Raw genomic sequence first — 144,179 nt, forward strand, 5'->3', positions numbered from 1 at the left:
GTTATGTAAAATGCTTTCATTTTGCAGTGGCTTGGTAAAGTTTTATTAATGCATAATCAGTTCTGCAGGTCAACATGTCCAAAACGTGTGTAAAAAAAGAGATTTCCCTTGTCAAGCTAGCCCGGTAAAGCCGCGGAGAGCGCCCCACTGCTGTCAACCGCGGCACGTGCGCAGGATACAGTACATTTATCCACCACTACACACAGTAGTTTATTGGTTTATTTAATGCGTCAAGACGGGCGGGCCGTATTTTTTGAATGCTGTCTGCCACAGAGGTTCTTGACCTAAATACGGCTGTAGTGAATTTAGTAGGCTGAAGGCTGTATAATTGGTTGTCATGTGGATTTATGAGCAGCGCTGTGTTTAATGTCTCTGTGTGGGAATTTCCTGTAAGGAACAATGGACATGCTGTCCTCTTGTGGCATGGTACGAGAATGCGCAATATGAGATTTTTATGTTCCTGTATAGGGGAACTGGTTTATTTGTGATCAAATAAGTCGTTTTGAATCTACAGTAAGCATCTACCAACTGCATACATGTACAGTAAATTACACTTTATTAATAATCAAAATATACAAAATGTACAGATATGCAAGTTTGTGATTTTATAAAGTAAAAGAAAACAAATGTTTGCTTTCATAATTAGTAGATGTATATCATTTTGCACAAGCTCTCTGTACAAAATACTGTATTAAATATAAATATAACATTGTTGCTACCCGAATAAGCTTCATAGATAGAAATATCGTGGCATTAATCCCTCTACTTTATTTACATCTAGGTTTCATGTAGGATAATCTCACTGCAAGTGTCTATTCCCCATGCTGTAATCCAGCTTCAGCACACAGCCCACCATTAGTTTACAGCAGGAGCTCTATTAAGATTTTACCAAAGGCAGGCGTTTATCACCGCTATGTCAAAATCACACAGTCAAATTAATTTGAAATTATTGTTTATCTTTTAATCTGGCTCTTCCAGATTCCCTAATCCCCAATATCTCTTTTCGCTGTCCTTCGCCCACACTTCCTTCAAATCCTCCTGTATGAATCGTTCGTTTCTTATCTGCTTTCTCCTTGGCCTGATTTCTGCTCTACATTCTCTACAGAAAGAAAAATCTTTCCAAGTCTAGATAGAGACTCCATTGGCACAACACGAAATTGGTTTTGTGATAAGGCGTAATTGAAATGACTCAGAATCAATGTTTGTTTAAATCACAAACTAGCATAAAAACGCTGCTATTCAGCAAGTGAACACAGAAGACTGACAGTGATTAAAAATATATATTTTGAATATATTGAAAAAGCCTTTTTGTTTCTCTCTTTCTATACAGTTCTTTTCTCTTCACCCACAGCTCTGAAAGGTAAAGCATTGCCTCATATTTCCTTCATTAATCTGCAGTAAATGACCCCCATCACTTAATTATGTTTCCTAAGGTGGAAACAGTGCAGTAACATAAATCTTGCATTTGTAACTAATTAAAAACTGAAAGAGCGAGTTCATGGACCTACACCACATAAAAGACAGAAGCGAGGAAGAAAAATTTAATTGCAGTAGTCTTTGATAAATGCTCAATCTTTTACTTGGGTAACCCACGGTAACCCCCCTCGCTTTTCTCTCTCCAGGAAAGTATTGCTAGTTACCTGCTTCTGTTCAAAAGAGAAAGCAATAGCACTCCATGTAAACTTGCTGTCACTTGCATTTTGTGGGCCTATATTTCTTTCGAGTTGTGTTATCTCTAATGTTCCTGCATACTAACACCTCAGCAGCCAATGGCTCGCTTATCTCCTCTTTTCAATATTTCTCACAACATTCACTCATTGACATTGAGCACGCGTGCTGATGTGCAGAAATCACTGTTTGGCATTAGATAATAAACTATACTGGAGATTCAGCACAAAAACTACGGCAAGGAGAGCGAAAGCAACGCTACTGCAGATATACCTGTGGGCATTATGCAATTCAATACAGCCAAGGTTGTTGGAATAGAAAGGATTTTTCCCTGAAGATACAAGTTGCTAATACATTACATGTACTGTATCACTTTGGATACAAATCTGCTATTTCTTTCTTTCTTTCTTTGAGGTTAGGATTTAATAGCTCCTAGTCGTGGTTTTAATCACATGTCTGATTCATATATCATAGCTGATCACCACACTGTAAAAAGTTGGATTACTTCAATTTGTAACACCTAAAGAATTTACATTTTTTCATATGTTTAAGTTAAAAATACTTTAAAGAGATAGTTCAGGCAAAATGATATTAAACCAATGATTTACTCTACCCCAAGCTGTCCGAGATGCATACATCCATAATTTTTCAGACAAACACATTTTCAGTTATTTTAGAAAATGTTTTAGATCTTTCAGGTAATCAAATGTAAAGTTACAGGGTCCACGTCCTTCAAGTCCAAAAAATGTGCATCCATCCTTCACAAAAGAAATCCAAACGGCTCCAGGATGATAAACAAAGGCCTTCTGGGGGTAATCCGTGCGGTGTTGTTGGAGAAATATCCAGATTTAAAACTTTCTAAACGAAAATAACTATCTTCCGGTAACGCCACCATCTTAGACTCCTCTGTATTCAGGAGAGAGTATCAGCATAGTGTACGCACTTTTCCTAGTGATGTATGACAAATTCGGAGGGCGGGGGCACAGAGCAGCAGCACAAAACCCTCCATAAACTGGTACACTCTCATCTTGAATGCAGACGCAACTAAGATGGCGGCGTTACCGGAAGCTAGTTATTTTCATTTTTAAGTTTTAAATATGGATATTTCTACAACAAAACAGCGCAGATTACCCTCAGAGGGCCTTTGTTTATCACCGTGAAGCCTTTTGGATTTCTTTTGTGAAGGATGGATGCACATTTTTGGACTTGAAGGAGTGGTCCCCGTAACTTTACATTTGATTAACTGAAAGATCTAAAACATTTTCTAAAATAACTGAAAATGTGTTCGTCTGAAAAATCACAGACATAAGCATCTCGGACGGCTTGGGGGTGAGTAAATCATGGGTTTAATATCATTTTTTGCAGAACTATCCTTTAAAGTGAAAAATTTAAGAAACACTCCACTCTTTGAAAACAAGCTTATTTTCCAGCTCCCCTAGAGATTAACATTTGATTTTTACTGTTTTGGAATCCATTCAGCTGATCTCCCGGTCTGGCTGTACCACTTTTAGCATAGCTTAGCATAATCCATTGAATCTGATTAGACCATTAGCATCAAAAATGAGTTTCGATATTGTTCCAATTTTCAAACTTGACTCTTCTGTAGTTACATCATGTACCGACGTAAAATTAAAAGTTGAGATTTTCTAGGCCGATATGGCTAGGATCTATACTCTCATTCCATCCGTGCCAGTTCCGCCGGACACGTCCCGAACATGTTTTCGGGTTCGTTCTCCGGAAGTCGCGTTGGTTGACCGCATACGTCATCAAGGTTTAACCCCCTGGGGTCCAAAAACGCGGGGCCGCGTTTTGACGTATTTTTTCCTGTTTCCTGTGACATCCACTTAAAATACTCCGTCATTCATAATCATACACATACATGTAATACATCATTAGAAACTGTGAAGTGTCTACTTTAATGTGAGTGCCTTCATAATAACAACAAAACCGTGTGCTTTTGGCAAATAAAGAAAATAAACAGGGAGTGCATTTCGACATCTCTGTCTCCTTGACCATCTTCCTCAAACACGTTACAAACATGAACTGATAACTCCGCCAATACTTGTCACACGAACATGATACATGTGTCTAAAGAAAGCCTGAAATGTCTACTTTTACATGATGTAATTAAAATCTGAAGAACTCATTGTCTGTTTGTGTAATCGACATGTAAGTAAAGAGAGGTACAGTTTTTCTTGCTCAACCTCATTAGCACTAATGTGATCCCACCTACCCGCGTGCACGCCATTCATATGGAAATTACCTGATGCGGGCTATGCAAACAAGATCAACGCCCCCAAACAATGCTTTGAGAAGCAGCAAGTTTTGACAGTTTCATTCACTTATCGATGCGCTGGGAAAATGAAATGACACGCTTTACAGGTGAGGAAGCTCTACAGATGCTCCTGGACAGCGAGGAAGAGTTCACAGTTTCTTCAGACGAAGAGCAGGACTCCGACGATGAACGTTTTTATTTTGAAGAGCGACTTGATCCAGCTGAGGATATAATTTCTGAAGAGTAAGTTTTACCTACATTTGTTGAAATGTTGTGTGATGTAAACTTTTATATACTGTATACTGACTATTTGCAAGCAGATATTCATAATGACTTTATATAAACGTCTCGTAACTTGTATTTACATTAAAATGATAGTTCTTACATTAAACCGTATGCTGATTAGTGTAATGGGAATATGTTATAAAGCAATATCACTACTATAACTATAGTGTTCATGCCGACTTATCAATAAGGCTTCTTTACGTGATTATTTGCTCGGGTGTAATGATGTGCTGTAAATGCGCCCGGAGACATGTCATGCGTTAAACAGTATGATTGTATAGTGTAATGTAAATATACAATATGTCATAAAACAATATCACTATTTAGAATATATTTTGACTAGCGTTTATGCCTCAACAAGTCTTGTTTACGCGACTATCTGTTCGGGTGTAAATGTATCGATGCAGTATCGATGTGCTGTAAATGTGTCCGGAGATCTGTAATGTGTTAATGTTTAGCCATAAATATGTCCGGTAATGGCCCGTTAACAAAGATATACAGCGCATCTATGTACCCAATTATCTTATCTCAACTATGCTTTACCGCCTTAGTATTGCTTTATAAGTTTGGTACTGTGGAGAATACATTATATTAATTATTAAAAACTTGTAGGAATGTGGCAGCATCACTCTCCTCTTCAGCGGGCATTTGCAGAAATGCGACGGACATTCATACAGGCAGGGTAAGTCACATTTGCGGGATTTTCTGTTTTATTAGTAGACTATTACTTTTGCTTAGTAATTTGGAAAATACAAGACGCACGGGGGCATGCAGAAACGAACCCGAAATTCATAAAGTGTAAGTTACATTTCGTCCCCTTGTAATTAAAAGGTTCTATTAGGGCTGCACGATTACAGGAAAAATGATGATCACGATGTTTGCTCAAACTTTTGATCACGATTAAAAATACGATCATTCTTTTAGTGAAGAACTTCTATTTACTTCAGTATTTTTTATTACACTTTACATCCATTTATATAATATTATATACATTTTATAGGCCTATATTATAAAATATTTTATTGTTTTGTAATATCCACAGCTCCCATTCTCTTAGATCTTTTTAAAACATTTAAAATAATTCCGCATAGATTTTGCAAAAGAAATCCGCAGAAATAACAAAACAGATTCCTAACAGCTGTATGACTATTGCAGCAATTAAACAGTTCAGTTTTAACTGTCAAAATTATAAAATATCTTTTATTTATTTTAGAGCCTTTTTTGTTTGTTAAATTAAGGTTTTTGATAATGACCAAGCGGATAGCGGTGGACAGCTAACGTCGACGACTTGTTTGATCAAATGAGCCTCTCAAATCAACAATTCACTTGCCTACAATAACGTCTATATAATATATATATTTTCAGCATATAACAGTGTTAGTTTAAATGTTTATTATCAACACTATTTTTTAAAAAGCGGAGGGGGGCTGCTCTGTTGCTCGCAGTCGCGGCGGGGTGCAGAAAAATAATAAATCAAAACAAAACGAAATAAACATGCAGGTTGCCTTACCTTACATATTCGCTATGCATCAATTAAAATTCAAGGCTTTACACCGCATTTTTTACATGACTACCGAAAGAAGTCTTTTATAGATTATGCACAGTATTTAAGGTTTTTATTCAGTTCTTCATATTCCCCGATGCGCTGAAGGTCCTGCTGCTGGCGGAGACGCTAAACACCGTTGCAACAGGTGCATTGTAAATGTGCGTGGTGGACTCGTGCGATAGGTTAAACGTCTTTCTTTTATAATTTATCAATGTCTCAACGTTTCTTATAATTAAATTATTATATATAAAGGTGGAGAAGCCTAAAAAATCCAGAGACCTGGCCGCATATCAACTGTGATGTTAAAATTGGTCCGAAACCATTTATTTACCGAAACTATTTATTTATTTATTTACAGATTTACCACTGACAGTGATAAGGCACCTGTTGCAAAAAGAGTCAAGACCAACATCCAGGCAAGCAGCAGCAGGTCCATTCTGTCATGGAAAACAGAGGCTGATATTGATGTGGTTCTACACACTTTGCGTTTCTTTCCTGCACTAAAGATGATCTCCATCAGGCACTACTGGAGACAAGACGATGTTTTCTCCGTGCCTTTTCCTGCCAGAGTAATGTCAAGAGAGAGATACTGCACTATTTCATGGAATGTGCACATGAGTCACCCAGAAGATGACAAACATGTAATGTTCCATTGTGTGTTCAGTTAAATAGGAACTGTTTTGAAAAATGGCACGACAACATTTAACTCCATTCTTAAAGAGTTACAGTGTGTGATGGTTTACAAATGTATACCTTATTTTTAATATTGTGAAGTATTTTTAGATGCACACCAAACTGTACATTCATAGCTGACATTTAGAATAATTTTCTTTTAATTAGAGCCATATTGTACTGGTCATATAGAATATTGTTACATGTATTGTTACTTTATTATTTATAATTACAATGATGCTTCTTTATTGATAATTACAATAAAGCTTTTTAACTCTATTGTATTGTTCATGTTTTTAGCATTTTTTGCAACCCTATAAGACTTTTATTTTACTAATTTCAGATAAAAATAAAGTCTTAAGTCTTTTGTACTTTACTGTAACCTATTTTTTTTAAACTACAAGCAAAATATTCTCTCTTTAAGTCTCCCCGCATTCATTCTTTTGTCCCAACATTCCTCACTGAGCCATTAGGGGGTTGGGTCTCTGGTGTGAAACACATCAATATTCATGACCATTGACCCGCCCTTGCATATTGCCTTTACACAGCAAAAGGTGTCTTACAAAAGTTAAATCAATGTATTGTTTCATGTGAGTCAGTGGGTTAAATGGTTTTTACATCTTTTTGTAGCAAATTCTCTACTCTACAAGAGTAGATAACTTTTTTGCTTGTTTACAAATGTTTAGGATGTGTTCCTTGGCCTTATTTCAGCAACTTTTTGTTTTCTTTTTTTTACTAACCATGCATAAACATCATTTACTTAAAAATACAAACATGTACATACATTAATCTTACATATTATTATAGCACAGTTTGTGCTGAATACAGTGTTATGTGATATTAGCCATTAATGTGTTTTAGAGCAACTGAAAAAAGACCAAACGTGAGAGCATGTCAGAACCTCTGACAGTGTCCCAAAAGGGTCGGACCCCAGAGGGTTAATATTTCGGGTTTAATTTCAGAAATGCAACCGTTACATTTCAAGGTAAGAATGAAACTACAATGATTGTATGTCTTAAAAGAAATAAATCTTAATTTTCTTTAATGTATTTTAACTGAAATGTGAGAACCTCGATGACGTATGCGGCGAGCAATGCGACTTCTGGAGAATGCACCCGAAAACATGTTTGGGACGTGTCCGGCGGAACTGGCATGAATGGCCACCCTGCGTAATAAACAAGGACTTTGCTGCTGTACCATCGGTACCCAGCTATTGAAAGTTACCAAGGGGACTATTTTCAGGCGCTGCTGCACTGTCGGTCTTAGTACGCGATACTCGAGAACAGTCAAGTTTGAAATAGGAAAAATATCAAGCGCGATGCTAATGGTCTAATCAGCGCGATGCTAATGGTCTAATCAGATTCAATGATTTATGCTAAGCTGCTAAAAGTGGTACCGCCAAACCCAGAGATCGGCCGAATAGATTCGAAAACGGTAAAACTCAAATGTTTAACTCGGTAGCTGAAAAATGAGCCTATTTTCAAAAAAAGTGTCCCTTTAACTTTCATAGGTTTTACCAATTAAAGTCATTTTTTTAAGTTAATTCAACTTTTTACAGTGCAGCACACAGCATATCGAGTTGTGTGCCTAACTAGTTGAAGCAACAAGACTGCCTATATCAACCAGCATCACATTTCCATTTACACATTTGGCAGACGCTTCTATCCAAACCAATTTATGGCATTTAATCCATTCATCCTTTCAGTATGTGTTTCCTAGAATTAAGCCCATGACCTTCAGCGCTGCTAATGCAATTACCTACCAACTGAGTCACAGGAACCAGAAACACGTTCCAGCTACCGTAGATCAGCACCAAACCAGCACTAATAAATATAAACCAGTCTGGCATCTCATATTGTCCATGTCTGTACTTTTAACTAGGATGTACTACTTCAATATGACTTTTCGTTGTAGACTTTGGTATCATTGCAAATCTGAGAACAGACTATGTTCAGATCTCTTCTGAAACAGAAAGAGCTTCCCTAGAGGAATCCCACATGTGATATTATCAACCGGAGACTTTGAGTCTTCATTCGTTCTTTATTTAATCTCACTACCGTCTAGGGGAAACAACGCATGAGGATGAGACATCGACATCTCTTTAGTACTTCTTTTTTTCCTATCGGCAACAGAACCAAACTGTGCAATGTAAAACGCTACAAAAAATGCATTGTAGTTTTTTCCATTGATAAAAGTGACCACCTACTCATGGTTTTTTAAAAGGTTTTTACAAAGAATGACAAAAAGACCAAACACTGTTGTATTAAAAGTCTTTTATTCTGTTCTGCTCGCAGCACAGCATAGTATTAGTCTCCCATGGTCGTACGGCCCAGCGAGTGACCCCCCCGTGAGTCTCCTCTACGTCGAGGAATATGGCACAAGAACCTAACACAGTGGTACCGGGGGGAACACTACCGTCCTGGCACAGAGTGGCGTAAAACATAACTGGCTCTGCTCAGCTACATAATAATAAAGTATTACAGAGCAGCATTGCATGTGTTTGAATGTGTTTTCAGCATAAAATTGCAGTTTTGGCACAGACAGAGCGCACATACACGTACCACATCATGTGACCCAGACTCGGGCAGACAGCGAAACTTTTGATGCTATACGGGCTCAATCCGTGCCTCAGAAGAGTGGCTGTCTGCTTAAAAACTACTCGCTAGCCCAAGATGGATGCTCGTAGTGAGCACAGTCGGGAGCCTACGGCTGTTTTGCAAGTTTATCTTCAAAAGTCGTTTCTCAACATTCCAAAACTGAGACACATACACACCTCAATCACAGCGTTGGGTAATTCGCAACATAAATTCATCGTGGTCGATGGGTGGCCATGTCATTCATTAAAACACAGTAGGAGACTGGTCTCTGATGTCAGCTGTTATGAGACGAGAGAGAGGACAAAGAGACAAAAGAGGACTAATTCAAAGAGAAAAATTTAGTAGATAACCATTACATATAACTCTATATATATATATATATATATATATGCATGTTATTTGTTGAAATATATCATTTTCTTTACTATAGGTTTATATTTAAATGCTGCTGCTTATCTTTAGAGTAATAAACAAAGTAACAAACAAACAAAAACATTTACTGTCAAAGACACAATCAACACAACAAGACACGTGTCTATAGAGAAAGGCCTTTTTAAGATTCAGGGTGGCATTTTTTCCTAATATACTTTGTGCAATATGCCTGATATTTGAATCAATTTGAAAATTAAAATAAAATCTTAACTTAAGGCCCTTGCCGGTTGAGCCCAAACATTTCATCGAAGCCGTCTACTGAATTGATGTGTGCGTTGGAATGGATAGGGAACTCGAAAACGATTTTTTTACATGGAACACATCTTAATTATCGAGAAATGTTCGAAAACAATGTTTTTGTCTTCAGCTATAGTGCTTCGCTGAACAGCTATTTCTCTATTGCTATCTAAACTTCACAAACACATACATGAGGTACATCTATATATAAAGTAATTCAGACAAGTATTACACAACAAAGTTGGAGTCAAAGGATACACGTATATAAGCTGCCAAATATTAATGTTAATGTCAAGATAAACTACTCAGAATTACGTTGAGATCTGTGAGAGCGAGGCAGTGTTTTCATTCTGGTCATTTGTGTTACTGCCTTCCCAATTTTCCGAATGTTTGTGTATACGATACTCTATAGTCCCTTGACATTACTGGTTAGCCCATTGACAACAAAATATACCCCAATTAATTAGTACGACTTTTAAAAAGCTCAGCATACAACAAATAAGCTTAATATGGCTCAGACGCAGTTACAAGCACACGAAAACAATTAGCCTGTGCGTAGTTCTGTGTCAAATATGCACTTGAAACGTATATAAATGCATAAATACACATGTACATAAGTAACAATATACAATGTAATTAAAATGTAAACAAGTAAACTTTATCAAGACAAATTACAATGCTGGCTTGACAAAGCGTTTAAAAAGCATTAAAAATAGAAGTGTTATTTATTCGTGATGTAATCCGAAGATTTTGCCATGAATTTCTCACCACCTAAAGACATTTGTTTATCTTCAGAACACAAATTAAGATATTTTTAATGAAATCCGAGAGCTTTCTGAGCCAATCCAAACATGCAAGCTGTTAATGGGACATTTATGTACATATATGTCTATGGCTGACGCACGACCTCGTTAAACGCATGCATGCAGACTGACATTATGAGCACAAAAAGTATTTTTGTCACTTCATAAAATGTAAATTGACCCACTGTAGTCACATGGACTAATTTACAATGTCATTACTGCCTTTTCTGGGCCTTGAGTTACGTTGCTGTCTATGGCTGATCTCAGATTTAAAAAAAAAATTCCATTAAAATTTATTTCTCATCCCCTAAAGATGTTTATTTATCTTCGGATCACAAACTATGATATATTTAATGAAATCTGAGAGCTTTCTGAGCCAATCCATAGATGCGAGCCGTTAATGGGACATTTATGTACATATATGTCTATGGCTGACGCACGACGCCGAAGTTAAACACATGCATGCAGACTCACTTTATGAGCACAAAAAGTATTCTTGTCACTTCATAAAATGTAAATTCACCCACTGTAGTCACATGGACTAATTTACAATGTCATTACTGCCTTTTCTGGGCATTGAGTTGCGTTGCTGTCTATGGCTGATCTCGGATTTAATCAAAAAATTTTCCATTAAAATGTATTTCTCATCCCCTAAAGATGTTTATTTATCTTCGGAACACAAACTACGATATTTTAATGAAATCCCAGAGCTTTCTGAGCCAATCCATAGATGCGAGCCGTTAATGGGACATCTATGTACATATATGTCTATGGCTGACGCACAACGCCGCTAAACGCATGCATGCAGGCTCACTTTATGAGTACAAAAAGGATTCTTGTCACTTCATAAAATGTAAATTGACCCACTGTAGTCACATGGACTAATTTACAATGTCATTACTGCCTTTTCTAGGGCTTGAGTTGCATTGCTGTCTATGGCTGATCTCGGATTTCATTAAAAATATCTCAATTTTGTTGCAAATATAATCGAAGGTCATACGGGTGTGGAATGACATGAGGGTGAGTAATTAATGACAAAATATTCATTCTTGGGGGAATTCTTTAACTGTACACGGTAGTCTAGAGTGGATGAGATGAAGTTTAAATCCAAAAATATAAACCAGACTGTTTGCAAGGGCAAAATGTACCGAGCCCCTAAGGTGACACTGGAGTAAAAAAAAAAAAAACTTTCGTGAAAGCGAAAGTTTCACATGCGCACGGGAAAGTTTCACGTGCGCACGCGAAACTAAACTTTATTTCATTTTTGCTCCATGTCCCCTTAGGGGCTCCGTAAAAATGTATGTCTGATTAGTCTAAAAAAACTGAATAGCCTGAGGGACTGTGTTAAGTTCTGTGGTTTTGGTAGCTTGAGAGCTCTAGGAGTTGGACTCCATAACCCAAGTGTCAAGCCAACATACAGTAAATAAAAACATCAGTAATCAACCTAGTAATCTAAACCTAAAGAAACACAAAAAACATTAAACACAGAGAGGCCACATGTGTTTTAAATGCAATATAAATAAACAAAATAAAACATAATTGACTCAGACCTGCTGCCAAACATGTATATGCCCTTAGCAATATTCACAGTCAATTATAGCAATCACTTCAAAAATGCTAGCTTTAGGCTAATGATGAAAGCAAAACCAAACAACCTGATTATCAGTACAGTATATTCCTCACAGTTAACAGAAAACTCGAAAAGAGAAATCTGGCTTACTTTCTAAATCACATATATGTCTGAAAAGTATAAATCAGCAAATCTGTTCTGTTCTCAATTGACTAGTTGTACCTTGCTGCTACTTGCTAAGCAAGTATGAATATCATGTCTGAGCCTTATAAATGACAGAACAGAGCAACTTGTAAAAAACGGTGTAAAAACACAGTGTTCAACTGTAAACAGCGCTCTTTTTCACTTATCGCTCTCTGAAAAATGACATGTCTCTTTTCGCTCACTGACATTGTTGTTAGCGAGGACAGTGTTGCAGTATGGCTAGCCCTGTCTTACTTGCACTCCAAACAACATCATTCAAAACTACCCTAACTGGCTCTGACAAAAAGGTGTCTCTCGAGAAAGCTACGATCTTAAAAGTGTCTTCTTGGTTGCAGCACACTGTGTTGTCATGGCGACATGTACATTCAGTCAAGAGGGGAAGGGCTGCCACCGATTATAGGTAGTTGAAAGATGTGCCCTACTGTAATACAGCACAGTGCTTATATTTTTAATAACTGAACACAACTATTTTAAACCAGATCACAAAACATATACTATATATATATGTACATATATAATAAAATAACTTTATAATATAAAATATATGTATTGAATGTCGTTTGTAGTTAATTATGTATTGCTCAAGGGAGATGAATGAATCATGAGGACCTGTGTAATGATTTCAGTGTAACAGGACAGTACATCAGCTCCACTTAAGTTTGGCATTCAGCTTCTGTAAGCCATTGTGTGATCAGTCATGGCTAACTTACCCTGTTTCCAGGTTTACGAACACTGACAACAACACACAGACTGGAATATGTTAGTTTGTGGAAGGAGGTGGAGTCAAGGAATATGCTCAGAAAAGAGAGAATGGATTGCTACTTTCCTTTGTGAATGCTTCCCTTGAGATATATTGAACATATACATAACAATAATGCCATGATTTAACTTTGAGAGCAAAAGAAGATTGGGTGGGGCATTAGGACTTTGTATTTTGACCTCTGAATCTCCCCTTGAAAAATCGTTCCTGAGCCACCGAGCAGCAAAACACTCCCCCCCTCCAAAAATCACATTTACCCATGTTATTGACATGCCACCTTAAAGCCTCCAAAAATAAGAGAAAAAGCCATATGAATAGCCTTGCTAACATCAACAAAATTTGTCAGCATGGCAGTACCATTCTTACACCAATAAAGAGAAAGGGCTACAATTTAAATGTCATTCCAATCCAATCAAGGAGCATTATAGCTTTGTGCAAGAGGAGGGTGCCAGCAAAAACAACCCAACTGTTATGAACAGTTAACAGTTTGTAGCATGAGCAGGTGATTTGATTGCCCATTGGGGCTGCTTGCTGATGTTCCTCATTTAAATATGTTTCTCAGACCTCACTCTCCACACTGGAGAACTGGGCAGAGCCTCGACGAGAGCACAGACTCTTGGTTTTAAGGGGAAGATGTGGGGATTGATACCTTTGGGGTACAGACCGCAGTTTCTGATACTGAAGCTTAGCACTAGAAGAGGACAGAGAAGAGGGTTGTGGTGCACCAGGAGTGGATGAGACAACTGAAGGCGATGAAACTGAGGAGGATGAGGTAGGTGGAGGAACGTGTATATGATGAGAGGACGTTGGGGGTGCTGGGAGTGCAGGGACCATGGGAGTGGGCAACGATGGTGGTAGACTCTGAGGAGGAGATGGTGGTTGTCGAGACCGGTCTGAACGCTGCGACCTTTGTGCATTGAGGTTGGACTGGCTTCCAGATTTTGCTTGGCTCTGAACCCGATCTGGTTTTGATGATTGCCGCTTGGGCCTTACACTGCTACTGAAACTGTGGCAGTGGGGAAGTAGCTCCTCCTGACTGCGAGAAGTCACTCGGTTCCATTTGGAGTGAGTGCTGGCAGAGTGATGGGGCGACTGGCAGGAACAAGATGTGTGTCCACGACTCTTTTCTTGGGATTTGCTTTTAGATTTCTTTTCAGTCTTCAGTGGTAACTTGTCTACAGACCAATATCTTCGAGGGGGAGGAGGAGTTAATGGAGCGGGAGGCCGCTGGTTTCCTAAGCCTCCTGATCCCCATCCCGTTCCAAACCCCAAGCTGCTTTCTCCACCACCCCATCCCAAAAATGAGTCATCTCTACTATTTATACTTCCTCCTCTCTCTCTGGCAGGGTAAGTGCCAAAAAACCATCCACCTCCACCAATGCCTCCAACTGCTCTTCCTTCGTGACCCTCCCAATATCTCTCAAACTTACCAAACTCTCCTGAGGAACCTTCATCATCTGTGTATATCTCAACAGTTTTTTCTCTATCCCTGTCGGACTCTGAGTCCATTGTTCGACTTTCTCTTCGTCTCCCCTGTCCTTCTGGTCTTCTTCTTTCCACCTCTGACTCCTCCTCATCCTCAGAATCCCATTCGTGAAATGACAGTCCTTCTCTCGAACAAGCTTTACCTCTCTCATTCTTTCCCAAGAGGGGGCGACTCTCTCCAACTCTTCCTCGCTCATCTCTCTCAGCTCCAATAGATTTTCGTCTTTTAGAAAGTGGAAGCAGGGGTACAAAAGTTGATGGTGACTCTGAAGTTGGGTTGCCACTAGCCCAAAATTTGACGGTTGAAGAAGGTTTGTTTGAGGTGGAATAATGTTTGTTGCTAGACCTTGGCCTGGAGTGGCGATGTGATTTAGGACTTCTGTGAAGCCTTTCTTTTCCCCTACTTCCCTCTTCATCCTCAGCTCCTTGATCATCCCTCTCTCTCTTTACTCCATCCCTGTTAATATCCCAGTCATAACTTCTTGTAGAGCTTTCACTCTTTTTTCGAAAAGAGCTTCGTCTTAGTGCAGGATATGAAGTGTATTCCTGTCCTACAACTTTTTCAAAAACATCTTTCCTGTCAATATCTCCCTCTTCATGCTCCGATCGCCTTTCCCTTTCCTTTCTTTTGGATTTCTCCTCTTTTTTCTTTTTCTTCTTCACTTTACGTCTTTTACGCTCCCTTTCTCTTTCACGCTCTTCTCTTTTCTTTTTCTTTCTACCTTTCTTCCTCCTCTTTCTCTCTCTTTCCCTCTCCTTGTGATGTCGTTTCTCCTCCTTCACTTCTCTGTCACCAACTGTTCTTCTGTTCTTTTCTTTCTCTCCCCAAGATGCCCACCACTCTTGAAGTTGAGCAAGCTGACTGCCTGCCCTGTCTCGCATCTGCGCTTTCTGTGGGCAAGGCTTGCGTGGTGGTATTGGTGGTGGTGGAGGACTGCTGGGCAGCGATCGAGAGGACATACGTGAACGACTTTTTCTTTTACCCAATAGCAAGCTTGACTCCTCTGTAAGCTCTGTGTCATAATCCTCATACACATTTTCCCGGTACCTGAAACTCTGTGATGATGTGTAAGATGAAGAAGAAGGAGAATTGGATCGTGAGACTGATTCTGAGGAAGAGGATGAACTGGAGGTGCTAGAGCTGCTGGAAGATGTAGTTGTGTAACAAATAGATGGAGAAGGTGAGGGGGGAGTTTGGGTAGGGGAACAGAGAGGCACAGGTATAGGTAGAGGAATGGGAGGAGGACGACGTCCCCTTCTGCTACCCCCGTCTCTTATTCCATGCCTGCCACCACCTCTCCTTCCAAGGGGAAGAATGTTTTCATATAATGGGCCCCCTGAGCCCTTCCTTTTAGAGAAGCTGTTTCTCCTCCATAAGAACTGTTGAGGTGAAGAGGGATGTGGTAAAGTAGGGTTAATGGGTAAGTGCCCGGCGGGCACTTGACCTTTAGGTTGTTCCCTTGGGTTTCCAGTGGATTTTGTCACTCGATGCTTAGTTTTTGGAGTTTGAGTTACTATATTTTGTGAGTCTGCAGAGACCCCTAAACCCTCAGGATCAATTGGGCCATAGTATCTCTTGTACTCATCCAGACTCCCCTCCCCTCCACTTACTCCTGTACCCCAGTGAGGGGGCATACTCTGGAATTGTGTTAAGTCTGCAATCCCACTGTTTACACCACTGGCTTTCTCAGGGCCCACCTTCGGACGCGTCCACCGATCCACCACAGCTAATCTCCGATCATGGCGTGGTAGGAACGTAGAGCAAGGCATTGGTGCTCCAAGAATGGGACTGTTTGATGGCCCTAGAGCCATGCCAGAATGTCCACCTGAAGGAGTTGAGCCAGGGAGAAGGGCGCTGTATAATGGCGGTGGCTGCTGGTGGTGTTGTTTCTGTTGTTGTTGCTGCTGCTGTTGTTGTGCCATAGGGATGGGGGGATTGGCCATAGATGTAGAGATCACATGAGGTGGGGGAGGAGGAGGAATTGTAGAGACATGATGATACTGAGAAAGTGTGCTTTGGGAACCTCCAGGAGCTGTTTCATCCTCGAAATTGCAGCAGCTGTACATTCCCTGTAAGAAATAACAAGCAAACAATTTATTTAGCAAATAGTTTGGAGGCACAGGATATTATAATGTTCCCCTCTGTGACAGATTTAGATGCTTGAAAAATGTTTCTGTAAAGACTTGAAACATTACCATAATAACGAAGTCATAAAGCACTATGGGCTTAGATGATCCAGGAGTACACACTGTAAGCTTAGCTATTCTTTCTCTGAGGTAATGGCTATGCTGACCTCACTATTTGAGTGTCCCATCAAATCAAATTTTACTGCCCTACAATTCCCTCTTTAAAAGTGTTGCTTGCAGTGAGAATTTTAAGTTATTGTCATTCTATTCACACTGTAAGCACATAAGACAGATAATACAGAATTAATAAATGATCCATCTTCTGTCATCTGCTTTCTCTGTTATCCATTTCTATGAGAGGCGGGGCTTTAATAAAATCCCTCTGTGTGTTCAGTGGTAATGCTGGATGTGCTATCACATTTTAGAAATGTGAGAATTATTTATATACAGTGCCACAGTGTTCCATTTCATGGATTTATTGCTTGATTCTTACAGATTATTTTGTGTCAGACTTTGTTCTCTACTAGCAGGTAACAAGAATGTGTAAAGTATAATGTAACACTTCTCTTGCAAATCAGTTGAAATTTGTTTGTTTTTTCATATTTCAAGTTCATACTGCTTATATTACTGATTTCAGTTCAACGCATCTTTTCAAAGCACACTCATTTTTACTCTCTTATATTGAGTTATTGAATAAATTATATGTTCAGATAAAACACCATTAAAATTTCATTCTGTATGCCCATTGCCAAGCATTCACACGCACACAGACACCCTGAGCAGAGCATACATTTCTCTGTAAATTGAGAAACGCATTCTTTACGGATAATTTATTCACAAATTTAAACCCAGACGGAGAGTTTAACAAAAGTCATTTGCATTCGCCGTATGGTGATATTTAATTATCATTAAAGCTCAACAATTGAAATATCACCCACGAGTAAAACGCAGTCATTTACAGAAACGTTAAAGCAAAGAAAAGCGGAAGAAACCAGCCCAGCGGCAAAAACATCTTAATTCATGTACAATTACGTCCATAAATGAGATGGAGAAAGTTGTTATATATTGATTTTTTCCGAACGAGAAAAGTAAAGAGCAGTGTTGCATACTGTAAATCCACACATAGACTCTCTTACGAGTACAGCTACACTAATTGCAGAGGTCAATAATTACACCTATTATTCAGCTCTGTTTTCTGAGTGCATTAACATCTTAAATACAAACACACAATGAGATTAATCCTGATTAAATATTTTAGCTTTTAGTGCGTTTACTTACCCGACTAAAAGCCAGCAGGAAGTCCAGTCCTCCAGAACGTCCCATACAGTGACGGAGCTTCCAGTAGACAAGGTGCTCCCATGCAAACACCAACAAACTTAGGCCCATCGCAACCAGAAGCATATAAAAGACTCCAGCCATGTTGTCTATGTCCAGCTTGGAACTCATGACCTCGATCTTATCATTGTGGCAGATTCCAGAGAGCCAAAGCCGTTCAAGCATGTCGATCTCATCTGAAATAGAGGTAGAGATGATAAGAGGCATGAAAGATACACAGGCCTACAAACCGGGGATGAGAGAATAAGATGAGCATTAGATAGAGAGGGATGCAAAATGAAGAAAATAACCCGCAAAGGGAACAGGATTCGAAAACTATTGTTGCCAAAAGTGAGTCTTTAATTTAAATCTCCAGACAGCAGAGATCCTGGTGTAGCTTTGCTTATGTGACCGTCTTCACAAAAAGGTGAAAATGGAAAAAAAAACGGAGAAAAGGAAAAGAATCATGAGTGCCAGGGAAAAGGAAAGAAAGAAAAACTGAGGCGAATAATAACAGCTTTGATGGAGGTCTGAAATGGCCTGTTTTAAGGGCCCCTGTGATAAGACAAGCCCAGAGTAGTTTGGAGATGAAAGCTCTAGACTGATGGGCCTACCTCACAACAATAGCCATTAGTGCATTTATCAAAGTGAGAATGTCACTGTGGAAAAAGAAAATACAGGCACGATAGGGGCATGTTTTCGGCAGAAAAAAACAACACATGGATTTAGATGTAGACTCTATGTTGACGATTTCCGATTTACTCCAAAATAATAAGGGAAGCTCAATCTAAATCCGTATAAACCATACAAAAATGACTGGATTGACCTCCTGGTTAATTATGTTTCAATTTATAGCAATATGGCCTTGAAGTATGTCTTGGGTAATAGCTTCAATAATGGGAAATTTAATCATGGGAACTGAAATTTTAATGTTTCATCACATTTATTCAAACAGCCAAAATCAACCCTAATAAGAATTCTAATCAAAATACATGACAAAATTAAAAATCCAGTCTGTTTGACTACTGTGGTGTTTTCTAAAGTGACCCTTTGGCTATTCATTATTGCGTTCGTTTGTTGTGACACTTTTTCTAATTTCACGTATCAGATTTTAGTAAGACTCTCCCAGCTCCCATTCTCATTCAGTGCTTAATCATGATGGAACAACTCATCAAAATTATAAAAAACAATTAATGCATACAAGTGTGTAAGAAAGAAAGAGAAAGATACAGAGAGAGTGAGAGAGAAGAGCATCCAAGAGCAAGCAAGAGGAGCAATAATGTTTTCACACAAAGTCCGAAAGTCTCGTTCGAAACCTAACGTTGTGTCAATCACAATGCCTCCAATACTTTTGTCTGTCATAAAAAATAATTTCAGGCTGTGTTAAATTTTCTGCGTTTCTCGAATCTGTAGCAAGCATTTGACAGGTGTTTCACAATGCTTACGAAACTTTCGTCAGTCATAAAAACAAACTTTCGTCCGTCATAAAAACAAACTTTCGTCCGTCATAAAATGTTTTTTATCTGTAATAAAAATAATTTCAAGTCATGTTAAATTTTCTGGATTTCTCGCATCTGTAGCAAGCATTTTGAGAGGTGTTTCACAATGCCTCCAAAACTTTCGTCCATCATAAAAACAAACTTTCGTCTGTCAAAAAACCAAATTTTCATCCGTCATAAAAAATTATTTCAGATCGTGTAAAATTTTCTGCATTTCTTGCATCTGTAGCAAGCATTTTGAGAGGTGTTTCACAATGCCTCCTAAACTTTCGTCCATCATAAAAACAAACTTTCGTCCGTCATAAAAATAATTTCAAGTCATGTTAAATTTTTTGCATTTCTCGCATCTGTAGCAAGCATTTTGAGAGGTGTTTCACAATGCCTCCGAAACTTTCGTCCGTCATAAAAACAAACTTTTGTCCGTCATAAAATTTTTTTTATCTGTACTAAAAATAATTTCAAGTCATGTTAAATTTTCTGGATTTCTCGCATCTGTAGCAAGCATTTTGAGAGGTGTTTCACAATGCCTCCAAAACTTTCGTCCATCATAAAAACAAACTTTCGTCTGTCAAAAAACCAAATTTTCATCCGTCATAAAAAATTATTTCAGATCGTGTAAAATTTTCTGCATTTCTTGCATCTGTAGCAAGCATTTTGAGAGGTGTTTCACAATGCCTCCTAAACTTTCGTCCATCATAAAAACAAACTTTCGTCCGTCATAAAAATAATTTCAAGTCATGTTAAATTTTTTGCATTTCTCGCATCTGTAGCAAGCATTTTGAGAGGTGTTTCACAATGCCTCCGAAACTTTCGTCCGTCATAAAAACAAACTTTTGTCCGTCATAAAATTTTTTTTATCTGTACTAAAAATTATTTCAAGTCATGTTAAATTTTCTGGATTTCTCGCATCTGTAGCAAGCATTTTGAGAGGTGTTTCACAATGCCTCCAAAACTTTCGTCCATCATAAAAACAAACTTTCGTCTGTCAAAAAACCAAATTTTCATCCGTCATAAAAAATTATTTCAGATCGTGTAAAATTTTCTGCATTTCTTGCATCTGTAGCAAGCATTTTGAGAGGTGTTTCACAATGCCTCCTAAACTTTCGTCCATCATAAAAACAAACTTTCGTCCGTCATAAAAATAATTTCAAGTCATGTTAAATTTTTTGCATTTCTCGCATCTGTAGCAAGCATTTTGAGAGGTGTTTCACAATGCCTCCGAAACTTTCGTCCGTCATAAAAACAAACTTTTGTCCGTCATAAAAAATTTTTTATCTGTACTAAAAATTATTTCAAGTCATGTTAAATTTTCTGCATTTCTCGCATCTGTAGCAAGCATTTTGAGAGGTGTTTCACAATGCCTCTGAAACTTTCGTCCATCAGAAAAACAAACTTTCGTCTGTCATAAAAAATAATTACAGGTCATTTTACATTTTCTGCGATTCTCGCATCTATAGCTATCATTTTGAGAGGGGTTTTAACAATTTAGAACCACCGTACAAGCAAACGTCAAAATCCAGAATAGCATCTGACAAAGTGATCGGCTTCATTTTGCACCGCAAAGTATAACAAACAAGTGCAGTGCCCAGGAAGCAACTGGGAATAAGGCATCTTGTTCATGGGCACCTCAATCGCAACCTGCTGACCATAACATTTGAACCGGCAACCTTCATGTACCAAAGATTATACCTTTTTGTGCTAAACAATAGCTTGTTGCTAATGTAATTCATCCATTTGTTGTGAATAGTGCTAACATTATAAAGACTCCAATAAATAAAGATAGATTACTTAATACCCTTTGGTACTCAGTGTGCAAGGTTTCTGTGGGTGACAACTTTGTAGGATGACGAACATGAAAAAACGCATACTTCAGTGTGTGAAGATTTTAAGACTAGGAAAACTTTTTTTCTCTTTCTTCTCTTTTTGCAGTCACACTATCCCAATGAATGACACTTAATTCAACTTTATATAACTTTCAAATTTAAGGTCCATGGTCAACACATTCATACCGTTTCTGACATGTTCAATAGTGATTACCATATAAAACAGCACAGAGATGCTGCAAAAATTCATGAAGTCTAAAACAAAACCCACTGTAGAGATTTCTCACCGTCTCCAACCAGCTGTAACAGTGCAAGGTCCAGCGGTCGTTTCCAGCGGGAATTCTTATGTAACGCAATGCCATATCCTGTTGTGGCAAACACTTTACCAGATCCGATGGTCATCACTTTGCAGCCCTCGTCCTTACGAGCCATGTAGTTCAAGACAGCTGCATCATATATAAAGGCATCCAGTTTTCTGCAGAGGGATAAGGACCATGCAGGAAATTATGCAAGGTTAACAGGCACTTGCATGCAGCAACAACAGCATGCATACTCCTTTCATATTTGCAGGCGGATAATCAAATACTCTGGGACACATTTTGTTTCTTCGCCATAAATGTGATAATATATGCGCGCGAGCATATTGTGTGAGAATATTTGCAGAGAACGCTCGTATTGTCTGGCTGCCTACTTTGTTGAAATGAGCAGCGTATAATAGGACTCATTTGCAGCCACTGGTCTTCAAATAAACACAGAAAATAGCACAGCGACCTGAAATTGGCCTGTATTTGAAAACAGTCTGACTTGTTTTCTGTTATATCTGTACTGGAAAAATTAGCATACTTCCAAAGTGGAGATTAGTTATTGAGGGACAGTCAAATGTGTGATGTTTGGTAAGATGCGCATTTAAAATAATTTTTATTACAATTTACTCCCAAAGGTCAAATCCAGTTCAATCCTAAAGCTGCATATTCGTAATACTTGTTTACTCACAAAAAAAGTGAATTATCCTTTCAAAGAAGTCGAGGACGCTTGTGTCCGTACCCCACTACAGTTTAGGTTCGCAGTATGTGCATCAACATTTCTCTTATTTTTTAATCATATTTTCCCACCTTGTAACACGCCGACATCTGTTTAGCCCAAACCAATACTGACAGCCTATTACAGAATTTTTCATTTGGCTACTTTCGTTTGACTATCTTTCGAAGCACACCTTGAGGTTATTAACAAGCTCCACTTGGCTTTCGAAGACCACCGAGTACAACATTAGCATTCAAGGTGGCAGGTTTTGTCAGAAATTTTATATCCAACAAAAAAAGCCCTCGGGGGAAAATGAGTCACACATCTTCGAGGTTAAAGCAAGAGTAAAGTACACACAAAGACGGGCATTTGATATCGTGGAATACCGCTCCACAGCGTAACACAGAACAGTAAGGTGGAAACCAATTGGGTGGGTGGCCGAGGTACACCGTGCCTTTGAAAATCAACTAATGGTGCATTTGAAACCTGCCTTGTTGTCTTTTATTCCACAGCTTGAAATCATAAATGAATAGTGGATGAAATCCTCACAACAAGGCATGCAAAGAATGTCCTTTGTGATTTTTTTTTACTCCAGCCGCAAGCAAGACCTTTTTTAAAAACTCAATCGTGGGGCGATGCATATTCATGCCATTTTTGTGCTTGAGCTTTAGATGGCACAATTATAGATATACATACATACTCAGGTTTGGATGCTGATCCAGGAACAGTGTGGCTGTTTTAGTGATACCACACTGCTATTTAATAATTCTGAAACTATGAAAAGTCTTATGATGCAGTGCAGCGAATGAATAATACACAACTACAGAATTGCTCTATTGGTGATTAAACGCTCGCGGATGAAAAATTTAAAGATTCTTTGTATAACATTAAAACAAAGTCTAGCAAAGCTTTTTAAAAGCTTGGTTTTTTATACTAGTGTCAAACTGAAAGCGGTTAATGGTCGTTATGATGAACCAGCGAACTATTAGCATTTATCCCAAATCCTGCGTTTTTTTCTCATCCACATACAATTATGGAAACCAGAAGCCCAGATTTACAGCAATCATTTGGAAGGAGAGTTTAGGTCATTTGCAGCTTCATTTCATTGAAGCAATTTGCTATTTTGCAAGTTGGATTAAAAACCTAAAGTGTCGATGTTGAGCATTTGTTATCTGTAACATGCAACAATTGTAACAATTACAGAAATCCCTCGCGACTGTTTGGCCCTTTCAATGACATTGCACCAGAGATGAAAGTCAATCTCAACACCCTTCTTCAAAACGGAGACGAAAAGCGACAGCCAAGAAAATAATTAACGCCTCTGTTGTGATCCATCATGTCACCCACATCCGTCAATTACTTGCGAGCACATCTGCTTTATCCACTGCCTAAAAGAACACCTTAATTTTATGGGACGTAACACATCCGTGGTCTGATTTAGGGTCGGCATTAATGCTCGAGATTAAGGGCTTTCATTTGCTAAGTTGGACACTTCAAAGAAACACAGCGCAAACACTTTGATGTTGAAGCACAACATTTCACAGTTTCCTGGATTTCGAATGATTAAAACAATATGCATATTTTTCAAAATAAGGCCAAAAAGCTAAATTAGGAAAAGCATCTTCTGGGGCCTCATTTATAAAGGGTGCATATGCACATATTTGATTTTTAAAGTGTGCATGCCAAAATCCACAGAAAAGTTTTTGACATGAAAAAGTGCTTTGCGCAACAGAGGTACACACTTTTCCTTGTCCGATTGCTGACGGTTTTTGGAAATATAAGCTATTCTTTCTGCACTAAAATGGTTTAAACATTGACAAGCGCTCTTTTATACGTCTATGACATTAATTATGCTGCTTTTCCATTGCATAGTCCCCCACGGTTTGGGTCGGGTCAGCTTACTTTTGGGGGCTTTCCACTGGGGGCAGTATGTAGAACCAATAAATTTTTTAGTACCACCTCGGTCGGGGTTCCAAGCAACCCGAGATGATACCAAAACGTGATGTGAAAACACTGTAGATCACGATTGATCTGACATAATCGTCACTACCACCGGCATCGCTATAATGTAAAAAATTAGCTTTACCTTCATGCTAGCTTGCGCTGTCTCAAGCAAACATGTTGTCATCTGTGCTCTACTATAAATTCCCAAACTCTCTTTTAGCAATAAAAAACAACCACAGGTTGAGAATCAGGAACACCATACAAGTTGTTTTCCAGACTTGTAGTTTGTTTTGGCACATTCGCAACGCGCACGTCCGCATATATGCTTAAATGCAACTTCAATGAGGCTCAGTGGAGCGTATCAACCGACGCCACGGGTGTTTGTACAGAAACTGTCATGTGAGACGGAGGTAGTGATAAATGCAATGTGCAAACATCTATTGTGGTCAATTTTAATTTTGTGGTGGACTGAGAAATAATGAATGTATGGGAATGTACAACGACGCTCTCACTTGTATGATGTAACAGCAGTAGGCAGCGCAAATATAACGACACGCCTATAATCACTTCCACTCAGAAGTGTTACTAAACTCGACGGAAAAGCTAACCAAGCCAAAGTGAGGTGAGCAGGCCCGACCTGACCCAGACCAAACAGTGGGGTACTATGCAATGGAAAAGCGCCATAAGGCATCGTTTAAAAGCGGAAATATGAAACTGCTCAGTTGCGCACAAGTTCAAATTCATTTGCGGTTTATAGATTTCACATCTGAAAGAAAGGGGTATACGCGTTTTCATTTTATGAATCGCACGTACGGATTTTTGATAAATGATCATAAGATCAAATGTACTGTAGGATGGTTTCTATATAGCATTTTCTAAATGAGGTTCCTGGTCTGCAGACTTGTGATTTAAAGATAAAGTTCACCTGAAAATTTGCCAAGAATGCCTTAAAGTCATCCTATGACTTAAACAATATCCTGGTTTAGTTGCGTCAAAATTGGTTCTCACGTCTCATGACTGCATTTCGTCGCAATTCAGCTGAAACCCAGTCTCACGAAATTGCGTACCTATAGTCACGTAAATGTTTGATTTTTTTCATGATTTTTCGTGGAAATACGAATTTCCATGTTTTATTCGTGACCGTATCACAAATTTCTGTTTGTATGTCATTGTCATGTATTGGTTACTCAACTGCTTTTCCTATTTTCAAACCATTTTCGCTCCAGTTTAGGGTAAGATTTGGTGTTTGAGTTAGGATGTCACTTTAAGTATTGGTTTATACTATTTTTTCTGATTTTTTTTTATATTTTCTGATTTTTAAACCATTGTCGCCTGGCGTTAGGGTTAGAGTTGGATTTGGGTATAGGGATGTAATTTTATGTAAATCTAACCCTAAACCGAAGCGACAATGGTAAGAAAATAGGACAAAAACAGTTGAGTAACCAATACGTGACAATGACAGTTGTGAGATTTGTGATACGATCACGAAAAAACACAGAAATTCGTGACAGTATCACGAAAAATAATAAAAAATGTATGTGAATAATAGGTACGTAATTTCGTGAAACTGGGCTGGCATATGACGACTAGTCATAAGACTCATGAAAACCAATGATCGTCTTAACAAAGTCTGGCGCCCACAGTACCCATTAACTTCCATAGTATTTGTTTTTCCCAACAACTCAAGCCACTCTTCTTACAAGGTGTTATTATGGGTAGCAATATTATATCCAACATAAATGTTCAATAAATAATTTATTATTGAAAATAATAATCAAAATAAAAAAAGTAAATTTTTTCAATAGTATTGATGTGTGGTCACAGGTGTGCCAACATCAGCAGTTTTATACTTTAACCCTCTGTATTAAAAAAAAATTCACATTCACTCACCCGGTCTTAAGATTGTCGATGGCCTCTTCTACACCTCTCTGATTGTGTCGCACCATGTACTGATGCATGTTGGGATAGTTGCTTCGTATGTTTTCCTCAGTGCTTCCGTTTGGGACGGTCCCAAAGCGCAAGGGGGGATACTGATCAGTGGGCTGCTGGAACTAAAAACAACAGAGGAGCACCGGTGAGAGATACTTCATGAGCTTTCTGAGAAATGAATTTCAGTTAGTTATTAATTTGGCTAACTATGACTGCAAACCCAAAGGGAACAAATAAAACAAATGAAAAATGAATCATTGTTTTATTATAACAGGGCAGTGGTTAATTTGCATAATTTGTCCTGGACTTATCCCTCTTTTAAATTAAAATGAGACATGTATAGTGTGCATCCAAATGACTATGATGTTATTTATTATTATTATTAGAAAGTTTTAATAAAAAATTTCTAAACATGCCTTCCCTCGGCTCACACAAGCAAAAAGCTTTTACATAACAATTAACCTCATATGATAAATATGACCCCATCAATTATAAACTAATCGTTTTATTTACAATCAATCACTATGCTCATAATACTGTAACATGTATGCCTTTAAAAACAAGTCAGGGTCACCTTGAAGCCTGATATTATCGCTGGGTTAAACTCCTGAAACACTAATAAATAAATTATCATTGTTTACCTTCTTATCACTGAGGCCAGATACGGTGTCGATGTACTCCTCCTGAATCATGAAGGCTGCCAGGTTAGCAGTGTAGCTGGCCAGAAAGATGACAGCAAAGAAAGCCCAAACCAGCACCATAATCTTACTAGTGGTGCCTCTTGGGTTCTCCACAGGAACAGAGTTATTAAAAACCAGAGCCCACAGCAGCCAGATAGACTTTCCTATAGTGAACTTCGAACCTCCTGCCTCTGAGGAGGACAACAACGGAAAACAAAATAATGCATGGCTTATTATAACACAGACAATGATAAAAGCCTAAAGGGGATACAGCTTAAGGTACAACATGTTTACCATAACAATCTGTTTAAGTGTAATAAACAAGTCCTTAATTGCTGATTGCATTGATATCGTATAAGCGTCTAGAGATTATATAAATCAACATACTCTTCCCGCTCTGTAAGCTGCGGTTATATCCAACAGGGCTGAAGAATTCGAATATGAAGACGGTGACGGCTACCACAGACAGGCACATGACAAACATCATCACCCACACAGCTGGACTGTATGGCTCTGTAATGGTGGAAACAATGGGAAAAAAAATATTTAAAGGGATCTAGGTTGATTAATTTATTTAATGAACAATCTGTCAAAGAGTAACTATAAATGTATTAAGTTATAAATTATACAAGGTACTTAAAAAAATCATTAAATCATGGGTTTGATTCCCAAGGCACATACTAATACACACTGCATTTACTGTAAGTCACTTATAGGGGCTGTTTACACTTGGTATTAAGATGTGTTTTCATCGATCGGATCACAAGTGGACGAGAGAGAAACATTACGTTTACACCTGGTATTTAAATCCGTCTCTTTTGTCCACTTTCGACCACTTCTGTCCTGAATACTGTGAGGGGACGGTCCGTGAGATGGTGGGCGAGTCTCTCTGCTGTCATTCAAACGCGAGCGGGAGTAATTATTAGTTTATACTAAGTTAGTTTAAACTAGCACAGAGTTTTGTACGTGTGTATGTAAGAGCTTTCTCTGAATTTTCAGCGCAATTGATGAAATAGGATCGCGCAACTTTCACGCTTTCAAAACGAAACTACGGAGAACACCCGCAGTAGTTTTATCAATGAAAGGCTAAAAATAGCGCTGTTCACCGTATGTTCACGCCAGAAGTAAAAAAAGATGTACAATTTGTGTTTAATACCTCAGATTAGATAAATGGGCGGAGAGAAGGCGGTCGCGTGTGGCTGTTCGAACACATTCAACCACATATGCGTTCCGCAACTCCAAAGCGATCCGATCGAAAGTGGTTTCGACTACCTCTGGATGTGGTTGAAAGTGGTCGAAAGTGGACGCGTTCAAAACGTTTTGAACACCGTTTACACCTGGCATTAACGTCGTCCACTTGTGATCCGATCGACGAAAACGCATGTTAATGCCAAATGTAAACAGCCTCATAGTAACTTAAGTTGTGTGCCAAATACATTTGCATGCATTTACATTTTTGCATTTGGCAGACAGTTTATCCAAAGCAACTTGCAGTGCATTCAAGCTTTACATTTTATAAGTGTACTGTATATGGGTGTTCCCTGGGAATGGATCCATCAACCTCTTGCGCTGCTAATGCAGCGCTGAACTATTTGAGCTACAAGTACACATGTAAAAATGAAGTCTGTGTCACTCCTTATTCCCCTACCAAGGAAGGCAGATGGTGAAACAGTGCCATTGCTACGAGAGACCATGACACTGATGCCGGTCTCTACAAACGGTACCGAAAACTCCACGACTTCTGATCTCTCCTCATTAATAGTCAAGGAGCCAATGGCCATGTCTGCCCGCCTCGACACCACCTGGTGGGGAAAAGGGTTATAGCAAAACATCTTTATATTCTATAAACAAAATACAATTTCTTATTTAGTCTGGGTATTGAACCTCCACCTTAACAACACCATATTTAAAGAGAAAACCTTTACGGTGGACTTCAAGGTCTAATAATTCAAGGTCAAAACGTAGATGATCAATAAAATGAGTGTCTGACCTCCCCGACCATTCCATTCCACTCTCCATCTATGTTCTTTCCGTGTCTGCCATTGGTCACCAGATAGAGGTCATAGGTGAAGCCCACTATTTTAGCCAGGCGCTTGAGAACATCAATACAGAAGCCTTTGCAGCAGTGTTTCATGGATTGAATGCCCTCGACAACCATACTGTAATTGAAAAGAAGAAACCGAAAGAGGCCATTGACAAAAAGAAATGATGTAAAGAAACCAACAGGAGCAAAATGAACACGCCTGCTTTGAATTCAATGCTTTGTCACCTGAGGCTGAGAAACACAATCTATACAAAATCTAGCAGCAGAAAGCCTAAGACTTTAATGTTTTAAAAGCAACCATGTTGTGCAGAGAAAGCGGAAGTGTGATTAAACATTATTCGAAATAGATGAATCTCACTGAGCGTGCGTCATATTTCACCTTTAAAACATAAAGGGCAGTTTCCCGGACAGGGTTTAAATTAATCCAATTAAGCCATAGGAGATTTACTGTACGTTGTTTTTAAAAAAACACCTTAAAAAAACAATACTGGTGTGCATCTTGTGACAAAACAATGGCACTGATATATTTTAAGATATGTCATTACAAGATGTTTTTAAATTAAGGCAGCTGAAACGTGCATTTTAGTCTGAGACTATGATAGCCTTTAAAAAAATATGCGCCTGGTTTCAAAGACTAGATCTTAAAAGGACATTCCACTTTTTTTGAAAATATTCTTATTTTTCAGCTTCCCTTGAGTTAAATATTTGATTTTCACCGTTTTGGAATCCATTCAGCTGATCTCTGGGTCTGGCGCTAACACTTTTAGCATAACTTAGCACAATCCATTGAATCTGATTCATTAGCTTCGCGCTCAAAAACAACCAAAGAGTTTCAATATTTTTTCTATTTAAAACTTGACTCTTCTGTAGTTACATCGTATACTAAGACAGACGAAAAATTAAAAGTTGCAATTTTCTAGTCAGATATTGATAGGAACTATACTCTCATTCTGACGTAATAATCAAGGACATTGCTGCTGTAACATGGCTGCAGCAGGTGCAATGATATTACGCAACAGCCGAAAATAGTCTCCTTAGTAACTTTCAATAGCAGGGAACTATTTTCGGGAAAATCAAATATTTAAATCTAGGGAAGCTGGAAAATGAGAATATTTTCAGTAACGTCCTTTTCTAAGGCATGTTTATAAAAAAAGGCTTAAACATGTTAATTTAACTTAGGCCTAGTCCTGGCTTAAGCTAAGCCTTGTCTGTGAAACCAGCCCATGAATTATTATAATTAATTATTATTATTAGGACCAATAAGATTTCCCTATAAACTGTAATAACCATTTTCATTGGAGTTCAAAAAATAAATTAAAAAAATGCTATAATGCTTTATTTAATCAGGCTGTACACCAAATACACCAAACATGTATAAAAGCTGTAACTGAAGATTTATATAATATACAAATATTTTTTCGGTAACACTTTACAGTAAAGTTAACATTGGCTAATTTATTAACTAACATGAACAAACCATGAGCAATACATTTGTTACAGTATTTATTCATCTTTGTTAATGTTAGTCAATAGAAAAAAAACCTTTTGTTTGTTCATGTTAGTTTACAGTGCATTAACTAACGTTAACAAGATTTTAATAAAGTATTAGTAATTGTTGAAATGAACATTAACAAAGATAAATAAATGCTGTATAAGTGCAGTTCATTACTAGTTCATGTTAACTAATGTAGTTAAAGGTGCAATGTGTAGATTTAAGCAGCGACTAGCAGTGAGATTGTGAATGGCAACCAACAGCTCAGTCCACCGTTCACCAAAACGCATAGAGAAGCTACGGTAGCTGCCACAGGACAAACATGTTGTTGTTTAAGACCAAATACAGTAGTGCCACAATGCAGTTTGTCCTTTTAGGGCTACCATAAAAACATAGCGGCACAAAATGGCGACTTCCATGTAAGGGGACCTGCGGCGTATTTAGATAGAAACGTCTCATTCTTAGGTAATAAACACATAACAGTACATTATGTAAGGTTTTTATACACTGCTCATAATATAGTTATGTAGATTATATTGCATTTCTGTCAAGAGATCTTTATAAATGTTACACACTGCACCTTTAACTAATGTTAACTAATTAACCTTATTGTAAAGTTTTGATTTTTGCATCAGTTAAATCCAAGTCTGATGATTTAATTATGTGATTTGGAGCATCAACTTTTGATTTCAATCTTCGATTTCACATCTTGATTTTTGTCATAATCTTACTTACGTTATATTTTCACAGAATGTTCTTTACATTATATAAAATGATTTTATGTAAAAAAAACAATCAATCAACAAAATTGACTTTCACAGTCAGGGTCACATAAATATAACTTGTCATAATAAATCATAATGTTGCCAAGATGCTTTATTTTCCTTTTTCTTATATGGTAGGATTCAAATATATGGCCTTAAGATATTCTTGACAGTTTCTGTGAGATTCACCTAGCACTCTTTTATTCAGAGAAACTTTGAAAATTTTCCATTTGAATTAAGTAAACGAAGTAAAGTGCACTAATGCAAACCTATCATTGATCAACCACTTCCATTTCTCCTTGCATTTCTAATTCATTTAAATTCCATCAGTGCTAGTGACAGAAAGGGAAATGAATGCCCCTGGGGTAATGCGAAAGTAATTTGCAACATCTGCATATTCACTGGCACATTCGCCAAAGTGATAACCTCAAAGGTTGAACATTTCTAGTCGAAAAATCCAAACTGAACCCTGACCTGTTGTTGAGCGGCAGACGGCACGGCACAGAGTCTCTGATGCAGGAGCCCGTACCAGGATCAGCGGGTTCGACGATAACGAAGGGCCTTTCCTCTAGCGTGACCACACGTAAGTGCTGGGAATCATCAAGAGGCTTGAGAAAAGGCCCGTAACGGGACCACGGAGGGTAACGCAGACGTAGCACTCCATTCTCCCACCAACCTACCTACAACCATAATGAGATTTCATTAAAATGGTACAGAAGCATTTTGCATTCAACCTAAATTGCACAGAAAATGCGTTTTTAGTATTCTACTGTTTTCTTAAACGCTTGGCACAGTTGTTAGACCGACATTTCAAAGTGTCAAACTGTGCACGAATACCAAAATGCCTCTTGCAAAATCTCCTATTGCTTATTGACATTCACAAAGAAATGCTTTATGTGCACTCATCTGTAAATGCCGTTCAATTGCATTCAAGTCCACTTTCCTTAGCAATTTTCTTTTTGTTATTCAATATGAGTTATTGGAAAAAAGAAACAGTAAGTACGAAATTATAAAGTATGTACTTTAAAAACAGAAACTATGAACTGTAAATTAATCATTTTGAAGTTAATTTAACAACCAAAAGTTTTTAGCAGGTCAAAAGCAAATGAAACCGCTTTAAAGTTGCGATTTGTTTTTTGATACTCCTGAAACTTTGGCACATTTCGTTCTCTTACGCAAGATCTATTATACATTAAAATACAGATGAAGAACCGAATCAACGCAACTCAGGCCAGAATGCATTGTAATGTAATGTAAATTTGCATATATTTATTCTTCGACTTCCTTCAGTGCCGTTTCAAATGCGTTCTTCACATCCCATTTATATTGCTTTTAAGTGGCATGCCAAAATGTGAGCTCGCCTGGGTGCTGCATTTAAAGCAGTTAACGACAACCGTGAATATCAAGACACATTTAAGCATACTAATGGCTCCTCCCCTACCTCCTCCCAGCCTCTTCCTGCAGTGTAGGAGATAACATCCAAGAGCGGATTTGCCAGATAACCGTCATTATTGAAGGAATAGTCCCGGCCGGATAGAGTTATGTTACTGAAGAACCTGCAGGAGGAGAAGGGAGAAAAAGTAGGGTGATAAAGAAGAAGTCTGAGTGAAAGTGATAAAGAGAAGGAGAGCGAGCAGAGACAGATAAAGAGTGATAGATGGGCCTTCCATTAGCCACCTCTCCACTCTGGCTAGTGTGCGTGTTTGTGTGTGTGTTGTGCTGAATACTTAAGGGACTCTTAAGTAAACCTCTTCTCCTGAACATTAAACAAAAATGACAACACTGAATCACAATGAATATGAAATTAATTGTCAGTGAGACAGAAACAGAAGGACTGCCTTACTGGTTAATAAAATGAACCAATGAGTAGAGAAAAAAAGAAGAGTGGATGGACGGTGTAAAATATCAACAGTTATGAATTCATGAATAATGAACGAAAGCAAAATGAAAATTTGGAAAGATTGATGCATTCACAGGCGGACCTTCGTGAATGAATGAATAAATAAATGAAAGAATGAACAAAGTAGTGAACGGATAGATGAGAGGACAATTTGCATAGAGGTGACTGTAAGAACTTCATGAATGAATTTGTGGAGATAAGATTTTAAAAGATGGATGGTTTTATAAATGGATACAAAATGAAGGTTAGTGGAATAAATAAATAAATGTGACAGTAAATGATAAGCAAAGAGAAAAATGACAAATAAGCAGATGGCTATGATAAATTGACTGGTAATGGATAGATCAAAAATAAAATGATCTGGTAAAGATTACATTTATGATGAATTTATTTAATAATATGTGACCCAGCCTGTGAAAAAAACACAGCTATTTTTTGTGATTGAGAGTTTTGTACATAAAATCATCCTATATAATGTATAGACATTGTGTGAAAATGAAGGGTTTGGTTTCAAAATGCAAAATGCTACAAATGCCTTTTTTTATTGTTACCGCCAAAATCAGTATTGTATCTGGTCAGTATTAAAAAGTAAATTCTTAATTTTATGCAAAATCTGATATCCTTTATTCAGTCATCTTTTTTTCCAAAACACAATAAATTCCAGTCCTCCTTCTCTGCAGAATGCAATAAATCCACTCAACAAATCACAGCGCACCATTCCACGCATTGTAAACAACAATGTCGGCATGTTGAATACAAACTGAATCCTAGTTTTCCTCATATACTTTGTACAAAAAAACATAAACAAAATAATACTTTTGATGGCATTGCTAAACCTATGGTGGTTTCTGAGACGGGGAAGAAACGTAAGCCATCAAAATCGAATAATTTACATGAGAGGCACTCAGGCGACGGAAAAATGTTGGCTGTTGCTTGTTGCAACAAGCTTCTGTCATGCTAACACATTGACCCCAGGGGATCTTATGAAAAACTTTCCATTATTTTACTCGAAGTCAATGAAAATCGAGCAGGACCAAAACATTTTACAGCTGATCGCTGTCAAAAAGGTTCAGCAACGACGTAACAAGGATGACAGCAGCAATGACAGTGGGTCTCATTCACTCAGCATGTGTACACACAAATTTGTGTGTGAGATGTGCGTACGGATGTTTTCACCGCCAAATCGTGATTCAACAAAAACCTTCGTCTTCTAAATGTACGAAAAAATTTAAGAAAAGCTAAAACCAATCGTAAGCAATAATCATGTACACTATAATCAAATAGGCAATAATTATAATGTGTATGATAATGTTGATATATAAAATTTGCATAATTATATTTGATATTATAATATTTTCTGTATTATATTTTATTATACGTGATCTATATTATTATTATTATTATATACATTATATTATACATTATTATAGCCTACTTATTTAGAAGATGCACATAATGACAAATCTTCACGCTTTCCTTCCTCACTTTTTAAATATCTATATGACAGCGTCTACTTGATGCCCAATGTAAACATCATTTAAATTTAATGAGAAGTCCAAACGTCAATCACTTGATCTCCTGTCTGTTTTATTTTAGATACAGATGCGAGTCTCTATCAAATTAATTAAATGTCATATTTGTTAAAGCAACACTATGTAGTTTTTTTTACCTTTAAATAATGTCTCTAAAATTATTTCAGTGATAGAACAACTTTTAACTGGACAAATTGTACTGTTGCTGCAACCTGAGCAGCCTCCTAGCTGCTACAAGCACACTCTGAAAGTGGCGGTGGAGGGTAGAGAACACAGCCCCGCCCCTCCCACTGCCAGCAGAAGAGTGTCTGATACCAGGCACTGTTGCGCTTTTCAACCACATGGGGGAGCTGTAAGTCATTTTTACATGGAAACTACATAGTGTTGCTTTAAATAAGGTCATGGATTTCTTTTCAAGCTCTTTTGCTTTTATGACAAACTGTTCTAAAATTTTCTGTGGACCTGCGCTGCGGAAAACCCTTATATGGAGCTGGATTGGGCGTGTTTTATGCAAATTACCAACCTCGTGCACGCGGCCGCTCACGTAGAACACTCCAAATTCACTAACGTAAGAACAAGTATACGAACAAATTCATGTGTGTACGCACGTGTTGTGAATTAGGCAGAAAGTTTTCGTGAATAGTTCAAGTGTACGTATAAATACGAAAAACGTACGCAAATATTAGTGAATGAGATCCAGTGTTCTTAATATGACAAAGTTTTTGATAAATGCCATTATTGTTTATTTTTTTAATCAGTGTATACCACTAGCCAACTAAATGAATATACTGTAACATGGCAAAGATTAATGCACATTTATATATTGATTCAATAGATTTATAGCATTTAAAAAAACTTGTCATGGATTTATTGCATTTTGAGGAAAAAATTATATGAAAATCAAATTATGGATTATCATAACCTAAAGATGCTATGTGAAACTTTGTAACAGAAAATAGTGGTTTTCATCTTGTCACTTTCTTGGTATTGAAAACACATTTTACCGAAATTAGTCAAAATGGATTTATTGCGTTTTGGAACCAAACACTTCAAATATAACCTTGATATCTTTAATGTTGACTGAGTAAGGTCATGTCAAAAATTGAAATCTATGTGATGCTCCTTATCTTATTCGATTATAAGACTTGAGTCAGACAGTGTCACATATTCATTACAAAAAATATATAAATAAAACATTTAAATAATACATTAATGCATCAGTATGGAAAAATAAGCATGGATGGATAAAAACCAAAGATAACGTAAAATGGATAAACATCAAAAAAGGAATGAATCAATAAAGGATCTAAAGAGGAGGAACTGGGGGATGCACAACATGCCCCAAGGCACTGCAGTTAGAGCTCCGGCTGCGCTTTAATCGAGCTTCCAGATCGGAGGCAGGACGTGGCAGTCATCTCACCCTGTGCCCTGTTTTCAATATTCAGTGTTTGGAGCTCTTAGGATGCTGCGGAGATGCTCTTGTGAGTCACCATGACAACAAGGAGACCGAGAGTAGCGCAGAAACTCGGAAAGTAAGGGACGTAAAACGCGAACATCACAACAGATCATTTTTCTCCCTCCGCACGCGCGAAATGCTCTTCTCATCCCGCGTTTGTCAGCGGCTTACTTTTCAATGTCGACGCAGCAATGACCAGAAAAAAATACTCTTTTACCAGCTCGTCCTTCATTTTTATTTAAAGCCATCATTTCACGGGACGCCCGGGACGTTTTATGAGATTTGTCTCATAAGTCCTGCCGCTTCTGTCTTTGGGAGAAATTGTATTTGATATCTGATCCATAATTTATGTCAGGCTCTATATAAGAGATCATGTTCATTTCACAGTGTTGGTGGGAATGATAAGTACGGATGGCTCTCGGTTTAATGCCCCATTTAATTGAATGTGAACTGTATTGCTTGGCCAAACTTCATTCCTTCTTCTTAAGGAATGAAAGGGCTAAATGCTTCAAGGAATATGAAATATAGATTATGAATGATGCTGTTCATTTTGCATGGCACATTTCCCATAAAGGACGCATATACCACGATGTTTAAAGCAATCATACCTAAACCCAAGCATCAATACATTAAGCATTCGATCTAGCGTTTCTTCGATCGCCCACACGCAGTATCTTATACGGATGGGCAATAAAGTCCAATATAGCATGATTAATTTATCTCGCACGCGCTTGAGGATTGCAATGTAGAGCGTGACAGTCTTAACAGTCTTGACTCTGTAATACCAGCACTCTCACTTTTCCCGTTCTCAAGCTCCAGACCCCTGCGAGGTTGTCATAGCGACACAGCCATTGACATTACATGTGTTCCGCTAATGCCTTACATTGTGGGGTGAACAAACAACCTAAAGCACGGCACGTATACGAATACAGATGTCACACGTGTCTTCGCAATGGAAGAGAGAGACATTTAATGGAAACGTTGCACAGATGTACCGACATACAAAAAGGAAAACACAAAATCATAGAGACACAAGGAACAAGAGACATACAATACAGCATATACTACGACAGCATTCAGAGATGCAGTGCCCGAGGACATGAGAAGACAGCGATGTGGTGTGGATTAGCGCACGTTGACAGACGGGGAAATGGAGAACGAGACAGAGAGAAATGAAAGGGGGTAGAGATAGGGAGTGGAGCGTTAAACATCAGAAACATTTGAGGGGTTTTAATGTGTCCATTAAAGCGCCATTAGTATGGTGATAAGCAGAGGTATTGCCCTCTTCAGCAGCTGTGCATGTGTGTCAAAGAGAGGCCGTCATGGCTGTACACACTGGCGTTATGGCTAGCCTATGGGTTTCTTCGAAAGACTGAAAGAGGTTGTGTTTCAAAGTCTAGCAAGCTGCCAACCTAGACAGAATTTTGGAAATCATAGGCCCAATTTCGAAACTGATGCTCATTAGAGAAAAGCTGCGAATGCTGGCTAGATACCCAGCAAGCATTTATGAGTTTAAAAGATGTCTAACAGCTGTCCAAACACAGCCCAGACGTCTTGGCTAAAACAAGATGTCAGGGAAAATTTAATAGACGTCTAAACATAGCCCAAAAATGAAATAAATAAATGAATGAACATAAACACCTTATAATCACTATTGAATATCATGCATAGGGTTGCAAATGGGTGGAAAATTTCTGGAAACTTTACATGGGAAATTCATCTGGGGATGAGTCAACTTAAAGTTATAGCGGAAGATTTTCACGAATTTTTAAAAAGAACCACCCCTTCACATTTAAAAAAAATAATGCACATGCGCAACACTCTACCTGCTCCAGAGAGGGAACGCCTATTAAACGTGTGCACGAGAGAAAGCATCTTCTCTTCGGTCTGTTTACAAGTAGCTGTCGGCATGTTTACCATGTCTGCACGGTTTGTGACTTATGCCAGGGCTAGCTTCGCTATTCATAGCTTACATCAACTTTTTCTAGCGGTAATTTTAAATGGATTTCTCAAAATAGCATGCCAAACTTTACCTGTCGAGTAGAAACTTTGCGTGGGAAGCCCAACCTGTGCTTGTGAAATAGTCTCCGAAAAACACTCTGGTCTTGTTTTTTTCTTCTTCTTGTCATACAGTTTGTAGACACTTTTTCTCTTGCGACATTTTGAAAAAACAAGATGAGAACACGAGCTTCAATGAATGGCTGAAACCGTAGACCACCACACCTGAAAGTGCGCATGTGCAGAAAGCGAACCTAGGGACGAGCACGTACAACGGCCTTACGTCAACATACCACCAGAAAGATTGGGATGACCAATAGTCTTGATGATTCACCTGGAAAAAGAAAATCTTCCGCAATACCTTTAATGGGAATTAATGGGAATTGATTATTATAAATTAGGGAGATTTACCAAAACGATATCATATACAAAGTACATAAATAAACATTTAATCTATTCATAAGCAGACATGCATGCAAAGTAATACAAATATTTGAAGAATCCTGATACTTACACTCATCAAGCCTGGATTCGTTTGATCAAAAATCCTCCCATGTGGCCTCAAGGGCCCTTCAGTAAGAAGTGTGCTTTGTGCATGCGACTGAGAAATGTGCATGGAAAAAATATAACTGAAATTGCTTTAAATCTTTAAAAAAAATATTTGGTAAATTTTGTTTCATTAAATTTAAGCTCCCTGTTATAGGCAGCTTTGCTGTTTTTTTTTCACATTTTATTCCCATTAATTCCCATATATTCCCCTGAACTCCCGTTGAAAGTTTTCAGCCTTGAAAATTTCCAGAATTTTGCAACCCTAATCATTCATCTCTTAAGTTATTTTGGCAAAAACAGTATGCAATTAATTAAAGAGGACCAATTATCTGATTCACGATTTTACTTCTCCTTTGGTGTGTAGGTGTGTATAAGTGCTGCGCCGATACTACTATTTAATTTCTGATACCGATGTCGATAACAGAACCTTGAGTATGTGTCGATATCCAACATCATCTCTATCGCCCTTTTAATCAATTAAGCTGCAATAACACATTTGTTAGCCCTACAAAAAGCTTAAACAGAGCTACAGAACTCAAATCTTTTACTGTGCAACAAATACTGTGCAAATTCAAGACTCAATGAAACATTGTGCAATACTGCTGCTTCATTTTTATTTAAATATGTCAAACAGACTAGTAGCAACATTTTTAGTTAGTCAGCACAAAAAAATGAAAATTAAATTTAACCCTCTGGGGTCTAAGGGGTTTTAGGGCCCTTGGGAAGTTTTGACATGCACTGACATTTGTGTTTTTTTCAGTTGCTTAAAAACATATTAATGGCAAAAGTCTCACAACACAGTGTTCAGCACAAACTGGGCTACAATTTTATATAATCAACATCTATGTACAAAAAATTTTTTTATGCGTGTTTTTTGAAAAAGCAAAATTTTTAAGTCACTGATATAAGTCCACAAAACTCATTCTAAACATGATTTCCCAAGACTTTTCAAAACAGGATCTAGTAGTCTAGAGTTTTTTCTTCAAAATGATGTGAAAATCATTCGGCCTACTCATTCACATAAAACAATATATTGATTTACAATTTCTAAGACACTTTTGCCTGGGAAAGGCTGTATGCGTGGAGGCGGGAAAGCTCCTGAATAATCAGTGATTGACAGCTGAGGAACAAAAGAAGTGCATAATGAGCCACATAATGAGCCTTGTAGGAATGTTCAACAGGAATGTAACTTTCTCTGTAGTAAAACCATGATAAGGTTTACTTTTCAATATAATGTAAATACACACACACACACACACATATTATATATATATATTTTTTTTTCTATTGAAATATTTTCTATTAATTTCACAAGTATAAGTTATAGGTGTAACTTTGGACAATTAAAGTGCAACTTTGTGCAAATTCATGTTGCTCAGCAAGTTGCGCTTTACGGCAAGTTGCCATGACAAAGTCCGTGTTGGTATCAGATGGGATCGTACTCCCCGACTTCTACAATATCCGATCCAGCCAATTCCACCAATATCCAAATAATATCACCACTAGTGTGTATTAGTACATGTTATTGATATGCAATAGGTACAAACCCCAAAGTATATGATGACACAAGTTATTGTCTCCAACGTAAATCTGTTTTCTTGGACTACAACAAATACATGGATTGTATGCAACAGTTTCCTTCCTGGGATTGGTGATGTGGACTAGACCGACATTATCATAATTCCTCCCGCTTGGACTCACAACCAAATCTTTCAAACATGGTAAGAAGCGTCACATTTCCGGTTGACGTCAGAGGTATTTAGACCAATCAAAACATACAGATCAGCATAACAAAATGAGTGCGTTTCAAAAAGACAAAGAAATCTGGAGCTACAAAAATGTACGGTATGTGAAATAATGTGTTTTGAACCATAAACCATGCAAACATATTGTATTATACCAAATACACAAAATAATGTTGTTTTTAGCAATGAAAAAAGTTTATTTTGGCTTGAAGTGGGTTATTCATAGCCGTACTACGTCTGGTCTATAGCTAAGCTAGACGGTAAAATGGCGGCTTTTTCTTGCTGGGTAGGAACATTCGTATGCTGACCGAATTGATAAACCATTCTGATGCCCAAAATAATATCTACAGTATTATGAAAGGATATCTGCTGAGCCCAAAAAGCTCCCCAAAAGTGCAATCTGTACTGTAGGCATGCTCTAATGTATCTATAATGATTAAAAATTTGTCAATGTAGGAATGATTGAACGTACTCATAACGCCCAAAGCTTCGAAAGTGTTATTAATGCCTAAAAGTGCCCACAAATGCAATTCACGTAGGAACATTACAACTTAGCCTATGGTGTTATACGGCTTGGCTATAATGCTGTATAGGCAGAAACATTTAAATGTGCCCATGATGCCTAAAAACGCTGTCTAAGCAGAAACCTTTAAACATGCCTATGCTTCCCAAAGATGCATCCTAGTGTAAGCAGCGACATTCAAATGTGCCCATGACACTGAGAAATGCTGTTAAGGTGGCAACATTAAAACGTGCCTAATGCCCAAAACGCACACTGTATCATTTAGCATCTATAAAAGACAGCCAAAGAGAACGAGGGAGGAAGTTGGCTAAAGATTTTTCAATAGCGCATTCTGTACAGACAGCACAAGTTAATGAGAGGAAGTGGGCGTCGAAGTGAGAACGTGAGAGATGGAGTAGACCTTGAATGAGCGAGTGAGCGAATCCATAAGCGAGCGTGCAAGTAAATAACACTGGAGGGTGAGCGAGGGCGAGATTGAGTGAGGGTAAAGCCGAGGCGTCTGGGAGATCTGTTGCTCTGGTGGCAGTCTGTGATATTTCCCTGTGCACCAAACCCAATTATCCTATTTACATGCAAAACGACACTGCATGCGTGCCTCTTTAGAGGGAAGCTAGGAATGGAGAGGAAAAATGAAGGGATGAGAACGTGAGGGACAACAAAAGAGGTGAGATATGGAGGAGACCAAAACTGAGAGTATGACGAGATAAAGAGGTGGAATTAGAAAGAGAGAGCAAGCCACATTTGCATGCTTCCCTACTATATAGCCTTCTTTAAGCAGTATGTCAAATGAGTGATGTCCAAATATGCAGTACTTTTGATACAATCAATAGATGACATCTGCTAAGATGCTAAAGTGTGCAACTACTTTACCATCCCATATAATTATAGATTTAGAAAGAGAGAAGACATAAATTTACCCCCCCCCCCAAAAAAAAATGCACATTGAAAGGTGAGAGGCAGTGTTGCCGACTGGGCTGGAATGCAGGTGAGCATTCATCACACTCCATTACCTTAAGCAGTAACAAAAAGTTAGCAGTAGGGGGCAACAAGTCTGTAGCAATATGCTTACTCATTGTAATGTACTGTAAGCACTCTGATCTTCACATCCTTCCAGTGTCTGCCTTTAATGACTGATTTAAAAACAGCTTTGAGCACATCTGCATTCATATTTAATCTACAGACGGTAGATTGTGCTGTTCTCACATCAGATTGTAATATGGTGTGACGGTCCAAGGTCATATCTGAATAATACACCGCAACTGTGTTCATCTGTAGGTCTGTTCTGTTGGCTGGACTGTAAGATCACGCCTGTTTGAAGGAAAGAATATAAAGGAAAGAAATACAAATCAGAGTAATATTTATTTTTACCTAACGTGAAGTCTATTCATAATTGTAATAGTTTGTATTAGACTGATGATCCCTGTTCATTTTTCTTTACTCCTCAGTTTCAAATCAGTTGCTTTTTAGTTAAAATGGATAATCAATGGTTTAGACGGTAAGAGCTACTCTGACCATTCAGCTAATAGCTCAGAGGTAGAACATTGCATTGGCAGCGCAAAAGGTCATTGGCTTAAACCACTGATCTAGATAAATTACTTGATTGCGCATGACGTCACAATTGTGAAGCCACCACGCCGCCATATTGGTATGCCCAAACATTCTATTAAATTAATAGAATGTTATCAGATTTCAATGATAAAACAGTACTTTATCAGTCTTTGTTTTATATCTGAAGTCTCACTGTACATTATTACAATGTAAACGTCCTAAGCATGTACATTTATTTATTAAAAGTTGAAAAATTTGCTTTTTAAACAGTAAGAAACTATACATTCATCTTCATTACAGTATCAAACTTGATTCAGCAATATAAAAACAACACCCAATTTCGCTGCTGCTGTGGTTATTAAAGGCCATAGAATATTAGCCTGGTCCAACCAGACTCTCGTACATTCATTTCATTTGTACTGAAGCGAAATGAAAATTAAGCAGAAGCACATAGGAGGGCGGAAGGCTAATAGAATATAAGTTTACTTTACAACTCGGAAAAATAGCTGACCGTTTACCTTAATGTCAAAAAACTTTATTTACACCTGTGTCATTACAACAGAATGCAGCAGACACACTCACCTTAACGTCCCTTATCACGCCCGATTAAAACATAAACATTGCAAATAACATCAGATGTAACAAATAATTTACGTACACATATCACAAAATTAATCTTGTGCGACGGATACGCTGTAGACCGGGTGAATTTAGATCATGATTTTGAATGTAAGTCAATGACGCCCTTTGTCGGTTGGGAATACCAGGGTGGCAGCTCGAATTCTTCAGTGGCTTCACTTCTTGTTTATAATACATACTAATAATAATTTATACCTTGTGACGCGCGGTAAGCGGCTTTGAATTAAAGCGTTTGCCAAATGCATAAATGTAAATTTAAGTAAAGGTCACTAAGACCAGATGTGGATCACAGAAAATAAGACACTTAGGACCAGATTTAGTAAATGGGGCAAATTAGCATAAGAGCGCAATTTCAAAAAAGCGCAGATGGGAGTAGTAATATCTGCAGGATATTTACTAAAAAGGCGCAACAGCTCATTTCCATAATGACCAGTGATGCGAATGATACCATGGACATCATCGCAGCTGAAAGTGCGGAGTGTAAAATCACAGCTAAATAACCCATAGTACACTAAAAAGTGAAGGTTTATAAGTTTTAAAATGTATTGTGTGACATTTTCTAGGCACATATCATGGCTTGGCAAAAATATTTTTTGAATAATATGTTCCTTAGTGCTCTGTTCAAAATACCGATCCGACGATACATCATCATGAAGGCCATACAGCACCTTCCGTATCGATTCGGATGCACTTTTGAATGTAGCGTGACGAATCGCTGTTGATCCATGGTCCATATGGAAAGGTCCATATGTGACTCGCAGAGTAGGTAGAGTGAAAGGTAGCGGGGTACACTTTCACTTTCCGTGTCCGTCTCGCGGGTGCACGCGTCTGTACAAGTTGCACGCTGCATAGGCTACTCTCTCTCGCGTGAGTGTGTATTTAAAATCAATGAGTTCAGAAAACAGAGATATCTTAGCCTATACTACTGCAAAGGGCTTTATTAGCCACTCTCTTATAAAACAGTACTAACGCACTGTCGTGAGAAGAAACACGACAAAGAGCTGCATCTGAAATATGTACGTCTAGAGGAGACATAGAGAGCTACTTCAAACTATATATTTATATTAAATAGTATTAAGTCTGACTGCATGTTTATATGTATATTCATAGATATAGAATAATTAAATGAGAGACATATATAATACCTAGAGTAAGGCACTATCTTTGTAAAACTGCTTTGAAAAAAAAAACATAAGTACTAACTTAAAATTAAGTATTTCTACGAGTTAACCCAAATGCAAATAAATATAAATGAATGGCAAAAACACAGCTGTTACAACAATGCTTATTCAATGTACAATAAACAGTTAATTATATTAATAATAATGTTACTAACTTCTGAACAAAATATCAAAATAGTATTGTATCGTAATGTGTATCATATCGTGGCCTTGCATCGGGATGCGTATCGTATCGGGAAATTGTTGGCGATACACAGCCTAGCATTCCAAATAAACTGTTATGTGTGGGAAAAATCCTCTTCCTTGTACCATGTGCTCTTTAATCTCTGCGATGCCGCCTCCTGTCGGCAACAATTGCAACAATTTCACCTGCACTAACCTTAGTAAATCGCGTTGTGTGAATTATTTAAATACTATCCTCCCATAATTTTTGTGTACTCCTAGAAATCCATATGCAAAAGGTCAGTCGTTATTTAAAATTATAAACAAAATGATTTTTTTAAGTTAGCTGTTAGTAAATCTGGCCCAAAAGGCTATGTTTACACAACAACAATGTAGTGAAAAAAGGAGAAGCTTTGTATTTGCGTTTTTGAAAAATTTCACAAAATAAATGAAATAAACATGAAATAAATAAACAATGCCAATAAACCGGCTGATGTCTTGCTTGAAATCAATGAAAGCTTGGACCCGGAAACGGCATTCCTTACATCACAACTTAACAAGATGATTATATAAAAAAACAAATGCAAACAAAAATTTTAAGCGGAATAGACCTTTTAAAATTCCATGCTATTCCAAAAATTCCATGACCCGTGGGAACCCTGACATTTACACAGAACCACGAAGATGACTTTATACGCTGCATTGGGTGTCATGGTGATGTTACTTTCTAATGAAACACTATGGTACATGCCTGCGCACATAAACATTCTTCCACAGAGCAATAAATACAAACAAACAAGTGGGCGAAAGCATCGAGCAGCTTTGTTTAGACGGACGATGCGTTTATTACTAAGTGACCCTGGACTTAAAAGCACCAAAGTTAAGCATTACAAAACTCAGAGCAAAACAAACACATTCCTGTAGGCCACCACTGTTGTTTTCGGTTATACAACACATGTGCATGACATCACCGGTACCACAGATTGACATGAAGACAACAAGCCATCGTTATGATGATCAAAAACTTGCACTTTGAAATTCGTCTTCAAACACTGTTGTCTTGTAATCAAACAGCCAGAACACATACAAACTTTCCTGTTTATGATGTTGATGTAAATTGCCCCTAAGATCCAAGTGTTTATAGCTTGTGGTTTTAAAACAAAAAGGCAAAAAATTAAATAAGAAAAATGATCTAACTGTAAATGATGTAAACTGTAGATTCTGTGCTTAGCACTAATGAACAGAGATCAATGGAAAAACCATTAAATCCCAAAACACAGCAACAATTCTAAAGGTCTACGACTTCTTGCACCAGCGTGATGCTGCCCTTTAGAAATAGATGTTGCAACATTTTAAGGTAGGAATGCAAAACCCTTTCAAGTAAAGGATAAAGTTGGGTCATCTTGTTTCCTCCTAGTACGCAGAGCTCAAACAATATCTTAATAATAATAAGTGGTGGCAAAGTGGGCTAGAGATAACACTTAATGTGGAAACTAACTGGCCGGTTGGCAGTTAACTAAGCTTTGTCACCTGATGTCATATTTAATGACTGACTTTTGAAGGTGGGAAGAAGATTTATGATTCCCTCAGTTCACACCTGACTGACAGGAACACTTTTGTGAGCGCTCCCCCAATAAGAAACAAGTTGATGGTGCTGTTCGAGGCCACCGTTTTTTGAAAATTGAGTGATTTGTGGAAAACATGACTGACAGGCTGCAAATCCCTGCAGAATGGGCTGTCAAACACCCATCAAATGCAGGTGGGTGTGTTAGTGAAAGCATGTGAAGTCATCTGGCTCTGGGATGAAAAACAAGGACAGAAAAGCCAGGAAACAGACAACAGAGAGTTTTGATGCAGTCATCACATTTGCGCTATTTGGCATTGCTATTCATTGCAGCTCGGCATTTTAGATACTCATTAGAGATTTTTATTTTGCCGCCAATGATGTTCCCAGTTTAAGGCAATTTTCTTCAACAGTACAAAGCCAATGTAGTGTTCATGCATATTTAACATCGTTGATGCAGGGCTTGAAAAAACAAAAGATTTTTGTTTATGTAAGTTGTGTGGATGTATTACCAAGCCCGCAACAAAGTGCAATAAATATTTATTAAATGATCCAACATTGTTTGTTATTTTTAATGGAGTGAGTCTAGTCTGCGCATACGTCAATACTTTTATCGTTTCAAAAGCAGCCGGGAATTTAATTAGTATTTTTTCTAGAGCAGATCAATATGGTCCAAACCCCCCACCTCCGCGTGACGGTTAAAATCATATCAAACAAAAACAAGTTTCTCACCTGATCCTATCTGGCACCCTCCGAGTTTGGTTTCCATCCATCACACAGTTTCCAGCAAAGCTCGTCCCTCTAGCCCCACCGTACTCCCTACGTAAAGCCATGGCGCCATGCGTCAGTACCGACACTCCCTTTGCGATACGCCGCCGAGGTTCGTCCCTCCATCCCTGGGGTCGCACTGCAAACAGAGCCTTGGGTAGACCTTCCAGACCTAGTCCTGACAGACCTGGTCCAACTGCAAACCACATGTGGGAAGGGGTCGCCTGACCTGATGCCCACGCTGCCTTAAAAATGTGCTCCGCCTCTTCCTGTGAGCAATACAGGAGTCGCACCTACAGAAACAAAGCAACACTTCAGAAGGATCTAATTTTTATTAAAAAGTCAATACTGATCTTACTAATTTCCTGATATTATTGTGTACACCGATCTTTTTCAAATAAATTTGATCAATTGTTAAATTAATAAGAATTTTAATTTTTAATTTTTCAGAATCTTAGACAGTAATGAGATTAGATGGAGAGCAAATGTGAGTCTTGTGTGTCAGCCTAATGCTGTGTTCAGACCAGCCACGGTAGAGGCATCAAGCGCAAATAATTTCAATGTTAAGTCAATGTAAAGACACGTTGACACGCATCAGGAGGTCTCGCTGTGCGAATGAGGCGTTTAGCGAAGCGTGTTAGACACGATTCTGCCTCATTCACGCGTCTAGTCGCGTGAATAGAGCATAGCCAGAGGAAATGCGCAAGTTGAAAATTTTTTACTTTGGCGGAAAAACACACAGTGTTAACCAATCAGGAGCTTGCGCTAGTAGTGACGTGATTACAGAAAGTGATCAGAGTCGCAGAAGCCTCTCACATGATGCAAATTTCCACATGAATGTCATGATGACTAAAATTTCACGCGCGAATGAAGCGAGAAAACTCCAAATGTTCGAGCGGCAAACTAGACGCGGTACAAGCGAATTTGATGCCTCAAACGCAGCTGGTGTAAACCCACAGTAATCATTTCTCCTTTTGTAACCCTCTTGTATTTTATTTCCTCCACTTCAGCCACATATACAGTACAAATACATCCAGCTAGCTGTGTGGTTCATACTGATATGGAGGACCCATCAAATCCCAGTTGACAGAAATCAAGCTGTGCCCTACAATTGTTAGTTTTCATTGACTATTCCGATTGACTCATTTCTTTTATTGTCTATAATGCATGTTTCAGTGTCATGTGTAATTCAGAGGCACCATAAATATTCATCAGATAATTCTACAGTACCAGTGTTAGTCCTATTTGGACAAAAGAAATATTTTCAATATGCTAAGCGTGACCCTGAAAGCTTCCAAGAACCCTCAACCAGGAAAAAACATGGTGACGTGTGAAGGCTTCTTCTCAAGGCCTTCTTCAAACGTTTCAGAAAAGGTCAAACATGTCAGACTTCTTAAAAATGCTTATATGTGCAGGGTGTTGTGTATCTTTTTGGTGAAGTGTTGCTTATCCCACTTACTGACATGTAGCAACAGGCTCCTGACGGGGATAAAACTGCTCTTGAGAGGTGGTTTATTGACTGGTGACCTGCACTTCTGCAACGATTCTAGTAACAACTGTAGTAGTGTGAAATCAATAACCGATGTATGAGAGGTTGATTTTTAGTTCATGTCTGTCAGAGCGTCAAACCTTGAGGTTTACTACAGTGTTTTGTAAGGCTATAGTTATTCAGGCACATGATATTAAAATTATTATTATTGAAGTATTGTGACGTTTTAAATCAGAAAAAGAATGTGCTTGTGTGAGAAATAAATGATAACACCTGAGTAAGCTGTATTGAGTATGCAGTGAATTATGTGTAGTTTTTCAACTAGTTGCGCAAAATGGAATTGCAAAAAAAAGTTTTAACAAAAAATGCATCTCAGCCAAATCGCCTTGAAATAAAAACTAACAATTCGTATTTTTATGGAATATTGCACTGTTCCTAATTTTTTTTTTTTTAATATTCATGTGCCCTCACAAACTAATCAAAATCTGAAAATGTATTAAAATTCTATTTAATTTCATATTTATCATGCTTTTCACAATTGTTTAATTTAAATTAGAGGCAATCCTTCTCTGATGACGTCAGTTTGACGGTATATGGGGTTTTCACATAGGAGCCGGTGTGCGCTGCACTCGCTGCTGGGTTCAGCGCAGCTAAGTGATTGGTGCTCTGCTGGCCAGACCAAAGTAGGCGGAGTTTTCAAAACTTTTAGCGGGAGTTCTTAACATCTAGTCATTTCATTGTTTTTCCACCTTTACTATACATTACAGTATTTACATTTGGGTTAAATAGTGGATGAGAAATACAGACGCTGATGTTTCTCGTCTCCAATTCACGTAACTTAAGCTGCATACCTACAACAAGCTACCTGACTTTAAACACACTTGACATGCCAACTTGAAATGCTACGTGTTTCCAGGACACTGCTTTCCCTCCGATGTCTCTGTAGGAGCTTAAACTTGTATTATTAAGCTTCAGGAATTCCCTTTCAGTCGGTCACTACGACGTCACGTCGTGACCGACGAATTGGGAACTCGCTTAGAGAGACCAATCTGCTTCGTATACTACTAAAACGCCAATGAACTTGGCATTGAGATATTTGCATAATGCTGGCGCCGCCCCGCCAGGTGCCTTTATAAGCAGCAGGTGCAAATAGGGAAAATAGCTTTTTCGCTTCGAAAGCCGGCTTTATCTGCTACTGAGAAGCTACTTTACTCTGTTGGGATTTGATTGCTGAAGTTGGTTGAACTAGCAGTATCACAGCGGACGCTTCGCTTATTCCACGGCTCTACATCTGTTTATTGTTTTGAGTTCAGTGTGTGCGTTGCCTTCCTGTGCGCTCATCAACTAAGCATCTGAGTGAATTTCCCTAAAAGAGTGATACGAGAGAGCTTTGTGCCTTGTTAAAGGCAGCCACTCTCTCGTATATGCGGAGATCAGCGTCCTTTTCAGGATAGCTTTTCGCCGTGCGATCTTGGATGCGAGAAGTATAAGGGTTCCAGTGACGGTCACGAGCGCTGTCTTCGTGCTCAGGCATCGAGCTCTCCGGGGCTGCGTTCGTGGAGAGTTTCTGTTCTCTCTGTGAGAGCATAACCCTCTTGGATTGCGGAGACGACTGTCGTTTCTACGGGAACGCTGTCCGCGCCTTTGCAGTGCTGACGCCGCCATGGTGCGGCTGTCAAGCGCTCGCAGGGCGCCCTTCGCGTCACTACGCTGAGTAGGACGGAGGATGCGTCCTCCACCTACCGGCCTTCTCATCCTCAGCCGGTTGAGGCTCCGGTGGAGACTGCAGAGTCGTGTTCTACGATGTCTGCCGAATCCATTGGACCTCCTTCTGGTCCCGTCACTTCTGCAGCATCAGAGGGGTGTCCATTTTTCCTCCGAGGCAGAGTCGTTCCGGAGATGGCGGCCGTGCCCGCGAGCGGCGGAGACGGTAGAGCTGGAAAGGTTAACCCCTCTCCGCCCGAACCGTCCCGCCCACATGATTGGTACTTCGGAGCTGCTCGGGCCTCTCGGTCCTCTCCTCCTGTGCCTTTCTTTCCCGACGGCACGAAGAGCTGACGTGATTTGCGGCCGTCCGGCCGTTCAGCTTCACCCCTCACCTCCCTCACCAACGGAGCCGCTAAGGGGACCCCTTCAGTGGAGCGGGATGCGTTCCTGGAGGGACCACCCAACCCTTCCCTCCCGTGTTTGTAGACAGTCGTCCGGTCACGGACGCTGCCCATCAGGCATGCCGGAGAGGCGGCTTCGGCCCTGCACGCAATAACGTTGCTGCAGGCTCACAAGGATTTACGAGGGAGCCCGCGACCTTCAGTCGTGCGATGTCCACCACAGTGGTTCAAGATCGCCACCTTTGGCTGTGTCTGGCTGACATGACGGACGCAGACGAGAACAACTTGAATGCTCCTGTCTCACAGACCGGCCTCTTCGGCGAGCCAGGGGAGTCGTACAGCTCCGCTGCGCAGACTGAGGCGATCTCCTAGGTCATGCCCCGGCGGAAGAGAGCTGCCCTTGGTCCACCACGCCGGCTCCTCAGTCTGCCTCTCGCCGTCGGCGTCCTGCGGCGACCACCTCCGTTCCCCTCCTCGGACCCCATCTCGGCAGCGCAGGGGAACCGGTCGTCAGCAGCTCGCCCCGCCCGCTTAGCCGCTTCCCGTGAAATTCGGGAGTTTAAGTGGCCAGTGAAGGGCGACCCGGATTGGCAGAGGATCACTCTTCAGGAGATGGAGCTCCTTCCCCCGATAGAGGGTCGGGTGGAAAATCCTTGGTTTACATATGTTCCACCGGCTGTTTCGCCGGTACCCACTTAACCACACATAAGAGTGCATTCCTCTTCCCTCTCTAGGTCTCCGGAGGATCGAGAGAGCCGTGAGCGGGTACACACCAGCTCCCCTACCTCTCCTCTATCGCCAGCGGGTGACCTGAGGAGTCCGAGCTCTCCGCTGAGGAGACCGGACCACCAGCACCCTCATCGGAGTCTGCGCTCTCCGTAGAGGAGACCAGATGACCGTTACCCTCAGCGGGCTCAGGTCAGTGTCACACACACATACTGTAGATGTTTATGCTGTCACAGCAGACGCACCGGCAGTCCCACCTGTCTCGCTTCGCTGCCCCACCGCGGGTACTTCGGTAGTGTCGTTATTTCTCCTCGTACGGTGCCTGGGTGCTTGGCTTCAGTTCCCAGCCCGTTTCGTTGGGTTTTACGCACGATCCGCCTCGGTTACGAATCCGGCACACCCCCAAAGTTCGGGCTTTCGTTTCACTGTAGTGAAAGCGTCCGATGCACATGTTCTGCGTGCAAAGATCGATATCCTGTTGGCGAAGGATGTTCGAGCCGGTCCCTCTTACCGAGATGATGATGATGATAGGGTTTTTCCAGCCTTTATCTCATAGTACCCAAAATACGCGGCGGGTTACGATCGATTTGATTTACGCACCGGCTCTACGCAGGTGTTCTTTTTGGATGATAACGCCGAGGCTCGTATTTCAATATTCAGATCGGTTTGCAGCCTTAGACCTGTAAGACATGTACTTATGTGTCCATCTCCCCTCGCTTTAGACCGTTTTTCGCTCTGCGTCGTGGGGTGGGCATATTAATACTAAGTACACCATTCGAGCTGTCTCTCTCTCTCTCCGTGTCTCCATGTGTAGTCACGGCATTAAGATGTCAGAGAGAGAGCGTTGTTCGCATTCTGCTTTTTTCTACGTCGACTTATAATAGCCCGTTCTTGGCAGACGTGCGCGAACACAGAGAGTTAATGCTTCGGCATCTCGCTCGTTTAAGTCTTCAGGTCGTCTGGGAAAGAGCAACTTTGCCCCGTGCAGAGGATCCTTTTTCTCAGTATGGAAATAAGACTCGATCGACTAATTGGCGTGTTTAACAAGAGCGCGCAACCAGTCAGTTCTGACTTGCCTCGGTTTAATTCGAGGGAAGTACGCGGTCCCTCTGAAACAATTTCAGAAGCTCCTGGACATATGACAGCATGCTGCGGCTGTGACGCCGCCCGAGCTGCTTCATATGAGACCGCTTCAGCATTGGCTTACGATCGAGTCTCGAGGAGAGCGTGGCACACCGACATACACCGTGTAAACATTGCACCTGCGTGTCATTTAAATTTTTCCCTGTGGTAGACCCGGCATTTCCGATAGAAGATATGCCCCTGAGGGGTCTCCTGGCATTCTGTATATTGCAATGCCCTCAGCACGGGATGATCAGCCACGTATGACGGGCTTGCAGTCTCAGGGGTGTGCATAACACCCCAACTGCCGCGAGCGGTGCGCTGTATATCCGGGACTTGTACGCTCCGCTATGGAGATGCGAGGGAAGGATGTATTAGCCGACACCAATAACATTGCGACTGTTGCGTTATTTACCGTTAAGGCGGTTTTGCGCTCTCGTCACCTGTCGCATCTCGCTCGTCATCTCCTCCTTTGGAGTCAGAAGCATCTGAGGTCCCTTCGTGCCATTCACATTCCGGGCTCGCTCAATACAGCAGCGGACGCGCTTTCTCGAGCTGCGCCCCCGGCGAATGGCGACTCCACCCCCAGACGGTCCAGCTAATTTGGAAGAAGTTCGGTTGTGCGTAGATAGATCTGTTTGCGTCGCCGGACGATACCCACTGTCGCCTATTTTATTCACTAACCGAGGGCAGCCTCGGCGTGGATGCGTTGGCACACAGCTGGCCGCGGGGGGTGCGTAAATACGCATTCCTTCCAGTGAGCTTTATTGCGCAGACACTGTGCAAAGTCAGGCAGGACGAGGAGAGCCTTTTATTAGTCGCCCCGTACTGGATTGGGTTTCAGAGTTAATGCTCCTCGCGACAGCCCCTCCCTGACGATTTCCCCTGAGGAAAGACTTTCTTTCTCAAGGAAGGGGCACATTATGGCACCCGCGCCCCGACCTGTGGGATTTCCATGTATGGTCGTTGAGCGCGCGCAAGGTTTAGGTGATTTATCGCAAACGGTATCTAACACCATCGACGCGGTTCGAGCACCGTCCACAAGACGGGCTTACGCGCTTAAAGAAACCTTTCTCGTCACCCGGTGCTCTTCGCAACGCGAGGACCCCAGAGAATGCCCATTAACATTGTGCTTTTATATCTTTAACATAGGTTAGATGGTAGGCTGTCCCTCCGCCATTAAAGTTGATATCGCCGCTATTTCTGCTCATCACTCTCTTATCAACGGCAGATCAGTTGGCCAGCATGATTTAATTATTACATTTAAGAGGCGCTCGCAGGCTAAACCCCTCGCGCCCTCCCTCTTTCCTCCTGAGACCTGTCCATGGTGCTGAAGCCTTCAGGTCTCCCTTTTGAGCCTTTGCAGTCTACGAGTCTGAGGTTTTTATCAATGAAAACTCTGACCCTGATAGCATTGGCCTCCATGAAGAAGAGTAGGGGATTTACATGCATTCTCTGTTGACGATTCGTGCTTTTAGCTTGGTCCTGCTGTCTCACTGAGACCCAGACCAGGCTACGTGCCCAAAGTTCCCACCACTCCCTTCAGAGATAAGGTGGTGAGCTTGCAAGCGCTGCCCCCCGGAGGACGCAGACCCAACCATGGCTTTGTTGTGCCCCGTACGCGCACTGCGACTCTACGTGGTTCGCACGCAAAGCCTCAGGACCTCAGACCAGCTCTTTGTTTGTTATGGTGGCCAGCAGAAAGGGAAAGCTGTCACTAAGCAGAGGATGTCTCATTGGATAATTGATACTATCGCCCTGGCTTATAATCTTCAGGGTATTCCTTGCCCCTTTAATTTGGGAGCGCACTCCACACGGAGCGTTGCCTCATCTTGGGCTCTAGCTCGTGGTTCCTCGCTAACAGACATCTGTAGAGCTGCTGGTTGGGCGACACCTAATACGTTCATTAGATTTTACAGTGTTCGTATTGAGCCTGTATCCTCTCGTGTTCTTTCCTCACCAGGGGGAGCACGGAGAACAGTCTCACAGGTCGGCTTGCAGCCTCCATCTGATGCTTCATAACCGTGTCAGTATGGAAGGCCTTCAGAACAAAAATGCGTAATGGTTTGAATTGTTCTTCCTCCGCTGCCTTGGCAGCCTTTGTTGCGGAGCATTGGCTGTCAGCCTTCACTAGCTGCATCCTCGCGAACCTACGTGTTGGCTCGGGCTCCACATTGTGTCCCACCGGGTTCCTTTGTGAGTATTTTTCCGTGGGGTTAATCCTACTAGCCCACGTTTCCCTTAGCAGAGCACTGCTTTGCTTACACAGCCACGGCTGTCATTTTTACCTCAACTACGGTTGACTTTCGCCCACCATTAACCCTTAAGACGGGTGGTGGCTTCCGCAGCATTCCTATCCCGCTCAGGTAGGGCGCTTCCCAGTTGCTGGCACTTCTGTGGGGTTAAAGGAACATCTAGTGCCCGGCCTTCTGCCTTAAAACCTAATTCTCCTCCTCCTTAAGTGGAACCGGAGGGCTTTACGCAGACACTGGAAGAGGTCAGCCCCTAGTGGCGTTTTGATAGGGATTCCCAATTCGTCGGTCACGACGTGACGTCGTAGTGACCGACTGAAAGGGAACGTCTCGGTTACGGATGTAACCCTCGTTCCCTGAAGGAGGGAACGGAGACGTCACGTCCCGTCGCCACAGGTGCTGCCACCTGCTGTTAAGGCCGGTCACACTTCCGGCTTTCTCAGCGAAAAGAAGCTATTTTCCCTATTTGCACCTGCTGCTTATAAAGGCACCTGGCGGGGCGGCGCCAGCATTATGCAAATATCTCAATGCCAAGTTCATTGGCGTTTTAGTAGTATACGAAGCAGATTGGTCTCTCTAAGCGAGTTCCCAATTCGTCGGTCACGACGTGACGTCTCCGTTCCCTCCTTCAGGGAACGAGGGTTACATCCGTAACCGAGACGTTCCTACACACAGTACAAGCTTTTCGTCCATTTTGCTTTTGGCGCTTGTTTGGATGCCGCGTTTCTATTGGCTGTGCGGGTAATTGTCACAGAGCGCAGCACAAAAGTTAAACTATTTTGAACTTTAACCGCGGCGTGCTCGCGCTTTGCTCGACACAACAACAAACCGTCCTCGCACAGCGCAAGCCATTGAAATAAATGGGTTTCATAGTGCAGCGCAGAGCACACCGCGTCCTGTGTGACAGCACCATTACTGTGCGTACACACCGACACCGGCGAAAGCATCACAGGGGCTGGAAGTCATTTACCTTCAGCGATACCCAGCGACAAGTTCGGGCGAACCGCAGCACAGCACGCCATGGATGGTGTGAGCATCGAATAGAGTTGAAATTAGCTCAACTTTACGGTAATTATCTATGACGCGGTTCGACGGCAACCATTCAGAAGGGGGAAACATTCAGCGGCAACCAATCGGAAGGTGGAAACCTCCGCTTGAGAAAATTCCAGAGAATGCATTCGAGCGTCAACTACACTTTTTCTTTAGCATCGTTGGCAGGGCAGCCAGACCTTTTTTTGACGCTCTCGCCAGCGGCGGTGTGAACGTACAGCTAGGCAGAGCATCCGTTAACTCCGCCCCCTTCCAACTGTCATGCAAAGCATTGCGTTCCTCGCTGTAGATTACTCGCGGGATTAAACTTTGCATATTGTGTGAATTTTCCGCTAGAGTTGAATATTTGCGTGGAAGATGCGTTTGACCCCCAATTTGCGGCATTCGTATCATCCCCGCAGATTCCAGTCTTTGCATTGACTTTATATGTAATCTACTCGCGAAAATAGTTGAATTCGCTACTAGTTCCATTTGTTAGTGAAACTACTTTTCTTTATCCAATCAGTTCTCAGTGGAAAACACAAGCAATGCCCACTATTTGAAATATGCCACAATACAGAAGTCGATTGCGACTTCCTGTTCACATGGACTTTAAAATAACACCATTGAGTGAATAATCATTTGTTAGGCCGACCAGACGAAGTGTTTAAATACAAATTACACAAATAACTTTTAAAGGAACAGTTCACCTCCCAATAACTATTATGTCTGTAGGGACTCGCCCTCATGTTGTACCAACTCTCTTTCTTTTTTCTGAAAAAAAAAGCACTAACACAATATCTTTCTGTGAGGACCAGATTGACATTCGCTTTCATGTTGATCATTTGTGTTTCATGTGGGTTTGAAATGACATAAGGGAGAATAAATAATGATAGCTTTTTTATTTTGGGGTATACTCTTCCTTTTACATCTGTTATGAAGGTAGAGTATATTGTATTTATAGGGTGGCCAGCTAATGGATTATAATTTACGGATACGGATTCTGATAATGGGGCTTATTCAATTAAAATATAGCTACTGAGCTTCCATTTCAAAGTGGAATAGAGAAAATCACCAGAGGAAGGGTTTTCACATTTTTTAACAAAGCTCACTGATAACATCTACACTTTGATGTAGTTTGCGTCTGTTGGGACTTTACAAAACCTGAAGTGACTTTTAATCAGTGTGAGAAAAAATGAAAATCTATCTCACAGCATCAATCGACCTCAATTTTTACCCCCACCATGCGAGGACCATGACAGACGCTTGAATGCGCTCTATATCGCTCCCTGATTAGGGTCTGAAAGTCTGGGTGCTTGAACACTGTGGAGAATTAATCAGTCAAGTGGTTGAATACAGCGAATGTCTGCTGGCATGGCCAGTCCTGTGGGGAATTGAGTTGGCCACCTTTGGGTCAGGTGGAAACTGTCACTTAATGTCACGCTGTTCAGTAACATTACAGATGCGGTCTCCTCTTTCGTAGGTCGCGCGACCTCCTTCTCTTTGGGAGCATTTATGCAAAGGCCAAGATGCCAGAGAGGATAGAGAAGAACGAGAGAAATAAAATGGGAAAATATGAAATGAGGAAAGAGTGAAATGATAACAGGATGGTGAGCAGGGAGGTTAACAGGAAAACAAGCTGGGAATAGGCAGGATTGGATGTGTGAAACAGATACAAGCTTTATCATACGGAGCTACTGTAATATAGTACGTTTATAGAATAAATGCTGTAAATGCATTAGAGCTGCTTTTACCCTTCTTGTTGTCATATTCATACGTCTATAATTAACCAAGACTGATTTGGTAATACAGTTGTTAATTGCACTGGCAATGAAGGCACTCTCAATTGAAATGAAAAAAAAGACGAAATGGAAGCTAATGTCGGTGGGGAGCAGCAGTTCGATAAAAGGAAGAGAAACAGACGGAGAAAATGAACTTCAAGATTGCGCATAAAGAAAGAGACTGCTTCAAGTGCAGTCCAAAAACTGGGTATAACTCAAAAACATGAAGATTTAACAGAGGAAAAAAGCTGTTTGCAAACCCTTTGGAATTAAAATCATCAAAATAAAACATATGAGTAATAAGATAAAAATGGATAAAGATAAAATATGAAACAGAATATATAACACACTAACGTATAAATGTAACTACTACTTATAAAGGTCACGAATGAAATGCAAGCAATTTGTTTCAATTAAATGTAAATATTTTGTACAACATATTACTGGGGAAGTCCATGTCAACTTAAGTAAAATGACCTGCATTAACATAAATAGTGTTTAATAAATTTATTAGACAACCACTCAATGTTAGGTTTTTGCCCTAAACTAACAGGTGATTACAAAAATCATTTATGTTTCTCTATTGGTTAATCCAGCAGTATGCGTAAGCTCTTTAGTCACAGTAGTGTTTATAATGCTAAAATATAATCATTATAGTTATCCATTATAACAATTCACTGTTTTACAAGAAAGGCAAGTAGTAAAGCACTTCACTATATTTTTTATGCAGATGCCCAATAACATTTATTTACTTGCGTCCTTTATAGCAAAATAAGTTTTAATGGTTGCATGTTAAGCTTAGGGCTGGACGATATGGTCAAAACTAAAACCAATATACTTATATATACTTATAAATTTCAGCTGGTGCGGTATAAATCCGATAACGGTATGACTGTTTAAAAAGCCTTGGGATAAACTGCAAAGAATGCCTACAACATATGTCTGTACCTACCTACAAACTTTTGAACAAATGAATTTTCCAAGTCTGCCAAACCTACTCCTATATAAAAATATAACATAAAAAATGGTATAAATAAACTTATGTTCATATTAATTTGTATTTAGGCATCATACAAATTAAATGTAAATAAACATGACATTAATACTCTGTCCTTTAATATTAATAATGTGCGTACTGTAAGTCTATGATAAATGCTGTAATGCAGGGGTCTCAAACTAATGTCACAGTATTGACTTTCATAGTTCCATAGTTTTGATCAATAGCTATTATATTAATATGTGGAATAATAGCCTAGGTGAAGGGGACCTAAAACATTTGAATGGTAGTAGGCTATTTAATGTAACATAAGAAAAACTAATATTAAAGCTCTATTCAGTCCCTCCAGAAGAACGGGATTATGCGATTGCATGATTTAACGCATAATCAGCCAAAGTTTGCATATTTATTCATTTTTTCAAATAAGCCGCACGTTCGCTGCATAAATTGTAGATTTCTGTGCAGAAATGTCCCCTGTTGTCATTTCAACGTATTGAAGTGACGTGATTATGTGACGTGAACATCACTGAAAAGCTGCAAAAGCCGGCAACAGTTTTTGCAAGTTCCCGCAATTTTTGCAAGTTCATGCAATTTTTGCAAGTTCCCGCAATTTTTGCAAGTTCCCGCAATTTCATCACATAAAATTGCATATATATCCCGCATATTCCATTGCATTTTTAAAGAAAACGTGCCGCAAGATCAAGGATTTTTGCCCGCAACAATCACTAAAAAACTGGAAGGATTGTCTATTTATAATTGCATATCAAGCTACATAATGATATATAAGATACTAGCATACTACATTATGTGCATATTATACTCTTAACAAGACAAGAGTCATAGCTGCATACATAACCCCGCACCTCCTTCTGGTACTTCTGAGTGACAGCTCTTTTCTGGAAAAACACTCCAAAGTCCCAACCAGATTTAATGATATATGATTTGACGCGAGGTACAGATAAGCGATTTATATCCGGTCCGGCGTTCCGTTTTCCTCACCGTCCCGGAGAGAGCGGCTCATGGTTGCTTAGCTACGAAAGACACCATGGGAGCGCGATTTGGAAGGAAGAAGAGGCTTGGCATATGTTTAACACATATTTTAAGATGTGACATGTGAATGGCTACGGGACACTGTAATGTTTATTGAAATATCTAAAATGTGTTTAGAAACCATATCACCGTTATTGAAAAAATACAGGGAAATATACTGATATTGAATTATTGTGCAGCCCTTGTTAAGATTAAATAATTTCTGATTTAGGAATGTGAATGTGTCAGCTTAAATAACACGAATAATCCCTGTTAAAAATGTTGAAACATGGGCTCGACAATAAGGATAGCCTGATGGCCCAGGGCCAGCGTGAATGAAGCTTGGGCCAGTTGACAGAACTGTCCCTTGCTCGATCAGGGCTAGTGCTGCACCGCAGCTAATCATTTGCACGTGTTTTATATTAAATATTCAAGCAAAGACAAGAAAGAGATGTCAATGCGCACCTCACACACTGTTTGAGAAGTACTGTACCCACAAATGGTTGAACGGACATATTTACACAAAGTTATCTCCTTAATTATCCTCCTAAAACACTGTCTGCTATGTCTTAAGTTCAGAAATAAAATCCATGTGTAACAGTATATTGAATCCTTGCATAAGTCTTAAAGCGCCAGCACTCCAAATAAACCTTGCACTATTGTTAGTGTAGAATAATCATACAACAATGGACAAAGAAAAAAATCATGCACTGTTATGACTGTTTAAAGATTTTATATAGATTCAGGGTTCCCACACCTTAGTTAACTTCAAATTCAAGGACCTTTCAAGGACTTTCCAGATCCAATACCCTCAAATTCAAGGAGTAAATGTGGGGATACATTTCAAGTGAGATCAAGGTCATCGTGTTACCTTTTAAGATACATTGTTACAGTTCCCTTTCAAGGGAACTCGCGTTAAGTGACTGCGGTAACACTTTGGGGACGTCTTCAGGAGTAAGAATGTGAATATCAAAGGAGCCAGGAAGTATATCGCTATCTGAAATATTGCCAAAGATGGCGTTACAGGGACGCATGAAGTATGGCAAGGGAGACGCAGCGTCTCGTTCCCTTCTCAGGGAACAACAGTTACATACGTAACCCAAGACGTTTTCATGTGTCAAACACAACTAGTATGCAAAAAAGCATTTTGGTATCAACATTCGCATACAGAAGATATAAGCATTTAAAGCGAACAGTTTAGCACGTGTGCTTAAAAAGTCTAGAATTTTTATGAAATTATCCTACACTACACAGGGAAAAATATGGATTTTTTCCAGAAAACTTCTTGCATAAAATAAATTCAAGCACTTTCAATGACCTGTATCTATATGTATATTTTCAAAAACTTCCCAGGGCCTTGAATTTTTTGGCCCAGATTCACAAACTTTAAAGGATTTCAAGGACCCGTGGGAACTTTGTAGATTCATCTATATTTCATTTATACAGTAAAGACTATGCAGAATTTCTTTACATTTGATTAAGTGACTAGGGCCCGAGCACAGAGGTGAAAAAACGCCCATTGTTTTTAAAGGAGTTATTATTATTCAATTTTTGTACCTAAAAAATATAATACTGTTAGATCAATCTGAAAAACCTGAACAGCATTGTTTATTAATTTGTATGTTTCTTCTATTGCATTTGTTTGTGCTACTGCTCATATTTTGATTATTTGTTCATATGACTGACTACTTGTTTTTAACATTAAATTACTGTAAATGAATATGAGCTAGGCTAGTAGTTTTTGGTGTCATAGCTTTATTTATTAAGGTTAGATGGGTTAAAAAAATTAAAAGAATAATCAGGCCTGTTTGAATGTAGTGCATTTTTGTGGTGGGGCGAGTGAACATTTTGGGAGTGCTAGTAAAAATCTAAACCACTGGCCGGACCGGGTCAGTAGAAAAATCCTTTGTGTCGTGCACTGTATGGAGAACTCTTTTTTTTTACAATTTCTTAAAGGAAAACAACACCGTTTTTCAATAAATATTTCTTACTTTATCTTAGACAAATTAATATGGGGATAAAATATGAGAACTATATTGTATGGCGGAAGAGCACTTAGTTTGCAGCACTTCGACCTCGGAGCACATACATCATCACTCCTAAGAACCCCCCCTCGCTCAAACTTCCATGAATATTACTGCACCCGAGGTCGAAGTGCTGCAAACTAAGTGCTCTTCTGCCATACAATATAATTCTCATTTTTTATCACGTTTTATTTTATGCCACCATACTTACTTGTGTAACTACTCTATATAACAGTCTTTAAATAGGGAAAACATGGAAGTGTTTGGTGGCTTCTAAATTCATCCCTGTTTGGATCCTAAGGAATGAATGGGGCTAGGCTAAATGCTAACACATTCACGACGCGCTGTACAAAGATTAAGTGCATGCACTGAAAAAATATAGATATGTATTAATTCGTCAAAGTTAAGGTAAGAACATAGTAAAATATAAAAAATGGTGGTGTTTTCCTTTAAGCACTATACATTTTTGCTTTTAACTTAAAAAATGTCTATAATATACTTTTTTTTACTAAAAAATGCTAAATAGAACCAATTTGACTATTGTTCATGCTGTTGGACCTCTGTCTATGTGTGTATATATTTTTTCTCCACTTCTCCTAACCTGTGCTTCATTCTCCTTCAGCAGTCTGCGGGCACGAGCACCTCCCGGGTCATCGGTCAGGTTAAGCATTACCACGCTCTTTCTCTCCCAACCAATGAAGGAGCCATCTATCGTGCCCTCTACCATGGCCAGAAAATCTTCATATCCGTGGTGGCGCGTGGTGACCACTGAGAACGCAGTCCAATCGAACTCCTCCAGAACTTCAAAAATGACTTCCAGTTGCAGAGAAGTGGCGCAAGAGAACTGCAGGTAGACCGAGCCGCTTTCCTGATGGGATGACAAAAAATATAATTAAAGGCAAAACAAAAACGATTATATTATAATATATTGCAAAAAGACTGACACTTTTAAAAAAGGTCCTGGGCATCATGCCTGGATTCCACTTCTAATGTTACCCACCGACATTTTCTGAATGTACATCCGTAGTCATGTTCTACCCCTTTGTCTCATCCTATTCTTATTCATTCCTTTCTTTCTCCATCAGTCTACAGCTTTTTCTCATTGGGATCAATACAGTCAGTCTTAATACCCACACAGCGTGACGTAAAGCATTCATTGCTATTCATAAGCCTGTGTTTCAGCTGACATTAGTGTCCTTGGCTGCATGAGGATTTGAAGCATTCAGTTGGGCTTTGCTTAGCTCAGTTTTTTCTATCTGTACCCAGGAAGGTGACCATTCACAGCACAATCGAGGAGATTTATGACTCTGACAAAAAAAGACGTGCATTTGACGGTGAATAATCGTGATCCAATATATCGTAGCACAACGCCTGTTTTGTGCCTGCTGGTGCCGTTATGCGAGAGGTGTGCCACCTTTAAAATTGACTGTACATCCCTAAATATTTGGTTGAGCGGCATGTGACCTCTGCAGGGCTTTGAAAGATCACTGTCGTTCAGATGTTTGTGCAAACCGCAGCTGCTCGAGCGACACATTAGAGTAAATATTGCAATTGTGGCGATGCAATCGTATACAGACAGCTCATTCATTTTGATGACTTGCATCTATGTGTAAGCAGCTTGCTTAGCTTATGTAACAAAACAGTGCATCTCTTTAAGTGTATTTGGAGAAGTTTACTTGGTGAAGGAGAAGTGTTCTTAAAGAGCGAGAGTGGAAAGGTTTGCGTCTGGAGAGATCTAAAACAATCATCGCGACATAATAACCATCATGACAACAACAACCAATTTCCTGTTAGATCTTCCGACGTTAACTTTGCTTTAATACAGAACAGATTTTCCGCATTACGAACATTTCCTGTACAAATAAAGGCTCAATTAACTCCATGGTACATTTCCCCTATGAATAATACCCCTCCAGGCGTTACCTTGGCAATCTGGCAGATTTTTGATTTCGTAAAACTGATTGCAAGCGTATTTAGCATATATATTTGTAATTTTTAACGTCTCTGTGGAAATTCAAGGCACTCAGCAATGTTACAACCTCAAACATGTAAATCAAGTGTTCACACTGTGTGACCAAAGGATAAAGGCAGGCTATTACCCCGGGTATTTCAAATAATAACCTGACAGAGGAACCGCGGTGGGTAAAAAATGCCATGACTGCAGAGAAGCAATAAGCAGGGATAAAAGCTCACCTTCGCTCGACATTTAAATAAAGAAGTGCTGAGCGTAAAAAGCTCAGAGCATTTACAGTAGAGCTGTAAACTTGCAGCGGTCTATCAGTAAAATTGATTAGGTTACATTTTTGGCGGGCACCACATGAAATGAGTACTGAAATCAAATAGAGTGATAAATTTGGAGCAGATATATCATTCCTTTTATTTTAATATATTTTATTTAGAGCAACATGGAGGAAAGAAGGGAGGGAGAGAGAGAGAGAGTCACTTTAGATCTTCTTAAGATACTTCTGCAAAATTTGGGTCAACCTAGAGAAACTGTTAGGATATTCAATTAACATAAATAAAATACACTATTGAGTCAAAATTGTATTTATAAATTATTGTTAATAATTATAATAAATGTGAAAATCTTAAGCAATAAATTATGTCTGCTGACGTATACACACATTCATTCAAGCTTAACAACACATCATTCATCGGACTAGAGTCTGTTCATGTCTCGACTATAGGTAGCACGGTGACAAACACAGGATGTGTCCCTAGGTTCAATAGCAGCTGAAGGGAATAATGATGTGCCTCTGTTTAATAAAAATAAAATTATATTTCAATAGCAATTCTGAATTTTATATAATAACTTGACTAAAAATTGTATTCAATTGCGTTCCTCCTACATGTAACAGGTACATCACGTTTTAATCAGGGTTCCCACACCTTAGTTAACTTCAAATTCAATGACCTTTCAAGGATTTTCCAGGTCCAATACCCCTCAATTTTTAAGGACTAAATGTGGGGACACATTTCAAGTGAGAGCAAGGTTACATCGTGTTACCTAACATTCTTAGAATTCCCTTTCGAGGGAACTCGCGCTGCATCACTTTAGGGACGCCTCCATGGGTAAGTGCATCTGAATGTGTATATCAAATTCAACCAATGGTGAAACTTAACGACAACGACAGGGTAACGCGGCAGCCAGAAAGTATATCGCTATCTAAAATATTGCCAAAGACGGCGTTACACGGATGCAGGAAGTATGGCAGGGAAGACGCAGCGTCTCGTTCCCTTCTCAGGGAACAACAATTACATACGTAACCAGAGACGTTTTCATGTGTCAAACACAACTATGCAAAAAAGCATTTTGGTATGAATCAACATTCGCATACAGAAGATATAAGCATTTAAAGCGAACAGTTTAGCATGTGTGCTTAAAAGTCTAGAATTTGTATGATATTATCCTACACTACACAGGGAATTATATGAATATTTTTCAGAAAACTTGTTGCATAAAATAGATTCAAGCACTTTTAATGACCTTTATCAATGTATGTATATTTTCAAAAACTTCCCAGGGCCTTGAATTTTTTCCCTCAGATTCACAAACTTTCAAGGATTTTAAGGAACCATGGGAACCCGGTTTAATAAACGTGCAGAATAATATATAGCACATGTACATTTTAAAATGTCTGTGTACTGTTTTCACACAGCTTAATGAAATACTTGATCGATACACAAACTGATAAAAAATGTTATACCTTAATGCACTTTAAGTTGCTTTGGATAAAAGCGTCTGCCAAATACATAAATGCAAATAGAGAGAGATGTATTTGATCAGAGCATTGAACCATCCAATATTTTTGTATAACGACTGATGCACTGTACATTTTTTACTTTTATATAAATACAAGGAATGGAAAGGTGCCATCTTGCGACTCAGAATGATTACTATGGCAACCAACCCTAGTGAAAAATAGCCTGGGAGGACGGTATTAATATTAATATATATGGTGAGCATAAAGGTTTTGATACATGGCCAGAAGCTCAGGAGTCCCCGGTGAACCGATAAACAATGTTTTGAAAAACAACAATGAACCAGTGAGAGGTACAAGGACCTGGATGAGGGAGAACTGAAAATAAAAAATAAAATATACAGTGCTTGTCCAGCTGCTCGACCAATTGTTTCTTTTCCAGTAGACTGCTGTTTTAAGTCAAAGCGCTATTATAAAATATTTACAACTCTCCATCTTTCAGTATTTTGAAGCTCTATTTCTCGTCCATGTTTTGGTTTTTGTTAGGGATCCGTACAATAACTGGAATAAAGTATAGCCAGACGGCGAAATAAAGCTTTTCAGAACCTCTCCTTTTTCCATTTGGGTTGTGATTGGGGTTTATTTTACGATAATGACCAGATGGCTCTACATTATCCCTTTCTTGCCACTGAAAGCCCCAATTACATTTTTTACACATAAAAAATGGAGCAACCTGTTCTGCAGTCTCTCAGCATCCAAAAATGTGCATTATAAATGTATATATATCCAAACAATGTCGTAAGTTTGCCAAAATCAATTTTCCTTTTCCTAAAATGGCCCGTTTTTTGGAACAGAAAACATTTGAGTTTATATCCTACATTAAACTATTGTTTAGGATTGGATGCTTCTGTGCAAATTACTCACACTATAGACGGTAACAACATAAAGAAATAGCTTTCATGGAACAGAGGTAACTTTCGGTAAACTTATGCAAAGAATTAATAACAATAGAGTCCTTTTAAAGTAGTTTATTTCTGATTACAAATTTAAATAAATAACCACGGCCTTTAAAATAATTGCAGTCGCAATGGCTATGTTTACATGCACAAAAATGTGTCAATCTGACTGAATTTAATCTGATTGCAGGTTAACACAGTACATTTTACATGTACCCTAAACATTGCAATCTGATTAAAATGTTCGTTAACATGAACATTCTATATATCTGAACCAAACGTCTGCGCAAACGCACAGCCATGGTTGCCAGATCACAGATCAAAACTTGCCCAAATTTCTTTTCACAACCCGAATACCAATAACTAATACATACCTGTAAAATCATTTCATCTTTAACCCGCAGAAAATAATCAGCTCCCTATAATCAACAATAATCAACAACTACCCCAAATCTGAATTCCGCAAAAAAGCAGAGGACTTGGCAATGCAGTGCACAGCATCTCTCGTCAAGTTCATTCTTTATCTCTGGATAAATGTACAAAGTCAAAGTTGAGTTGGTGAAAGTTATTATTAAGAAGTTTTCAGATATAGTTATGATACGGTTTCATCAGACGCACGTGCGTTGTTGCGGTTACACATCTGGTCAGAACTTTACTTCCAGTCCTGTTTGTTTAATGGTCTGACTAATGTCTAAACTGAACTCTGGAACAAATACCTTGAACATAACAAATGTTTTGGTTTCCTAAAGACGAGGGGAGACGGTGATCATGGATCACTGCTATGTAAAGAAAGGTTTGGCAGACAGTTTGTAGTTAACATTGTATACATTATAGTACACATTTTACACAGTAACGTTACCTCAGTGTCGTTTTTATACGCTTTAGCTATAAAATATGAACTTCATTAATGTACTTGTTGTTTTTTGCTTGTTATCAGAAATAAACTACTACTTAAAGGACTCTATTGTCATTAATTCCTTGCAGAGTTTACCGGAAGTAATGTTTGTTCCACGAAAGCCGTTTGTTTATGTTGTCAATGCTCAAACCGTCTTTAGGCAAAGATAACACGTTTTGAAACACACGCTGTTTACCTTATTATGCGTGTTGCCATTGCCTTGCTATTCCATGTTTCTTCTGTGCATATGCACAAGGTATTTTTGCATTGAGAAAATACTATGCATTGAGAAAATACTACGATTAACCCATTTGCATGCATACTACTTTTCTCCTGATGATCGGATCACAGATGAAACTACACCACCCCTTCCAATACAATCGAAATCAACCTGAATCGTATTGATTACAGTGTTTACGGCTTTTCAACAGTGCCGCCACTCCCACCACGAGCATCACACACTGTGCGTAGGGCACCAAGTGCTGAGGGGGCACCAAACATAGCCTAATGAAAAAAAATTATAATGCCGCCGATATCATTTCATTAGCCTATAAAAATATTATTAGGCACTTTTTAGCCATATATATGTTACAAAAAGGGTGAAGGAGATAATTAAATTGCTCTAGTGTAGAAAGGATGCCCCCCTCTAGTGTAGAAAGTTTGACAGACAGTATTCCTTAGATATTGCGCAGTAGTTTATGGTTTATTTTTTAGGTGATGAAGGTTAATATTTTCTCCACATAAAGGGAATGAGAGATAAGACTCTCATTGGTTTATTGCACATTACGCCCAAAACCCACCCATTACTAATTACGAGAGTAGGAACAACCCTTTTTGACAGTGTGCTCGGCGCACAACCATTTTTTGCGTCTTTAAATTAGCAAGTGGAATCGGACACACCCTTTTAGACCATGCGCTGTGCACTTTAGACCATGCGCATAGATCGTTAAAATAGGGCCCATTGTGTTATTGCTATTGAGTTATACGTTTGGAAATAAAAAGTCTAACTGGCAAAAAAAAAAAAAAATGTTTTTATCCTCGGGTCGGGGGCATCATAAAGGAATTCATGCTTGGGGCACCAAAATGGCTAGCAGCTGCATGGATTACAAATAGATTATTTGGTTGCATGCAAACGTACCTAATAAAACAGTTGATGCAATTGCCAGGGAGATCTAATAGACCTCAGGGCATTTAGCATTGCATTCTGTTGCAGTATATTCTTTAGTGTCAAGCTCTGCACCACTGCTCTGCTGGTCTCACTTACGTTGTACCAGACTTGAACCAGAAGCTGTGCATTAGCTTGCTCGTGCCCCCGAGACACAAAGCATCCCCTGTACTGCATAGCGCACCATATTGAGGTCCAGATGGACAAAGTGATGTATTTAAAGCATTTAAAAGAGAATAAAATGGAACCTGGAAGGCTACTTCTATAAAATACGAAAAATCAGCTTAAAACAGTTTCTTTTTGGGGAAGAACAAGCGCCTGAGGTGTTTGTGCTTTCAAAAGATTCACAGTACTAACAGACTCGAGTCTACTGTGATGCTGCGGCTTTGATTCGCCTGAAATCAATCTACATTGAACACTCGAAACTGGATTTGCAGCATTAGATTTCGCAGCTCTTGCTGACAGAGCAAAGCACCAAAACAGCGGCTTAGGCATCTTCTCTCTGCTCACACCAAAATATTTAACCACATGATGTAATCAATCACAGTCTTAATTAAAGCAGTTAAATGGCTCCTTTGTGCCGTGATCTGGTTGGCGGTTCGTGAAGAGTCTCTGGAGAGACGCCCTGCGAGAGAGAGTTAACTCTGTGACCCACACGCTAACCAATCCACAACATTCGAGCATTTCCGAGTGTGGTTAATTAAAGCTTAAGCAAGCAAATGAAAATGTAATGTAATATTTTTCCACATGCCGGCAGAGAGGCTCTCTCCCATGTGTGAATAAAACAACACAGGTAGCTAAAACTTATTTAAGTTTAATTGGTCATCTCAATCCACTTATTAAGTGGATTTTTTAAGTCAAACTGCACAAGACTGCGACAGATCCCGGTTGCCCACGGAATGAATAAATAAGGTTGGGATTTTTACCAACAAGCCCAGGTGGTGTTTGTTCAAAGGAATGGGGAAAAAAGGTGAGAAATAGACAGAGATTTGAAACACTCGTAAATCCAGGGCATGTGTTAACAACATGAGGCTTAAGTGACAAAAGAGACCTTCAAAAGGCCTCTGACTGAGTCATTTCTGAACATAAAAGATGTACCGGATGTGTTTGTGTAAGAATAACACTTGTACACTGTAATCAGAGAGAGGATACAAAACACCTTTCACGTATGATTTATTGGGCACCTTTCTAGATTATTTTATATCTAGATTTAAACTGATCCATTGAAATCTATTTCAATAGAAAGTGAAAAAAAAGTTTGTGTCCATTTGTCGGATTAGTGTGAATTAGCTTTAACACATTTGACTATGTTTAAATCCATTGTGCTCAGTTTAATTATGTCCACAGACGTATAAACATATTCATTCAAGCTTAAAAACACATTATTCATCGGACCAGACTGTTCATGCCTCAACAAACCACCCTTACACTTACACCTACCCTTAGTACTATTGACTGTTTCACAGATTTTCCCCCTAAAGTCAACACAGAAAATGTGAATTTAGTTTGGGCCTGCACGCCTGTCACATTGATAATCTCGTGATCCATCTGTAATATACAGGTACTTTATTTACACACTTCAATTCATTCAGTACTAATTCCTTATACATACAAGTCCCACGAGTATATTTGTGGCAATAGCCAAAAATATATTGTATGGGTAAAAAAAAAATTTTTTGTTGCCAAAAATCATTAGGAAATAAATGTATTGTTTTCTACCATAAATATAAAAAATGTAGTTATTAGGGGTGTCACAATTCTCCAAATCCTCGATTTGGTTACATTTTCGATTCTAAGGTTACGATTCGATTAGAATCTCGATTTGTCCATTTATTTTTTTGAAAGCACAAAAAAATGCTATGCCATTTTAAAACTAGACTTTTATGAAATAGAATAGAAATAGACTTTGTACCTTAAAAATGCGCTTTTATTAACATCAGACGAGATTGTGAGAATGTACCCCAATAAGTCATGTTTAAATGCTGTTTTCATAACTCTTAAAGGGATAGTTCGGCCAAAAATAAAATAAACCCATTATTTACTCACCCCCAAGATGTCCGAGTTGCATATGTCCATCGTTTTGCAGACAAACACATTTTCGGATATTTTAGAAAATGTTTTAGATCTTTCAGTTGATTAAATGTAATGTTACGGGGTCCACGACCTTCAAGTCCAAAAAAAGTGCGTCCATTCTTCAGAAATTAAATCCAAACGGCTCCAGGATGATAAACAAAGGTCTTCTGAGGGTAATCCGCGCGGTGTTGTTGTAGAAAATCCATATTTAAAACTTTATTAACGAAAATAAATACCTTCCGGTAGCGCCGCCATCTTAGTCACGTCCGCATTCAGGATGAGAGCTTACGCAGCCTACGGAGGCTACTCTGCTGCTGCTCTGTGCCCCCGCCCTCCGAATATGTCATACGTCACTAAGAAAAGTGCGTACACTCAGTGGTATAGTCTACGTGATACGCAGGTATACGCCGTATACCCACTAGAAATTGTCAAGGATTTCCGTATACCCACTAAAAATAGCGCGAGGATGCGTAACAGCATGGTTTTGTGACATTTTTAAAGTTTAGTCATAATATAGATGTGAAGCATTGACCATTAGCATGCTACACTTGCTACTTTAACGGGTTGAAATACATATTAGGCTATATACTTCATGCCGAACTGCGCGATCCGATCGGCGTATGAATTTCTATGAAATCAGATTACTATAGTGACGCGAAAGTAACTGGGGAGCAGACTGGCGAGTGACAGCAAAGTACCGCGAGAGAGACTCAGTTATCACATGGAGAAATCTGCTTTGAATCGCTCTCGCGGTACTTTGACATCACCAAGAGGTCTGCTTAGCGCCAAATGAAGTCGAACCTGCAGTGTAGCTGCTCACGCGACACTGTAAACAAACAGTCTAGACTCTAGAGAAGTGAACGAGTGCTGCAACATAAACTCCATAGAGCTTACAACGCACATGTGAGTAAACAACATTTAAATCATCAGTCCAGTTTATTACTTTATCTGGAGGTAAGGCTCCAAATGCAATAAAATAAGCCCGTGATAATATCCTGATGGTTTTTAGCTGCCTTCAGTTCCTCTGCATGTTTGCTTGTGCTTCACAGTGTTAAACTTCCCTTCTCTGTGTTCATTTATATATCTACGTTCAAGATGTATATGATCTTAAACTTCTGTTTGGTTTGGGTGTCTTATATTAGGCTACATGATGTTCTTGTAATAATAATTAAGTATAAGCCTATTTTCATTTTTAGACAATGCTTGTATTATATGCAAATATAAGCTTTTATATCAATGACTATGCAAATTAGAGTTATTTCATGGTCATCTTAAATGTGTATTAATTAAAAACATTTACACCATTAAATTACACATGGTAATGTTATCAATAGTTGTCAGATAATAGCTATTGAAATAATTGAATATTTTTTCTCCTTTAATGCATGTGTTAGCCACAGATTGAAGATTTATTTAATTGTAATTAACAGTTAAATAACTTTTGTCCCTGAGTTAGATGTTGATTAACACTAAACCAGTCTAAAAATCAGTCCAGTTTCCCCAGCTGTAAACCCATCGGCTCTAAAGTCTTTTTTTTCTTAAAAAAGAGAACACATTCAGTTTATGTGTTTATGAGTACACTTTCAGAATGCACATGAATATATATACTGTATGCATCTGTGAGTGTGGTGGCGCTTATGAGGTGTCGCGCTAGGACGAGTAAGCATAAGGGTGAGAGGGAAAAATCACAGTATACTCACGACAAAAATCTAGACTACACCACTGCGTACACTACGCTAATAGTCTCTCCTGAATACAGAGGAGTCTAAGATGGCGGCGCTACGGGAAGGTATTTATTTTCGTTAATAAAGTTTTAAATATGGAAATTTCTACAACAACACCGCGCGGATTACCCTCAGAAGACCTTTGTTTATCATCCTGGAGCCGTTTGGATTTAATTTCTGAAGGATGGACGCACTTTTTTTGGACTTGAAGGTCGTGGACCCCGTAACATTACATTAAATCAACTGAAAGATCTAAAACATTTTCTAAAATATCCAAAAATGTGTTTGTCTGAAAAACGATGGACATATGCAACTCGGACAGCTTGGGGGTGAGTAAATCATGGGTTTAAAATCATTTTTGGCCAAACTATCTCTTTAAGCAACTGAAATAAGTTGTTGTGAAACCTAAGCAGATCTCAGTTCAGAGAAATGACCAGTCCTGGCACAGACGCCGTTCTGCTGTGCATTGGTGATTGTGGGTAAAAAGCAGTTCACGTGGTGTCTCCTGCATCTGCCATGCTATTTTTTGACTGGCTGTAGCTAGCTAAGTTAGAGGAGGTTGACTCGTAGCACTCAACACCTGTTTTTTCCCCGCAAAGTTCCAGGTTGTGACTTAATTTCGATCGATTTCGATTTAAAATTAAAATCGTGACACTCTTAGTAGTTATCATTAGTAATATGTGTTGCTAAGGAATGTAAATAAGTGGGCATGACCAACTTGGCACTCCCGCATCTTAGGCTGAGTGTGACAGAGAAACGGGAAATAATCCACTCATAACAAATAAACAAGTAATTTCTGTAATCTCATAATAAGGGAAACATGTCTTTAACATATTGTTTTTAAAGGTGCCAAAGAATGCATTGAAATAATATTTTAAATTGTTTTTTTGATATCTACATAGAAGGTATGTGGGTTTATTAACTCATTCCCCGTTAGCGTTTTGAGCCAAACCTACACAGAGTTTTTAACGGAGTGAATGCTTTAGTGTTTTATAAGTTGTGTAAGAACATCACCTAGTGGTTAATAGCGGAAATAGGGATTGCCGTAAAAACTCGTCTTTGGCAGGGAAGTGTTTTCTCTTAATTGACAAATAACTCGTCTTGTCCAGGTTTTACATGTCCATTTACAACCCTAGGATTTTCCTTTAAAATAAAATAAGCTATTATTATCTTATTTGAATAGGTCATGAATAATAATGTTGAGCTCTGCTCTGATTGGCTGTTTCTCAGAGCAGCTCTTTTTAGTAGCTCTATGTGTGTGTAAACAGACCTTATGTTTGAGCCTGTATCAGACAAGGATACGCAATTTGATAATAATCAATTGTTTGGAGATTGATAATGGACGTTTCTGAGTGGTAAGTTTTGTTTTTTTCAGTATGCACCTGCAAAATGTAACTGTAACGTCAATAGTAGAACTTCAGCCTAAAGTTAGCTAGGGCTGCATAAGAACTAATCGCAACTAAGCGTTTGCAGAATAAAAGTTTTTGTTTACATCATATAGTGTGTGTATTGTGTATAATAATGATGTATATATAAATACATACACATGCATGTATATATTTAAGAAATATTTACATGTGTATATACATTTTTATATTTATATATCATTTATATTATACATAAATATGAATACTTAATATATAAAAAGATATTATACATTTTAAATACATGTGTATTTATATATAAATAATTATTATACACAATACACACACATATATGATGTAATCAAAAACTTTTATTCTGCAAACGATAAGTTGCGATTAGTTCTTATGCAGCCCTAAAGTAAGCATATAGCATTATTAACTAGCATATAGCACCAACTCAGCAGTCACAACTTTGTTTTAGCATTGTAACAATGTACTTAAATTAATGTGTCATTTAATGTTAGGGGCGTACATCACGACTGTAAAGTCACAGTCGGTGTTATGTTGAGATTGGCCTGTTTTCCAGCAGTCTTTTGCATGCATGAGATAAACATAATGCCGGGTTCACACCAGACGCAGTAGAGGCAGCAAGCGCGAGTGATTTACATGTTAAGTCAATGCAAAAATGCGAATAGGCATCCTGCGGCGCGGTACACGCGGATGACGCGTTGCCACGGGAAACGAGCGAGTTGAAAAATCTGAACTTTGGTGGATTTCCGCACCGCGTTAACCAATCAGGACCTTGCTGTAGTATTGATGTGATTACAGTAAGCGAGCGGAGTTTCACCAAAGTTGCAGAAGCCCCTCCCATGACGCGAATTTCCACGTGTCTCGAATGACTAAAATTTCACATGCGGCTTTCACGCGCCACTGAAGCGAGTAAACTCAAAACGTTCAAGCTTCTAACTAAGCACGAAAAGCGCGTTTTTGCCGCCTCTACCGCGGCTGGTGTGAATGCACCATAAGAAGGAAGGAAAAATTGTGTTTCAGGCTCACGATATGTCATTACCATGTACAGAACTCTTATTATTCATCTACATTATGCCTAGGTAAATACAGTTTTACATCCTACGACATCGAATCACATCAATTTACATTTTATCTATCTTCAGTATGGCCTATATAAAATGTAGCATGTTTAAGAAGTATTGAAAAACAGCATTTAGTACAAATACATTTGAGTAGATTAATTCCTTCTAAAGCGATTACTGATTATTGATTACTTGGTAAAAAGACTAAAACCAAGACTGGGTTTTCTCTTTCGTCAAAAAAAGTGGAGCTAGAATGAAAATTATACAAAGTACTTTTTTACCAATTTTAGATTATGGTGATATTATTTATATGCATGCTTCTATATATTTATTAAAAAGATTAGATTGTGTTTATTATGCCGCATTGCGTTTTATAACAAATGCTTGTTCACGTACTCATCATTGTTTGTTATATAACGGTGTAGGTCGGACCTCTTTATATCAAAGAAGGAAATCGCATATATTAGTATTTACTGTAAAGGCACTTCTTGGTATGCTTCCAAATTATATAGCTAGGCTTTTATGCTTGTGTAAAAAGAATTACAGCACCAGATCGTCAATTGGCATTACACTAGATGTATTTAGAGTACATTCAGAACATGGAAAATCGGCTTTTTCTTATTGTGCTCCATGGCTGTGGAATGAATTTCAAGCCATTTCTCCTTTAGAAATAATTCCTTCTTTGAATACATTTAAAAATATATTGTGCTGTAAAATGAGTGAAGTATGTTGCTGTTTTAATTAACTTACATTTGCAAATTGTGTTTTTTTTTTCTCTTGCTTGTTTAGAATTAGTTTGTGTATAATGTGTTAATGTGTTTCTGTGAAACTTTGGTACGGCCATCTTGGCCAGGACTCCCTGGAAGAAGAGATTTCTTTAATCTCAATGGGACCTTCCTGGAAAAAAAAAGGTTAAATAAAGCGCACACTGCTAAACTATAGTGATAAAGTACATACTAATACAAGTAGTAACAGGTGGAATATTGAATTTATGCACAAACATGTTTACAATTGATTTTCTACTCAAAATGAAAACAGATTTTCATGAAGAATTTTTAAATCAAGAGCACAAACTATGCCAATTACGAAAGGATGTTGACATACCTGTGGCTCCCTCCCCAGGCCAGCTCCTCCCCCCACAGCAATGACAGGTACACCTGTCTGGGCCGAAACAAACTCCAGCATAGGTGCTAATGGTGCCCGGGTGGGCGGTGGTGGCTTCTCTTCCTCAAACACAAGCCCTTGAAGCGGTGTGGTAGCCAGTAATTCACACAACTGTAGCAACAGGCTCCCAGGACTGCTCTCGTTCACGGCCAGCCAGATCACATTGGCCGGTCCCCAAGGCGTCATCACGCTCTCACCCACTTGTCCAGACCAGGCCCGACTCAGAACGCCCGTCCCTGAGCTGCTGCTTGGCCCGGCACCGGAGCCAGAGCCTGCCGTAGAGGCGCCACCCATACCCCCCACCCCAGCGCTCGTTTCCGGGAGGTGGGAGGAGCCGGAGTGGACCACAGCGATGTTGACTCCGCCCGAAGCCCCTCCCGAATCCCTCTCTCTCTCCCGGGGGCGGAGCAGCAGTGGGGGGGAAGGCTGAGCCGGCCCAGTGCACGCCAGAACAGCCAACAGGAATGAAAGGACGGGCCTTGATGCCATGACAAGGGCAGAGAGTCACTTGGGTAGCTGGTGCTTTATGCAGGAACAAAACCTTGAGGAAGAAAAAGAGAAGGACTATTAGATGTAAACGAAAGAACTGCGTTAAAAATGAAAAACTACTGCGACCATTACAGAAACAAATAGAGGCACGGATTATAAATGTAGCAGCAACAAGCAACAGATTTAAATCTCTCACGGAGGAAAGGAAAACACGTCAGCGTACAGTCCATCATCATCAATTACAATGCCACCAGACATCAAGATACATTAACCTAAAAGACGTAGTTAAATCCCAGTGCAGGGATTGGAGAAGAAAAGCTAACACATCTCACCCCCTGTACCCCTCCACTCCCCAGGGTACATGGCAAATCATTACTCCCCCTGCATTGATTCATAAGTTATTCCCCTTTCAACGCTGGAGAGAGAGAGAGAGAGAGAGAGAGAGAGAGAGTCTTGAATCTCCACTATAAATCTGCTAGGCTCTAAAGCGTCTGTCTCTGCCTGGGTAGATCCAGAACAGACTGAGTAAATAAAAGTGAAAATAAAGAACACAGAGAATAACAGAGGGGATGAGGCCGCCCTCCACGTCTTTTGTTTGTGCATGTACAATGAGCAAAAGAGAGAGAGAGAGAGAAAGAGAGCAAAAGAGAGGGAGCGAGACGACGCGGTTCTGCTGATACAAATGGCAGGCCATGTAAGCGCCAGCAACACCATGAATCATTTTCAAGTCACTTTGTAAGCCAGCCATCAAAAACCTACCCACCCACCCCTCATCCTGCATCGCAGACGCATACATACATACACACTCTCTTTAATTAACCTTCTACTAAACACACTTATTTATACATACACAAACAACACATACACACTCTCACAGGTGGGTGATTTATGTTGCATGTTGTATAGCATGATGTATAACTGCACCTCACATGCATAATATTAAAGCACTGACTCAGGTATTGGCAGCACACATATACACACCCACATCATCATGCACACACAAATGCATATCTGTAACGCCAAACTGGCTGCTTTTTCAAAGATGTCATAGCTTTGAAGCAGAAGGCGGGCTGACGTCATAATTTCTTCTGCATCTCTCTCCCCTATTAATTCCCTTTCCTGTCCTTTTGACACTGTAAAGACATGCTGAAAGGGGATTAAGACATCCGTTTCGGGAGTTGAGAAGGAGAAAAGTGGACACATAGATGGATGCAAGGACCGAAAAAGAAGACGTACGAGGGATGTTGAGATATATGGATCTGACAGGAGGAAAAGAACAATTTTAAAGCGAGTTCAATATTGTGAAGAACAGATGCCTATGAGGGTGTTTTGAGTAAAAGCAAAAGGCCTTATAAGAGGGCCTACTGCATAATTCAGCACATAATTACTGCATTCACACTGGCCGATGGGCAAAGACTGCAGTGGCGAAAATACTGCGGTCTAAATCGAAAAACACAAGCGAAATTTATTTAACTCCATATTTGTGCAAGTGCAAGAGGTGAGCGAAGCCAACTGCAGTCTTCAGAAGTGTTTTCAGCATATGGAAACCAAAGGAATTTACGAACAGAAAAGGTGACTTATTTGCACGTCAAGCGTAAAAATCCATTAAAATTATAATTCCGCTTCAAAGCAAAATGGATAAAAAAACAATAACCCGTACTGTAGACCGAGTCTAGATGAGAACATCTGTTATTTATAGTTAGCTATGACTGTAAATGAATCAGTGGAGGCTTAAAATCCCTTACGCTTGCGTCAAACGGTTTAAGTGAGAATGAGCTCTTTTAAATAAACTAGAGAAGGAAGTCCAAACCACATATTAAACAAAATCATCAGATTTTCAAATTATTTTAATGCAGTCAATGGTTATTTAAAAACTAGAAGCGTGCATCATACAGTTTATATTCATCTGGCACTTTAAAGATTAAGCTAAAAGGTCAAAACATTTAAATAATAATATCACGCTTGCTAAAGGCAACCGTGTACCCTACCAAGGGCAAGAGTGCAAGGGTCGCAGTTTTTCAACCTCGGTTGAGGATTTTTACACTAGAGCTTTAGATCGGTTTGACCTTAAAGTTTGTTTTGCATTATTGTTGTGAAAGCTGATTCTGAATGTACATACACAGAGGAACTGTGCGAGTTCACATGATAATAAAAGTCAAGGATTATTTTCATATATAGAAGGTTAAACCACAGCACGGGTTCACTGATCTGAAATTGAGCATTTTAAGTGAGCAACTTAATGCTATAGGCGCAGATATCGCCAACATTTTACAAATAACATCAAACAAAAACAGTTTTTCCACATTTCTATGTTCAGGATTATTTGGGCGGGGCTTAAACGGTGACTCAATGACACACCGGAGCTACCTAAGCATGGAACTGCCCCTTACACACATTGGTCCCTACTTGCCGATAACCAATTATTCAACCAATTAATCAACCATTTTTAAAATGGATACTGAGTAAAAAAACAAACATAACACTAAAAGTGGAACAATGCTGAAATGTATTAGCCTGGGTTTCCCCATGCTGCCTTACGCGTAAATTTATTCACACTGCAAGTCTAGCATAAAAACTATGGACCAATTTTGCACCTGATAAAGGGCTTTTCAATATCAATATACAGCTACCGGTTTAGTTGCATAGCTTTCAGCTGTGTGCACACATACCCGATAAAAGTTGTTAACGTTTGAATTGATGTCGCTCTACATACGTCATCTGGTATAATTGAAACGATTGGCTAGCTACGTACAGACACATTTGATAGACATTCGTAGTGCCCAATAAACGGCTCTGGGCATTCGTAAACCACGCCTCAAATATGAGAAAATTAGCATAGGGTTCCCAGACCACGTCTCATTCTCTATGAGACTGGTCTGGTGTTAGCCAGGCTAGAAATGTATAGCAAAAGTAATAAAACAACAGTACTGAATGAAAATGTGCTAAATAAAATTAAGGTAAATAAAAATACATTAATTATATTAATGAGTATTGAAGTAAATAATTCTGTGAAATACTCCCACTGGTAAAAAATGAAATCACATAAATGTCTATTATATGTGTAGTCTTGTACTCTATTTGCTTCTGTTTTAGCACTTAATGATCTAATCAAAATAACAAAAGATGTTTCTTTGCTAATGCATCATCTATTCAGCAAATGTATTACTTCATAATGATATGAAGCAACAAACACACTCGTAAAAACTCGGATTTTTTTGCACCATTGAACTATCAGTGCCAATTAATCGGCAAAACCGATTAATCTGTCTCCCTCTAAACTCAATCGCAAGTATTCATTCAGGTTGCAGAGAGAAATTCTGCATATTTTCCAAGATTTTGATAACTTATTTTATTTACTTGGCAGTTTTTTAATCAGCAAATTTGGCTGCGTGGTTAATATTAGGGATGCACTGAATGTTCGATAACCGAAATGATTCTGACGAAAATAGCACAAGAAAAATTCCGGTGGTCGGCCGAACAAGTGAAAAGGCAGAATAAATTTCACCCAACAATGAGGTCTGTGATGACATGATCAAATATACAAGCGCAGAGTGAGAGATGGCAAAAACATTTTAAAGTGTCAAAGAAAGATGCGAAAACGTACATCACTACAAGTTTCATTTATCATCTAAAATCAAGACATACTGAACACCATGCAGCGTATGAGAAAGACACGGCAGCGGCGATCCTGGGTATTTGTCTGCTGAATGCACAAGCACGGAGAACAAGAGACTTTAGCTCTTCATCTCATCATGTCATAGAACGGCGAAGAACGTCAGCAGTATGTAATAAAAACTTCCTAAAACCAGTAAAGTCATATGGTGACAAACACGCTTATATTAAACGAGAAATAAAATGTTTATTAACAATAAGCTTTTTGTTAGACAGCTTTGTTGAGCATTTTACCTTCTGTTATCTCCTATCAATCTTGCCGCCTCTCTCTCTCTCTCTCTCCCTTTGCTCGTGTTGACCGTGCACGTAGGCACGCGTCCGCTGCTCAACATACAGTGATAGGTTATTTGCATTTTACGTGGGAATAGAATTTCCGTTAATATCCGTTTAGCCAAGACTCATTTATGTGGTCGAATATAAATGAAACAGTTTTGACAAGTCTATAGCTATCTGATCAGAAAAGTGACTAGGTGTAAAAGGCCCTATAATGACTTCTGGAATGTAAAAAAAAATTTTGTTAAATAATGTGAAATTAAATTAGTTAAAAGGACATTCTGAAAATGTAACTTGTGCAATGGTGAGAAATTGGCAAAATAATTTGATATTATAATTTGGATGTTCTGTATTCTTAATTTTTTATTTAATTCGGCTTCGGCCAAGAATTTTTCTTTCGGTGCATTACTAGTTAATACCACCTTTAATATTAAACTTTACATGGACTTTAAGTGTAATTGCACAGCGACAATGGTAAACAGCTGTTGGTCTGCTCATGCTGATGAAGAAAGCAGTTCGGCACACAGTGTGAAAGCAGATCAGAGGGGGACAATTGAACTGGGATAGGGACTGAAGCAATCATACAAAGTGCGAAAACACTAAGTCAGGCAATTTGTTCAGTCATTGCCTCTGTGAGTAACTGTCTTGTGATTAAGGCTCTGAGCTGATAACGCAGACGTGACAAATTTGATCCTAGGTGGGGCTGACACACAAACTGGATCGTTTCTAAGTAAAGCCTAACACAATCAAGCTTTTCAGCAAGCCACTTAATACCACGTTGCTCCAGGGGAACCGCTCCTGTCCTATAGTAAAAATCATAGGCTAAATTATAAGTGACCTCCAGTAAAGCACACATGCAAAGGCATGACAATGCCACCAATCAATAGATTCAGATTGAGATTATTATAACAATCAAGTTTCTAAGAAATTTTGATGGTTTTGTACCTTACAAAACAAATGTGTGTATGAACTATAATTGATAGTACATGCTGGAACAGGTTTCAAATTATCTGAATGACAAATCATGTAGTCTAAGAACAAGATCTAAGCAAAAATTATACACAATCAAAAATACAAAAATCAACAGCATTTATGTATGCACACTGTATTATTTCTCTATTGTTATTTAATGTCACATGGATTGTAGACCATTTTTTTCTACTCTTGGGGTAACTGTAGTGCGAGTTTATGATGTTTTCCCATGAGTATGATAGCAATAAATATTTTAGTCTCGACACGCATGTCGGACAGTGTAAACCCGTTCGGGGTTGATAAGCAGAATTGACTTATTCGGGGGCGAGTGACCTCATCACGAAATGAGCCAAAGAGAAAATGTCTAGAGAGACTTTTGTGGCAGAGTGTAAAGTCAATATGTGTTTTCTACATGATGAACGAATCTTAGCACACGACTGCTTTCCTCAATATCTACTGTAAGGAAAAAGCTGCTGAAGCATCGGAAGCTAAACCAACAATCTTAACTAAAATCAGCAGCATTGCAGCATTAATAGGCTTTATGTGTCATCAACCATTGGTAATCAATAAATTAATGTTTTCACACTAAATTAAACAAGTTAACTGTGGAACGTGTTAAGGTAACTGAAGGGCAAAAATCAAAGAAGAGTTTTCAACACGGTTCAGCATGAGATACTACTAGCATGCGTGGCGGTAAATTTGTACAGCCCTGTATCCGACTGACTGACTCTGAGAAATTGACTGGCTTAGAAATCCGTTTCCCTCGTGCTCAAGACTTGCCAACATGCGTATGACTTGGCATTTCCCAGCCAAACAGCCAATCTATTCATAACACTAACAAGAATTTATTGCTCCTTTGGTCACAGGTATTTTACATCCAAAATTGCTCCCTTTTCAAAACAAGCAATTTGTGCCTCTGCATGGTTCTAAAGGTAAGCACAACGCATTGACAAGCACTGGTACATACTGTACAGCAACCTTGCTAGCTTCAAAGGATGCTTTCTTTGAGACGTCATGGTAGTAATGCACCTTTAAATAACATTTACTCTGGAATCTACAGGACCGGTCGCTTTCCAGCTGGGTCCACCCACCAATTCACCCTGCAAAGATTTGGCTTCAGATACCCTCAATTTACAGCAGCACACTTTTGCCAGTTATGAATGAAATTTGTGTCCACAAAAAAAGCACTCTTGAATGAACGCCTTTAAATATCCATCACAGTTTGGTCACATCTGCATGGCGGATTTCAAACGGTACATTACCATCTACATGCAAGTTGCTTTTTGGGGAAAAATGGAGGGTTGAGCAGATGGTCACTTGTTTAGATCATAGGTCTGCAATGCAGTGTTCCCCAGAGAGAAGCACTTATCGGAAATGGCACTCTCAGACAAAAGAAAAAAATAAATAAATAAGCGCTGCTAATGCGGGTACCACCATGTCATGCATCAGCATCTGAAAAGCCCACCATAAACCGCATCCTCTGCATTGACCATCAACAAAGACTCCACTGATTTTTGTTGTTGGATCTTTTACAGTTGCTTGTGCGTCAAGATCACTGTGCCGCGTAACACTGAGTAACATGTGACCGTCTGTGGTTCGGACGTGGAGATGAATTATGGTGCGGTTCACAGTGCCTCATCGAACTGCATGAGCCCTTCATCATTCACAGCTCACGGCACAGGCTTTCCAAATGCTTCTCTGAATGGACTTTGAAATTGGTGACATCAGCTGAACAGAAAGCATGTTATTGCATTTTGGAGTAACGGGCAGAATGAAAGAAAGGTGTAAAACTGTACTGGGTCAGTACTATACCCTGCTGCACCTTTCACCATTAGACAGAAACGTAATGGTACCTTATCTACCCATAAAAGTTACATTATTATACATCTTAAAGCCTTTAAGGTAGCAGATGTAGCTTTTGAGGCAGTGCGGTGTAAAGTTAGTTTGTTTTTAAACTATTTTACATATTCAGCTACAATACTCAAAGTAACATTATTGTCCAAGCAGAAAGAGTCCACCCACGTTCACTGCGGATGTCCAGAGGTCACAGCGCCCACCGCCATCTCACACACACCTCTATGAATGTTTTAATGACATTATAATATGCAATACCTTGACAACCTGCTGTTAATTATTTCAGATAATTAAAAGAGCATAGACCCATTCATCGTATGCATTACAGACCGGAAACCGTGGGGTAAGTCCCCTCGGTGCAAAAGAACATACAAGTGCTCTACGATGTGCCATAACCCTCCCTGGAAAAAGATGGAGGACTAGTGAGGCGTTATCTTTGGATTTACAATCAAGCTGAAGATCCTCTCCCAACAAAAACATCCTCTTAGCGGCATATTGCACAGCCTCAACCCAAAAGAAGAGAAGAGAAAAACAAATTAAATTCTGTCAAGACCGGACTGCTTTCACAGCACTGCAGGGCCCCGGCGCCGACAGAGATGGAATTTCATGCAGCTAAAGATGGCTTCCTCTCACTCAGGCCTAGCCTTGTCCCTCGCAACAGGGGCGACTCGAATTGCGCTACACACACCTAAAATACTAATTCATTTGTTGATGTTCCAATTTGCTTTAGGGCACCTTCAACACCAGCCTGGTTTCGCTGTTAATACTTTTTATTTATGTGTAACTTTAAAAAACAAAACTTAATTTTTGTACGTTTAAATAGATGCTAAAACGTACAATGTAGACGTATTTACAATATTTAAACGTAGCATTTTTACGTTTTTACATCTAAAAAACTTAAAACATTTATGTATCTTTCATTCCATAAGGATTGCTGTATAATTACCGATAATTACCATATGCGATATGTTACCACCTTAACCCTCCCTACCCCAAACCTTACCCTAAACCCAAACCCTACCCTAAACACAAACCCTTTTTATACAAAATGTTTAAAAACGTCATGTATTCTTTTAAAATTATGCAACGTAACGGACAGATATGTTTAGAAACATTTTAGTAACAATAGTAACAATATAGCATTCAAAAGATATTTTAAGCCACTACAGTTCTAAAGAAAACAGTCTATTAAAATCATGTAAAGGGATAGTTCGGCCAAAAATGATATTAAACCCATGATTTACTCACCACCAAGCTGTCCGAGTTGCATATGTCCATCGTTTTTCAGACAAACACATTTTTGGATATTTTAGAAAATGTTTTAGATCTTTCAATTGATTAAATGTAATGTTACGGGGTCCAAGACCTTCAAGTCAAAAAAAGTGCGTCCATCCTTCACAAAATAAATCCACAGGGTTTATACAGAAATCCTTAAGTTAAATTTACTACTTTTTACTACCTTTTTTACTACCTTCAGAATATTTTTTAAAACCATCACGACACTGAATTGCAAGAGTTAATCAGCGACCTTTCTATTATTTACACAGATTTTGACATATATAACATACAAAAAAGAATTAAAGTGAAAAAAATTCTTCTGACTGAAATATTTTTCAGGCCAAGTCATATTCCTTTACCTAACACTTTATGTAGGCGGACCAATAGCATTTTAAGGGGAGATTTTTTTTGCCATAAATTCCATATTGAAGTCTCATGTGGCATATAGGTAGCTGTAGTTTGCAGGGCATTTCAGATTAAGGCGAAACTGCTAAATAACTCACTATACTGTATAAAAAGAAAACATGAATATCACCACCTTTAATGAATCTTTGATTAATTTTTTATTAATTGTAAATGTATTTATTTTAGCATTTACTAATAATTTTTTAATCAAAGTTGAAACTGTTAACATTAGTGAATGCACCATGAACTACCGTCAATTACTGTAATGACATAAACAAGAATTAATTAATGATTATATACTCTATATTTTTCATTGTTTGTTTGTTATATAATGCATTTACTAAGGTGAACAAATACAACTTTTTTATATCATATTATTCAGTACACATAAACGAATAATCCAGGGTCTGTTCTGTTCACACAACAGTTTACAGTCACAGCTCTAATACAGTAACGTTATGTATGAATATAAACCCTGAACGAGTTACTCGAGTCAAACTCGTGTAGAAATCGCACAGGATGTCTGTAACCATAGTGACAGTTGTTAATTGAATGACTGTACCTTTATCAACAAATTATTATGTTACAATAGAGGCAGCGCTGATGTGCTAGTTTATGCTCAATGTTTCTGCTGTTTACTTTCTTCTAAGACCTAAATGGTCGTGTTTATATGAGGATATTTGCAAAGACGGGATTTTTGAGTCATATGTGTTATTTAAGGCCAATAAAGCGGCAAAAATACGTACAACACAAGCTCAATGAGAAACGAATGCGCGGCTAGCGTGCTCCTCTGACACAGAAACAGCGGACGCACTGTTGTTTGTGTTTGAATGGCTTAAAATCACTTGTTTTTAAACGGCTGTGCTTAAATATATGTTACGTTTTTGTGACCACACGCAAATGCAACTGCAAGAACCGACAGGTGGATGACATCAAAGTCCCGCGAGATAATTTTGGAAGCAGTCTCCTCTTATGATTCCTCGTCATTCGCTCTCAAGGGATTTGGATGTCATCTGCCTTTTGGTTGTTGTGGCGCCACATGAAGTTTACCCACGAGTTAAACAAACCCGTTGTACCAGCCACTGGCTATATAAGCATAGCATTAAAAAGCGTGCCGCGGATGATCAGTAACGTGAGAAATCATTTACCCCCAAAATACAGGACCTCTTACGTTAGTCATACTGTGCAAAGAAAGACACGCAATTACCTGTTTGGTTTTCTTAGCCCACGAACTGAAAGGCTTGCCAATCTCCATCATTTCGCTAAGCCAAGTCAATCGTCTTTTACACCTTTATCAATCTTCAAAACATCGGAGCCTTCCTGCATTATAAGTTTGACCATGCTAGCTGAAATAAACTTTTACCTCAGCTTAACGTGATACAGTCAGAAAACCCGGAGTGGATCCGGTCCGTAGTGATTACAGAACGCTTACAGCGGAGAGAGGAACGTGATTCGGCTCCACTCCAGGCTTTGATCACATCCCAGAGACGAAAGATCTTTGATTATTTGCCCAGATATGCAGGTGATTTGAACTAATTTCCAGGCATCATACGTTACAAAAAGCAATCGAAAATTTACTACCTCGACAGATGACGCTTACTACTTTTTACTACTTTTTACTGGCCTTAATTTGGCATAATTTAATTTACTACCTTTTACTACCTTTTACAACCCCGCGGAAACCCTGATCCAAACGTCTCCAGGATGATAAACAAAGGTCTTCTGAGGGTAATCCGCGCGGCGTTGTTGTAGAAATATTCATATTTTAAACTTAATTTACGTAAATAACTACCTTCCGGTAGCGCCGCCATCTTAGTCGCGTCCGCATTCAGGATGAGAGCTTATGCAGCCTACGGAGGCTACTCTGCTGCTGCTCTGTGCCCCCCCCCCGAATTTGTCATACGTCACTAAGAAAAGTGTGTACACTATGCTAATACTCTCTCCTGAATACAGAGGAGTCTAAGATGGCGGCGCTACGGGAAGGTATTTCTACAACAACACCGCACAGATTACCCTCAGAAGACCTTTGTTTATCATCCAGGAGCCGTTTGGATTTATTTTGTGAAGGATGGACGCACTTTTTTTGGACTTGAAGGTCGTGGACCCCGTAACTTCACATTTAATCAATTGAAAGATCTAAAACATTTTCTAAAATATCCAAAAATGTGTTTGTCTGAAAAACGATGGACATATGCAACTCGAACAGCTTGGGGGTGAGTAAATCATGGGTTTAATATCATTTTTGGCCGAACTATCCCTTTAACGTTACTGTTACAAAAAGCATAACAGACAGACAAGAAATCACAATAACTTATTGCGAATATTAAAATCAGTACCAAAAGTAGGTAAAATGACGATGTGCTGCACCCAAGGTCCTCTCTGGAGTATATGAAGTAAAGTAAAGAGAAGTATTAAAGTTATTAATCCAAGAGAACATTGATCCGGCTTCCCTCTGTCACGGTGCATTTTATAAATTTCAAGCGTACACCGACGGAAACAGAAATGACGCAAGTCACGTGCACGCAAAGATGCTTTTTGATATCACTGCTGTAAAGCTTCTTGAGGCGCGATATTTGAATTCAAATTTATATAACGAACGCGCAATCTGACTTAACGGTTGCTGATGAGAACTCGGATCAAGATCACTGGATAAAGGGCTGGATTTGGATCTGTTCCTCGCAATCGTGTCAATTTTAAAGATGTGGATTACAGCAAATGAACAAAAGTAACATATTTTGTGAATTTATGTTGTATTTTGGTGTAATTATTGCTTAGAAACAATAGCATATTGCATAGAAGACAGCATAGGAGAAAACGTATTTTTGTGTGTCATGGCAAACAAACTAAATATTAAATAGTTAAATAAATACAGAAATGTTAATCATTTTAAAGTTTTAAAATGTTCAATATTGTGAAATTCTTTGAATATCATAATCATTTAATTAGGTAAATAAATAAGTCAGAAAATATGACTGAAAACATGTCATTAATAAGAGTAAGAAACGTCAATGCCCGCAATTTTAATATTTATGAATAGGAATAACTTACATACATATTTGTGCGTTTGTAAAGCTGTAAATATGCAAGTAATTTACATATTAGTCCTGTAAAAATGTCAATAATATACGTTTCAGTGTTATTTAAACGTAAGTCGATGTACGTATGGTACAACCACACTGAAACGTAAAAATGCACATGTATTCTCATGAGATCACGTTGTCAACAGTCTTCCATTGTGTTCCTTAAGACAGATGCTAAACTTGACTGTATTTACATTTTATGTAATTGTATTTGTTTGCTGTATAACAACATACTCGTTAATTATTTAATACATTTTTACTGGGTGAAAATTCCCATTTTTCCTCCCATCCAAATGGTTTTGCCATTTAGTCAAACGCCGCTTTCGTTTGGTCTTCCGTGGGGTTTGCATTCATCTCCCAGCATGAGAATAACGGCATTGGAATTTATTTCACCAGAGATGCATTACTTCATGAATATTTTTTTCGAGCAAGTCACTGTTAGGGAGCAGATTGTACCTGGGATCTAGCAAGCCCCAAAGCACAATGAAGTCAAAGGCAGAAAAATATAATATGATACACTGAGGGTACAACCGGATGTCTCGGTTGATGGGCCACTGGTACAATCTTTTGTACCCACGAAAGGATGACATGATGAAAAGCGCATTGTGTTTGTAAATGAGGTCTTGCAAGAAATAGAAAAGAGAAAGGTGTTATGGCATCTGTGAGGCTTTTGTCTCCAAGCAGACATCCTGTGAATCCACACATGCTGGCTATCCCGCTGTATTTTTCGACAAGGGGAAAGTAATCAACAGGCTGCACTGTGACCTTGTTCTTAATAATCATTATCATTTTTAGTTAATTTGATTTAAAGAGAGGCTTGGGAAAGTGGGGAGCAAAATTCAGCATGCCTGCATTTTGCAGGAAATTACAGACTTATAAAGGTGAAAGAGGTAACGGGTAGAAAGAAACGAAGAAAGAAAAAGATACACAGACAGAACCAAAGGATTCAGGAAATGACAGAGGTGGAAAGAAAGCAACAGGGGTGAGGAAGAAATATGAGGACGACTAGCAAGAAGGTCTTAGAAGTGAAAAATATGTAGGAACAACAAAGAAACACTTTCAAGCCTCTCTCCTCATATGGATTCAGTATTCTTTCTTTCGCTTTTTTTTAATGCACTCCCATTTGCCGGAGTTAATGAGTTGATATTTAGCTGGCTCAGACACAGGCTCTTAAAGGGAACTGTAGGGAATCACACACCGGCCCGGGGCTCCCGAGCCCACTTCACCACTTCACCATGCAGATGGAACCTCTCACACTTAAGCAGGGTCAGTCCCCAAAATGCCGGTTATAACCACAGTGCTGTATTTTATATTTAGCAAAACACTGCAGTCAAAGTAAACTGCAAGCAGGCAAATTGCATTTTTTTTATGTATACATGCTTACAACAGTGCTCCTCAATCTTTTTTACTTCAAGGCCCCCTTATTGGCCATAACATTTGAAGCCCCTTCCAAAAAAATATTTAAATAACCAAACAATAAGAAATGAGTTGGCTTTTTGTTATTTTGTCTTATATTAATGCTTGTTTTGTCTTAGTTTAAATAATTTTTGAGGCCCCCTTGAAATTTTGTTAGGGGCCCCTTTGGTCCCGATTGTGAAATACTAACTCATTTCCATGTCAAAGAACCCAAATCCAGTCATGGACACGTTGCGGTAATGAAAAGTTTCCCCTTAAATGTGGAAACAACAACAACATTGGTTTGAATGATGTCATTTGAAATCATGTGCAAAATAGTACATGAAGAGATGTTTGTAACTGTATGCTTCTTATTTTGATAGCATTTACTTTTTTATAAAAATGTTTCATGACAGTCTAATTTTGCGAGAATCACCCGCCTGTGTCTCATTACTATTTATGAGATTGTGTGTTTTTATCTAATGAGAAGACTATTCGCTTGTGTGTGTGTGAGTCGGGGGGTCGGAGCAAATGCACGCAGATACATGTACAGTTCTGTAGAGTAAAGTAAAATGTGAATGTGAGCGGCAGGTGTTTGCCATCAACTACGAATTTGCTCAGGAAAGCTTAAAGAGGCAGGTGGACTTTGACCTTGCTCATGAAGGCATTCAGTGTCTAACGTTATGCAAGCATGGGGTACTGCATTTGACTAATTTTGAGCATGCGGTACTGTCCTGAGGACTTTTCCTTATCTTCAAACATGCTATTGTTTCATTACTTCAATAATTTCATTATTTTAATACTGCTGTTCTTAGTAAATCTTAATATTTGATACACTAGATAATATGTGCCCCGTCCACTCCTCGCTGTTCTCCACGCCCATTTAAGTTGCATTTTTTAAAACGATAGTAAGGTAGACTGGATCTGACACAGTGGGATTTTATGACCCTTTAAACAGAATGTAACAGATTGGTAACATAAAACCCTGCCTGCATTTCAATTGGAGACGATAATTTGCGTCAACATAGACTTTGGGATTTGTAAATTTGCAGATCATTAACGTACTAACACACACTTAAGAAAAAAAGTAAAGGAAAGGAAAATGTGACCCGTCACGGAAACCAGGGACACAAGTCGGCAGCACAAGTTTCGAGAAAATGAGAATCTAAGTTTTTTTTTCAAAATTTTTGATTTTCGTTTTATTGCAGAATCTGTTAGTTGAGATCACGAAGAAGCCTCTCCATGTTTGAGATAACAGTTTATGTATATTTAAAAGCGAACATTTTGCGGTTGAAATAGGCTTGTTTTTCCGGAGATTCTGGCGTGCAGCGGGGGGCGTCATTGTCTGTGTGTATATTTACATACTGGATAAGCTTGTGTTTTCGCCTCCGCCCCCAAAGGGAACAGCGTGACTACTGAATAAGGATAGTTCGCCCAAAACTGAAAACAATGTCATTAATGACTTACCCTTATGTCGTTCTAAACTCGGAAGACCTCCGTTCATCTTCGGAACACAGTTTAAGATGTTTTAACTTTACATTTAGTCCGAGTTCTTTCTGTTTCCTCCATTGAAAATCTATGTACAGTTTCCATGTCCAGAAAGGTAATAAAAAAAATTAAAGTAGTCCATGTGACATCAGTGGGTCAGTAAGATTGTGTTGGAGCATCGAAAATACAGTTTGGTCCAAAAATAGCAAGAATTACGACTTTATTCAGCATTGTCTTCTCTTCCGGGCTCGAGCGTGAAGTCACGTGACTGATGTAGTGACGCGGCTACCCTGTTTCTCAGACAAGTTTGCTTAGTTGTTGTTTTTTTTTTACTTATAGCGTGCGTCTCCCCAGACTGTAAATGAAGCTAGTGCGCACAAAACAAAAGAAAAATAAAAGAAGCTGGGGCGGAACAAATAACAGTCAGCCGCATCGTACGTCAGCCGCGTCACTGACTTTATGGGGCGCCGCAGTCGGATGACGTCAAAGTATCTTACGGAGTAGTTTAATTTCGACTCGCTCTCGCGGTACTTTGACGTCTTGCAGCGCAGCATGAAGTCAAACTCATAACTCTGTTACACAGAGATCATAGAATTCCTTATATAATTGGCTACATGTTTTGTCTATCAATATTTTCCATGAAGTCAGTGGCTGATGGAGCAACGAGCGAGCGATTGGTAACATCCCTTAAGGACTTCACGTTTTCGACAGTGCTGTTTTTGGATTATCTATTATACTACGTCCCTTTTTTAAATACAAAATTTGAAGGCGGGTTCATGTGTTTGACAGAACGTAAATACCGGAGTGTAATCTGATATACCCTTACATGTTACGATGTAAATAGTCCTCAGATTGTATATTATATTCTATTACCAGAAGTTCATGCGAAATCTGATGTAAACAATAGACTATATCTATATTTCACAGATTATACGGATTTGTGGACAAAAATCATTGGATGATTCAAACATCTGAAACAGACTGATTCGACTTGTGATTCCCACAAAGGTAAAAGTCCTGTTTATTTTTGCATGTTGTTCATTCGGACTTCTGTAATAAAATACTACATATGATGTATCTCAAAACGGCTTTACAGGGGGTATGGCTTAGCTAAATGAGATGTAAATGAGCCCTATTGTCTCTCCAGCCAGCGAAAAGGGAAAGTGTTAACTTTCTCAAATTTCTCAGCATTCTCTTTCTTGAATGTGTTACATTCAAATGGCCACAACTTCTCCAAATCTTATCAGATTTCCATGTGTTACACATCGTTAGAAAGCTTAGAAACTGCACTTTCTCAATCTATGAATAACTCAAAATGCCCCAGATCCGACTTGTGTCCCTACTTTCCGTGACTGGTCACAAATAGGGGCTCTTTAAATAAAATAATAAACTGTATAGTATTGTCTACCTCACAGCATCTAGGTGAGCATTCATGTCCAGATGGAATTTCAAGTTTCAAAATCGCAAATAAAAAAGTCCAACAAATAAGCAAAATAAACGTTCTTTACTTTTTTTTACTAGAGTAAATTAACAGTACGCCTCCACCTAGTAAGAAGAGATATGAACAAAGAGAGAGAGAGAGAGATAAAGAAAAATTCTGATGCACAGGAAATGATTGCATGCAAATGTTAAGTGAGTGCCCATAATTTGGGCTATTAATTGTACATTTGTGGGTAATAGGTGTGATAAAGGCCACAGTACTTAACAATTCAACAAAGCAAGCTGTGAAAAGCATGCACGAGGCATGTGGCCTGATGCTGATGTAACAGATTTTAGACAGCATTTACCACATGGAAAAACGTTACTGCAAACTCCAAGGCTGTGGTCGATCATAGAGCTGTCGAGTACTTCTAATAAAGCTGTCCCTGATGTCTCCTACCTAGATATCTGTGTATGGCCCTCACTGTGCCAATAATTTTGCTAAAATTATATTTTATATAAAATTTATATAGGCTTTACATAATTACTTTTAGCTGTAGCAGCTGTATTTTCCTATCATGCTGTGCTTTAAAAGATTACTCTAATTTCTTAAAAAAAATCCTGATAATTTACTTACCCCCATGTCATCCAAAATGTTAATGTCTTTCTTTGTTTAGTCGAGAATAAATTACGTTTTTTAAGACAAACATTCCATGATATTTCTCAATTTAATGGACTTTTAATGGACAGTGTTGTATGTGGAATGATACCAATTTATGTCTTGTTGTCAGTTTATTGTTGAAAATGGTTTGCACATGTGGTTTCACATTTGTGATGCGTGACCTTTTGACTTGCTTAAGCATTACATGAGGTCGCACTGACGCATCACACGGCTGGTGCAAGACGAAAAATTGTTGTTTAAAAGTGCATATTTTTATTTTTCTTGCAGAAAATGATAAATAAGACCCTTATGCCTCAGTTGGGACCATTTAGAGTCCTCAAAAAACTTAATTTCTTCGATCGACTGAACAAAGAAAGACATCAACATTTTGGATGTCGGCTGCGGGTGAGTAATTTATCAGGATTTTTTAAGAAAGTGGAGTAATCCTTTAACTTTACATTACATCCACACAAGCATTCCTTTAAGATAAGTCAATGAGTGCATTTACGTGCACACACATGCATTTTAAGGGGGTCGAACACCGGACACGCAGCTCAGTGCAGCACCATTAAAAAACATTGTTTTCTATGAGTATATGCACATCGACGCCAACAGGTGGTGCCTGTCCGTGGCGCCCAGCTACGACTCACAAAGTTGCTCAAATCCCTGTCGCGCCACAGAGCGCCACTCGCATAGTTTAACATTAAATAACATCATATTTGTCCCAAATCATTAGCGATTAACTCTTTCACCGCCATTGACGAGATATCTCGTCAATTAAGAGAAAACGCTACCCCGCCAATGACGAGATTTTCCGTCTTTCCGCAATACCGCTATTATCCACCAGGTGGCGCCCTTCCGCAACTTTTTTAACCCGGAAGTATTGCCCTATGGCAAGCAGCTGCATGTCCGTGTCTGCTTTAAAGATCGCTCTGAATGGGATTTCTATGAAAAGTCCGTCATAAAAATGGAATTATCTCTGCTTTTTGCTCAAAATGTGGTGTTTTTGCAGAAACCTACCCCTATTCAAAAGCTGATTACAAAAGAACCACTGAAGGTAGGATGAAACTTTTTTTTTTTTTTTGAAAGCAGAGGGTCTGTTCTTTCATTTGGTATATTGTATGTTTATATAATTAAAGAAGAACATTTTCTGGAAGGCATTAAACTTTGGTGAAAATCATGAAAAACGCTGGCGCTGGCTGGCAACTTTTTTTTAAAAACGCTGGCGGTGAAAGAGTTAACATTGGTTGCTAACATATATTTAGCATTTTGAAGTAGACGTTATCTGACTAAGTTTGCGCTATTTAATGTGCACTTCCGGTGTACGATACCTCCAGTTGCCCTAGACGCGACTCGACGCTGCGCGGCACTGAGCTGCGCATCCGGTGTGCAACCCCCTTTACACTAATTTCCACTTAATACACTGAAAATGTGTGTTTCATGTAAGTCATGTAAACGTATAAAACGGTTTTCTTTTATCTGGGAAAGCCCATAAACAGCGTAAGTAAAAACCGATCGGCACAGGTAGTTTTTTTCCTCATTTCTCAATTTTGCGTGGCATGTAAACACCTTAACTGGCTTTCTCACAGTTTTGTTCATGTGCGCATGTCTCAGCTTGTGAAAGATAAATGTCACACGTGGATGTAAGTGCAAAATAACGCATAAACGTCTGCGCTTGACTAAAGCATTTGGCAGAGAAACTGCAAAAATAAAAGCTCATGTTACCATTAAAGGTCTGCAGATACGTGAAGAGATTCAATAGTATAATTTAAGAAGACAGGTATGTCATCTGCTTTTTTAACGAGAATATATGTACGATAGGCCCTGACAAATATCTAAATCCCATGTCAATGCAGTTTTCTGCATAGCCAGTTTATTGATTTACATGTAAACACATGAAAACCAATTTCTTAAGCAGTTCTTTATGGTTATCTGCCTATTCTGTGCATGTAAACACACTCAATTATGTTTTGATCAGTGCAACATGTCCATTAAACACTATTAAAATCTAAGTGTAACACACTATCTGGACTGCCATTATCATTGCTTTTTTTCTTCATAATACAACATTTATACATAATTATGACTACAAGCCAAAGATGCAAGTGAATCTGGATTAATGCCATTAATGAGTAGAATACCTTGTTATTTTAGGATGTTAGGATGTCCCACTACATTTATCGACAGCCTGCCAGTAGCCTACAATCTCAGTCCAGACAGGTGACCTGAAACGACAACTTTTCCGGTATCAGCAGAGCGGATCGCCTCACTCGCTCATGTATGGCAGCTGCTCGCCTAGAATTCCTTAGGGTTGTGCGATATTGACCAAAATTCATTTCTTTTGGGATGCATGGCTATATATGATAAATATCTCGGTAATTTCAACAGTGGAATAAGTAGATAAAATCTTTACCTGGCAGTCAAATCCTCATGAGAGATGTCACAATCACCTTTACTAAAATAGCATATGATGAAAATAAAATTCAGAAAGCGCACCAATGTAGCAAGTGTTATCCACATTGATTTAAAAAGAGGCAAAACGGTCAGACAAGGTTTTCATCATCCACGCCGGCAAGAGCTTAACAGTATTACAATACATGTATCATGATACATGATGACATGTTAGGATGGGATACATATTGCAATATATATTTTCTATATTGCAGTTCTCAAATATGTATAAAAAACACAGCTGATAATACAAATTGATGTAGCACCTGGAGTATTCTGGTTTGTTCACATTATTTGATTACAAAGCAGACAAATAAATTAATGTATGACACCACACAAATCATCTAAAAATAAAGTGCATTAAATTAACATTCATAAAACTGAAACTCAGCATGCCCTAGTACAGGGTTTCTCAAACTGGGTCTTGAGTAAATCATAAAGAAATAATTTTAAAAGTAAAAAAAAACTAAGCTTTTTAAAGTTTTGAATTAAAATTTAAAAGATGAATAAAATTATTTATACATTAATTTAACATCTTAGGAGGTATTTAAAGGAAAATACTTAGGGCAAACATTCCAAAACATACTGCAATATAGTATTTCTGAGTCTGAGTATTTCACAATCTGCTCAGTTACTGGGATTTTCACGCACAACCATTTCTAGGGTTTACAAAGAATGATGTGAAAAGGTAAAAACATCCAGTATACGGCAGTCCTTTGGGCGAAAATGCCTTGTTGATGCTAGAGGTCAGAGGAGCATGGGCCAACTGATTCAAGCTGATAGTAGAGCAACTTTGACTGAAGTAACCACTTGTTACAACCGAGGTATGCAGCAAAGCATTTTTGAAGCCACAACACACACAACCTTGAGGCGGATGGGCTACAACAGCAGAAGACCCCACCGGGTACCACTCATCTCCACTACAAATAGGGAAAAGAGGCTACTATTTGCACGAGTTCACCAAAATTGGACAGTTGAAGACTGGAAAAATGGTGCATGATTTGACTAGTCTCAATTTCTGTTCAGATGGTAGAGTCAGAATTTGGGGTAAACAGAATGAGAACATGGATCCATCGTGCCTTGGTACCACTGTGCAGGTGGTGGTGGTGTAATGGTGTGGGGGATGTTTTCTTGGCACACTTTAGGGCCCTTAGTGCCAATTGGGCATCATTTAAATGCCACAGCCTACCCGAGCATTGTTTCTGACCATGTCCATCCCTTTAAGACCACCATATACCCATGCTCTGATGGCTACTTCCACCAGGTTAATGCGCTATGTCACAAAGCTCGAATAATTTCAAATTGGTTTCTTGAACATGACAATGAGTTCACTGTACTAAATTGGCCCCCACAGTCACCAGATCTCAACCCAATAGAGCATCTTTAGGATGTGGTGGAACGGAGCTTCGTGCCCTCGACAAATCTCACAAATCTTAATCCCAATAAACATTTTGATGTCCCCATGAGGAAACAAGCTTATAAATCAAACAAGATGATGTTTATTGAAAATCTAAGGTACAAGAAAGGTTTTTGTGATGGTTGGGGTTAGGGAATGGGGCAGGTAAGGGGAATAGAATATACAGTTTGTATGGTATAAAATGCATTACGTCCATGGAATGTCCCCACAAAACATGGAAACCAGAATGTGTGTGCATGTGTGTGTATATATACACACTAGATGCTGGAATATTGATATACTATTGTGAATCAAATAGGGTATATAGACCCCTTCAAGGTTTGTAAACATTGAATGACTATCGGGTGCGTGCGCAGCATGGGGTCAAACTGTTCATACAGTCGAGGCTTTAAAATTTAATCTAACAGGGCTGAAAAATGATGACTTCCCTCAAATGAAGTGAGCACTACAATCACAAGCCTCTTTGATATTTGTATTGTTCCAGTCTGCACGTTAATAGCTTGCAGCCGCAGATGTTGTACTTTTTTGTTTTTGAGATTCTGCATGAATTGCGAAAACTTAACGGAAGACCTGGCGCGATTTTCAGAGCCCACGACGTAAGTAGGCATTTTTACGATACCGAATAACACGCAACTCAATCTGCTGTAATTACTTTTCTGACCCCGACATGCGCAGTGGGAACCGCCTGTGACGTGAACCGTGGAGGGGTCTATAGGGGCATAGAGCATAACCTAAATCCACATACAAATTAGTAAAAAGCCATTCAGCACAATCAGTAGGCACCCTATAGTCTTTACCCAAATAAATCTTTGGACTTTAATGACTGAGGTGTTGGGTTTTCCACTTACAGCACATAAGAGACTGTGTGTTTCTCGCTGAAAATTCAAATATGCTATCTACGTTTTTCCAGCCATCACTGTAACCTTATATTTAACCTTCATCCTTATCCATCCTACAATCACACAGTTTTTTTCTGAAGTCTGTTATCTTGTTCCCTTTGCTTTTAGACCCTGACTGTAAAAAATATGCACATGGACAACATTCTTGGAAGATAAATCTACTAAGGACAACATATTTTTAATGCACTTGCAGTTTAATACGGTAAATCTCTCCTTCGTTCTAAACAAAGCTTACAGACTCTAAGATAAGATTGAGGCATTGAACAAAAACTGCACAGCACACAAAAGACAGATTCAGACCATGTTTTGAAGGACAGTGACGTACATTACATTGTTTCCCAAAGCACTTAAATGATGATGTGAGTAATGGATCGGGCAGAAACATCTGGCTATGATGCTCTACCCTGAGAGCTTGGTTACAGCTGGGGGCATTGTTAGTGTGAAGAGAAGTAAAGTAATAAAATAGGGGATGATAAATAATAAACAGAAAAGCATTGTCAACACACCTGAAGGCTTATTTCATTACACAAGGACCCTGCACTTTATTACAGCTAATGAGAAACAATCCCAGGGTGAGTGTTACAGTTGAATGCTTCATAGTCCCTTTTCTCATCCTTCGATACTGGATACTGATGCCAATGGATTCATCTATCAAATAGCCTTCTTCGTCTCCAAGACGATCACTTAGGATGTGGCACTGATGATGAGTAAACCTTCTGGCTCCTGAATTCAAGCCTGCCATATGTTCCAAGCTAAACCACCAATAACATCTAAAAAGTTGATACTTTGCAAGAAAAAGTTGCATAATATCGTAGAATTTGCATGTACCTGGTTTTACCTCTCAATCTCTGAAAGAAAATCAAAAACGAATTAATCTCACGAAACATAACACTACATCCCACTCCAGAGACTATACAAACTTGCAAAGGTGAGAAGCTTAATTTGATTCATGCCGCAAAGCCCGGTGGGAGAGCACAGAGAATGTAGCACCAAAGAGTAAAAGTGACAGTGGCAGCAGCAAGCCATATTGCCCTCCATTGAAAATGACATCTGTGGAGGCCCCTGAGATTTAATTTCGGATCCTTGCAGGGAGCAAGGTTCTGTCTGTCTTGCTCAGAGGAAAGAGAAGTAGGGAATCCCTGCCAACCCCACCCTCCATCCGCCCATGCACACAAGACTCCATGTCGAATTAATTTGAACCTTGGCTCTGAGCACCACTGATCCAAGTGTGAACTTCATTAAGCCCTAACACGAACGAGTTTACATCTGGACAAACAGGGATTTACAATAAATAGGATGAGAAAGAGAAAAACATTAATTCCTGTCCGATAAGCAAGGAGTAATTCACGTGCTGATTCCAAGCACCGACGTTAACAGAGTGCGAAATAGAGTTTCGACCTTGTTCCCTTTTCACTAAGGTACTTAATTGAGATGAGCAATCAAGCCCAGCAGTCGCAAAACGAAGACATCATTCCAACCTCATATCACTTGGCCAAAAAGCTCCAAATTAAAGACAAAAATCAATGGGTGTCATGTTCACACAAAGCCATGCAGTAGCATGAGGGTATTGCGCCTACCGAAATCAATCTAGAAATCAGAGCAGATGAATGAATACATCTGGGGAGTCTCTGCTGGTATTGAGAAGAAAGTGTGGAGTTCTTAATTTACAGCGATCTGAAAGCATCTGTATCTGGGTGAGATCCTTCAGAGGGGGTAGAGGAAAAACCGGCAGGAAAGAGAGCGCAAAATGATGATTGCTGGCAGGCAGCTTATAGTGCAGGACTATTAGATATAAAATGTCTGTGCGAATTGGAATGCAACGTGTTTGAAGATCATATAACTATGTCACGGCATACAATGGCTGATGTGTGTTTTCACAGCCAATGAAATGAGATGTAATAATAAATATTAAGGATGCACGATAGGGAAGAGAAAATGCAATAACTGGCTAAATGATGCAAGAAACTGTATGCATTATAATAAAGTAAAATTTATTTCAACTAATTAAAATATGTTTAAAAATTACATAAAAAACAGGTTTCACAGTATTTCTGATCGCTGATCAACTTCTACACGTCAGAGCACACACAAGCACTCATTTGTGTGCCAATCTCTTTTACCCTAAATAACCTTTAGAAGTATTAAAATAATTCAGTTACTGCAAACCATTGCAATATGGACGTCTGCAGAATTTTGCAGATGTTTCAATATATTGTGCAGCTCTAATAATTATACTCATTATAAGAAGCAACAGCGGTCAAAGTAGTAATAAACTGCACTGTAAAAAAAATCCGTAGAAATTACAATGATATTGCAGCTGGGTTGCCGGTAATTTACCGTAGATTTACATTTATGTTATTTACTGGCAAGAGTTTGTTCAAAGTTAAATAAATTTTAAATATTAACAAGTCTTTATCTTTACAGAATAAAACTATACAATAACAGCCTCATGCAAAGCATTCTGGGAACCAGAAATCATCATCAACCTTTTTCTGTTTTTTGCTTCAGATTTTGTTTCCCAGAATGTTTTGCTTGATGCTGTTTTTTTAGTTTTACTCTGTAAAGACAAAGACTTGTAAATGTTTAATATTCATTTAATTTTGAACAAAATATTGCCAGTAAAAAACATAAATTTAAATCTACGGTAAATTACCGGCAACCCAGCTGCAATTTCTACGGAAATTTTTTACAGTGTGGAGAAAAGTTACATCATTACATCAAAAGTAGAGCTCACTTTTCAAATTTTCTGTTCCAAAATAAAAGGTGCCATAGAATAGGCATAGATGAATAATAAGTGTTCTATAAATGGTAATGACATATCGTGAGCCTCAAACTCGTTTGTTTCTTCATTCTTATGTAAACCTTGTGCATGCAAAAGACAGCTGGACAGTTTTCACATCCCTATCAAACAGCGTATACTAGGGATGTTCATATTGACCGTTTAACCGTTAACCGAAAGTACGAATTTATGACAGATTAACTAGGCCTGTTACTGTAACGTGTCGATGACAATGAGGCATATCCAATAGCGCACGTGCACAGGCAGAGCATGTTCGCCTCTTTTTGGCTTAAACGGACAAATGCTCATATGTCAAAATAGCTGTCTTTGTGATTTTCATAGTAAACATGTGGTTACTGTATAAGTCTTAGGGCTGTCACTTTTGAGAAAAATCTAATTCGAACGGATTTCGAATATCATGCAATGTATCCGAATATATTCGAATATCTAGGCGCCGCCCCCCCACGCGCATCAAAAACCCACCGTAATGGAGATTCAATCACAAAATTATTAACAGTGACAGTCATAAACAGGGTTGTCTGGATTACTTTTTTACTTAATGTTTGAAACAGCAGGTTATCAACTTATGAATAACAAACTTATATACAGTCTTGTTCAAAATAATAGCAGTACAATGTGACTAACCAGAATAATCAAGGTTTTTAGTATATTTTTTATTGCTACGTGGCAAACAAGTTACCAGTAGGTTCAGTAGATTCTCAGAAAACAAATGAGACCCAGCATTCATGATATGCACGCTCTTAAGGCTGTGCAATTGGGCAATTAGTTGAATTAGTTGAAAGGGGTGTGTTCAAAAAAATAGCAGTGTGGCATTCAATCACTGAGGTCATCAATTTTGTGAAGAAACAGGTGTGAATCAGGTGGCCCCTATTTAAGGATGAAGCCAACACTTGTTGAACATGCATTTGAAAGCTGAGGAAAATGGGTCGTTCAAGACATTGTTCAGAAGAACAGCGTACTTTGATTAAAAAGTTGATTGGAGAGGGGAAAACCTATAAAGAGGTGCAAAAAATGATAGGCTGTTCAGCTAAAATGATCTCCAATGCCTTAAAATGGAGAGCAAAACCAGAGAGACGTGGAAGAAAACGGAAGACAACCATCAAAATGGATAGAAGAATAACCAGAATGGCAAAGGCTCAGCCAATGATCACCTCCAGGATGATCAAAGAGAGTCTGGAGTTACCTGTAAGTACTGTGACAGTTAGAAGACGTCTGTGTGAAGCTAATCTATTTTCAAGAATCCCCCGCAAAGTCCCTCTGTTAAAAAAAAGGCATGTGCAGAAGAGGTTACAATTTGCCAAAGAACACATCAACTGGCCTAAAGAGAAATGGAGGAACATTTTGTGGACTGATGAGAGTAAAATTGTTCTTTTTGGGTCCAAGGGCCACAGGCAGTTTGTGAGACGACCCCCAAACTCTGAATTCAAGCCACAGTACACAGTGAAGACAGTGAAGCATGGAGCATGATATGGGCATGTTTCTCCTACTATGGTGTTGGGCCTATTTATCGCATACCAGGGATCATGGATCAGTTTGCATATGTTAAAATACTTGAAGAGGTCATGTTGCCCTATGCTGAAGAGGACATGCACTTGAAATGGTTGTTTCAACAAGACAATGACCCAAAACACACTAGTAAACGGGCAAAGTCTTGGTTCCAAACCAACAAAATTAATGTTATGGAGTGGCCAGCCCAATCTCCAGACCTTAATCCAATTGAGAACTTGTGGGGTGATATCAAAAATGCTGTTTCTGAAGCAAAACCAAGAAATGTGAATGAATTGTGGAATGTTGTTAAAGAATCATGGAGTGGAATAACAGCTGAGAGGTGCCACAAGTTGGTTGACTCCATGCCACACAGATGTCAAGCAGTTTTAAAAAACTGTGGTCATACAACTAAATATTAGTTTAGTGATTCACAGGATTGCTAAATCCCAGAAAAAAAAAAAAATGTTTGTACAAAATAGTTTTGAGTTTGTACAGTCAAAGGTAGACACTGCTATTTTTTTGAACACACCCCTTTCAACTAATACCCCAATTGCACAGCCTTAAGAGCGTGCATATCATGAATGCTGGGTCTTGTTTGTTTTCTGAGAATCTACTGAACCTACTGGTAACTTGTTTGCCACGTACAGTAGCAATAAAAAAAATATACTAAAAACCTTGATTATTCTGGTTAGTCACATTGTACTGCTATTATTTTGAACAAGACTGTATATATATATATATATATGTAAAATTATCCAGAACAGTTACAAACAATAACGTGACAACTTAAATAGCAGCAGGAGTATATAGGCAGACGCAAACGGAATTCGCGCCCGCAGATTTCGGCAGAAAACTCCGTGGAATTCCGCGGATTTAATGCCCGTCATTGACAAGCACACATATCCCGCGCTTGAGCGTGTTTGTGACCAGAACTGTCATTGACAACAAGCACACATACAAAGCCTATCCCGCGCGTTTGTGAGCCGTCATTCACAAGTACATTAACCCTGCGCGTGCTGTTTGCTTGCCCGTTTTCAATGATAGAGAGCACAAACCCTTTGATACTTGAGATGAAATTAAACTTACCGCTTTAAGCAGATCTCACTTGTCGTCAATGTGACGCGTAACAGTCAGCACATGATCATTTCAAATCCGTTTACAAGACAAATGCTGTTGTTGTTTAATAAAAGTTTACATTGCGTTGTAAAAATTATGAAATTATCTTCATACATGCTAATTTCATAATGCGAACGTATTAACACAAGCTTTTTATTCTGCTATAATATTTAACACTATAAACAATATGTCATTTTATATACAAACTATAATTCTATCTTGACATGCACATGAGGTTCATTTTGGTCCCATATGATTCCCTCTCTTGCGCACAGTTGCCGTCGTCGGTCTCACTCTCAGCCTCCTTCCTATTACGAGGTGTTACTGTAAAAAATGCGCTACACATGGCATTTAAAAAACCGGATGGTTAATTTAAAGTTCGAATACGGATATTTCACGTCATGTTCGAATGCATATTCGAATATCGAATAAAAAGTGACAGCCCTAATGAGTCTTAAACGAATAAAATTTTATTGCATTCGGTCTTATAATAAGCATAAACTGTCTCTGTCATTAAAGTTAATTAAATATATAAAAAAAGAAAACGTTTGTATCTTCGTAAATAAAGAATAATCCACATTTACTTTTAAAAAAATTGCCAAACATCCTTTGTGTTGAGCTCTGCTATTTGAAATAAGTTTAAGGTTTAGCATGGAATGTAGATTTCCTGATCTTTTGCTTCATTAAAGGGATAGTTCACACAAAATGAAAATTCTGAACCTGTACGAATTTCCTTTTTCTGATGAACACAAAAGAAGATATATTGATAAATGATGGTAAGCACACAGCTGATTGTAACCATTGACTTCCATAGTAGGAATAAAAACAACATGATGGAATTTAATGGATATACTATTAATTGTGTTCTTACCATAATTTATCAAAATATCTTAATTTGTGTTTATCAAAATAAAATAAACTTATACAGGTTTAGAACATAAGGGTGAGTAAATGATGACGGAATATTCATTTTTGGGTGAATCCCTTTAACAGAAATACAGCAGAAATGTTTAAAATTCACCCTTATTATGTTTACATCTTATAATGCATTCATTCATGCTTTCTTGATACATAGTTACACATCGTTTTCTTTCATGGACTCTGGACCCCCTAAAGTAGCTTTGGCCACCCCCTGGCCTGAAATCACTGATACATCCTTTAAAGTATATAATTAAGAATGTTTTTGGCATTTATTTGAGATCCATTATGGTTTTTATTAATCAAGCAACAGAAACTAATCATTAGATTAATCGTCCAATTAGTCGTTAGATTAGTTGACTTATCTGAAAAATAGTCGACAGATTAATGTTGCACACCCGACAGACCTTTGTTGATGGCCTCTGACCATAAACATCTATTTTTTTGCACAAACAGAGAAAAACGACGCAAAAGCAAAACTTTTAGAAATGCGCCCTGCTTTAGAAATGGCCACTGTGGTAGATGAAAAAGAGACAATCGGCCCTTTTTGGATATTAATCATCCAGACTGATCGCATGCTCTTTGAAAAGGTAATGTTGCATGAATATCTGATAATGTATGAATCCTGGTTCTGTTGTTGAACTGTCGCTGCTGTTTGCATGTTCAAATTAAATAAAATGTTTAGTTTTTACCAGATAACAGACAACAGTCAACTGTATTTTTACTCAACGACAATTTATTATTAAAATCGTATAAGTTAACGGGACAATTGCATCCTCATGCCGAAAGTTTATTATTTGCATGCGTTTTAAAGTTTTGACAGTTTAAACTTTCTTTTTCCTCACACAGCAGCCTGTCATTAGTGGTACATGTATACAGAGCGATCTCTCTCACATCTTAAAGCTACAGTAACCTAATTGATCTCTCAATAAAATCACTCTCTGCTCTGAAGAACTGTTGTACTTAATACGAATGCGTGTATATTTAATTCATACAGTAAAGACTGTGAAGTGTTTTATTTTCATTACTTTTAAGAGACATAAACCTTTTTAAAGAGATATTACATTTCTCTTTGCAGAAGAAATATTTGTTGTGCATGTTTATTTGATTCTCTATTATAACCATAATATATCTAATTACTGCAAGTAATATAACAAAGGCAACTTCTGTGGTATTACTTTATCTAGAAAAAAGTTAACAGTTACAGTCATCAAAAAGCTTGCATATTAGATTTAAAAAAAATGGAATCTTAGTCGATCATGAATATAACAAATCGGTAATCAGTATCGCTAATGTAAAATGATAGAAGGCTAAAGGTATTTGTGACTGTGGCTTCACTGCACAATTGACTTCCTGTCACATACCTTTGAAGTTGACCTTGCAGAAGAAGACGAAGCGGTGCTTTGACATAAAGTTGGATTTTATTTTGAATCTATTGTTTTTGGTTCAAGACTATCTTAAGAGTGTGAGCAGCATTACAGTGTCAGGAATTTATATGCAAATATAAAAGGTTTATATTTAAAGCATGTCTAAAATTATCAAGTGGTTCTCTTTATTTAAACTGTTGTAAATGTATTTATGGATGGCTTGAGTTTGGTATGTTATGTTGTAGTATATAATGCCAATAAATGTATTTTCATTAGTTGCAAGTGGACAATGACTATGTTGATATGCACCCTCGTTATGTGATTAAAATGAAATGAAATGCATTTACACTTAATCTCATGTAAACAAAACACTTTGATCAAAATAATTCGATTAAGCTCATAATCGCAGAAAGTAAAGTCGTATTAAAATGTGGGTTATGCAAATTTAATTGAAATACATGGCCATGTAAACACTTTAATCAAATCTGTATCACACTAAAATGCGCTTGTGTTTTATGTCACGCACCTTAAGCGCAAATTCATAGTAAATTTGACATCAGTCTTGCCTTCATCCAGAAACAGCGCAAAGAGCATGACAGCAGTGTATAAAACTGTTTAATAAAAGCTGTTTATTGGGCTATGTGAATAATAACCACAATTATTAGCGAATAATACAGGAGTCATGTACAGTAAACATCTAACTGCGATGAAGTCCTTATTCTAATTAATGGAAATAAAATTACATTATTGGTCTACATGTAAATGTAGTTAAAGTAAGATAAAAATATATGTTGATTTGACAAAATGCTGCATTTTTTACAGTGTATAGGAAACAAAGACAATAGTGTATAATTTTGCATACAGGAAAAAAAATATAATCACAGAACTTGTTTTGCATACAAGTATATGCCTTTACAACGAATCAGTTTTGCTGTTTCAGCATCTTCTGCCATAGCATACAGACACCAAAGAGTTTTTCAAAGTAAAATGTTTGCTATTTCCAGATCCAGCGAGCATTTGAGATATTCTTCTACTAAGCAATGAGAAGACATGAAAAAATGTGAACTGTCGAGGAAATGAAAAGAAACGGTAGGATGCAGAGCTGCTAAAAATCATTAGCACTCTAGTTCACCGAGACGCTGTCAAGATTTTAAGTCTCACTTTGCATAGCAATGTTGACAAATCCTATATTACCCTTGGAAAATAACACGGACTGCTAACACTTCTTCACAGACTCAAATCCAGTTCCTTATACCCATGAGCTTCAGACAGCAAAAACTCCCCACTATAGGGGTCACTTAAAACGTACCATGGGAAAACCAGGGTTTGATTATATGATGTAGTACTAGAAACTTTCAAGGTTCTGATTTTAATAGACATTTTGTCAGTGCTATCCCACTGGTAAATTAGACACTAAAATATTCAAAAACTCTGTGGATTTTGGGAGCCCATTTTTGGACACCTGTTGAGTTTTGGAATATAGGGAACCTAATTGCTTCTAAATCTCTTTTTGACATTTAATTAAATTTAAAGGGCAAGGTTAGGTCTTCTGGGTTATTTATTTATTTTTATATTTTGGTGTTATTAAACTTTCTGTGACCAATATTAACATACTAGGACTAGGCGCTTGTGCTTGCCTAGTCTAGAGTTCACCAAAAAAATCTGTCATTATTTACTTACCCTTGAGTTGTTCCAAACGTGCAAAAGTCTTAGGCCACCATGCCAAAATTAGATTTGTTGTTTTTGCAATGTTATAGTGATCACATATAATTGTTTCTCAGTCTCTTTAATAGAACACATCCAGAAAATACAGGAAATGTGTATATAGTATAACTGTATAAATTTAGGGTAATATCCTCTTCCACTCGAGCAATAGCAGGAAACTGCAGAATCTAAATGTAAATAAAATTAAATCCTAATTTCTAATTTAAAAGAAATTAGTCTTTTTACTTCATTCTGCTCAAAAACGCTCAAGACGTGTTTAGTGCCAAGAGAGGTCACACTAAACACAGACGATGCCTAAAGAAGACATTTAGTCCTGAAAAGTATTTTTTTGTTTTTCTTACATATGTCCTGTATTTTCTGTTTGTATCTTAATAAATAAAATAGATTGAAAAATACATATGGATGGACATTAAATCTTCTAAAATAACAAGTCTGGTGCTGGTGGCCTAAGTACTGTATATACATTTATTTTGTCTGCTTAACATAAAGTAAGATATTTGTAATCAAGTTGGAAGCAGGAGCACCAATTACTTCTATAGTAGGAAAGAATGGTTAAGGAAGTCTATGGTTTGGTTACAAACATTGTTCAAAATATCTTTTTTATACAGGTTTGTAACAACTTAAGGGTAAGTAAATTATGGCAGAATTTTCATTAATGGCTAAACTTTCCCTTAAATAGAGTTTGTCACACTAGCAATACAGAGGTTGTGGGTTTAAATCCCATTGAACAATGATAAAAAATGTATAAATTAAATGCACTGTAAGTCACTTTGAATAAAAGTGTCTGCCAAATGTGCAAATGTTTTTCATCTAAATGGGTCTTCTTGATGCTACTGTTTGATACAAATCACTTAATTACCAATTCATAATATGTAGTAAATTACACTCTAGTCTACACTACACTACACTAAATAAACTTGACCCAACTTATCTTACTAAAACGGTCATTAAGATTTCCCGAACCATTACAAAATGTTTCTCATTAATCATTATTTTGCACAAGCTGCACTTCAGATCTAGATATTGCCCTAACCCAAACCATTTAGCAAATGCTAGCCAATATAACGTTAGCTAATGTACTCAATAATATTCAACCTCAAGTTGTGTGAAAAATATCGCTGTTGCACGCTGGATGATGTAACACAGCTCTGATGCATAGACATGACAGGGCTGGACGTAGGAGGTGGCTCTTTAGAACAGCTGGGGTCTGCCAAGCACCGAATCTTGCGGGGTGGGGGCTTGAAAAGACGAGGGGAAAACAGGACGCAATTTGGCTTCTCTCTCTCTTTCTCATTGGGATGGGCTTTTTTTCAAGACCTCTAGGCCAGCTTCCTGTTGTGCTGTCATCCCAAAATGCCCTCAAGCTGTGCTGCTTTAACTGAAGCAAGTGTGTTTTCTTTTTATTTGTGTGTGTGTGTGTCTGTATGGTGGGGACTCAACAGCTGTAAACTGGGGAGGACTTTGAAACGGCAGCAATCTGGGAAGACAGCCCAAGCGGCACTTCCATTTCTCCAGTATCACCACCACTGCCTACCCGCCACCTTCAAACCTGTCAGACGAACCTTAAGTTGGCTTCTGCAGAAACCAAACCAGCGGCCCAACTGGGACTGTCAAGCCAACTCTAATGTCTCAGGCAGGTCATTACTACTTTAACATTTGGGTGGGAGGTACAAAAAGGCTTAATGAAGGCTGCACTGTCAAATACACTGATTACCCTAAATAAACTCAGACGCTGAGAGCTGGCTTACTTTCAGATTTAAGCAAGCTGAGAGACACAAGTAGAACGCCAGCCACGCCGAAAGTAACTGAACATACCACACAAATATGGCACCATGGGATTCACAGCATTCCGATATTTGCATCTGTGCTAAATCCCACCGAACAGTAAAAGTCAGCTCATTCCTTCTAATAAGCATGTGACGTGCAGATGCCTTTGATCTTGATTGCCCAGTAACAAGTGGTACACGAAAGGTAGCAATCTGAGCTACAAGAAAAAAATATAACTAAACTGAATACCTAAACTCAGGCACTCAAATAGAAGAAATAATTAAATACACCTGTACGTGATATTTGCATGTAAAATGTGTGCTTGTATAATTGCATTAAACACTGTAATGTGACCTGTTTGAATGCCACACTTCTAAAACTGCATTCCTCTGAGTTTCAGCAAGGACATCATTGTTATTATACGAGAAAAGGCGGTTTGATACCTTGTTAACATTGGCGTATTTGTTCACTTGCGGCTACAGGAAAACATGACGAAAACTGATTAATCGTTTGATGCAACGAAAAACAACGAGGAAACGAATGACTGTATTAAAACTGCTGCTTTAAACGAAAAAATATAATCGAAAAACATAAATATATGTTCATTGATATAAGCCTGTCAATTAAATTCCGGCGACCACTTGTCACAGGAAACAGAATGGCTATACATACATGTTCTCCAGCGTGGACTGCCGCGCTCTCTGAGGAACATACGTTACTAGGCTTTACGCGTGTCAATTATGTAAAGTTCAGACCCACAGAGACAGTGTTTGTGAGCCCGCGGTGTAAAAGTCACTACTATCCTATGTGTTTAGGGTGTCTAGGTGAGAGAGACCTTGCGTTATGTGCACGCGCATCAATGACAGAGGGGTCACAGCCCTGCTCACCGGCCGGTTGTCTCCGATCCATCAAAGTGGATAACCGCACGAGACACGCGAGTCTGCGGGCGCTGACGCAGAGCGTCTCGCGCGCTTGCCGCCTTTTGCCGATTTGAAGGGCAAAATCCGTTGAGGACTTCACCAAACAGCCCACAAGCAAGACAAATCAGACTACTCACTGTTTTCTCAGGATCCGGATACTCTGTCCTCCCTGCGGCACTTCGTCCCCGGTAAATCCAATCCACGGCTGCCCATTTCCACGACGTATCCACCCGGTGTGTTACTCTGGGTGAAAAAGAAAAAAAAACCGTACGTACACACAGTCTCGACCTCTCTTTACTCAGCCTGCCTACATGTTGCTGACTCTCTCTCTCTCTCTCTCTCTCTCTCTCTCTCTCTCTCTCTCTCTCTCTCTCTCTCTCTCTCTCTCTCTCTCTCTCTCTCTCTCTCTCCAGTTATTTTGTTAAAATTCAGTATATACGCCCCGTCACCTAGCAACCTCTCTCTCTCTCTTTCTCTTCATCACTCGCGCGACACGTGTTGAATGCTAAACTTGTCGTTGTGGACGGATGCGGGAATGTTTTTAAAGCGGCTCTACACGTACCGGCTCGGTGGCGTATCACTATGCAATCACTACGGTTATTAAACCCGCTTCCCCACACACCTCCTCCCGCCCTTTAACTCCCAAACCCGCTTTCCCCCTGACACACCGACACCGGAAACACTTAGCCACCTAAAGATGTAAAACGTAAAGTCAGCTGTAAAGTGAGTGCTAAAATTGCGCTTTGTATATCAAGCCATGTATTACAATGTATTATGTTGTTTAATGCAGATAGCGTTTTTCACCGGAAAAAATGAAAAACGGTATAGATATAAATAATATATATATATATATATATAAACAGCATAAATATTTTTAAAAAGTCTAAAACAAGATATAAAAAATGAAATAAAATAAGAAAAATTATAAAACACAAAATACATGGTATTAGTGCATTTATATGATTTACTGTAAAAACTATATTTTCTTCATATTTATGTCATTTTCAGTACACCAAGAAAAGCCAGTATAGACATAGAAAAATGAAAAATATAAATTAAAATCAGGAAAATTATATATAATTATATAACTGTATGACAATAAGACAATAAAAATTATAAAACATATTAGTTATTAATGCAATTTGTACATGATTGCATTAGCATCAATAACTGTAAAAAAATCCAACTGTTTTTATGTTCAGTGCCCGCTGATTTTTGAATTGAACCATATCTGCATTCTGCACAAATTACAACTAAAATAATTTTACAAATCGTAAATTGTTATTAAACCGAATGGAGCTAAAGGTGAGCTTTATTGAGAGTGTAAACTCCTGAGGATTTTTATATGCTTTATAGTACTCCCCCCCAGCCGGTCATTTTGTCCTCTACTGGACATTAGGGTGTTGAACGCTGCAGAGAATGTGAGTGCTCAGTACTGTCCTATCAGAAGGTAACGATTTTCCTCTGTAAATGTGCATGTGTAATAGACTGAGAGAAAAGAGAGAGCGTTTGTGTCTGAGGATAGAAAGAAAGGCGTGTATGTGCCATTGCTTTTGTGTGTATCGTTCATGTGATTGATAAAATAGACTCAGAATGTGTGTGGATCTTTGGGTGTAATGTTTGTGTGACAGCTTGACAGTGTTAAGGTGGGGGTGTTTTGTGTATTCTGAAAAGCCAAACACGAAAATATACCATTAAATGTCCAGCAGCCTTGCAATATTAAAAATAGGTCTAATTAATTTAAAAGCATAGGACATACATCTAGTTTGTTTATGCTGGTAATTGGAGGAGAGCTCAGTGAGATGTGTTGGCAGTAGCGGTATGATTAACATTAAAAATCTCTTTTACAGTAAAGACTGAGCCCAGTCCTTGTCACCGAGATACATAAATCAGTGGACATGACATCTAAGCCTATATACAGCACATATCCGGTCCTACAGTAGATTCTTGTGCAGCACCAGGGAAAGGGATTGTGCCGGAACTAATGGGAATGTTATGAAAATTGCACACTGCTTGCATGAAATTTGAATGTAACGCTTTTCGTACAGCTTCCCTGCTGCAAGGCGAGTGAATATATTAGCAATACAGTTCAGTATAAATTGTCATAATTGTTTTCTGTGTATATTCATTTAATGTGACTCTCGCCTCTTATTTATTGGTATTGGCTAGTCAATACCCATTTCTGTATCTATGGATTGTTCATCTCTGAGCGTTAGAGTCTGACAGTAAAATCAGCACCTTTGCAAGATTATAGTGGAGACCCATCTCATCAGCAGTCATGCATAATAAAAAATTGTGGGTGCTCCTTTTCCCCACAGTAGGTACAGTATAAATGCATAAAAACTTTTAATCCTAAAGATAACTATTCGCATTATAAACGCAGACAATGGGGTAATGCAGAGTGATAGAGAAAGATCTGAAACAAAATGAGGGTGAGCACATCTTTAGTATAGTTAAGATGTCAAAAAATAAAATATGTCAAACCGTATAAATTTCATTACCTTTCATAGTTTAAAGACTCTTTTGTCATCTATGAACAAATACTTTGTGCTGTTCAGGTTCTCTGGTTCTTCTTTCAAAGGATTTCATCATTTCCTCACCATTGTTTTATTTCAAAACCAGATCAAATAAAAGTAGACAGTGACTTGTGGCTATCAATCCACAGAAATAACAGATCCATCATACAAGATGTCCTTATGAAGCATTTAAAGTTTTCTAAAGATTTTGATATCTGTGTTTGAGGACCAAAAATTTAGGTGAGGTAGCAGAGGGACTACAGTATGCTGAAAAGTAATATGCTGACACATCAAAAGTGTCATAGAAAAGATGCTTTCTCATATAGGCAGTGACATTCCTTTAGACTTCTTGAACGTTTTACTTCAGTTTTATTACTGTACACACTCAGACGGGAATTATGTGATTGAGTTACAACCTCATAACCCATTTATTAGTTTTGTCATCTTTTATTATAACAAACAGCAGAAATATCTTTAAGGTTATTGATTTACACAAATTCAAACAGCTAGGGGGCTTTGGGCCTTTGCGCTAATCTTATGCATATTACTTTGTTTACAGTGAGTATATTATTTATGAATCGTGGGATTGCGGTTACAGAAAGAATCCCCAGAATAGGATTTGAGTTGAATATTGAGGCTGTTGTTGGCAAGCTCGTCTTATTCATATGAGAGATAAAACTTGCACTGAGATTTCTGAGGCAGTGTTTATGTATGTTTATGCATTATTAAACATATATTCACGTTTTTTTTTCTGAAATCTAAGTATGTTTGTATATGCATAAGCATTACAAACATTTTATTCCTGTATAGATGTTTCTTTTTTGGAACACATAATAAGATAATTTGATGAATATATGGTTGGGTGCACACAAAACTATAACAGTACATTATCACTACGCTTAAAGCACCCAAGAGTGTCAGTGTGGCTTACTGATCAGCACAATGATGAAAAAACAACATTTTATTTCAAGTCATACAGGTTTCAAGGAACTTGTTGCTGTGTAAATGATTCCAGAAATTTCAGATTAGTCTCTCTGCAGGTACACTTATTTCCCAGCTTTGATACCATTTCTCTTTTTGTTTGATAACATTGCACATTTCATACTATTACAATTCCAAACACATCCAAGAAATGCTTTGACTAGTCACCACCACAATACTAATTTTTAATGATCACATTTAAGCATGTAAAATAGCAATCAAGTGCGCTGATGTGATGAAACTCAGAGAGTGATTTGCCCTCATAATTTGTCTTTGAAAATCAACACTGTGCCAGATAGCCATATTGTCAAAAGCGCTCGCAGCGTTTATAAATCAAAGACCTTCCCAAAGGTCTTGAACCTGTAACTATATTCTGTAATAGCCCTGATGGGCATCATGATTAGCCCATCGAGCTGAAGACCCTGGTCAGTTCCATCTGGGAATTCAGCCTCCAGCAGCCCATTTTTGTTTTCTCTCTGTCTTTACTGAGTGTCATCGGCAGTGGTCTCTATTAGGAGAGTGCTCATTAAGTTTATGGGAAAAGCCTTCGGAAAAATATATTCTAAAGTCAAGTTGTTTTTTACAATGTTGCATTGTTTTAAAACAGATTTATAAGACAAAGAAAAGAAACCATAGAAAATTCGAAAATTAATAAATATTAAAAATGTACCGATATATCAGCCAACAATCGTTGTTTTAAAACAGAGAATAGTCATAGGCGATATATCCTGTCTATCAAAAGAGAACATGAAAATGCAATGAATTTAAGCTATCTGTATAAAAAATTTAATAAAACATCACTAGTATAATAATGAATGAATAACATTCATAAAATTTTATCTTCAGAATATTCAGCATTTATTTAATGCAAGTTGAAAGATATAACCACCAAACTATTTGTATGGGTAGATATCAGTCTAAATTATCTGTCGAAAAACTTAAAATCAGTGCATCTCTAATAAATATCATATTATTGTAAATGTTATTGTTGTTATAAATAGATAATGAAATGCTATATACTTTATCTTCGTTCATGCAGTTAGTCAATTATTATAAATAAAAACAAGTGTTATATAAAATTAGACAGGACTCTTCATCTTACATGGAAATGGCCCTTAAAAAAGAAAAATACGACAAATTATATAAGAGCAGGACTTTTACATTACATCAAGAATTTCCAACAACACAATTAACAGCGGTGTGAAAAGCAAAAGCACAGAGAAATTGTAGCAACATCATTAAGTGCACAAGCTAATTGGTTTAAAAGTGTGAGGTATGATTTTGTGGTAGATTTTAGTAACTAAAAAAAGACAGAGATCGCAACAGATATTGCATATAGTAATAAGTTATACTTATTCACTCTTAGAACGGATGTGTTAAAAACAACACAATCAGTGTCAGTACTGAGACAACACCCTAAGGGCCAGATTTACTAACATCTTGCACCAGCGCAAACCATAATTTTGGCATTAAATAACGACTGTATGGTTTTACAAAAGACACGCAGTGGATAATTTACTGCTGTAAAGGTGTGATTATTTTTTTCGACTGACCTTATTGCATAGGCATTCTAGGAGTTTCCCTTTCAGATGCAAAATTTATGGGAGGAGATTATTTAAACACAATTTATTAATGTTTGGGCGTTTGTTATGACTGGTATTTGCGCCATTATTTAACGCAGAAAAAGCACGTCTTAAAGGGACACTCCACTTTTTTGAAAATGAAATGATATGGCAATGATATTACGCAGTGCCCGAAAATAGTCTCCTTGGATACTTTCAATAGCACGGGACTATTTTCGGTCACTAATATCATTGCACCTGCTGCAGCCATGGTAAGGCAGCAAAGGCCTTGATTATTACGCCGGAATGAGAGTCCCTAACTTCCTAGCCATGCATATCGGCCTAGAAAATCACAACTTAGTACACGATGTAACTACAGAAGAATAAAGTTTTAAATAGGAAAAATATCCAAACTCTTTGGTTATTTTTGAGCACGATGCTAATGGTCAAATCAGATTCAACGGATTATGCTAAGCTATGCTAAACATGGTACAGACAGACCCGGAGATCCGCTGAATGGATTCCAAAACAGGAAAAATCAAATGTTTTTCCTCTCTAGGGGAGCTGGAAACTGAGCATATTTTCAAAAAAGTGGAGTGTTCCTTTAAATTATTTTGTGCTTGAAATGGCTGCAATTGTTGCTGATAGGATAGGCATCAGAGAGCGCGTGGTACAAGGCAGAGGATTTTTTAAACATGTAACAGTTTATTTGAAATGCCAGACTCAGAGGAACCTATTATTCAAAAATATTGTTTGCCAAGCCATGTTATTTTTTATTTGCTGGAGGAAATAAAAGATGAGTCACTAGAAGTCACACAATACCAGGTGTTTCAAAACCTCTTGTAAACCTTTATTTTTTGTCCTCCAGTTCTTTTCAGTGTACTATGGCTTCATTAGCTGCGTTGTCCATGGTGCTGAACTCAAGAGCATCAGGCATTAGTAGAGCACCCGCAACTTATTAGCTCTGCTTATTTGCGACCCTTAACTAATTTGCGCTGCCCTTAGTAGATTGCGTTGGCCATTATGGAAATCAGCTGTTGCGACTGTGTTTTTTAATTTGCGTCTGTTTAGTAAATAACCCGCAAATATTACCACTCCCATCAGCGCTTTTTTGGAATTGCGCTCTCACACACCCTTTCTTAGAGTTTTGGATAAAAAATCTTGGTTTTGAGACAAATGCGGTTAACAACGGGATTGGTTTGTATGCCAAGCACACGGCCTAAAAGGGTTGTTCCTATTCTCGTAATAAGTGTGTTTTGGGCTTAATATGCAATAAACCAATTAGAGTCTCAGCTCTCATCCCCTTTAAAAGTCAGTTGTGCTGGCGCCATGCTGATTTCCTATTTAGATGGCAGAATTTGTAAAGTGAAAAACTAAGCAGAGGAAGAAGACCACTAGTTTATGATTGATATAAAAAATTGCGTTGTTTTCATTTGTATTGAAACTGTTATTTTTGTATTAAAACCTTAAAAAGTCGTTTTTTTTCAGTCATGGAAGTAAAATTAGCAGGCTTTTAATTGCTTTAAAAGAACGGATAGCCAACATGATTTGTGTTATCTCAAAAAATAATTAACAAATATGCAAGAAAAGGTTTGTACTCTAAAAATACTTTATTTGTAACAAACATGAGATAAAGAATTTACAAACGTGTGGAGAGCCTTTGGCGCTCGGACAATGCAGTTAGTGTTTTGAAAAGCATTACTTAAAAATGTTTCTCATCTCATCATATCCACAGGTACAAAGTCATCATATACAATAAATCCGTGGGGTAGCATTTTAAAAAACATTTAATAATAGATGCAATATTTACATTTGTTTAAAGGAAAACATTTAATTACTAACCAGCTCTTTACGCATTCTTACGTATCATAATCGATCCTCATGTCCAAGAGACTCAATAATAATCTTTTACATTTTAATCCTTTGATTTTTCATATTTTATAACACGAGTGTTGTCATCCCGTTTATAGGCTCATATTAGCCTACTAATGCGCTCATTAAATAACAAAAACAATATTGTGGTGATGGCGCAGTGGATAAGACACATGCCTTTGGTGTGAGAGACCCGGGTTTGAATCCACTGTGACACACCATTGAGCAAGACACTTAACCCCTAGTTGCTCCAGAGTTGTGCGACCTCTGACATATATAGCAATTGTAAGTCGCTTTGGATAAAAGCGTCAGCTAAATGAATAAGTAAGTAAATATTGTGTCATTGACTGAAGACTAGGTTTAGCTGGTCAATGGCGTGGTCTATTTTAGTTGCCTCAGAATAGCAACGCGCCAACAATGCGTCTGAACACACCTTGTCTTCAGACCAGAATGCCCATGGGTGCATAATTGAGCGCAAATGCATTTGCTATTTAAACAACGTGGTGCTAAACATGAAAATGATCATTGCGCCGGGTTGAAACTAGCAAAAGACACTTGCGTCGTACATTGCGCCGGGTGTATGATAGAGCCCATTATATTACTGATTGCAGCCATAACATCGCACATCTGTTATTGTTTTGTATAATCTAACTGGGCTGGAAGTTTGCAAATAAAGCACAGGCAACTAAAAAGTTCCTTGCTGCACTTATTTTTAAGTTTAATCAACTTGAATTAACAATTAATTTCAACTTTCAAGTTGAATTAGCTTAAGTTATTTCATCTTTATTTTTATAATTTATAGCAACTCCTCACTAGTCTAAAAGTTTTAATTAATTGTAATTTCAAGTTGATTAAACTTAAAAATGTAAGTGAACAAAGAATTTTTACAGTGAAGCATGCAAATTAAGCAGATTGTGGAGAGATTAATAAAGAAGTACATTTCATTGGTTCTGTGTAACACAGGCTGCAGCCAAGCTATTGATTGAGGTCATCATTTAGGCAGCACAGTGATGGGTATAGGGCAGAACCGGAACTGGGTCTGTCAGTCTTGGGTGGCCTCAGGGACCCAAGTATTAGACAAGGAGGACAAAAGAGAGGTTTGACAAAGAAGCTCAAACATAAAACCGACAGACAAGTTAGAGAATCAGACTAAATAATGATTTGACATTGATGCAGTAATTGCAAGCTAACGTGTTCGTGTTTATAATCTGAAGCACTGGAGGGGTTTTATTTGTGGTAAATGTTAAAGTATTTAACCATAGTACAAATTTGTTTCTTCATAATTCAAGTAAAAACATGTTTTCCATATGATCACCTCCTTAAAATAAACAGCCATACACCACTGTGTATGTGTACTGTTGACCATACACCAGGGGTAGGCAACGTCGGTCCTGCAGATTTTAGCTCCTCAGCATAGTAAACTCTGCAGGACATTGGCACTCCAGGACCGACACTGTAGTAAAAAAGTAGTTTAATTTAATATGATTTCTTTGAAATGGTTCCACTACTGCTATCGAATATCTGGTTGCAACTCCAGTGTGTGTTTTGTCAACCCATATTCAATTCATTATATTGATTACAGTACTTAGGGGAGTGCCAGTTAGTGCCAGAATGTCTAAATGAAATAATTCATATTCAAAGCAACAGCCTTTCCCCTGGCTAACCCCTTCAATGAGAAAGTCATTTTCCACCGAGTCCATTTTAGCAGCTGCCAGTGATAAAAACCTACACATATACAATTTCTGTGAGGTTAATCTAAAATTGGATTTTTAAATCTAATCATGTCTCCCAGGCATCCATCATTCAGTCAAGTTCAACTCATCTTTCCCCTGTGTTTCACTATAAACAACATTTAGTTTGGTAAATAGTTTAGTAAGTTCCCAGTTTTAGAGGTCTTTGCAGTACACTTTATTTGTATTATTTTATCTCACATACTTAAAGGAATATTCCATTTTCTTAAAAGAAAAATCCAGATAATTTACTAACCGCCATGTCATCCAAAATCTTGATGTCTTTCTTTGTTCAGTCGAGAAGAAATTATGTTTTTTGAGAAAAACATTGCAGGATTTTTCTCATTTTAATGGACTTTAATAGAGCCCAACATTTAATACTTAACTCAACACTTAACAGTTTTTTCAACGGAGTTTCAAAGGACTCTAAAGGGTCTTATCTAGCAAAACGATTATCATTTTTGACAATAAAAATAACAAATATCCACTTTTAAAGCACAACTTCTCGTTTAAATCCGGTCGTGATGCGCCAACGTGACCCCACGCAATACGTCATGACGTCAAGAGGTCACAGAGGACGAACGCAAAACTCCGCCCCAGTGTTTACAAGTGTGTTGAAAGAGGTTGAAAGAGTTCCTACGTTGTTGTATGTCAACCGATACTAATTAATGTCTTTGTGTCAGTTTATTGTTTACAATGGTCCGCAAATGTGCGTTTTATATATGTAACACGTGACTTCCCTACGTCACTACGCATTTACGTTAGGTCGCGCTGGACCGGATTTAGATGAGAAGTTGTGCTTTAAAAGTGTATATTTGTTATTTTTATTGTCAAAAATGACAATCGTTTCGCTAGATAAGACCCTTATGCCTCGTTTGGGATCGTTTAGAGTCCTTTGAAACTCCGTTGAAAAAAACTGTTAAGTGTTGAGTTAAGTGTTAAGTGTTGGGCTCTATTAAAGTCCATTAAAATGAGAAAAATCCTGCAGTGTTTTCCTCAAAAAACATAATTTCTTCTTGACTGAACAAAGAAAGACATCAACATTTTGGATGACATGGTGGTGAGTAAATTATCTGGATTTTTCTTTTAAGAAAATTGAATATTCCTTTAATGTCTCCTTTTTACAATAAGTTTTTCTGCCATGTTAAATTTATTTGCCATTCATAACCCATTTTACTTTTACAAGTAAAACAAGATAATGAAAGATGTAGGGGACTTGATTTTATCTACCGTGAATTGATTTTGCAGTAAAATGTGCGTTACATACCAAAATGGAGTCTTGTCTTAACCAAATAATCAATATCCCCCGAGCTTTATAAGTTGTTTCTAAGGAAGAGCAGGTTTTGATTAAAGATTATAAAGCATGTCTTTGTAAACAAATGCACCGATGAATCATTCACGATAAAATATAAGAAATAAAGAAAAGTTTTATGTTGAGCCTGATTAATGTTTCTACACATATTTCCAGTAAACAGTGAGCCCTTTTTTAATACACGGTTGTTCACATGATTTTTCAATGTTGGACACTGTTCGCTCCTAGGCCTTTTCCCCTCATTAATCTTAATTAACATCATGCTGGAAAGTATTCATTAGCATCTACCTCGGTGCACCTGCGATTCGAGTACGTCTCCATCTCTTCGCAGGGCCGACTGGCCGTAGTTGCGTGAGGGGACTGGAAGAGAGCAGAACGTAATCATGCATGTGTCACCTCCATCTCTCATCTCGCGGTCTCCAACAATGTTTCTCCCCCCTCCCGTTCGTTCGCACAGAGTCTTTCTCTTTGACAGTTGCTGGAGGCATCCTCGCTCTGATTGATGGCCTGATATCCTTTGTTATTATCAGATAACAGTACAGATATCTTGAAAGAGTACAGTGATGGTTTGATGGGCGCTCTCGTCAGACTCGTGGGCACCTGCAAGCTTTTCCTGGTCCTATTGACAACGTTTCAAATTTTCTTTCAATTTGAGTTTGTTAAAATGAAACGTTTCGCCAACACCTGCCTCGTACGTCCGTTCGTGAGGTGACTCTGTGATCAATATATCTTATCATTGCCTTGTCAAAATGGGTCATCAGTTAGCGTTTTTGAACCACACAGTACACCATTACATGTTGTAGGTGTAATTTAACTGTAAATGGACCAGCTTTTCTTATTTCATGACTCACTCTTTTTCATTCAAGCAAATCTGTGTGCTGTTTATGCTGTTTCTCTGGGTTTTTCAGGCAGCGTTGGGGAACTGACCCGCTCTGATGTGTATCAACCTCATACAGTTGCTTATGTATTGCCAGGGGGAATTTCACCCCTGTGGTTTCATTTCCTACCATGAGATTGCAGCACCATCTCTATCATCAGGGAAGTCACTTGTAGAGCAAATGGAAACCGTGGCGCAGTGTGTTGAATAGCAAATACTTTGTAAACACCACGTCATTTCTCAGTCATGTTTTGTGAATCAAACATGCTCGTTGCATCTATTACAAATTTTCGAGCAAAGCAGCTTTTGAATTATTCAAAACTACAATGTTGGACTCGGTAGTTACTTCCTCTACAACTCGATGCAAATTTGGTCAAAAAATATCATCACATTGAGTCTTTCCAAACTGCTTAACATCAAATTATATTGTTAAGTTTCTGTTTGCACCATATAGGGCCAGACAGCTGCAATGCAGCAAATACACTGTAAACATGGTGAATGAATTGCATTAACTGAAAATCAATAGACATGGTCATCATGGGAAAGAGACTCTCTGACTTTATGGTCTATCTTGAAGATTACTCAGGGTGTGATTTTGAGGGTCTTAAACGCAAGGGGACCAGATTAAAAAGCATTAATAGAGAAACCGTGCTGTTTTGCTGGCAGCGACAGGCAATGTGATCAATTATTCTTCCTCTATAAAGAATATAAATGGATTGTGAGAAGAACAACATGTAGAGATACGACAAAACAAGGGGAGGGAGAAGCTTTGTTTTGTGAACAGACACATTACGATTAAAATTGATCAACCCAGCAAGTAAACAGTCACACAATTAACTGTCTAAGATCAGCATGAATCATAAATGACGTCTTATGATGTCTAAAGATTACAGTAGGTTCTAAGGTGTTGCTGTTGTTTTTGAACATTAATTGCTGAGTCACATTTTAAACATGGCAGGACACTATCATGTTCCGTCAAATTTAACAAACCTTTCATTTCTTTAAAACATATGTTAATTATACCCATATGTGACCCTGGACGACAAAACCAGGCATAAGTAGCATACATTGTATGGGTCAAATACATTGTATGGGTCAAAATGATAAAATTTTCTATGTCAAAATTAATAAGAATTTTAAAGAGCAACTATGGTCCAATTCAAGGTAAACAATGACTAAGTTATCATTTCCAATGTAAATCTCTTTTCTTGGACTACAACAAACACACGGGTTGTGGGCAACCAGCCCATTCTCACCAAAATGCGTACAAATAACATGCAGTGTGATTATCATGCAATAGCTAAACCAAAATCCAATTTTGTGTGCATATGGTACGCCAGTCCTTCCTGTTCATTTATATGTCGCATATTTTAGTGTCATTTTATTTGTTGGTTTCTCAATTGTTTTCTGTTTTTTATCATTGTCGCTTGGGTTTTGGGTTAGAGCAACTTTTTATAACATAAAATGACATCCTAACCCAAACCCCGATTCTAACCCCAACACCAAGCGACCATTATTTAAAAATATACAAAACATGGAGAAACCTGTATATTAAATGACATTATAAAGCAAAACCCAAATCTAACCCTAAACCCAAGCAAAAAAAAACAGAAAACAATTGAGAAACCAATAAATAAAACGACACGAAAAGATGCGCCATATAAGTGAACTGGAAGGACTGGCGTATCATATGCATGCAAAATTGGAATTTGGCGTATTGTACGATAATCACACTGCGTGTTATTTGTACGAATTAGATGTGAATGGGTTGAGGCAACAGTTTACTTCCTGGGTCTGTTAACGTGGACACGACAGTCATTATCATAATTCCTCCCGCTTTTACTCACAGTCTACAAATTAACTCCTGTTCGCATTGCAAGGGGACATTCCACAAGACTTTTTAAGATGTCAAATAAATCTATGGTGTCTCCAGAGTACGTACGTGAAGTTTTAGCTCAAAATACCATATAGAGAATTTATTATAGCATGTAAAAAAATGAGCTGATCTCTGCACTAAATGGCAGTGCCATTATTGGATAGTGCAGATTAAGGGACGGTATTCCCTTCTGACATCACAAGGGGAGCCAAATTTCAATAACCTATTTTTTCACATGCTTGAAGAAAATTGTTTACTAAAACTAAGTTACTGGTTTGATCTTTTTTTTTACATTTTATAGGTTGTTAGAAGCACTGGGGACCCAATTATAGCACTTAAACATGGAAAAAGTCAGATTTTCATGATATGTCCCCTTTAAAACTTTATTTATCCTTATGTGTAGCTAAGGACTTTATTTGGACAAACTTTAAAGGTGATTTTCTTAATATTTCGATTGTTTTTTTTTTCTTTTTTTGCACCCTCAGATAAGATTTAAGATGTTAAAATAGTTGTATGTTTTTGCCAACGGTTTTAAACTGTACTCATATGGGTGATTAGACTTTTGAGGTGTCACAAAACATTTTCATAAAAAATTAAATGCAAAATAAGAGTATTAAAATAAGGAGCATGCAGTTACAAACATCTCTTCATGTACTATTTTGCACATGATTTCAAATGACATCATACAAACCAATTTTGTTATTTTCTCCCCATTTAAGGGGAAAATTTTCATTACCGCAACATGTCCATGACTGGATTTGGGTTCTTTGACATGGAATATTTATAATTAAAAAAATCTAAAAAATAAAAATAAAAAGCTTCAGTGCATGTTATACTATAAACATTTACAGTAAAGAAACATGTGGTATCATGATGGTGATCATTGGTAAATGTAGAGACAATAATAAGGAATATAAATGTGTCCAAGACCAATTTTCTCATCCTCCGCAACATTTTTCAATTATTGTTTAAGCCCTCAAGGAACTAACATTTTCAACAAAAAAAATTGTCGGAAGGGACATAATTGACTGTGTCACTCAAGATGGCTACCAGGTAAGCAGTTGTTATTTTTTTCTCTCCAGATAAAAGAAATTTTACCTAGACAACTTTTTAGTTCTCATTACCGGAACATGAGTTTGTAAATGCATGTATTTAATGTAATATCATGTTGCGGTACTGATAATTTTTAATAATGATAATCAAAAAAATGGTAATAATTCTAAATCCTCTAAAAATAATGGTTATAGTAAGTTCAGACCTTAATCTTATATGTGCAAAAATGGCTTTTTAAAAAATTTGATGCTGGACAACTTCTAAATCTGGATTTCATGAGAATCACCCACATATCAGATATTTGGTGGCTGAAAAAAACATTTTTTGAAAAAATTTGGAAAGTTCAGCTTTTAGAAAGATGACATGCATAACGGAGAAATGTCGCACCCATAACATTTTTTCTGTATATTTCCATCATCTAAAATAGAAAGAAAACATCATTGATTTTTTTTTACTAAAGTCTGTACTCTATTATTAGATGAAACAATATATTGGTAATAAATACATTCTATAAGAAATTATATTTCAATTTATGACTTAAAATGTCATATCCAAAACATTGCAATTGCACATACAATCTTTTCAGTTGCTGCCTGTCTCTCATGCAAATTCCCGTAGGCTTGGCTTCAGTCACATGACTTTCCATGAAACCACCTCAGCTTGTTGCGTACGTTGTATTTTCTTTGAAACATGAAATGTGTGAATAGGATTCCTAGCACAAGAACATTGATTCTGCTCGCGGTGTTCAAAAGAGATCCTAGAGAGAGAACAGCCTGTCCTCCTCATGTACAAAGCACACCTTGAGCTTCAAAATCTTTGTGATGTACCATTGGCGCATTACTTACAGCAGGGGGCAGCACTGAACAACGTACACACTTCTGTTGCTCAGAGCTCAGGCATGCCATCGAGTTCAATTTATGCAGGAAATGCTTTCGGTTTCTCATCTTTCTCTCCCTGTGTTTATTCCCTCTTTTTCCTTATCTCCAATTGAATGCATTCACCTTGTTTGCTCACCTCTGGTTGTCTATCAGTCTAAGTCTCTGGCTGCATGACAGGCATACACAAAATACACAATTCCTTCCATTAGCATTTATGAAGCACCAATAAATCGAAATTCATGCACATGCACAAATGCGTCCATACATCCCAGCAGACATTCCCTGCCCACATGCACACATATATATTCACACGCCAGCACGCATACACACACGCACCCTCACTCCTCCTCATCCTCTGTCTGACAGATGGGACAGGCCACTGCCAGCTTGCATTCCCATGAGGGTGGCCAACACTATCTGATATGAAAGAGCAAGAGAGACAGAAAGAAAGATTGAAGGATGTGATGATGACATGTCGGTCTATAACAGAAAGAGCTCAGAAGCGAGAGAGCAGGCTTTTGTGAGCGATATAAGGATTTTTCTGACAATACACATGCGAGATAAGAAGCTTGATAATTGATTGGTCAGTCTTCACAAAACCCACAAATCGATACCTGAGTTTTTGTTGAAGAAAAATATATTAAAATCCAATTCTGGATTTAGCGAAATTTTCTGAGACATCATGAAAGGCAAGGATGATCTTTCAATTCGCTATTATCGTAGAGCTGCTTTTGCTCTGTTTGTAAGATTGGATATATTAAATAGCAGAACGCTGCATTTGTGCAGATGGGATTTTTAAATAGCATAGCAGCATTTACAGGATTATCATAATAGCATCAACGGTAAATAGATTGTTCTGGATCAAATCTCATAAACACAGCTAAGTGACGATGGCTGTTTTCTCACACCTGATTTTTGGATTTGTTCATGGGCATGTAGATATGCATTTTTACATGCCAGCATCAATGAATCACCACCACAAAAGAAATCACGTTTTAATTTGAAATTTGACTTTGCAGTTTGTACTGAATGAAAAACACAGGTGCAGCAAAACATTACAAAGACAATCTATAGAAAGCATGCATTGTCCTGGCTGGCTGCATGGAAAGACAAACATAAGATCAATATTGATTACACTTTATTATTTATAAAAGACTCTAATATATATTAAACTCACTTTTTTTACTCACCTAATCTGCCAGAGTAATTAAAGAGATATTTCACCAAAAACGGCAAATTCTGTAACTATTTACTCACACTCATGCCGATTTAAACCTGTATTGTGTTGAACACAAAAGAAGAAATTTTGATTAATTATGGTAAGCACACAGCTGACGGTTCTCACAGACTTCCATAGTAGGAAAAACAAATACTATGGAAGTCAATGGGTACCATAATTTATCAAAATATCTTTTGTGTTTAAACTGAATAAAGGTACTCAACATGAGCTTGAGTAAACGAAGACACAATTTTACATTTTGGGCAGTGGCGGCCGGTGACTTCTTTTTTCGAGGGCGCTCAATGCGAAGTTGGCACAACATGTATGTAGCCCAACATGTGTGTGGTTCCTTTTTTTAAAATATGTGTTCTGCGCTTTGAAAGATCCTGTGTGCATCACGTGTCTTGTCAAAATAATACGGATATGTATTGTAAAAATATAAATTTTCATGAAAAATAGTGTGACTATTATAAGAGTAATAATAATAAAAGGTTTTATTCATATGGCACCTTCCATAGATCAAGGTTGCTTTACATAGCACAACACCAACATTAAAGGTCACGTTCTTCCTGATCCTGTTTTTCAAACTTTAGTTAGTGTGTAATGTTGCCGTTAGATCATAAATAATACCTGCAAAATGATAAAGCTCAAAGTTCACTGCCAGGCGATATATTTTCTTTAACAGAAATCCCCTTTCAAAGCCTACAGTGAACGGCCATTTTGCACAACAGTCCTCTACTTCTCGACTGAATGACGTCCATAAAACAGTTTTTGACTAAACTCCGCCACAGGAATATGTCAGTTGCCAGCTTTGGCTCAAACGGCTCTGCTAAGCTAAGCTGTTGTCGTATTACAACACATTAAACAAACTACACAATCAAAACTCGATACGTATTTCTGAAGGAGGGACTTCATAGAACAAGGAAGACATCAGCCCGTTTTTAGGACAGTGAAAACAGCGCTAAAGAGATAAGTAAATTGTGAAAAATACAGCGTTTTTACACATGAAACATGAACACATGTTATATTGTGCACTGTTAACACAAACAATGCTTCAAAAACACAGAAAGAACGGGACCTTTAACAACTTCCTGTTGGAAATACATATACAAACCAAATAATACAATTATTACTATTATAAACATATAGCTTTGTAAAGTATTTATGTAGTGTAGGAAACCGTGTTGGGGGAAGTTACGTTTAAAAGTAATGCATTACAATATTAAGTTACTCCTAAAAAAGTAACTAATTGCGTTTCTTAGTTACTTTTCATGGAAAGTAATGCTTACGTCACTTTTTAGTTACTGTTGCGTTACTTTTTCTTGGCTGGGGCTTGATCTCTTTCAGGCCTTGCAGGTGTTTTTTATGACTGAAACGTTCTGCATTCAGAAATAGCATATTTCATCACAAAAATGTCGAGCTCAAGAAAATGTCCCTGCCGTCTCAGACTCAAACTGTTCCCACACAGGCGTGTACGCATAGAGTGCATACTTCTATGTGACTACGTTCAGTTTAATTCAGAACATAATTTTTTTTAATCAAATTAATTAAACTGAAAAGTAACTTGCATTACTTTTTCAAAAAAGTAACTCAAATATTAATGTGTACATTTAAAAAGTAATGCGTTACTTCACTTGTTACTTCAGAAAAGTAATATTATTACGTAATGCACATTACTTGTAATGCGTTACCCCCAACACTGATAAATGTGTACAGTTTGCAACGTTGATAACTGACACAAAATCTCCAAAACCTATTAGTATAGGGTTTACTGCAATCCCCTGTTAAAGGAACAGTATGTAAGAAATGTATATCAACTAATCATAAATTGGCCCTGAAATGTCACTAGACATTAAGAAATCATTTTCATGAGTTGCAGCCCTCAACTGATGTTTATGTTGTCATGTTGTGTATTGGCCACCAGTTGATTGCAGTACCAGTTTTAGCCACAAGTTTTGTGATTGCAATACCAGTTTTGGCCACAATCCTACATACAGTTCCTTTAAAGGGCGTGTTGCAGGTTAACCACCACTGTCGATTAATGGGTACATAAATCACTCAAGATATGTGTATAATTTTTAAAATGTCTCAAAAAGGGTCTTAAAGAACACTTTTTTTACGTTTTTGGTATTAACGGTTTTTTTACGCAATTCTGCGATGACGTCACGCTGGGGAGAAGTGGAGAAAGCCTCAGCCAGAGCCATAGAGATAGATGAGACATTTATTGCTGTTTAATACTTGCGTATACAATTTGGAAATCATATATACATCGTAGGAAATATATAATGTGTTATACTGCAAAGTTACCATGATAATTATTATTTATGATATCTGTGGAGATAAATAAAACTACGCAAATCTGCTGATTTGATCCATTCATGTCCTGACCACCAGGCTAGAGATTTTTAAACATCCTTAATCCACACTTACTAGTCTATCAAATAATATCTCAAATATATTGTTTTGTGAAATAAAAGGATGCTTTGTTATATTGTTTATGCGATTATAACGAATCACACGATCATTTTATACGCAGCAGTCAGCAGCTGCAGCACACTCGGATCCGACCGCATACATACTGTAATAAACAGGCGTTCGGCGGCTTTTTACATCACGACAGACTATGCCATTTGAGGAGGAACCGCTCATTGATCACCGTATTTTTATAAATCCTGTACATGTTTGGACCTGCCGAACAGGTTGAGCACTTTCATATACTTTGTTGAGCAGAGAGGCTGCACTTTTACCAGCGGGCTGCGGGAACCGGCGCCCATCACGCCGCCAGACGGTGTTGTTAACTCGAAACGTATAACTATTATCAGATCGACCCACCGGGAAAGTCCCGACTCTCTCGATTGCCATTCCGCTACTGGCTGTAAGAAAGCGAGTGCGTTTGGGTCGCTGGTCCCCGCGAACAGATGTGACGTGCCTCACTCACCTTCCTGGATTAGAGACATGCTGCCAAAACCGTTTGTGCTGAAGATCGCATAAAGTTACACCCATTTCAGGCAGGATTATGGACCCCCTCAAGCCAGCATGCATGAGTATGTTAATTGTTTGTTTACTTTCTACACGAAGATATGCTAACGTTATGCTATCTGGCTGTCTGCCTATCTCTCTATACTAGCCTATCCATCTGTCTGTCTGTCTGTCTGTCTATCTGTCTGTCTGTCTGTCTGTCTGTCTGTCTGTCTGTCTGTCTGTCTGTCTATCTATCTATCTATCTATCTATCTATCTATCTATTTATCTATAATCTGCGCTATCAGAACTGTACTTTACTCGTCTTTCTATAGTCATTCTCAATGCTCTCAATGCCGCTTTGGTAAATTCTCTCCCCAGCGTGACGTCATACAGTGCGTTGTGGGGGAAAGGAGAATCATTGCAAACCGCTGTACTTTTTCATACTTTTTCGGGTTTTGTGATACCCAACAACATAAAATACAATGGATAACACTTTAAATGGTTATTACACACAAGCAAGTTGCACAAATTCGTAAAAAAAAGAACCTGCAACACACACTTTAAGTCAAGACAATCCACAAAAAACTCCTTAGACTGAAAGATAATGAACTTCTGTATGTGTTCATGTATTGTTCTTTAAGTGTGCACGGCATGCTCAAAAAGCTGTGTAAGAAAGGGTGATTCACTACAATGAAGGTAATGAATGTCTAAAACACATGTCTAATACCCACAGAGCTCTGTATCTGTGTGAGAATGACTGTCTTGAAGGTCTTGGTGACCTTTAGTATAGGCCAGTACTCTTTTACACACATTAATTGAATTTTTACTTATGTTTTCCATGGGCAAACATGTAGTAAGGGGCTTATGGGATTTCTTTTCATTATTAAATCCCTGTTAAGTCAAACGCAAACAGTTGTCTCTTATATGTTTTTACATAAGTGTATGTTTGTGTGCTGTGTACAGGTTTGGCTATGCTTGTCAGTGCCATATGTTTAAAAATCCTTCATAAATTTAGTGAAACGTTTAAAGAAATGTGCAAAATTGTGTTTTACTTTAAATCTAAATGAAATGTCAACAGGTTTTTGTGAGAGTTGGAGTTAATAAATATCAGGCTGGTATGTAAACAATGGAGGTCTATTTACTAGCACAATGAGGCAAACCTCCATGAGTGTGTTTGTGCGTCTAATGGCATGAATGTGGAATACACATGATACTCCACGCTATTCATAATATGTCAGCTCCCGTATAAGCATAATTCATTGGCCTAGATGAGAGTGAAAGCGTGAGATAACAGAAAGAGACGTGGGAAGGCTGGAGGGACTTGTGTGTCGTGATAATTCACATTTATTCTGCGTGTTGTGTGTGTCTTTGATAGGTCTGTGGAAAATGGCAGCTTTAGTTTCCTCTTTCACGTTTGAAGGATGGCGGTAGGATATGCATATGCTGGGTTATTTTCAACCCCACGTTGAGTCAAAAGGGACGAACCCAGCTATTGGGTTAAATTAACCCAGAAAATGTTTGTATTTGACCCAACAATGGGTTAAAACAACCCAGCATTTTGCGTTGAAATACCCAGCAAAGGTTAAAAATTAGGTTTGCCCCTTTTTGACCCCACACTGGGCTAGGGTTAGCATTTTTAAGTGTGTATACATGCAAGTTTGCGCATTAATCACACTGAAATACATAAAAATGAAGACATACACTCACCTAAAGGATTATTAGGAACACCTGTTCAATTTCTCATTAATGCAATTATCTAATCAACCAATCACATGGCAGTTGCTTCAATGCATTCAGGGGTGTGGTCCTGGTCAAGACAATCTCCTGAACTCCAAACTGAATGTCAAAATGGGAAAGAAAGGGGATTTAAGCAATTTTGAGCGTGGCATTGCTGTTGATGCCAGATAGTATGCGGCAGTCCTTTTGGCGAAAATGCATTGTTGATGCTAGAGGTCAGAGGAGAATGGGCCGACTGATTCAAGCTGATAGAAGAGCAACTTTGACTGAAATAACCACTCGTTACAACCGAGGTATGCAGCAAAGCATTTGTGAAGCCACAACACGCACAACCTTGAGGCGGATGGGCTACAACAGCAGACCGGGTACCACTCATCTCCCCTACAAATAGGAAAAAGAGGCTACAATTTGCACAAGCTCACCAAAATTGGACAGTTGAAGACCGGAAAGATGTTGCCTGGTCTGATGAGTCTCGATTTCTGTTGAGACATTCAGATGGTAGAGTCAGAATTTGGCGTAAACCGAATGAGAACATGGATCCATCATGCCTTGTTACCACTGTGCAGGCTGCTGGTGGTGGTGCAATGATGTGGGGGATGTTTTCTTGGCACACTTTAGGCCCCTTAGTGCCAATTGGACATCTTTTAAATGCCACGGCCTACCTGAGCATTTCTGACCATGTCAATCCCTTTATGACCACCATGACCCCATCCTCTGATCCTACTTCCAGCAGGATAGTGCACCATGTCACAAAGCTCGAATCATTTCAAATTGGTTTCTTGAATCTCAACCCAATGGGATGTGGTGGAACGGGAGCTTTGACGTGCATCCCACAAATCTCCATCAACTGCAAGATGCTATCCTATCAATATGGGCCAACATTTCTAAAGAATGCTTTCAGCAACTTGTTGAATTAATGCTATGTAGAATTTATGCAGTTCTGAAGGCAAAAGGGGGTCAAACACAGTATTAGTATGGTGTTCCTAATAATCCTTTAGGTGAGTGTATATGTATTCTAACTCAGCTACACACATCTCATTGAAAATTACAGATCAAGCATTATGCAACTAATCTGCTTTACAGCTTATTTTTATTTAACGATTTGCGGTTTAATGATCTTGCATGCATTATTGCCTGTGAAGCTACTTAAAAGATAGATAGCACTACATAGAGCGTATCAAAGTTTGCATTCACAAGCTCACATGTTCATTTAATCATCGTTAAGAAGTATAATGATAAACAGATTGGGCTTGCAGTCTGCAATCAAGAAAATTAAGACAGATCAAGACGCATCTTGATGTGAGATTAAATTAATGCTCACAGTTTATATTTTATGGATGATTTATAGCTTTAAAGTCTCTTTGTTAATAATTGTATCAGTTAAAACTTATAATTGAGCCTCATAATAGCATATAAAAAAGTTTTACCTGTTTTATGTCGAAATCGTTTCAGTGGCGAGTCTCTCTTGCATCCAAACATAATATCTACGTTCAACTGTATGGATATGATAGGCTGCATGTTTGTGACGTTGGAAACCAAAGTGATTTTAAACTGCATGTTAAATTATGATTTTATACATGACTTGTCTTAAAGCATATTTAAAACTTCACATAGACATATAAACAACAACAAAAACCTGATTTTCCACACAGTGGGACTTAAATTGCTCTCTAACTGCATGGGGAGCAATATGAAGTGATAGGGCGGTGTTATGTGCTCACAGTTTTACTTCTGAATTCAATCGCAGTGTTCGGTGTTTGTCCAGAGAAATAGACTGTGTTAAAAGTAATGTCTCACTTTATAGAGCTGCTGAGCAAGAAAATGAAGGATCAGATACCATCAACAGGAGTAATAAACTTCTCAACAGAGACCAATTTGTAACGTGATAAGGAAGTGCAATGTAAGATGTGAAAACTGAATCTCAGTTTGTTATTATGTTTGTGTTGAGTTAGCACGTGTTTTATGTAAACTGTGTAAAACGGTGTCTTTATGACTCAGAGCTCCAATTAAACACGGCCTCTTAGTGGAGACAATTAGGAAAGATGTTGCATTTCAATATGAACCACAAATTATTCAATTCAACACATTAAAGGAATAGTCCATTTTCTTAAAGGACAAGTTCGGTATTTTACACTTAAAGCCCTGTTTTCAGATTGTTTATGATGAAATAGAACGGTTTTGACTGAAATTTGGACATATGCGGCTGCCCCGAGAATTTTGGGGTGTTTGTGTTTCACCTCCTACCTTTACAATGGGTTTAATGGTGCACTGGAACAATCCTTCCTAAAATGCATTAAACTTTCGTTTACAAAGAAGTGAAACTCACCGAGTCGTGAGGGGTGTTCACTGATATGCTCACACAAAAATCGCTGCAAAAGATGCTTTCCAACAGCTGTTTTAGCATTCGTTGTTAACTTGTGGACTTTTTTTTCAAAACGCCTTACACCCGTATATTCTTCCGCTTAGAGCTTGAATAATAGACACTCCAGCCCAGGTGTTGGCGCTAATCCGCCATTGCCAATTGCAAGAATAGAAACAAAGTTCCCGGCGCGGAGTAATACCGTACCTCACAGCACATCTAATACATGTCAATGGAGTTGGCAAAAACTACGATAAAACCTGTTGGAATGCGTATTTTGCAGCGATTTTTGTGTGAGCATATCAGTGAACACCCCTGACCACTCAGTGAGTTTCAGGTCTTTGTAAACAAAAGTTTAATGCATTTTAGGAAGGATTGTTCCAGTGCACCATTAAACCCATTGTAAAGGTGGGAGGTGAAACACAAACACCCCAAAATTCTCGGGGCAGCCGCATATGTCGAAATTTCAGTCAAAACCGTTCTATTTCATCATAAACAATCTGAAAACAGGGCTTTAAGTGTAAAATACCGAACTTGTCCTTTAAAAGAAAAATCCAGATAATTTACTCACCACCATGTCATCCAAAATGTTGATGTCTTTCTTTGTTCTGTCGAGAAGAAATTATGTTTTTTGAGGAAAACATTGCAGGATTTTTCTAATTTTAATGGACTTTAATAGACACCAACATTTAATACTTGACTCAACACTTAACAGTTTTTTTCAACGGAGTTTCAAAGGACTATAAACAATTCCAAACACAGCATAAGGGTCTTATCTAGCGAAACGATTGTCATTTTTGACAAGAAAAATAAAAAATATGCACTTTTAATATTTAAATTAGGTCTAGGTCGGTCCAGCGCGACCTAACGTAAATGCGTAGTGACATAGGGAGGTCCCGTGTTACATATATGAAATGCAAATTTGCGGACCATTGTAAACAATAAACTGACACAAAGAAATTAATTAGTATCATTCCACATGCAACAACGTTGGAACGGTCCTCTTTCAACACACTTGTAAACACTGGGGCGGAGTTTCGCGTTCGTCCTCTGTGACCTCTTGACGTCATGACGTATTGCGTGGGGTCACGCTGACGCATCACGACCGGATCTAGATGAGAAATTGTGGTTTAAAAGTGTATATTTGTTATTTTTATTGTCAAACATGGCAATCGTTTTGCTAGATAAGACCCTTATGCCTAGTTTGGGATCGTTTAGAGTCCTTTGAAACTCCGTTGAAAAAAACTGTTAAGTGTTGAGTTAAGTATTAATTGTTGGTGTCTATTAAATTCCATTAAAATGAGAAAAATCCTGCAATGTTTTCCTCAAAAAACATAATTTCTTCTCGACTGAACAAAGAAAGACATCAAAATTTTGGATGACATGGTGGTGAGTAAATTATCTGGATTTTTCTTTTAAGAAAATTAACAAATCCTTTAATAACCAACAGCATTAATACACACCAATGTATGCTAACACATTCCTCAAGAAATCATTCACTTGTTTTAGCATGATGTAATGTTTTTACCTTAGATGTGAAGTTTTTGATACACGTATAGGAGTTATGTCACATCATGACAAATTTTTTCCTTGTATTTGTTCTTTATAAATAAATGACTGCGTGGTAAACTACACATGGGATTTGTGTTGCCCAAATCTGATTTGTATACTGTGAAACTCCTAATAAGCAACACGTTCAAATGGGAATTACAACCAGAACCAGAATTCAAAATTAACTCACCATCTGGCAGCCACAAAATCAAATCCCTCTCTTCAAATTGTTTTCCTGTGGCTGAGAAATGACTAGTGTATTTGTCAAAGTAAGGCGATGATAAACAAAACCTTAACAAATACCGCCTGCATTAAAAGCCAGGCTTGTGAGACAGTCAATAGTTCTTTTACTGAGGGCAATGCACATTTTGATTCGCTTTTTTCCCTCTGGAGAAACTGACTCACCAGCTGCAATCCATCCATTCGTAACTTCAAATTAGACTCACAATGACTAACTGAGTGAAAAATTGAGGATAGCTTTTTTCTGCTTTGCTTGCAGCGGTGTTCATCTATTCTGCCTTTGTGCTAGATTTTTTCACCTTTACTTTTACTGACCCTTTCACCCTTTTCCTTTTTGAAAGAAAGGTATCTGTGTTCAAAGTACCTTTTTTCCAGCCAACTATTTTTACTTCCTGTCCTCCTCTTCACAAGAACTTTGCTAGCTGTAAATAATAAGAAACCATAAGAAAAATCACAGCTGAGATCTCTAATATTTTTTCTCCAAGACATCAATCTGATTAAATGGAGACTTAAAGAGCACCAATGGTCCGATTCATGATTTTACATTTCCTTTGGTGTGTAGGTGTGTATTAGTACATGTAAACGATACAGTATGCAAAAGGTATAGGGATGTCAATTTATGCAATTTCCCATATTCAATCAATCAAATACTTGTTAACTGTAATAGTGCAATAAGCCTTTACAGCAGTGGCATATAGCCAATGACATAAAAGTGTGCGTAAAAACGCCTGCTTCATCGCGCAAATAAAACATTTTTTGTCTAAATAACATGCTAGTGGGATTGTTAAATGAGTCAATGTAGTTGGTGTTTTGATAAAAATCATCAATTTAATCTCGTAATGAAATATAATAACTAATAGACACAGTGTATAACTCCGCCTCATATGCATGAAAAGTCTGTGCATCCATGAAAAAATAAAAGTTTCATTATCATCAAGTGTTATTTTTCTAGTTGTTCACCAAGCTTTCTGAGTCGTTGATACACCGTTTGTTGTAATTATATCCAAGAAGCACACAAACGGCACTTTTCCCGTTGTCACCTCAGCTTACACTTGCGGCGTATTTCAGCAAAGATGCTTACATTATGAAGATTTCAACCTTCCATTAGAAAACCCGCAACAGTGTTTAGCGTGAAGCGCCTCAGCCAGTGTTCAGGGTGTTCAGAGTGAAACAACAGTCTTTAACAGTTTACATTTTAGTTTCTTGCCAGAATTTAAGATTACATAATCTGTTTATTAAAAATGGCTTCTTTCTTCTTCCCTGTGTATAGCAGTGTTGCTATGCTAATCCTGCAGGCTTCCCTGAAGAAGGTCTTTGCTTTCAGTATCCTAACCATATTTGCATTTTCTGTATCGGACCCTATCAGATCCACCGCTGATGCCATTTAGTTGCGTTAACAGCCAGCCTCGTCTCGCATGATGTTAAAAAGTCCAGGTGTGTGTTTGGCATCAAGCCTCTTTGTGATAATGGCTACTTTAACTTCTGCGCACTTGTTTCATTTTTTTCACCGGCTGTATTTGCTTTGCACAGGCGCCGCACACACGTGCTTGCTTTTTCGACCATCGTTACGTTTTATTGATTTAATTCTTATCAACAATTAATCGAAGATCGATTAATTGTTAACATCCCTACAGTGTACGTACCCCAAAGTAAACAATGACGCAAGGTTATCGTCTCCAACATAAATCTCTTTTCTTGGGCTACAACAAACACACGGATTGTAGTTTACTTCCTGGGATTGGTGATGTAGACATTATCATAATCCCTCCCCCTTCGGACTCACAGCCTGTAAGTTCACTCCTGTTGTGTGCAAATCTATCAAACATGGTAAGGAGCGTCACATTTCCATCTGACGTCAGAGGTATTCAGACCAATCACAATGTACAGATTTGCTGGCCAATCAGGGACACAGCGCTTTTCAACTCCGTGCGTTTCAGGAAGAGAGTGAAATCTAGAGCTACACCAATGTACGGTATGTGGAAAATAATGTGTTTTTAACCATAAACCACACAAACACATTGTATGATCCCAAATACACAAATTAATATTGTTTTTTAGCAATGAAATAGGTGCTCTTTAACATTTTGCTTATGTCTCCTGTCACTCAGATATTTCTCCCAAAAAGTCTCCATTAGAATTTCAGAAAAGATCTTAACAATCTCACGAACTGAGCTCAGATTTGGCTGCAATCAAGTCAATATTACTGATGATATCAATATGAAATTTTGCCCAAATCGAGAAAATTTCAGCTACACAATCTACAATAATTTTACATCTCTATACTCGTAATATATTTTAACAATTGTCTTATTTGTTTTCTATTTTATTTCTCCGAAGCAATTTTAGTAGAAGTTCTGAGAACTCCAACAAAAAATCTAAGAAAAATCACTGAACACTACGAATTTCCTCTGAGAAGCATAAGCCTAGAAGCAGTTGGTATATACTGTAAAGCTGGCTTACATACAGAATATAACAAAAAATAGCTTGGTTTGCAACAGGTGAATACAGGTGGACTAACAACCTTTCCCACTGAGGTTTTGTGTTTTAAAGATATACTTTTTTTTATTATGTATTATAATACCTTGTATAACCTCATACAGCAACTTCAGTAGCTCTTCTACTTTTCCAGACAAAGTGACACTACAGAAATACTGAATAAGTCGTCACTCTGATTGTGTTAAAACTGCCCCCCTCCCCTAGAGGGAGCCTTCAAGGTTGCCTAAAAAAACACACAAACGTCTGGAGACAAGGAGACAAAAACTGTTCAGATTGAAAGTCAATGGGAGAAATGACTCAGTGCTTTAAATAACCTGCTTTTGGAAAAAGCTTGTCAAATAAAAACTGACTGCCTGTCTGCTAAACGTCAACATTAAATGTTGTTTTTACAACACTCTTAAAAATAAAGGTGCTACAAAAGGTTCTTATGGCATTATGTGGCACCTTTTTTTAAAAGTTGAAGGCAGATCTAAGTTGACATGCAGGCTTTTACTACTTTATAAAACAGTGGTTTCAGTTCCTTATTCTGATTGTTCAATAGCTGTTAAATAATAACTGTTAAAAAGCAGCATGAAATTAAAATAACTTACATTTTTGCAAGCCAATTCAACCTAATATTTAAAGGAGGGGTGCTAGATCTCCAACGAAAGCCAATATTGATATTTGAAATCACATAAACAAACACGCCCCTTCCCCAATAGAATCTTGTTCTTTTGATAGACCCACCCACACATACGCAAGCCAGGCAATGATAATAGGCTTGTTGGACTTCATGTGGCACCGCAAGAACCGACAGCCAGATGACGTCAAAGTTCTGTGACAGCGATTTAAAAGCAAACTCCTCGTATGATTTTGCGTATCGATCTCGCGGTACTTTGACGTCATCCGGCTGTCGATTCTTGCGGCGCCGGATGAAGTAGAACAAGCCTATTGGTTAGTAGACAAGCCCCTTACTGCTGATTGGCTACAAGTGTGTTTTGGTAAACGGCCCGTGTGTGTTTTCAAAAACCATGCACCCCACCTTTAAGTTTTGGCTTGTGAAAAGTTGACATAACTTATAAAATCAAGTTGAAATTGTTTCCCTTATATTTTAAGGTTACATTAGCTTAAAAAAAATTGTTGATTTGTCAAAAATGCTGCATATTTTTAACAATGCAGTTTTGACCGCTGCACCAAATGATTCGGTGCATCAACGGTGTTATTGCTTAATGACACGGTGGTTGCCATCATCCCTTTTGTTTTAATAAAATTATCTCAGGTTTCACTTGCCCCCAATGCCCTCTGTGGTTTTATTATAAAACTTTAACTTCCCCAGTGCAGTTACACAAGATAATAAAGACTTGATCGAGAAGTAAAGCAGGGTGATGCAAAATTCTATCCTAATTATTTAGTAGCTGCCACAACTTTATTGTGAAATTGCTTGAGGATGTTTTTCACAAAATCAATCAGAAATCCCTCAATCTGCAAATCACAGAAACATTTTGCTGACACCCTTGAGTGCCTTATTAAGCATTATTGCATTTTAATCCACCCAACCAGATATACATAATCTCATTTAATGGTCTATTTTATGGTCCATGGGCAGTTGTAGCCTAGTGGTTAGAGAGTCAGCTTGTAACCCGAGAATTGCTGGTTCGAGGCTCATGGCTACCTACAGTAATGCTCCCTGGGCACTGGGATAGCTGGCCACTGCTCCGGGTGTGTGTGTGTGTACGACTTGCAATGTGTGTGTTCACGACTTACAGTTTGTGTGTTCACTATCACTGGGATGGGTTAAATGCAAAGGTCACATTTCGAGGGCGCGTTGCATGCTTGTCACTTTCTCAATTTTGAGCAAGGCACTTTACCCTAATTGCTCCCCAGGCGCTGGGATAGCATTTTGTGAAGTAACATTAGGGAGAATAAATGATGACCAAATCTTGGTTGAACTTTACACTCCACTTTTTTGAGAATAGGCTCATTTTCCAGCTCCCCTAAAGTTAAATATTTGAGTTTTACCGTTTTGGAATCCATTCAGCTGATCACCGGGTCTGGCGGTACCACTTTTAGCTTAGCATAATCCATTAAATCTGATTAGACCATTAGCATCGCGTAACTTTCAATAGCTGGGGACAATTTTGGGCGCTTCATGATATCATTGCACCTCGTGCAGCCATGTTACGGCAGCAAAGTCCTTGATTATTACGCCAGAATGAGAGTATAGTTCCTAGCAATATCGGCCTAGAAAATCACAACTTTTAATTTTCTGTCGGTCTTAGTACAAGATGTACAGAAGATCATTGTGGATTTGAATCCCAGGAAATACTAATAATGAATCCCACACATACTAATAAAAAATGTATAGGTTGAATGCACTGTAGTTGCTTTAGATTTATGTGTCTGCTAAAGGTATAAATGTAAATGTAACACGGCTTGGCATAACACACAATTCATGTGTCTCCCACATGAGCACCACGTCCCGATCCATCTGGAGCACATGTGCTAATGACTACACCACGGCTCCAACCGGTGTGGAGTTAATTTTGGCACTTTTTATGGAGTTTTGTATTGGATGTGCAGGTGGACTGGATCCATATGCTGACAGCACTGTAGCACTGCCAACTGTTGGCAGCACTGCAGTAGTGAAGATGAGCAGGAGAGACAGAAATAAATGACAGTGATGGTGTGTGTGTTGTGTCTCTGCATGTCAGAATCGAGCCAAACTAAGGGACGTAATAATTATCACAAAAGGAGTATGGCGGCGCCCTCGCTGGCTGCGGCCGCGTCGGCTCACGACAAAAACAACATAAACAACGTAAACACTTCTGAAATCGATCGGATCGGACAAAGGCGTTTAGTTTATGATCGCCACAGTTTATTGAGACTGCGAACGATATACAGAGAAGGGATCGCTGATTTAAATGGCATGGACAAACTAAGGGACTTAGGACTGCTGTGTGTACCCGGCGCAACTAGCTCTGTGCCGGTACATTGTTCCAACATTACCTGGAAGGAACGACATTGGCGTCGGCGGCGGCGGTGTATGCGGAAGCGGAAGCGGGGTTGCCGTGGCGGTGCAGGAGCAAGATTGAAAGCAAACCCGTGCAGATCGCCGTTACCATCGATTTTGGTAGCAAACGTCCGATCATTGGAAAACAAACTGGATTATCTCCGACTAGACTTATCATCATCACGACAGGTGAGAGACTGCTGTGCACTAGTTTTTACGGAGACCTGGTTAAATGAGACGGTTACAGAGGAGGCTGTTAATCTGGATGGTCTAATTACCTTTCGAGCCGATAGGTCTAGGATTCTCAGTGGAAAAACTTGTGGTGGTGGAGTTTGCATATACATCAACAAAAGATGGTGTACGGATGCAAATAAGTCCTTCTCATACTGTTCCCCAGATATAGAGGTCCTGGTTGTTAAATGCCGTCCTTATTATCTCCCAAGGGAATTTTCTGTCATTTTTCTTCTTGCAGTGTATATTCCTCCTGATGCAGATACAAATGCAGCCTTGGATGTTCTTTATCAACACATAAATGAACTGCAATCCACACATACAGAAGGGGTTTTCATTGTTGCTGGAGATTTCAACCAGGCAAACATGAAAAAAGTTCTCCCCCACTTTTACCAGCATGTAGATTTTGCAACAAGAGGTGCAAATACACTAGACCATGTGTATACTAATATCAAGACTGCATTCAGAGCGGCGCCCCGCCCTCATCTGGGATCATCAGACCATATTACTGTCATGCTTACACCAACATATAGGCCCCTGCTTACTCGTACAAAGCCCTCTACTAAACAGGTGAGGGTCTGGCCGCAGGGAGCCATGATGGCATTGCAGGGTTGCTTTGAAAGCACAGATTGGTCAGTGTTTAAAGAGGCGGCTACAAATACTCAGGGCACGGACATCAATGAATATGCTGATGTTGTATCCAGCTATATCTATAAATGTATGGAAGATGTTAGTGTCACCAAGAATATGACTGTCAGAGCTAATGAGAAAATGTGGATGACAGCTGAGGTGCGATCCCTGTTAAAGGAAAGAAACTCTGCTTTTAAAGCTGGTAATGAGGATGCCCTCAGGTCTGCCCGTGCAAAATTGAACAAGGCCATCAGACTGGCAAAAAAAGCCCATGGTCAAAGAATCCAAGATCATTTTACAGACTACAGAGACACCAGGCGACTCTGGCAGGGAATTCAGTCTGCTACAGATTACAAATCTACTACCTTGTCCTGTAATGACAATATTGAGTTTTTGAATGACCTGAATAAATACTTTGGTAGGTTCGATGCTCTGAACAACACTCCAGCAGTGAAGGCCGTCTCTCAACTCAATGAAAGGGCGTTGAGCCTTGACCCGGAGGATGTCTTTAAAACCCTGAGGAAAATTAATCCTAGAAAAGCTGCAGGTCCAGACAGTATACCTGGTCAAGTGCTAAAGCAATGTGCAGAACAACTTACACAGGTCTTCACAGATATATTTAACACCTCCTTGTCTCAAGCTATTGTGCCTTCTTGTTATAAAACCTCAGCCATCATTCCTGTGCCAAAAACATCTCCCATTTCCTGTTTAAATGACTACCGCCCAGTAGCATTGACCTCTGTTATAATGAAGTGTTTCGAAAGGCTGGTGAAGGAATACATTATTTCCATACTGCCCACCTCTTTTGATCCATTCCAGTTTGCATACCGCTCAAACCGGTCGACGGAGGATGCAATAGCTACTGCACTACATCTGAGCTTGGACCACCTGGAAGAAAGGAATGCATGGGTCAGGATGCTTTTTGTTGATTTTAGCTCGGCATTTAACACCATAATCCCCCAGCATCTGGTGAACAAACTGGGACCCCTGGGATTGAACATGTCTCTTCAGAACTGGATTCTTGATTTCCTGACAAACAGGCCTCAGTTTGTACGAGTGGGAAAAAATTCATCAGCCACCATCTCATTAAGCACCGGCTCACCGCAGGGGTGTGTCTTGAGCCCCCTTTTATATACTCTTATGACCCATGACTGCTGTGCAAGATTTGACTCCAATCACATTATCAAATATGCTGACGACACAACAGTGGTGGGTCTTATTCAGGGGAATGATGAGTCCAATTATAGGGAGGAGGTGAAATACTTTACAGAATGGTGTCAAAATAACAACTTGATCCTGAATGTGGCAAAAACCAAAGAGGTGGTGATCGACTTCAGAAGAAATCAGCCTGTGCACAGACCAGTCCTCATCAACAGCGTTGGGGTGGAGTCTGTGGAGCACATGAAGTTTCTAGGGGTCCATATTTCTGATCACCTGACCTGGTCCCTACATACCTCCTCCCTTATCAAAAAAGCCAACCAGCGCCTGTATTTTTTAAGGAGACTGAAAAAGGCCCACTTTAATCCATCTGTCCTCTCGACCTTCTACAGGGGAACTATTGAGAGTGTTCTAACAAGTAACATCTCTCTCTGGTATGAAAGCAGTAGTGCTTCAGAGAAAAAAGCCGTGAGGAGGGTGGTGAGGTCAGCTGAGAGGATCACGGGGGTAGCACTAGCCCCCATTGAGAACTTGGCCAAACAGCGTTGCCTCTCTAGGGCAAGTAAAATCATTAAGGATGTCACACACCCCTGCCATATCTGGTTTTCTCTCCTACCTTCAGGAAGACGGTATCGAAGTCTGAGATGTAGATCTGTGCGGTTTCGGAATAGTTTTTTCCCGACAGCAATCAGACTGCTGAACAATACCACGCTATAGCTTGGGCTGGGTGAAATAAAAAAAATGGCTGTGAGGTGTATGTGTATATGTGCTGACTATTTAGGGCATATATGGGATTTGTTAGCTGTGTTAGGTTTATTATGATATTATTTTTTGCAAGTATATTTATTCTTATTATCTATGACGGCTGAGGATGTTTACTTGTGTGTTTTTGTGGTGGTCCTATGCAACGTAATTTCGTTCTGCATTGCACTTCTTGTAGTGTATTTGTTTAGAATGACAATAAAAAATTCTTGAATCTTGAATCTTGAATCTTGAATCTTGAGGTTAATCATAAGTCACTCTGACAAGCCCATGATAGTTTTATTAATTAAATGCACTATATCTTCCTGAGAGACATCGGGGAGAGAACCGATGCGCTCTGGTACTTATCTTGTCAGTCAGTCAGGTTGGGTTGACTAGTGTGTGTATGTGTATGTGTGTCTGAGAGTGAGAGAGAGAGAGAGAGATTTTAAATGAGCAATCAGGCACCGATCCTTTCTCAGCTACAGCTGCCACCCACACGCTACATATGAGTACAAACACACTCGTGCATCTCACACAGGAAAACCTTTCGTTCATGTCACACGGGGTGCTAATTTATTCGCTTTAAGATTTTTTGCTTAATTTTATCACTTAATCAAAATTCACGCCGATACCTCAACAATGCAGATGATCACGCACTTGACCACATTTCCTGATGCGCTCGCGCGCATGCCGCCGCTACACTTTTATGCTGCTGAGCAACAGCCATCAGCTGACAAATACAGCCTCATTACTCCATCTCTCACTCTCGCTCCTGCTCTTATTCTCTCAATACCGCTCACGTACACACAACTACACACCGGCACACATTCGCACAATAGGTTCTTCACCTCATCCACCTAGGCAGTGAAAAACAGGCCCTCCCTACTACCATTCGCGTCTCCATGGCAACAGCCAATCAAGTCATGTCTCTGTACAGGCCTGCAAGCGCGATACCAGGAGATGAGGAAAACAGCGTGAGACGGTGGAGAAAGAGACTTAAAGAGAAAGAACCAATTTGGGGAATATAAGTGCCACATTTGAGGTCAAAGGGCAAAGGTTCATTTAAAGGGACATTCCACTTTTTTTGAAAATATGCAAATTTTCCAGCTCCCCTTGAGTTAAACATTTGATTTTTACCTTTTTGGAATCCATTCAGCTGATCTCCGGGTCTGGCGCTACCACATTTAGCATAGTTTAGCATAATCCATTGAATCTGATTAGACCATTAGCATCGTGCTAAAAAATAACTAAAGAGTTTAGATTTAGTTTAGGTTCTTATTTAAAACTTCACTCTTCTGTAGTTACATTGTGTACTAAGACCGACAGAAAATTAAAAGTTGCGATTTTCTAGGCAGATATGGCCAGGAACTATACTCTCATTCTGGCGTAATAATCAAGCACTTTGCTGCCGTAACATGGCTGCAGGAGGCACATTGATATTACGCAGCAATCGAAAATAGTCCCCTTAGTAAATTTCAAATTTCAATGGCAGGGGACTATTGTCGGACACTGCAAAATATCACTACGCCTGCTGCAGCCATGTTACGGCAGCAAAGTCCTTGATTATTACGCCAGAATGAGAGTATAGTTCCTAGCCATATCTGCATAGAAAATCGCAACTTTTAATTTTCTCTCTGTCTTAGTACACGATGTAACTACAGAAGAGTCAAGTTTTAAATAGGAAAAATATTGAAACTCTTTGGTTATTTTTTTAGGGCAATGCTAATGGTCTAATCAGATTCAATGGATTATGCTAAGCTATGCTAAAATTGGCACCGCCAGACCCAGAGATCAGCTGAATGGATTCCAAAGAGGTAAAAATGTAATGTTTAGCCGACACTGCTGTTTTGTCTATCATGAATTTAGCAAAATGAAAACAATAAAGACTTACCTGCTTTGAAGTTGGTGCAACTCTTTCTCTGCCCAT

The 144,179-nt window shown here is 38.6% G+C and overlaps 1 protein-coding gene across 2 annotated transcripts; it reads right to left on the reverse strand.

Moving 5' to 3' along the window:
• Positions 1-8,723: 8,723 nt before the first annotated feature.
• On the reverse strand, positions 8,724-109,601 carry grin2da (glutamate receptor, ionotropic, N-methyl D-aspartate 2D, a). Of its 2 annotated transcripts, XM_065287918.2 has the most exons (14): positions 109,417-109,601; positions 75,366-75,966; positions 61,894-62,160; positions 46,700-47,028; positions 32,612-32,726; positions 31,645-31,850; positions 28,861-29,029; positions 28,519-28,672; positions 27,258-27,383; positions 26,832-27,061; positions 26,152-26,312; positions 21,585-21,772; positions 17,940-18,172; positions 8,724-16,604 (listed from the first exon to the last, which is right to left on the reverse strand). In XM_065287918.2, exons 2-14 carry the CDS (start codon positions 75,912-75,914, stop codon positions 13,608-13,610), a joined length of 5,724 nt encoding a protein of 1,907 aa, XP_065143990.1. In that variant the 5' UTR covers positions 75,915-75,966; positions 109,417-109,601; the 3' UTR covers positions 8,724-13,607. The 2 variants fall into 2 exon arrangements, with proteins under 2 accessions (XP_065143990.1, XP_065143991.1); XM_065287919.2 differs by lacking the exons at positions 46,700-47,028; positions 61,894-62,160; positions 75,366-75,966; positions 109,417-109,601 and adding an exon at positions 41,943-42,131.
• Positions 109,602-144,179: the final 34,578 nt, after the last annotated feature.

Source organism: Paramisgurnus dabryanus, chromosome 19 (assembly GCF_030506205.2).
Source record: "Paramisgurnus dabryanus chromosome 19, PD_genome_1.1, whole genome shotgun sequence".
NCBI lineage: Eukaryota > Metazoa > Chordata > Actinopteri > Cypriniformes > Cobitidae > Paramisgurnus > Paramisgurnus dabryanus.

Bases quoted from the DNA above. Each gene is read 5' to 3' on its own strand.
- grin2da (XM_065287918.2), bottom strand. From the start codon at position 75,914: ATGGCATCAAGGCCCGTCCTTTCATTCCTGTTGGCTGTTCTGGCGTGC. The intron at 62,161-75,365 runs GTATGTCAACAT...TCATCCCATCAG, and splicing joins GCCTGGGGAGGGAGCCACAG to GAAAGCGGCTCGGTCTACCT. The intron at 27,384-28,518 runs GTAGGGGAATAA...CCACCATTACAG, and splicing joins TTCACCATCTGCCTTCCTTG to AGCCATACAGTCCAGCTGTG.